The sequence below is a fragment of the Nyctibius grandis genome, chromosome 1 (genome assembly GCF_013368605.1).
Source record: "Nyctibius grandis isolate bNycGra1 chromosome 1, bNycGra1.pri, whole genome shotgun sequence".
Taxonomy (NCBI): Eukaryota; Metazoa; Chordata; class Aves; order Nyctibiiformes; family Nyctibiidae; genus Nyctibius; species Nyctibius grandis.
Genome location: NC_090658.1, coordinates 26,190,855 through 26,323,528, shown reverse-complemented (window position 1 = coordinate 26,323,528; position 132,674 = coordinate 26,190,855). Strand labels below are relative to the sequence as shown.

Below are 132,674 nucleotides of genomic sequence, written 5' to 3'. Positions count from 1 at the left end.
GAAGCCAAAAAAACCCCACTGCTTATGCTTCAGTAATCGTCAGGTACCCTAGACCTTGTCGCTCTCTACAACTACCTGAAAGGAGGTTGTAGCGAGGTGGGTGTTGGTCTCTTCTCCCAGGTAACAAGTGATAGGATGAGAGGAAACAGCCTCAAGTTGTGCCAGGGGAAGTTTAGATTGGATATCAGAAAAATTTCGTTCACCAAAAGGGTTGTCAAGCATTGGAACAGGCTGCCCAGGGAACTGGTTGAGCCACCATCCCTGGAGGTATTTAAAAGACATGTAGATGTGGTGCTTAGGGGCATAGTTTAGCAGTGGACTTGGCAGTGCTGGGTTAACGGTTGGACTCCATGTTCAAGATCCTTTCCAACAAAAACAATTCTATGATCCTATTTTTTTTTCATCAAGCAAGAATATTTTGTGGTCTATAGCCCATCACAACGTCAGAACGTAAGCTCTAACCTCTGTTTGCTGTACTATCATGGTAGCAAAAAGCTTCCACTTGAATGTTTGCTGTCTAGACTTAGGCAGATTTGCCTTCACTAAGAGAATTGTAGTCTGTGCCAAGGAAAAGGTCTAGTAGTACTAGTCATTTGGATGCATTAAATGATGGCACTGGTCTGCTAGATTGAATGTGCTGGATTTTTGTTTGTCTGTTTCTGATAGCAATGTTAACGTATAGTTGAGTGGCAGAGTGTTTCCATGCAACATCAGGCCCCATATGTTACCTTCTCTTACAGTTTGTATATTAATTCATTTAACGTAAATCTACAGATTTGTGTAAGTTCATTAATTCGGTTTGTATATTAACTTAAGTTCATGATTTGTGAATCTTACTAACTTACTTTAATAGCTAAATGACTGAGTACTTGTTTCTACTTCAAACCATATTTTAGGCTAGAGACATGTAATAGAAATACAAGTGCACTTTTCATTAAAAAATACTAACCCAAGGGAACTCAGCGACCAGAGAAACACTGCCAAAGATGAGATCTGTTTGAAAATAAATTCCCTAGTGGCTTATGGAAGCAACTTTTCCACAGAGAGAATAAACAAAGCCAAAGTGTTTTACAATGGTGTCATCTTGCATGTTATGAATTGCCTGGTATCAGTATCATTGTGTTATCCATACCCTGAAATACAACTTGTAATGTGTAAGTTTACATCCTAGAGATGTGCCTTGCATTTACTTAGTGCGAGAAAAATCTACTCCATTGGATTTTCATTGCCAGGCAAAGTGACCATAGTATATTTAGACCACCCAGTAAGTTTATTTTAAGGGATACAGATCCCTGCTTCAGGGAAGACTGCTCCTTAGCCTCATAACAATCTTGTCAGCCATTCGTCACACCAAAATTCTTGCCACTGGGTGGTACAGAAAAACCTGTACCAGGTCCCTGTACCCTACATAGTTCTCCAACACATTCCCAGCAGACTTTTCACCCTGAACTACCTCTTTGTACCATCATAACATGCCCAATGGTATGCAACACCTACCCACACATCAATAAATGCCATGAATATACACTCTGATAGACTGCACATAGCTCTTACATTATTTGAGACATTTTGAGTAGAAAAAAATCAAGTAGACAGTAAGAACAGATTAAGACCACAGAGGCACTTCAGGAGACTAAAAAAGAACCCAGGGCCACACACAGTGTGGAGACATCCAGGCTGTGCCAACTGACCCCAGAGCCACAGGATTGTCCATGGTCCTGTTTTATTGAGCAATGTGGCCACAGCTTCTATATCAGCATCATTTATCTGTAAAATAAAGGCAATTTCAGTTCCTTACTTTGCAATAGTATTGTGGGGATCAATACAATGAAGATCATAAACTACAGTATACTGCAGTAATACAAAATTAGTGCAAGTTATGCTATGTCTCTTTATGCAGCTACCACCTACATTTAAGGTTCAGTTTGTCTGACAAACATACACCCATTCTCATTATTGTCCCACCTGATTTAATTTCTCATGACATGTTTCTATTTTAGATATGATCCAATTTTTCTCAAATGTTTTGTCACATAGTTCTTTCCTACTGTGTTTTCTACTTTTTTATTTATTTAATAAAATTAAATCTTCCCAGACACAAAAGCCTGGGTAGTCAAAGGCATTTTTAGGATGGCCATAATTTATACTTCTTTTTTGTAACTAATGAAAAATCTAAGGAAATGCTGATGAAAACAACTCCACCTGCGCATCCTTAGATAATACATAACGGAACGTACATACGTTGGCTAGTCATTTGCCATTTTAATGACAGTAAATGCTGACTTTGAGATAAAAAATAAAAAAATTATTCAGTACTAAGAAATTAATAAAACTTAGCTGTTGTGGAAAAGCTTCATTCTATGTCTGCAGTTATTGCAATTTGAAGCAGCTCTTAATGAGATTGTAACCAAAGGAACTTGATTTCCTTCAACTAAAATATTCTATTATGCAACCAATGATTAATCTCATTAAATAATTTAAAGGAGAGCCAGATCCTGTCCTAAACTATAGTGATATAATTCCAGTGGAGTACTTTTCTCCTTTGGAGAGTCACACAGGCTACAGTTGGAAGAATATCAAAGGTGAGGGTTGGGCGTGGGTTCAAATGAAATGCAGAGCCAAAGAATGACCTACCAAGGACACTAAGTCTGTGTAGAGGAGAGGGAACGAAGCACACAGATGATAACCAGCAACAAGGACCAAAGACTTTGGGAGAATTGGCAAAGAAAATGGTGGTGGAGAATACAGCTTTCGCTTGGACCACCTCTTGGACTGAAGACAGTTTTGGGAGCCAACAAGAACTGCCAACGCAATTGTGTAGATTGAGGTCAGTAGTGGAGAGGTTCCAGATGTGGGGGTAACATGTAGGTGGAAAGAATGAAAAATAAGTTTAATACTGGAAAGGGACAAAGGTGGCAGAAAGTTAGAAAGCACCATTCTAGACAGCTGTTGCCTCACAGTTTTAACAATATTGTAATAAAAAACCCCTCGCACAGTAACTTGGTTTTTAGGATAAGTTTTTTAAGTTTCATAGTGGATTTGTGAATATTTTTCACATTTCCTTTGAATTTTCCATTACATTTTTTCCCAAAGGAAAATTCTACCTCTCTTAGAAAAGATGTGAGTACTAGATGGATGTTTAATACATCCAGAATGAAACATTTCTATTTCAATATGTCTACCTTAAGCTTTTCGAAAAGCAGAGAAATTAAGATACAACTTTTTGTGAAAAACATCTAGATGACTAAAGTAAATTTATGCCAAAGCCAAACTCACATCAAGCAGAAATAAAGGTTTGAAAGCTATATGGCTAATGCATTACTGCCCCTGTCATATGCTTCCATACATTATAAACACACCTCATCTGTTCCCATCACACCATCATGCGCTGGCAGCTCTGCCTACTGCCAGCATCCCTGGGGGAATCATGTTTACTTATCTGCTGTTCTACAGTTGGAGCTATTTCTCCATAGACAACCTCCTCAGTTAAATATACATATTTGCAGTATTCTAATTCTTTATTATCATGGGGTATCAGTAGGATCAGAGGATAATTCAGGCTGCAACTAAGGAGGTCAGACTAGAATACATATCACTTTGTTTCTTCTAGTGGAAGAAGCTGGGTCTTGGGGAAGGAGGAGAAAGCAGGTTAGTTGATTGGCTTTTAAGCAGCTTGTTTTACGTACTTCAGTTGCAAACTAACCTCAGAGTAGTTTGTTACTGATTTTTTTTACAAAATAAAACTATCATTTTTGCCTCTGTGAAGTTCCCCATTGATGAGTATTTGCATTTCAGAAATCCTTGTGGAAGTTTCTGCAAAATAACAGCCAGACTGAAAGTTGGGCAATTTTCAAAATCACATGCTTAAGCTAGCCAATATAAAATGGTTTTAATGAACTACTTCAATAGCTTTTTATTAATTTTCTTAAAAGATGTAGATAAAGCCTGAGTACTTCATACAAATAATACTTTAACTAACTTTGTGATTCTACAGCTCTTCTGCAGAATTCTTAATCTTGCTGTAATTGTACAAAGGACTAATCTTTCAAAGAACCAGGACGGTACTTTCAGTTTACATATAATATATTTTTTTCACAGAAGGGACTCTTTTAATAAAGCAATAGAAATGTTAATCAAAAAAATACATTCCAACAGATTCTTGCATTTAACAGTGATTTTAACCATTCTGCAGGTTGCACACATTTTTAGTAAAAATGTTTCTTTAGATTCAGTAGTGTCATTAATGCATCAATAGAATATTGTAGTGCCATCAGAATGAATGACATATTCTGGCAGTTATTTTAAAAGTAAGAACAGAATGTATGTTCAGAAACAGCATTAAGAACAGCTCTGCTAAGTCCAGAAGTCAGAGTAGATCATATGTTGCTGTATACCTTTGGAATATTTGAAATAATTAAAAGCCAAGCTAGAGCTTTTCTCAGTAAAAAGGAGCACGAAATTAGATGCATGCAGCCTTTTGAACCCTTACTACTTTAAAAATATTTTTTGTGATACTGCTCCTAGGGGCTAAGTCCAATGAGAAAGGAAAGTACTGAGTACTCCGCAGGCTTGAGCTCTAAGCTGTGCAGGAGCATACACTAAATAAGTCACTGTAATTAGAAAGAAATTAAACGCAGATTACATACTCTGCGCAAGCCTCCTGGTAGGAACGGTTATGGATACCAGTTTGTTCCAGAGAGACCCTAAGAGGTCTGGCTGCGGCTACAGCCTTCTCCAGTTGCTAAGGGGACAGTATTTGTCAAGCATTTTCTTTTGTTAATAGATACTGTCATCCTTCTCTACAGAGACCAGTCTCTCCTCCTTTACATGCAGAGCAGCTACACTAAAGTACTCCATGCAATCCAGAAGTGGTGGCTTCGAGCTAACCAGGTTACAGGTGGGAGGGCCAAGAAACAAAGCCGAGGATCAGAGAGTGCACTAAAGGCAATTAGAGGGAGATGAAAAGTGAGAGCGAAGGAAGCTGTTTCATGGCAACGGGAATGACTTCGTCAAGGTTAGCCAAGAACAGCAACCGTGGGCAGATTTGGCCAGGGCCAGTCAATAAAACAGCACTGGCATACACGTACATGCTGTAAGTAACTAACACTGTAAACCACTTTGTGATTCTGTTATCAATTCCCCTTCCTTGGGAGGGCAATTAACTCCCTGTGCTGCCACCACTGCCTCTGCACACACCACTTCTACAAGCTACCTGGGCCACAGGGAGGTGAATCTCTCCCACTCTCATATTCTCAGTGCCTGCTGGTGAGCAATCAGCTTTAAGAACACCCCGACAGAAAACCCTTTGTACCGTTCAAAGCAATTTGAGATTAAAATGTTTTAATTAACCAACACTGTGACAATTTTAGCTCTGCTTCTGTGTATGCTATGGGTTTACAGCTTGATACAGCGCAGTCTCAGTTCAAAGCATTTGCAGCCTCTCATTGTGCTGTCTGATCGGTTCGTGAGAGCAAGGTCATTTTGTGCTGGCGTGAACCAGAACGGTAAGCTCTGTTAGCATCCAGGAGCTTGTTCTTTCTACAAATAGCCCTCCAGGAGAGCTGGATCATATCTTCCTGTCCCCTTTTAATATTTTAAGTATGAATAATGGAAATTGAATTTGGTTTTGTTCCATGGTATTACCTTTGATGGATTTTTGATGAAGAAGATTGATTCCACAAAAAATAGACACGACTTTCTGAATGGCTGTTTGTTCATGCAATGTATCTGCCTATTTTCATGTCATTATTGTATGCTATGGTTTCTCTAATTGGAAGACCATAGAACTGTTCTGTAAGAAACCACCATAATTCCCATCCGCTTGTATGTTGAGAGATTCGTATGTGATACCTGTCTTTGAAAAAGCAAGGTTTTGTTGTTGTTCATTTGTATTAAATTGCATGTATTATTTTGCAAGCATAGCTGAATGGCTCATCTTTCATATTTTGCTGGAGTTGTGTAGGCTACTTGCTGGGCTTCAAGATTTTTAGCCTGATTCCCCAAGCAAATGACGCTTATGTGAACGTGCTCTCTTTGCCAAATGCTTCTGCCTGTCAAAGCTGAGGAAAGCCCCAGCTTTGAAATGGTTGGTCAAGTTCATCAAGATCCCAGAAATAATTAAGTTCCTTCTAGTTTCATGGAAACTAACTGCCACGTAGAGGACAGACAATGAAATTAGTGCCCCCATTGAACAAAAGGCCAGGAGAATTCATCAATCATGACAAGTCATCATTTAGTTTTTGTTTGGCAGCTTCTTGACTGTTCAACCAGCATGTGCAAAGCTCTGGAATAATTGCAACATGTGCTGGTTTTGCTGAGGATGTAACAGAGGATATCATGGGAGTGAGCTAGGGACATCCCACTGAGGAGGGATGGAGATAAGTGGTGAAAAACTACACCTGCAGGAAACCAGTTTCGTTAGTTCAGCTTCTCTTGGAAAAAACGGCATGTCCACATGGATTTTGGATTAATTTGGCACAGTTTTGGTTTATAATTTCTGTGGTTTGTATGAGCACATGTGCTCATTGATAGGCTCATTTCTTTGGAATTGCACTTAACAGTCCTAGCTGTATCTTCACAATGTTTTTGTTTTGGAACAGTGCAAGGCAACACAGTGGAATATTGTTTACTTTGGTAACTTGAGCTAGTTAATTTTTTTACGAGCGTGCCAATAAGAGTTATTATATCTGATTCATCCAGCTCTGAAGTTTGCATGTGACTCGTGGCTAACTGAACATCAACTAGAATAATTAGGCACCAAAAATCATGGTTTTATTTATATTTTCAGTTGTTATTTCTGGAGCAGATGCATTGCCCATAGATTAACAACGTGAAACTGAACAAAAACCTTTGCTCTTTGTCTTAGCTCATAGGACCTTTTCCAACCGTATCCTACTTGGAAGTCTGACCTTGTGGAGTCACAAATTTGGCAGAAGGAGGGTGCTGCTGGAAATATTCTTTTTCAGTTTCTCAATCATTTACTCATGTAAGTTACATATTGAATGGTACTTGGCTAAATCATTTGCTTCAAGAGTCAGGTTTATGATCCCTTTCCAACAGTTGCAGACTTGAGGGTATCTGGTAGATTACTGTTACCAGATGTAGCTATGCCATTTCTGTCAGAGGGCCCAAGTTGTCTTTCCTAGCTTTCAAAAACTAGGGGAAACTAAGACTAAGAGTCACAGATTATTTACTTAGTGCCAACAACCTGCTAATGAAAACCTTAATATTGAAAGGTCAGGTATTTAACGTCCTAATAAAGAACACTGTGTGTGAGAAACTAAACTGGGTGGACGTAAGTTGCAAATCTGATTGGCAGTTTTCACAAAATTGCTGCCAAAAATTCTTAGGGAAAGATGTAAACTGTTATCCCAGATCAATTAGGGCACAGCACTGTATTATAATTCTCAGCCATCTTTTCATCTGCTGGAGCAATAATCTCTTTGGAAGATGTTTCAGAGGTCACATTTTAACTTCAATGTTATGGGTTAGAGCTTTTGAGTTCATCTGTGTGTTTCAACATGGCTGCACCAGATTTTTTTGCATTCCTGTAAATAATCCACAAGGGTAGAATACCCTAGAACTGCACGTCGTTCCACTTCTTACTGGGACTTTTGTAAGGCTCCTTGTTAAAAAACCAGAATTTCAGTTTTGTGGGAGTTTTGATCTATTCTTTCAAAATCTGTTTTCGTTCCAGATTGAAATACAACCAGAGAAAAGGCACGCACAAACAGAGAGGTGTGGGTGCACACACACACACACACTCTTGGAACACTTCATTCAGTGAAATTTCAAAAAAGGGTTGAGTTTTCTGACTGAAAGATTTTATATGGATAAAATCAAGATGGTTCACTTAAATATCGATATTATGTTAAAATAGAATATGTAGTAAAAAGGCTCGAGATCAAAAGTTTTTTCTGAAATGAAAGACCTTGCATATGCTCTTAATTTCGCTCCCCTTCTCAAGGCATTTCAGTGAAATCATTGTGTTTCTGCAAGTACCTACATCTGAATTAAATGGCAACATTCCACTGGAAAATGTACATCCAGCTGTTTGAAGCTTTCTTCTGCTGTTCATTTAATTGTGAACCCATTTTGCTCACATCATGACAATTATAGATAAAATATCTGTCTGGCATCTTAATTAGCAGATTACTACTCTAGGACTTCAACCTCTCTGGTTACCGATAGCCTGTGTTTTCTAACCCTCCAATTAGTCTTTTTATTCATATGGTTTTTATATATTCTATGGCTTCATTAAGCAGAGGCTCTTTTGGGTGGATCATGCATTCAATGTCAAAGAATCAGTTTGTAACAAGGATCAGATAACTTAGAATTATGAGGTAATCTCCCATACAATATCTGCTGCTTTTGAGAAAAATCGGTGCAGAGCTCTATGCAGAAAAAGCAAATATTTTTATATAACACACACAAAAAATAGAAACAATGGCACTAAGATATGTTAAACAGACTTGGTCTTAAGACGGAATTGTGTCTCCATGCTATATATATAAAAAAACCCTATACTATATCTTATACATATACCTATGTAATATTCTATTACAATTCGTGTTTTCCCAGTAACTGAGATCTTCATGATCTTTGATGTATTTTTCTTACTATGGCCCTCACGCCAAAGTTTCCAGCAGCTTTCAATCTTATTTGCCAAAGCCATTTCACATCAGTGCAGTGGGAGAAGTTTCTCCTGTGTAGGTAGTTTGTTGAAAGCTTTAGGGCTTGCGGGATAAAATTTCTCCTATATATGTCAGTTAGTTGTATTGCTGTTGGCAAACTTCTTGTCGCAACAGGTGCTACTTCTTCCCTTTGACAGGAAACTCCTGATAACCTGTGAATCGTTTGTACATTACTGATTTATCACTGTTACTTAGAGTCTCGTGTTGAGCTGTAGTCACGTTTCTGTACAGCTGTCCTTTTCTGCAAACGGCAGACTCGTAGCATCACATGTAAATGCTTTCAGCAGAACGAATTGCCCATAGGATTTAGCAGAAAGCCTCTGACACATCCAAACTGATCAGCTGTGCTCCTTTTATGCAGGGAACGGATGAAGCTATAGCTTCCACTGCCGCAGTTATGCCATGGGAACAAACCAAAAATAGTTGGATTTTGGAAGTTTGTTCACGATTTGTCCCTCCTGGTAACATTGAAAAATGAGACTCTTATGGTGGTGGGCAGGAGTATCTGATGTTTGAATAAAGCTTAGAAATTTTAAACATGTGCTTGTGAAAATAAAGCACAAATAGAACTGATTTGATTCAGCATAGCTCTGAAAAGTTGTGTTTTGGTTCCTCACACATAATTTTCATACCATCTCTTTGTTGATGTGGAACCATGTTTGTTCCTCATGTCCTGAAACTGTTTTTCCAAACTGAGCAAATTACTACTTTGGTAGAAATTATGTGTTTCTTTTGTGTTTTGAAAACCAAAAACGTGGACTAAGAGTTCCAATCATAATGTTACTAATTTACAAACATATATTCATTTCTCACCCTCAAAAAGTTTGTCCAATGACACAAACTTCTGCATCCCACTATGTTAATTGCATACATGAATCACAGAAATGTGATGACATGTGAGGCTCTCCAAAAATTTTAAATGACTTTTTAAACATCTCACAAACTGAATCCTGGATTCTGTTTGGGTGGACATCTGTGCACTGGGAAGTTTTGCTGACATCGGTGACTGGTAGTTCCTTCGTACGGGGATGCTTCCAAAAGCAGGGGGAGAAATAAAAAAAAAAAAAAAGTAGAGAATAATAATAACTCTAAGTATGTACTTGATCCCACAGGAATCTTCATTCCTGTGCTCAGTACAGTAATACCGTCAGAAAGATGGCTATCAAGACAAATTGTAAAGAAAACTTCGGGCTGGAACACTTTCTAGGAACGAATAGAAAATCATTGGGGTATCTGAGGTAAATGTCAGTGCTGGTACAGAGAAATATATTTGCCATTAAGCTCTGCTGACTTTTTCTCTTTTAAGATCCTTCTTACAGTTGCTTCCTGTCTGGACAAATGTCTGTCATTTGGAACTCGTGTTTTCCAAGATGGCCATTTTGCTCAGGCTGACTTTGCTTTTGAACTCCTCACTTTTAAGTTGCTTTTTCTAATTGAGGTGAAGAATGAAATTGAGAAAACACATTGATTTTTCCATATGACAAAACATTTCTGAAGGCTGCTAGGCTGAAGGAGATTAATGCTTCCAGGATTTGAAGTGTGACTTAACATTTGGCAGAAAGAATATATTGATACCAAAGATATTCCTCCTGGTGATCTTGTGCAAATATTCCTATGTTTGGCCAGTCCATACGTGTCTGAAAAACTTGTTTGCATGTGCTAATGCATTCTATTTCCTTACAGCTCCAAATACTAGCTGGACTTTCCTACACAGCAACAGAGTTTTACGTACATATTGTTGTCTTTCACAGTACAAAATCCATAACACAACCAGTCTGCTCGGCTATTTTCTCTGTTAGTCGCAGGAGCCATGCATGGTGCGGCTCAGATGTCCTTCTGGGTGCAAGGATCCCTGTGGTAAGTGCCCTGGGGCCTTGTGAGACCCTGTTCCCTTTGCTCACCCTGCCGCTCTTTCTGTGTGGAGCTTCCGGGGGGTGAGGAGGAGACCACAGAAGAAGGATGTCCTGGATGGGACAACAACTGCAGAACCCCAGGGGAAGAGAGGCTGTTCCAAGTGCGAGGGAGCTGAGGAAAAGGCATGGAAGGGAGAGGAAGGACCGGTGGCACGTAGAACAGAGGAAAGAGTGGCAACAGAGGCAGGACCTGAGGGGTGGAAAGGAGGAGTGAACAGAGGGTGTAGCCACAGAAAAGTGCCTGCCATAGCCAAGTTTCAATGAGAAAACACCCCTCCCCCCCCACTGCAGATCCATTAACCCCTCCTCATTTCTTTGAATCCCTTTTAGCATTAAACGCACCTCATGTATTTGTCGAAGGTTGCTCTAAATTCGAAAGTGTTGAGCCCTTCTGAAGATACCTAGCGTGCTTGTGAATGTGGCTCCGCATGACAGAATGTTATTTCAGTATTACACCCCCAAAACTATGGGAAATCGGACACTACGATTATAGAACGTTACAGTTAGAAATGGAAGCCACCAAACCTGAGATTTACGGTATCGTTATTCACCACAGGATCCCGATTCACTCTCAGATGCCATCTGTCGTGTGCACCAAGTCAGTCAGAGGTACGATGGGAGGAAAAAAAAGAAAAAGTCTGTGATTGTGCAGCGGCACCGTGTTGTGATGTGTTGACCTGCGCAGCGGAGCAAGCCAAGGCTGTACGGGCAATGTTAATTCTGACATTTCCTCCCTTTCAGCTGCTTTCCTTAGCAAAAGTAAGACTTTTTTCGGCATTTTTTACGGGGCTGTACGGGCATTCAGTGCGGTCGTACCCGTCTGAACACAGGGAAGCTCCATGCACTTGACTGCAGGGTGCTGGGTGCATGAAGTTCTGGAGATGTTTATGGAACCACAGTCTGACTGAAACCAACCGTTTAATAGCTTTAGTTTCTGTTTCAACTAATAGTTTTGGGGAGAAAACCCCACGAAACAGGACTGTGGGGAGTGATGAGAGCTCCCGTTGACGGGTATCAGCGTTTTGTCCCCGAAGGCGGGAGGTGCACAGGTCACCCCGCACCACCAGCCGCTGAGGGCCGGGCCGGGCCGCGCCGTGCCGGGGGGGGGGGCGGGTCTCCAGCCCGCTGCGGGCGGGCGCGTGAGCCAGGGCGGTGGGCCCCGCCGCTTCCACGGCCGCCGCTCGAGCGCGCGCGCGCGCAGGGCGGTGGCGGCGGACGGCAGGAGGAGGAGTCACGCGCCCCGGCACGCTCCGCCGGCCCGCCCCCCCCATCCCCGCCCCGCCGCCCCCGCCCGGAGCTCCCGTCTCGCAGAGCCGCGGCGCCCGGCAGCGCCTCTCCTGCGTGCGCTGCACTTGGTACGGCCCAGCGCGGGGATCATGGCGATTGATGGTAAGTAGGCCAATAACGGGCTCCTTTCGCTCCGAATCGCTCCTCTCCCCCAGCCCCCTTCTCTCCCTCCCCTCCCCCGGGCACGGCGAGGGGGGCAGCTCCGGGGTGTGGGGGGGGACTCTCACCGCGGCGTAAGGTGGGGGCACACCGAAGCCAAGCGGCACCCCCGCCCGGCGGTGCCTGGAGCTGGGCTGAGCCGGGCGGTAGTGGGGCGCCTCCTCTCCTCTCTCCCCCCCGGCCCGGCCCGGCGGCGGGGGCTGAGGCGGAGGGGCTGTTTGGTGCGTGGGGGAGAGGTGAGTGTCGCCGCTCCCTCCTCCCGTCACCGTGCCGGTGAGGCGGGAAGGGGTATCTCATCCCTGGCACGGTGGCCGGCACCTTCCTCTCCCTCCTCCTCCTCCGCCGCCTGCCCCAGGGATGTCGGGCGTGCGCCTGTGGGCGCCGCGCAGGGGACCTGAGGAGGACGAAGCCATCCTCTCCGTGCCGTGAGCCGCCCGTGCTCTGGGGGGGAGGCGGGGGCGGGCGGCTCCCCCGGGGCCGGGGCTGTGCCGCCTTTGCCCGCCGCCGGCTCGCAGACCGCTGGAGCGAGGGGGTGTCTCGGAACAACCCGCGCCCTGGTTGTAAACGTCAGTTGCTGAAGGTGCGCAGCCTTAGCCATCCTCCCCGGAGAGACTTTGCCAACTGCTTTAAAACTAATCGTCCCTCCTGGCCCTGAAGTCTCTGAAAGCTGATTCCCCAGGCGAGGGAGGTTCCCTGCTCTCTGCCGGGTGCCCCGCTGCTGAGAGCTAACAGGCTGTGGAGCGGCTTGTGTCCGCAGATCTTTCTAGTCGTCGCTGAAAAACAACAACAAAGGAGTGAGATGTGATAGACACTTGTTGGGTTTGTTTGGAGGTGGTCATCTTAAAAGGCAGGGCTTCTGAGCCTTGTTTTGAAACCTTCCCTCTCGATTCTGAGAGTAATTTTACACCTCGTTAAAAATCCTTGAAAAAAAATAAACCCCAGAACTTTATTTCCAGCAAAAGAAGGTCTTAAGGTGTGCTGCTTCCTCGACCGTGGTGGTTCTTTCTGAAAGCATCTGTTGTTATAACTTAAAGAATCTAGGAAAACAGTGAGGGGAGGGGGGAAACTAACTGTTCTTGTTTGTTTTGCGTGTGGGATGCTTCTGTGCTGTCAGGTTCCTCGAATTGGTAATTAAGGCCTCTGTAAGGAGAAGTTGCACTGCGCAAGCCAAGCTGCGTGTTCATCCTGTCTTGGAAGCTGTGCACACCAGGAGTCTAAGTTGGCTGGCTTTAAGTTGGCTAGGCTCTTTTCTGCTGAAAAGCTCTCTTAATATTACCAAGAAGATAGCAAAAATTTCTGCAGGGTCTGGACTTTTTACATAACTCAAGCTCAGGGAAAAAAAATTATCAGTCCTTCAAAATCTGTCTCTGTTTTCATTTTAGGCTGCATTATCCCAGGAATCTGTGAGAATTTGTTAGATCTGAAAATATTCACAAAATGTGAAATTCATGTTTAATATTTTCAGAGGATTTATTGTATTACTTCTTAAAAGTTAAAGCAAATACTCCTGAATGAATTAAGCAATCTAGCCTTTGAAAAGAATGCAACATTTTTCATTAGGGCTAGTCTTTAGAAATAGCCTAGCTGTCTTGTAGACATGTGAAATTGCTAAAATGGAGACTTAAGCTCTTGAGAAAACTGGGTGCATAGTTTACAGTTAAATGTGGGGTGGGCTAAAAAAAAAAAAAAATCCAGTCATGAAAATGATTTGCTGGGTTTTGATTTAGTACTCTTCCTGAAGACAGAAAATATGTTGTATTTTTCTGCTGTAGTCTGTAGCAGGCATGCAGCATCCTCTGTTTTCAACCGAATAGCTGATTGCTGCAGATTTGTTAGTAGGTGTTAGAATTTTTATTCCTCATCTTGGTGTTCTCTCCCTCCTGTTTGTGCAACAGTACCTTGCCTTGACTGTACTGTTTAGCAGTGCAATTTCCTGGCCAGTGGTGTTTAAAAATATGAGGATGATTTGCGTGAATACTAACTCTTGAAGTCAGGATCAAACCACAGGACTTCTAGTCTAAAGTGTCAAAATACAGAATTTACCTTGTGTCCAAGTAAATTTGTAAATGTATTTAAATAAGTGAACAGAGAAAATACTTTGCTCAGTTTTAAAGACACTGCAGTTCTCCAGATTTTTTTTTTTTTTTTTTGTAAAGGCATGGGAAATAAACAAGACTGAAAACCGATGATTGAAGAATAAATATAAAATAGTTCAAAACTCCTCCAAAGCAGGACATATACAGTTATATGTGAAGAGTGCACAAAATTAAAAGAACTCAAATTAAAATAGAATTTGTTAGCTACAAGAAATTAAGTGCTTTTGGCTGTTACTAAAAATCTGTAAGTACCAGTTCCAGTGTCACTTTGTCAGCATACCAGTTTACATTGGTTCTAACACTAAACCCCAAAGTTGTTGTAAAAGTGAGGCTTTTTCTGTAAAGTGTTATAAAGAACCAGGGAGCCATTGGCCATGGCCGATGACCATTGTCATTTTGGTCAGTGACATTTCTTTGCTACTTTTTTGCATTACGATCACTGACAGACTTTTAAAAGACAAGTATTCTTCACGTGACCAAATTCAAAGCCCTAATTTAGTGATTGCGGGAACAATTACATCTTTTTCTTTAGAAAGCTGATGTCATGTTAAAGTATGTTCTTTTTTTTATTTCTTCATAAAGACATCAGGTATATAGTTTGCATAGGTCAGGCAATCCCAAATTTGTGAGGAAACAGCAGGGGACAACCCAGTTGTAAAAGTTATGGCTCAAGTGAGATTAAAGAATGGTATTTGCAGTTCTTATTTCTGTATATTTCTCTTCCAAAACAAAATTAGTGTTAGTGTTAAGTAGGAGATCGATTTTAAGATGCAAAGTTATTTATTGGTTCGTATTTCAATTTTTTCATAGGGAAAGGTTAAATTAATCTAATGTGGAGAGTATCAGAATGGGGAGGATGGCAAATACAGTAGAGAGTAAAGCCAGACTGAAAGCAGTAGTAAGCCCAAACTGGTAGGCAGTCTGCAATTAAGATCCTCTCACCCAGGTCTAGGGTCTTGTGGCAGTTTGCTGGGATTGGGAAGAGAGTGAGTTGAGGAGTCACTTCTGAGAATCCTTCAGCATCACCATGGTAATGTTCCTCATGGCAGCGTTAATTTGATTTCTTTATGCTGCTTTTCCTCTTTTGAGCAACAGCAAAACTTTGGCACCTGCCTGAAGAGTTCTGTGGAGTTGAGGTCTGGGTGAGGAGCTAGTGATGGAAATCATACTGCAATTGCATGGAGGAGGGAAAAGAAATGTCAGGGTCGCAGTGGGGTGCTTTGTAACCTAAGGCAGAATTGCGTGTCTTGCATATCCTCATGAATCTACTTCTACCAGGTTTTGGGGCTGCACTTGAACATGCTGTAACGTGGTATAGGCTATTCAGAAGTGTACATTTCTCAAGGAGGGTAATACATTTAGAGATTAACTTTTTCAGACTGAGTTAATTCTTTCTGAATTTAAACTCTTCCCTATGGTTTCCGTTGTGAGGAGTTTAGTGTTAAGAACTGAGAAGTAGAATTAAAGAGAATAATGAGCTGTGCAGAGAAAGAATCTTAGCAGAAAAGAAGGAATTGCAGGATGGTGCTGTCATCTACTAAGTTATTGCTGGAGTAATGAGGCTAATGAACACGGCTTCCCATATTTTCGCCCTGTGATCCTGCCAGTGTAACCCTTGCACTTCTTGATGTGGTATGCCAAGGTCCTCATTGTGTATCTAGGCTTTTGAATACCTTTCATTTTGTCCCTGCATTTTCTGAAGTGTCCTGAGCGCTCTAATGTTTCTGACAAGATTGTCCTCCCTCTCTTTCCTCATGTGCCAGCTGTTTGGTTGGGAGCAGGCAGCTGCAGCTGTGTATGCTGGGCATGGATTTATCGGCTGATTGGTAGTCCCTGTATTTGGTGGGGTCTGTGTGTTGTATTTGACAGCTGATTTCTTATGAAACATGGAATCCAAAAGTATTAAGTTCTTAAAACTTTGTCAATTTTGGCTTAAATTGGCCAGTGAATTTGTAAGCAATAGAAGGATGGGGCAGGAAACAAACCGTTTAATTATATAACCATCACTTCTTTGGGAAACGAAGACAAAAATTACTGAATGAACCTATTTTTTGTTTATGGATATAAGAAGAGAGAGGACTTAGAACACTGCTTCGTATAGGTTACATGAAAACTATGCCTAGTTTCAAATTTCCAGAATCCAGAAAAGGAAACAAAAGAGCAATGGGCTGTGCACAGGTCTTAGGTAGGGGTATCATATGTGTGGCTCATAGGTTGAATCTGGCCTAGGGAACAGTTTTATCTTGACTTCCAAGTTACCTGGGAGATTCAGGTGTCACTGTAGCGTGCACTAGAAGGGTGTAAGATGACATAGAGATCCTCAAGTTAGCGCTGACCTGAACTGGCTGTAGTGCTTCTGAACCCAAGTTGGTGTATCCAGGGCAGGGGTTAGGCAGCAGCAGCAGTATTAAAGCCTAAACGTAAGAAGCCGTATTTTATACTTAGGCCTACTGGATCAAATGTCAGGCTATCAGATTTGATGAGCCACACAGAATCTGTTTAATGCTGTCTTATGCTCATTCACTGTCTGTAGTGGAAACTATTCAGCAAGTGTTACCTGATATTAATTTTTTTATTTCCATTGTAAGGATGATTCCCTGCATTGTTTGCTGATGACCGTAAAACCTTGTGCCATATGCTATATTACCAGTTTCCTGGTTGGATTTGTGTTACATCATCACCACTGTAGTGTTAGGGATCTATTGAAATAAAGCAAGCCATTACGTCTCTAATGCCTTTTAGGTAATAGAGTGGGCTACCTTTAAAAAAAAAAAATCTAACCTCTAATGCTCTACAGGCTTCTTTTTGACAAGCTCCTTGTGGGCTGAGTTGAAACTGTCATACCTGATATAAGAACGGTTGATGTGCTCAGAGTGAAATTCTTCTTGAATTCTGTTCGTTTTTAATGCTTAGCACTTTTGCAGATTGGAACTCTTGACGCTCAGGATGGGCATGAGGAAAGCAAACACACGGTCGCTACCTGATTAAAAATGTTGGCTTATATTACTGCCCATCAAAATACAAGGGCTCTACAAGAGCGGAAAGAGTCTTGCTGTCTTCCAGAGAACTTTCAGCTGCTTTAACCATTAGGTCATACTTTCTCTTCACCTTATTCCCAGCCAGATTCAATTACCCTTCTTCCAGCTTTTGTAATGAATGATGCGAGGGATCCACAGCTGATACTCTCAGGCTTTTTCCTGAATATTGTCAGGTTTTGGACTGCATAGGGCAAAGGTTCTATATTGTATGTAAAACTAAATGTGCACCTGGGGATTGAAGTGAGGATTTCAAGTCAGCATTTAATCCTTGCACTTCCTAATTTTTGAGTGTTTGACTCTTAGTGGTGGGAGATGTTTTCTGATTTCTGTGTAAATATCTCTCTAGAGTGTGATGGAGAAACTTCGGGATGGATTTGAAAGTTCATTGTAAGACAGCAAATAAGTGTTGAGTTTGTGAACTAATAGGTCACATACTGCAGGGGAACATATTCTTCAATGTGGAAAGTGGTCGGTTCAGTATGATTGACACACATCTTACAGGTATTTTTGTTTTGTAGTCTAAATCAAGCAGTTTTCCTACTAACTGGGATCTTTTGAAATACAAATTTTTGGTAGTAATTTCCCTTTGTATCACAGACTTACTGTTTTATCTGAAATATGAGAAATCCAGTTACTGATGCTATTTGTGTGAGTATATTTTTCTCACAATTTCTTTGAGTAACTAAAAGGATTAAAATGTACACTTTTAAAATAAATTATACACACAAGTCCATAGATCATTAATCATTAAAAGAAGAAATATTTCTCAGTTTACTTTCTGTTGTGAAACTTTGCTCTAGAGTGGTGTTTCAGTGGTGTTAATTAAAAACTGTAGGAATTAGCTAAAAGTCATACTGATTCTTTATCCCCTTTTTTGCTATCCACTTTTGTTGTTGACATCTTCCTTTATATTTCCAGAAAATTTGACAGCAGTCTACATTGCTTAGCAATGTATATTTAATCTTGTCATTTGCAGTGAAGTAACAGTTCTTGTAGCTGCTGGTTCTCTTTCTATTCTTATTTAAAAATTATCCACATGTTTTGTATCGGGTCAGATTTAAACCATTTGTACTGAATGTTTCTGTGGCTACTTACATTTACTGTATCTCTTAATTTCCACTAGTAAGACTTATCTGAAGAACTATTTGACTGTGAACAAGGTAAAATGAAGAACTTATTAATCTTTTTTCAGTGCTAATTATATTTCAGTTGCCAGAAGAGTAGGGAAGGAGAAGTGTTTCGTCATTATGGGTAGGAAGAAAGCTGAGATAATATTATTTTCATGACGAGGGGAGAAGGTCCATGAGAACCTGTCTGCTTTATGACATAGTCAGCTTAGAAAATCTGTGCTATCTCCATTTCTTTTTGGATTCTGTAAGTCCACGGAGATGCTTCCATTTGTGTCAGTGTGGGTAGGATCAGATGCAGAATTTGTTTGAGAAACAGAAATGGCTGTGCTATTCTTGATTAATTGTCATTGATTGCTGTCATTGATCAGTGTCATTGGTTCTATTGATGACAAATAGAATTAAAAATTAAATATTTTCCATGTGAAAAACTTGTAACGTTTGTCAATACTTTTATGGTCGGATAACAACAAACAAAATATTCTTAAGTCAGGACAGGTAGATGACCTTATCCTTAGGCTAAGAAATTCATAGATAGCAGTCATTTTAAATGGTGCTAGCAGAGAATACAGTCTTTACAGTGCAAGTTTGTATTATAAAACCAGAACGTTGATTTTTAACTTTTACTCTTGAGAACTTCTGGTCTTGAACATGTCTGCTGATAATTTAATCTGATGCTTATTAGTGGATTAGCCAGTAAATATTGTTCTTTATTCACCTGTTTATGTCCACCATCTGTTTTTCCAGGTCCAAGAGTCTTAGTCTATTAAATCACTCCTCATATGGAAGCCATTTCTGTTTTAACCATTTTTATTAACTTTTTTTTGCCTTTCTCTGTGACCTCAGTGGTTCTGTTTTATTCTTTGAGGTGCTAGGACAGCGAGGAGACCAAATCTGCACAAAATACACAAGATGTGGGCACATAATAAGTATATAAAATAGCAAATTTGATTTTTTCTTTTAAACTTACTGTCTATTTTCTAATAAATTCAAATATTTGCTTTTTGACTACTTCCAAGCATTCAACTTTAAACATTTCATTTTTTACATATGCAATATTATTTGTAGACTAAAATTGTAAAACGAATACTAAAGGAATGCAGAGGTGATTTTACACCATGGGTGAGGATGGGCTAATGAGTCGATGTAACCTTTTTAGGAAAAATACCATACTGATGCCAGCTGTAGAGTTGCTGTTCTGTGAAATTCTTTTCAGCTTTGTTTATTTTCCTTTACAGTTAGCTCTGTTCATCTAAAACCAGATTCTTCCTTAAAATCAGTTCATGGTATGAGGCAATTTTTCAAGGAGCAGTTGTGTTGGTATATGTAAGCCAGAACACTTTTGTTATAGTTGCTTTTAGAATAAATTTGTAGTATGTTATATAAAACAGCTTAGCATAAGAACGGATTTTCTAAGTATCTTGTATTCATAGCAAAAGCATTAGTATTTCCACATGCTGCAGACATGTTAACATTAACAGTGTGGTAGGCTTTTTCACTTCTCTCCCATTTTATGTTTCTGCATCATAACACCTCTTTCTATGCATTTGCTGCACAGCACTGTTGTTTCCTTCTCGTTTGACAACCCTGCATGCCTGAGGCAGGTGGCCAGCCTTACCTGTGATCTGTAGATTGACTACGACTGTGGCTGACATGGGGTCACAGAGGAGGAGTGAAGGAGCTCTGCTGAAATGCACGTCCCTTGCCTTTGCTGTGCATGAGCAGCAGCTACTCCTCTGTCATTTGACAAGGTGGGCTCTTAAGGGCTGCAATGAATGCTGTGCTACTCAGCCTGTGCGGTATTGTCATTCTGCACTGGAATTTCACAGATTTGTCAAGGGAAAAAGTAGTTATCTAATGTTGAATAAAATGTTAAGTGAATGTTTGTTGAATGTAGTCCAAACTTATGAAAATGCTAATTAAAATACAACCCTCAGCAGGAAAGTAATTTATCGTACAAAAAGTATGTCCCAAGTTACACCTGATGACAAAGACTTTTGTGATATGGTGTAATGTTCTGCTGCAGCTACTAACATGGATTTGTGGCTGAGCTGAAGAATAATGTATTTTGTATGAGTTACCCTAAGTTGCACCACAGTATTGATGCTGGAACTGAGACTGTGTGACATGTTTGTTGAAGGGATGGAATGCACCCTTGCTGAGTTTGTGGGTGATGCCAGGTAGGGGAGCAGTTAACATGCTGGAGCACAGGGCTGCTATATGGCAGGTGCTCAGCAAGCTGAAAGAAGGGGCTGAAGGGAACCACATGAACTTCAACAAGGACAAATGAAAAGTCCAAGCCCGTGCAGCACTGCAAGCTGCGGACAGTGTGGCCAGGAGCAACTCTGCACAAAAGAACCTGAGGGTCCTGGTGAGCAGCAAGTTGAACATGGACCAGCCATGCGCCTCTGCGGCAATGTAGACCGACCCTGTATCCAGCTATCTTAACCCAGTATGAGAGAGACTGAAAAACTGGAGAGACTCTAGCAGAGTGCTGCTAAGCTGGTGGGGGACTGGAGTACATGGTGCATCAGGAGAGGCTTCAGAAATATGTTTATGTAGTCTGAGGAGACCTGAAGGGGACTCTTATTGTAGCCTCCCACTATATAAGGGGGTATAAGAAATGGAGATGGGTTCTTCAGGTGCACAGTGAAATCGCATGAGGCAACGTGTGTGAGCTACATCAAAGGAAATCCTGACTGGCTATAAGGAAGAAATGGTCACAGTGAGGGGGTGACACCTTACCCGCCTTGCCCTTGGAACTGGTAGTGCCTGGAGAGGTCGTGGAATCTCAGTCCTTGCAGAACTTGGTTGGTTGAGGCCCAGAGGAACCTCCTGTAAAGGTGGTCCTGCTCTGAAGTCTCTCAGGGTGCCAGAGGTCGTTCCCAACCTAAAATCACTCTATGATAATGCCTATGTTAAATTTCCTAGCCAATTATTTTCAGCACCTAGTAGTGGAGTTTCAGCTGAAGTCCAAACATAGTAGAACTTTGAATTTTGAATTGTACTAGTTTTAGAAAGACATACAATTTCACAATTTAATCAATATAAAATTCAGGTGGTGCTTTATCTTCTTTGATGTACAGCTTTTCATTTTTTTGTTGTGATAGTCATCTTGGCAAATAGAAACTTGGTATACAAAATCTCTGTCTTAAATTGAGAAAATTAAACTTCATCAGGTGTTTCAGCTGCCTCTAAAGCATCTGGCCATTCTGTTTGTGCTAAATGTTTGAATGATTTGGATTTTACGGCCACAAAGTTGTCCTCCTTGCTCAAGAGATCTTAAATGTTTTATTGAACGTGCAATTCTAAAATTACTTCGTTTCATTATTTCGCATTTTACTTCCGTTGTCTGAAGTTATGAAAAACTTTGTCCCCAGGTGGTTTTTTGTATTCTCAGATTGCATTTTGGATAAAATATTATGTAGTTTTATTCACAAACTTTGAACTGTTAAGTGGGAGATCATGTTCATAGTCAATATGAAACAGAATTAATAATAATTTCTATCTAAATCAAATTTAAATTTTATTTAACTATTAAAGTATAGTGACCTACCACTATATTAAGATCAGTTACTTTAAAGTAACGTTTAAAGACTGTAAAATTTAAGAGGGTCATACCACCGAACCTTTGGGATTTGTGGGCTGACACAAAACCAGTCTTTTCAGACTGAAATGCTAAATTAGCACTTGATGTCTTGCTGTCATGCAAAATGTTTTCATATTTTCAGTTTAGTTTTTTTTCAATGACTAGGTTATTCAAAGCTGAGAGACTTCTTGGGAGTTGGAAAGACAGGAGAAAGTTGTGTTCATCTGTTAATCTGTGTGTAAAAGCAAGGTGTCAATACTGTATTAGTTCCACAGTTTTGAAGAGCACTGGGGAAAAGAAGAATCTACCCAGGCCACTTGAGGATAATATTTCATGTGTTTAATAAATTGGTTAATTTAAAGTATAAAAGGTGCTTTCTTCAACTTTTATTTTCAAAACATGTAGGTCACTTGATGTATTTTTATTTAACAGTTGATTTCCATACAAAAGCAGTTTGGAAAAAGAGTAGTAGATTAATCACCTATTAAATAAGAAATATCATTCAGCATTTTCTAACAAAATAAAAAGGGAAAATTAAAATCCTGAATGAATGCATGTTAAATTGCATAAATTTATTATGTAGCTTTGTGGTCTATAAAAAGTAACATGAGGATTAATGTAAAGGCTTTATTTAGTGGAACGCCATCATATTTTAGCATCTAAACGATTGAAAAAAGATAGCTTTCTTTAGAAAACAATAGGTAGCAATGCAAAATCCAGACCTAAAATTAGTATTTTGTGATGAGATTTCAAGCTGTTTGATTTCTCTGAGGGCAGTATATAATTAAATCTGCTCACTGTTCTTCTCTGTCATTTCTAGGTGAATCTTTATTTTTAACTAACTATCTAGCATCTGTGTAATGAAAAATTCTTCTTTTTTTTCAGTAAGTTTTATTATTGGGGGAAGAAAATCTAGGGAGAAGAGTTTCAGTCACTCTCTTAGTTTCTCTTTGGTAGCCTGAAGATGATTGCAATGACTTTAAAGAAGATTCTAATCTTCTCCCAAGGTTTGTTTTTTTTTAAAAACACCTTGTTGTTGTGAAACCAGATTTTTTTTTTTTTTACTTAGTTTTTGTTACGTTTTCCTTCTAAAATGTTTTCTGAATGAAAATGATACTGGCCAGCTACTAGAATGCATTGAAAAGAGGGAGTTATTATATTGCTATTATAACTGGGTTTTGTAATGGTGATGACTATACAGAACTCATGGGATCATCAGACTCATTGATACTTGATTTTCCATTCAAGAGTATCTTTGAGGCTTGTATTTCATATTACTGAATATGAAAAAAAAAGTATGTTGACATAAAATGAGGATTCTTTTTAACTTTATACCTCACAGACACTTAATTTTATTTTAGAAGACTTATGTTTTACTCCATTTTTTGGATCCTTTTGATAGTTTTTTTTCTTCTAATATATGCATTTCCTACAGTTATTTCTTTAAAATGCAAATCTAACTACAAATACAGGTACCTTCGTAAAACTTTTACACCACCATCGGTTAGCGTTATCAGTTATGAGTTTTAAATATTAGTTGATATTATATAATAATATCCTTTATTATATGGCTTAATTCCTTTATTATGGAATGAAGGAGAGTAGTAAGTCCTATATAATGATTTCCACATTTTTGAGATGGAAAGAATTTTGTTACCTAAAGCTTGTTTTAGTGTGTTGTGAAGTGTTTGGAGCCCTGTAGTGATTAATGCATATGGAATAGATGTTTTGTGAGTTTTTGGAACTGTTTTGTATTTTCATGAGATTGCAGAGAACTGGCTATGAAAACCCTAGGCAGTTCCCTTCAGTTCTGTATTCATATACATGCAGTCTTTTGTCGTCAGTGGAAAAAGGCTTAGTGGGCATTAGGGTATGGTTAAGATAGGCCATAGTTTGGTGTAGCTTGAAATTTTAAGGTTTGACCGCAGGGCGTATCATTCCAAAATATATTAATTTAAAAGAGAAGAGGATCATTAATACTGTAAATGTATTGAATATAAAGTAATGAATAAAAAAATCAACTCTTCCAATAATTTCTAGATACCATTAAAAGAACTTCTTCAACAGTTCATAACTGCCCATTCCTCCTTCTGCAAGGCTTAGCAATAGCTTGTTTCATGTCCCTTCCCTGTATCGCACCTTCCTCTTTCAACATGGTTGGCTGAATGTATTCTCCTTCCTTTGTTGTCCTCACTAGGTATATTAGGTGTTGGGGTTTTGTTTACTAGCTGTAATTGGAACATTAAAATGTTTTTTATTAAAATGTAAACTAAAGCTTAATATTTCTAGCAACAATTTTGTTATTATTCTCATGTAAGTATTTTTTGCCTTTTTGTTAAATGACTTGATTTTACAGCTTTTTGTTTTACACTGTTTATAAGCCTTATTAAGAAGCCAAATACATTTTATTTGTTAATATTTTCTAATGATTTATTTTCACATAGGTGGAGAACGAACTTGCGGTGTACATGAGCTAATCTGCATTAGAAAAGGTAAGCAATGATTTGTGAAAGTGAACTTCTTAGCTTGTGAATCGTACTGGTGAGAAATCTGCTGCCTAATGTTACAATCTTACATTTTCTGTATCTTAGTGTTGTGTCTTTGTGTTGCAAAATCTTTTGATGCTGACACTGTCAATGAAAAAAAAGAAAAAAAAATAGAAATAAAATGTGAAATTCCAAAATAAAATTTGATCTTTCCCAAGAAGGAAAAATGTGCTCTTCCAATATTCACTGAGTTACATGCTAATGTTGTTCAGCTGTGATAGGAAACCACAGAAACTTCGATCTTTGCCTTGTCCAGGTGTTTGTAGGATGATTTGATTTTTAGTAGTAATAGAAAGTTGTGAGGATATTTTAAACAACTGATGTAATGGACTGGCAATCTGCCTGTGTTTTCAGTTGAGGTCCTAATGACTCAAACTTTGAAAACAACTGTATCAGTGATGAAGCCAGCAATTGATAGAGCATGAAACAGATCTGTGCTCAAGAGAGGACTTTTATAGGTTTAAAGCTGAGTTACAAAGACGGAAGTTGGAGTATGCCAGAACAGCTCAGCTGATATAATGACTAGATGCAGTTCTGTTTTCTGTCCCATTTGCCATCCCTGTGCTCCTTTCTGCAGCACTGCTGTTGAATCTCTGTGTTCTGATCTAAAAGCTAGTCTTAACAAACGAACAAAAAATGTTTCTTCAAGGATTAGTTCCTTGAATTGACTCACCATTGGTTCAGAAGAATCTCCGTGCTTTCAAAAGGAAAGGAGTAGGAAGGTGTGGTGGGAAAAGAGCAGGGCTGCAAGATTCTTTTGATAACAACAAAGTGTTAGACTGGCTCAATAGTATTGTCAAACCATATCACACTTGGTAGGAAGAAATTTTGTTTGGCCTCTGAGTAGAGCTTAGTTTCCATTGCATTTACTTAAAGTTTTTGATGAAATCAGGGTTTTTTTTGAAACATGTAGTTAATATCTCCTAACCTCAGAATTAAGTCTAACTGGTTAAGGTGAAAAATAGCTTTATGGTCACAAGTTATGTTTTCCAAATATCTATTAAAAGAATACTTGAGTGTTGTATGTGGTTTGGAATCATTTCATTCTTGCTTTTTTATTACTACTTTCTCATTTTGAGGGGGAAGTTACTTTTTCCTTTTTATGTTTTGGTGGTTTTTGTTTTGTTTGGTTTGTTTCTTTAAAAAAACTTTTATTACTGTCTGTTTTTCCATTGATGGGTAAGTTGGTACATACAGTGCTCTGTATTCATTCTGTAACACACTGTTTTTCTTTCTGAATTATGAAACTCATTGGATGTTCAGAAAGCCTACTGATAAAGTTTCAAAATCTATTAATCTTGCCAATCCCTATTTGGGTACCCTAGTGATTTTAAGAAAAACAATTTTTCTGCATTCTTGGAGGCAGTGCTGTATGGTTTTTAATGTTATTTCTGGGAAGCTAAATTGGAAAGACGTGCGTTTTTTTTTTTTAAGGTTCAATGTTGTGCTTGAACATTAGATTCTAAGCTCTGTTTGTCATTGATATGATATTATAAACATTTTTTTTTTAGTAACAGTTGCATGGAACCTGTGTTTGAGCATTGCTGGTTATAAATTAGCCAAGGGATAAGTGTGGTTAAAAGAGAAGTACCCTCTTGGTGCCAGTTATACCTGCAAAATGTGGGGCTCCTTTTTTCTTCAGATGAGTTTCCATGTGTATTCTAACCTCATGTGCCCCTATGCCCAGCCATGTTACTAACAAATTTCTCCTTGTAGTGTGTGGAGTGTGTGTGTTCTTGTCTGTCCTCTTGCCCTGCTTCAGGTGTACATATAAAGCAGAAGGTGCTTGCTGTCATACTACAAATATTGTAGTGTTTTGGTTACTTTATCTAAGACTTTACATCGTCTGATACGCATTCAAGACATTTTTATTGTCTGACCAATGGCCGGGCTCCTAAGGATTACTTTATGTGCCAGTTGTCCAGGCCTGGTTGTTTGCCAGGATCAGAGTGCATGCTCAAGATCCATATTGACCTCCTCAGAATAAGAAGGCCTTTCCAAGCTGAGAATTCCTAGCTGCCAGCAGTTTGGAGCTGGTCAAATCAGACCTTCCAGCTCTGTCCTTACTGCCACTGGGTACTCATTTTAAGCTTATACAGGATTGAGTTGAAAAGTTTTGTGACATAGAGGTCTTCCCCTTCACCATCTCTTGACTGTGCTGTGAAAGCCAAGCCTTTTTTGGTCCATGAGCTCAGTGTGGAAGTTTGATGGACAAATTAAGTATTCATATTGACACATGGATAATTCCCTGTAGTCTCATCTTGTGCTAGGTAAGTTTGCACTGTCCTCCTCTCCTTTTTCACTTGTGTCTGTGCGACTGTGGCACCAGGAGAGTACACCCTGGCACTCCTAGCATTCGTTCACTTGTTTTCAATGAATGCTATCTATGAGGCTTTGAGAGTTGGCAGTGTTTGACAAAATGGTTCTGCATTTGCGATTTGCCTGAAAGCCTCCTATGCTTTCTGCCAGGTGATGGGAGGTAACTGCGACCACCAGGTGACTGTAGTTAGACTGCCCATGTGGAATATCTGAAAGAGAGGTTAGTAGTAAATAGCCAGTGTGAGTAACTAGAGTTCTTCAAGACATCCAGTGTACACTTCTGCTTTGTTTGTCTGTCCATCTTTCTGATAGTCCTTCCAAGTACATTGTTGTTAAGAAGGAACTAATGTGATAAACAGTGATGTTCCATCTTATTTGTCCTGTACTGAATAGGGAAAAGGGAAAAGCAAGTAAGCTTGTGTCTTCTATGAATAACGCAAAGGAAAACTTTCCAGTTTCAAGTGATGGAGTGTAATTAGAATTTATATGGGGATTATACCACTTGAAGAACACCTATTGCTGCTGATTAATTTTTCTTTCTGGTTAGCAAAGTAACACATTCCTAAATTGTCTTTTTCTTGCCTGCCCATGCGTTTTTGCTGGGGAAATAAGAACCTTGGGGTATCAGATGATGAAATGTGGAAAGGGACCAGAAAAGTCTACAAGGCTATGTTTGACCACACCATTTAGCTCAAATTATTTAATAAAAACTTCTTATCTATATATTAAGACATAACTGTAATAACAAAACCCAAAGCTTAAAAAGGAAATGTCTGCTCTAAGAATATTAAGCTGTTAAAATGAAAATAATTTGAAACCTCACTTTTTTTTTTAAGTTTTGCATTTCTCAAATTAGCCAAAACCATGGCGGGTTTTTTTTAGTGTTTTTTTATCATCAGTTGTGTTTTTATTTAAAACAGTTGCATTTTCATTTAAAAGCATCATTAAAGCATTTTTGATGTTAACAATACTCCCACTGAAATAGATAAAAGTGATTTGGTTTATAGATTTATTTTTAGCTTTCTAAGACTCAAAGACTTGCAAGTACCAGCTATAATGCTTATTGAATAGATGAGATATCTGAATTCTGGTGTAAATGTGGTACCAATACAGCATCAATACAGAACTCAGATTTGCTAACCAAAGGTGCAGCAATTGTCTAGCGCAAGGCCTGCTCCTGTGTCACATAATGTTGTTACAGCTTCATAGTTGCCCAGGATAGACTGTGGTGGGTCCACTTCTAGTCTGCACAAGAGGGATTATGGTACTCTTATAGTGTTTTGCTTGTTCAGTTTCCTTTTAGCAGATTCATACATTTTTGAGAATAATCTGCAAAGAGCTGATCAGGAGTAAGAAGACTGATGGGCTTTTCTGGAAAGCCTTAAAAACTAATTTGTGTGTATTTTTAAATAGAGGCTTCTTCTAAATGTGTAGATGTAGGGTGTATGTGTCCTGAAAATGTACATATTTTGTGGCCATTATATAACATATAATAGCTGCAAAATACAGAACGAGTCACTTCCCAGCTATAGAAAAGAACTTTAAAGAAGTATGATCAGTTATTACAGAAGTTTGGTAATACAGCACTGAAATTTGTGACTCCTGTGTTTAACGTAGCTAAGTGGTTGAACTGTTTGTGTGGTTTTGTATTTACACATTGTTGAATTCTGGATATTAGAAAAAGGAGAAAGATATTTTTGCTTTTATTATAAATGAACTTCCTCTTTACTTCTGTTATTTAATGCAAGTTTAATTTATGTACACACACATATTCAAATTCTTTTTGTCTAACAATACAAATTGAAGACTTGGTTAAGGAAAGAAGAGTCCTGCTTAGTTTAGTTAGTAGTGACTGAGTTGTTTCATTCAGTCACTTAGGGTCCTTGATAGCAGAAGAAAGTGACAGGGTTTTTCTGAAATTACTTAGTTAAAGGTTTGCCTTTTTTTTTTTGCTGGCTATTTTCCTAACACACAGATGTTTTTGAGAGAGTCATGAGAGTTATGTTGTTATTCCTTTGGTTATTTGCTATGGACATAAAAGAATTTAGGGAACTTAAGATCATACTTCAGAGAAATATATCTTTTTTGGCTGTGGAGTGCCCTGTAGCTAGGCTGTTAGTCTGACTTGGAATCGGCTGTTGATAGATGTACTAATATTTTAATTAAGGCTGTCTTCAGGTTCTGTTTGTACAGACGAGACAGGCTTGCGATGAGTGTTTACGATATTGTGCTGTAACTAAAGAGAAACTTTAACATATTCTGATATGTATAATACTGTGTGACATGGAAGTGATATTAAAGCAGAAAATGCATGGCCATATTTTTAGGTCTCTCTCACCTTTCATTGTTCATTTGTGTATTTTTGAAGTAATGCAAAGTGATACTTCTAACTCAACAATGTATTTTGTATTTAATTCATGGAAATGTAGATTGAGTAACTGAGTAAGGTCTGAGTTGCACAGATTTTTAAAACAATCATTTTTTAAGCCCTTTTTTCTTTTGCGAGATGTTCTTTCCTTTCTATTGTGGCAGTCTCGCAAACAAAGGAAATTATTCAGCAAACTGCCTTTGTGACTAATAATGGAACAGAAGTGCTCTTTAATATGCAAAAGAAAGAAGTTGCAAAAAGACAATGTCTTTGGCTGACAATGAAAAATGTCACTTTTAATAATAATTTTGAAAAGATAAGAAGGTATGAATTTTTGTTTTGTCAGAAGTATATTTTAAGTAGAACTGTATCCTCTTTAATGTTCTGGTCAACTATCCTTATCCATTTGCATGTATCTGAATGTTAAGTTGCCAACTGCATTTAATTCAAATGAAAAAAAAAATCGTATTTATTCATGAGTTTCACTTTACAAGTAGAAACATTATTTTATTCAAAGTGAACTGCATCTGACATTCAAGTTATATTACAGTTTTTATGATACTCTACACTACATAAGTGCCTCTGAAAAAGTAACAAAATCATTTTTCCCCTTTCTCTTTACTGTCATCCAGTTGGTAGAACTTCTTGTCCTTTGTCAAGAGAAAGGTGATACCACAGGTGGTAGCAAATTTCTTTTAAATTAGGTAACCTCATATTAATGTAAAACATTACAAATATATGTTGTTTCTACTCATTTAAGAGTTCAGATGTGGACAGTACAAAATAAAGTGCATTTTCTCTTTTTACAGAGACAGGAATACACACTCTTCATTAAAAAGTACATATAATTAAAGCAACTTTTATAATATACACAGAGAATAGTAATTAAACTGTTTGTAATTGTGCAGTAATTAATTTTAAATAGACAAATGCGTATTTTTTACTAGGGTAGAAGAAATTTTGTCCTTTATCCCATGAATACTAAACTTAATAGATCTGGGAGATATTATAAAAGTATGGCTACATATCAAAAAAATGAAAGTAATAATGTAAGCATTAACAACACTGAAATATATACTAAACTTTGCACTCTGTTGGAAAGCTAATCTGGATTTATACATTTTGGACTAGAGAAAATTTACTATTAAGTAAATATTTTTCTTTGAGGGTATTCATGCCCATACAGGAAGCAAAGTTATGTTTCTGTGTGTTCTCCTCTGTTTGGAGTCTTCTGGAAAGCAGGATCTGCTGGGGTTGCTTAACTCCAACTATCGCAGTACCTTTTCTTCTGTAGCAAGTTTTGTGTTTAAGAACTTTGCTATATCCAAACCCTGGCATTCTTCACTTAAAATGTTCATATAATCATTTTTACTGCATGGTACTTTGCTATGTATCCTAGTGCTGTTCAGAAATCTGGATCCTGGATTGTCTCACATTTTGTTAATTGTGGTGGCTGAAGGAAAAATACGGTTTTAAGATTTTTGTTACGTAGATTTTTTTTTAATAGTAGCGGAGAGTTACTTTGTAGAAGCTATGAACTAGAACCGCAAGCCTCTAGACCCCTGCAGGTCTTTAATACTTTTGTACTGGGACTATTATTTGAGAGTGCCATTAAAAATCTATAGTCACTACTGTTCTCTTACCCACTGTGTGGAGAATACAGTCGTGTAGTGTGCTGTGTAATTGCAACAGGTTATTGGGATTTGGAGGTAATCAAGATGATTCCATGATCTAGGTCTATTCCAAGTAGCAATGCAGTTTCCTTTGCTGTTTCTTTTCAGAGATTTCAGTTGTGAGATACTACTTAAGAGATTAATTCCATATTAGAAGACATTGAGGGACTGGTAAATCAGCAGGGGTGGCAGGCTGACAACTTCCTCAGCCTGTAAGGATTTAGGAGTTAAAAGATTTCTGTCAAAAGTTTAAATCTCCATCTCAGAGTATGGTTTCTGTTATTCCTACATTCTTTCTTGGATCAGTGATATTTTGGAGCCCCGGGTCCTCTTTTTTCCTATAATTAAATTTATCTCCAAAAGACAGTGTCAGCATGGTATTTTAAAAGAAAGGGAAAGGAATCCTGTAAGTGACAAACTGCAGAGGCAGTACTAGAGTTGATACAAGTATTTTTGTGCAGTTACATATGTGATTAGTTAACTTGCTGAACCAAGACCTTTTTAACACAAACTATAATTTATGAAGTATACTGAACTCTGTTTGATGTAAATGTTTAGTCAAGTAATTTAATTGCTTATAATAAAATTAAATAAATTGAATTTTTAAATTAAAATACATTCTAGACTTTCTTCCTGTGTGAAGGAAGTCCTGGAACCTAGATGTTAAAACATTTTTTCTTATTAGTCCTTGTAATTAGATGTTAAGAAAATAAGGTGGGGGGGAGAGGAAGTCCTGATTTATCTCTGTAGCAGTGCAGATGATCTTTCAGCCAGTGTGAAGTGACATAAACTGGATGATGAAAAAAGTTGCTATTATTCCTCATAACTTTCACTGGAATAAAAGTGACACTGGAGTTAGACCAGTGTAGCTGTTGTGACACGGTAATTCCAGTAAATTTTTTTGTGTGAACAGGCACATTTATTTTTTACTTAATGTTAGGTATATGACATTTGTTATAAATTAACCTTTAAATTGCATCTTGTATCACTTCAGATAATGTAAGTTTTCTGTTTTCCCCAGTATTACTTTAAAAGGTTTATAAATAGAATTTTTAAAGGGCATTGTTATTCCAAATAGAAAGTTAAATGAGCACTTTCATCCTGGTTTCATTCTGTTGGTCTTTCAAAACTTCACAGAACCACAGAATGTTAGGGATTGGAAGGGACCTCGAAAGATCATCTAGTCCAATACCCCTGCTGGAGCAGGATTGCCTAGACCATATCACACAGGAACGCGTCCAGGTGGGTTTTGAATGTCTCCAGAGAAGGAGACTCCACAACCTCTCTGGGCAGTCTGTTCCAGAGTTCAGTTACCCTCACTGTAAAGAAGTTTTTCCTCAAATTTAAGTGGAACCTCCTGTGTTCCAGCTTGCACCCATTGCCCCTTGTCCTGTCAAGGGATGTCACTGAGAAGAGCCTGGCTCCATCCTCATGACACTTGCCCTTTACATATTTATAAACATTAATGAGGTCACTCCTCAGTCTCCTCTTCTCTAAGCTAAAGAGACTCAGCTCCCTCAGCCTCTCCTCATAAGGGAGATGTTCCACCCCCTTAATCATCTTCGTGGCTCTGCGCTGGACTCTCTCTAGCAGTTCCCTGTCCTTCTTGAACTGAGGGGCCCAGAACTGGACACAATATTCCAGATGCGGCCTCACCAGGGCAGAGTAGAGGGGGAGGAGAACCTCTCTTGACCTGCTAACCACACCCCTTCTAATACAGCCCAGGATGCCATCGGCCTTCTTGGCCACAAGGGCACACTGCTGGCTCATGGTCATCCTGTTGTCCACTAGGACCCCCAGGTCCCTTTCCCCTACGCTGGTCTCCAACAGGTCTGCCCCCAACTTGTACTGGTACATGGGGTTGTTCTTGCCCAGATGCAGGACTCTACACTTGTGTCACGGTTTAAAGCTGGGCTGGCGATTAAACCTGCAGCAGACGCTCTCTGTTAACCCTCCCCCCCCACCCGAAGGGAAAGGGAAAGGGAAAAGGGAGAGAGACTTACGGGTTGGAAAGTTAAAACAGTTTTAATAAACCTATAATAATGAAAAAGAGTATAATAATAATATTGGAATAATCAAATATATACAAATATATATACAAAACCAAGATCGAGCTCCCCCGATGTCGGCAACGTCACCACCGGCACTGCAGGGCAGGCTCCGGGAAGGCCCAGGCTGGGCCTAGCGACGGTCGAGAGCTGGATTCAGGGATGCACAGATCGGGATCGGGGGCAGCAGGAAAACAGTCGGAGTCCTCCTTGGACACCGGCCATAGCAGAAAGAGCAAGAGCGAGCAAGAGCGAGACCCTCGTGATCCCCCCGCTTTATACCGAGAATGACGTGTATGGGATGGAATACCCTCGTTGGTCAATTTTGGGTCACCTGCCCTGTCTGCTCCCCCCTGCAGCTGCGACGCCCCTTCGGCTTTTCACTTGTAAGCAGTGAGGAATTCAGCGGTGACCTTGGTTTCTCTAAGAAAAAAGTACAGCAAGAGCCTTACTGCACAACATCCCTACCGGTGCCTCAGCGATAACTACAAACTTCGAGCGTTATCAGTCCTGGAAGCAGACACTGTCTGCAAAAACATGCAGTTAGTTTCAGAAAGTGCAGTTACTTAGAGGAGACTTAGCTGAAAGTAAAAATCACTGAAAGGAAAATCGGCCTGGTTTAGGCCAAACCAGGACAACTTGCCCTTGTTATATTTCATTAAATTTCTCCCCGCCCAACTCTCCAGCCTGTCTAGGTCTCTCTGAATGGCTGCGCAGCCTTCCGGTGTGTCAGCCACTCCTCCCAGTTTTGTGTCATCAGCGAACTTGCTGACAATGCACTCTATTCCCTCATCCAAGTCATTAATGAATATATTGAATAGTACTGGTCCCAGTACCGACCCTTGAGGGACTCCGCTAGACACAGGCCTCCAACTGGACTCTGTCTCACTGACCACCACTCTCTGGCTTCTTTCCTTCAGCCAGTTCACAATCCACCTCACTACCCGATCATCCAGACCACACTTCCCCAGTTTAGCTGCGAGGATGCTGTGGGAGACCGTGTCAAACGCTTTATTGAAATCAAGATAGACCACATCCACAGCTTTACCATCATCTATCCACCGGGTTATGTCCTCATAAAAGGCTATCAAGTTGGTTAAGCATGACTTCCCGTTGGTGAAGCCATGTTGACTGCCCCTAATGATCCCCCTATCCTTGATGTGCCTAGAGACAGCACCAAGGACCAGTTGTTCCATCACCTTTCCGGGGATGGAGGTGAGGCTGACTGGTCTATAGTTACCGGAGTCCTCCTTCTTGCCCTTTTTGAAAACTGGAGTGACTTTTGAAAGGTTCATGTTACTAAAAATTGTTAATAATTTTCTTATTTAGGAAATGCTTTTTTCAGTTCTGCATTGAAATTCAATTGTCATTTCATGTTTATGTTCATTTAAAATTGCATGGCACTCAGCATAATGAACTGGATATAGATATTTAAAGTGTTGAAATACACGTAGCTCATGTTGCATGTGCTTGTAATTTGTACTGGAGAGTGTGTAAATTTGCTGTGTAAGAAAGTGCAAGATGCAGGAGAAACAAATGGATAGGGAGCAACATCATAAGACAAGCAGTATAATGTGTATTTAACATAATAAGCTGACAAATGTAGCTATCAGTGGTGGGCTAAGTTAAGAAGTCTGTGCTGCAGAAGAAAGGCAGAATACAAGTTTGGATTGAAGAGGGCAGCATCTTTATACAGAAAAGTTTCAGTTTTAATGTTACCTAAATGTAGCTAAAAAATTAAAACCATTAATAGATGAGATTTAATTGCATGTTTTAAGTTGAGCTAAAATACTTTTCCTGATGCTTGTTTTGGCAAAACGTAAAAGAAGTAGGTACATTTGTAGAAAGGAATTACATAGTTCCAGTGTTTTATATGAGAGAAAGAAGAAAGATGAATACAAAATAAAACAGGAAGCATAGGAAATATGTTTAGAATTTTGTCATTTGACAAGTTTAATAAAATATTTAGAGGGAATTCTGAGTTAATTGTCTGTAATTGATTTTTAGCAGAAACATCAGCTAGTCAATTTTTGTGGTAAATTTGCTTCTGTTTTTTATTTGGAAATTATTCTCATAGTAATGTCAGCTGCCACAGAGTTTATCTTGTTTGTAAAACAGTGCAGGTAGTCAAGAATTTAATTTTTTAAGTCTTCTAACAGAACACTGGATAAAATCTTGCACCCTGTAGGTGTAGCATTTTGTCTAGGTAAACTAGGTTCTATTCACTTGTGATTGCTTCTTCAACTACTCCAGCAAACAGGAAGATAATAATTCTGCTAAATTATTGTGAAACTTAGTGTATTGAGTTTACCTTGTCAGATAAAAGCTGTTTAGAAAGAGCACAAAATCTTGGGTAGCCTTCAAGTTCAGTTACTTACTGATAGAGAAGAGACCATCCTATGTAATTAGTCGTAAAAGGAAAAAATATTTACCTGTAAACTGACACATAAGAAAGTGCAGTTCTTATTCCTGTTGAGTAATCAGTCAGACCAAAGTATTTTACTTCCAAGCTGACTCTGAGATATAGAGGGTTTTGTTTGTTTGTTTTTTTTCCATTATGACATGAGTTGTCTGTGAGAAATAAATTATGTGCTGTTTGGAGATAAATAATTCAAGCACGGAGAAAAGGCAATCAAGGCATGAATCTTATTTTATGGTTCAGTAGCCTGTTCAGCTTTCTGAAAATATGTTAATTTCTGGTGTAAGTCGGAAAGTTGGTATGAAGTGACAAGCAGCAGTGAGTAGCATTTGAACGAAAATACTTTTGAGCTGGACAGCACGGGTTATTTTCCTGATGTAATGGTGTAAAAGCTAATAAGAATAAATAATTCTTCTTCAGGACTAAATAAAAAAAATAGTAGTCCTGTTTATTTAAAAGAATTTAAAAGGCTGGAATATCTTAGATCAAGTTGTAAAAAAACCCAAACAAATAAAACAGGTTATAAATTAAAAACAAGTTTACATTTTTAATTTCAAATGTTTTTGTGCTAGGATCCTAAAGGTAATTGAGGTTCTTTGGATCATAGTGCTAGTGACTTAACTGGCGCACAGAAGAGATGGTATTGCATTTGTAAATGAATAATTAAAACATTACTAAGATCACTGTGTGGCTTTGTACATTACTAGCTAAGCAAGCAGTATGATGTGGAGTGTGAGAGCTCAAAAAATAATTGAATGGATGTTAACTATAATTGAGGGGGGGGTAGATACATATGAAAAACATTAAATGCTTTTTAATTTAATATTAAAAACATTAAATGCTTTTTAATATGTCTGAGGATTTTTATTGTTTTGGTGATATTTATTTAAAGATGCCATTATTTTCTGAAGAGTTTGAAACATCTTTTGGGAAAGAAAAATGGTTAATAACAGGGAAGTTGTTATTTGAGAAATAGATGCTAATTTGATATTTAAGAGGAAGAGATGGTAAGTTTCTGTCTTCTAATAATTGTAATTCTAGTGATGATAATAACAGAAGTGAATTAAAGTGATGTTAATGTAATACTTCTGTAATGAGTATAACTTTCTATGCCATTTCCATAGCCAGCAATTCAATTAGTCTCAATAACTTTGTAATACGACATTTGTTCTTTTAGTATTTCTAAAACTGTTATATTGCTGCAAATTTCAAATGTTGTTTTTCTTAAGAACTGAGCATAATTATGAAGTTTATAGAAGTAGGACACTTGAATTTGAAATATGACTGTGAGAAAGGATTGCCTTTCTACTCATTTGTGATTGTAGAAGAAACCACTGGGAACTTCTGAGAGTTTTTGAAACGTTTTTCTTGGTACAATTAATGCCGAAACCGATCAGAACTTATGAAAATGTGTTTTGAATCAAAATAATTCTGGTGCTGAATGTGGCACAGGTATATTTTATATGCAAAAAAGTACTTTTTTTTTTTTTTTTGCCTGTCTACGAAGTATAATGCTTGACACTTCAACTGTGAGAAACTTAATTGAAGGATTAATGTGATGTATAAAACCTTTATTCGTAGATGGGAATCTGTACTTCAATTTTCCACATGTAAATGTGTACAATTTTATTTGAGGTTTTTTCCTGGCTTTATAATGGTAATACATTAGAGGATTTTAACCTGTTGATACACTTAATCTGTGAACAAGCATTCTAAGATTCTTTACATGGATGCAAATTGATACGGAAATGTAATTTTCAAGTCCTATGTTCACACTGAATTACATAAATAATTAATTAGTCTTGCTGCAGCTAAAGTTTCATTCTTTTTATAAGGTATCAGCCAATGTTTTTTTTTACTCCAGAAAGATGTCATCAGATACTGTGTTTCCACAGAGAATGATACAATTTGCATACAGTGCCTTTTTAAATTAATTAGCTAAAGTACTCGAGAAAAAAACAGAAGTTTTCAAGTTACTTTTAGGTTGTGGTTAACTCCCCTAAGCGCATACTTTGATGGATCAAAGCAGCTTTGATTGATGAACAATATAAGCATAAGTAAAAAAAAAATTTAAAAATTTAAACCTTCAGTTTTAAAAGATCAAATGTGAAATACTTGGAAGTGCACTTTTCTCTGAAGGTGTTGTACAGTTAATCTGTCCTATTAAAAGAGAACATTCACTGTCCTTTATTGTGAATCATAGAATGATTGCAATTCAGTTCAATCTCCTGCTCAAAGCAGTGTGGACAATGAATTGAGGCAAAGTTGTTTAGGACAGCCTGCTCCAATAATAAAGCAATCATCCCCATAGATAAAATTCTGTGGTCCCATTATCTTTATCTGTCTAGTCTTCCTAATCTGCTTTCTTTTTCTGCCTTCTCTTCACTTTCCAACTTGTTCTGTGTACTCAATCCCGATGTTACACCCTCTTCATAACTCATACTTTCCATTTTCTCCCTGGACATCATTAACTTGTGCCTAATTACCACCTTCCACTTCACTCTCGCTTCTGTTGGTCCCTGTGTCCTGGTGAATCGCAGTTTCTTCTTCCTACCTTTTCCGCCACTGCCTCTGTGTTTGATAGATGTTAGAATAGGAAGTTATTGAAGAATGAAGATTTTCTGCTCTTGGCCCAGTCTATGGTCTCATTTGGGTCAGGATCAATAGTTCAAAGAAAACTGGATGTTGTTCCAATAGTCCCAGACATTCTCAGTTATCCATATGCAGTCTCGGGAGGGAGCATGCTTACTGCCAGCAGAACCTTGGGAGATTTCGTCTGTTAAACTTTGAGGTCAAAAATGAATATCCAGTCCTGTTTAACTTATTCATCAATGACCTGGACGAAGGGACAGAGTGTACCCTCAGCAAGTTTGCTGATGACACAAAACTGGGAGGGGTGGCCGGTACAGCAGAAGGCTGTGCTGCCATTCAGCAAGACCTGGACAGCCTAGAGAGGTGGGCGGAGAGGAACCTAATGCAGTTCAACAAGGGCAAGTGTTGGGTCCTGCACCTAGGGAGGAATAACCCCATGCACCAGTACAGGCTGGGGGCTGACCTGCTGGAAAGCAGCTCTGTGGAGAAAGACCTGGGAGTCCTGGTGGACAAGTTCACCATGAGCCAACAATGTACCAAGAAGGCCAATGTCATCCTGGGGTGCATTAAGAGGAGTGTGGCCAGCAGGTCAAGGGAAGTGGTCATCCCCCTCTACACGGCCCTAGTGAGGCCACACCTGGAGTACTGTGTCCAGTTCTGGGCCCCCCTGTTCTAGAAAGACCAGGAACTACTGGAGAGAGTCCATTGGAGGGCTAAAAAGATGATTAGAGGACTGGAGCATCTCTCTTATAAGGAAAGGCTGAGGGAGCTGGGTCTGTTTAGTCTAGAGAAGAGAAGACTGAGGGGGGAATCTTATCAATGCTTACAAATACCTTAAGGGCAGGTGTCAAGAGGATGGGGCCAGACTCTTCTCAGTGGTGCCCAGTGACAGGACAAGGGGCAATGGGCACAAACTGAAACATGAGAAGTTCCATCTGAATATGAGGAGGAACTTCTTTACTTTGAGGGTGCCAGAGCACTGGAACAGGCTGCCCAGGGGGGTTGTGGAGTCTCCTTCTCTGGAGATATTCAAAACCCGCCTGGACGCGACCCTGTGCAACGTGCTGTAGGTGAACCTGCTTTGGCAGGGTGTTGGACTAGATGATCTCCAGAGGTCCCTTCCAACCCTCACCATTCTGTGATACACAAACTGAGGCTTTTGTCGAATCTCGGAGCTTTCCCATATTTAGGAAGATTTCATGAAAATGATAAATGGATGCCTGACAAATGATAAATGAACACCTGTCACATGCCAAATTTTCCTTGCACTAAATCAGGGAACACTAGGGCTTTTAAAAATAATAAATCAGTCATTACTATAGCAATATTTTTTTTTCTTCAGCTCATTCTTGGTCATGGCTTAACTATTTTTTTTGAAACTTAACAAACAAAACCCCTTCAGTGTGAGGCAGAGTTGCCATAAACTTCAGCTATAGCAAGTGATTTTAATTAAATTATGAGCAACTCCAAACAGACTCCTGAAGGGAATATCAGGTAATCTTAGTAGGATGTGCAACCAGGGTCTTCTGTGAACAAAGGGATTTTTTTTTTTCTATTTGTTCATGATGAGGAAAATATTTTTTATTTTAGCTTCCTTTCCTCTCTGGTCCAGAATATAATTCCACTTTTCTCACGTTGTTGCTCTGTTTGATGCAGCAGGACGTCCCATCCTGAAGGACTGATGGGGAACTCTGTAATTCTATGGGTCTCTATTTCTGTTGTACTGTCTGAAATTGAAGATACCACATGCCTGCTCCTTCCTGTTGCACTGTTAGTTTTATTCTGGCCATATTAAGCAGTTATATTGTGTTCTTACATTTCTTGTTCTTTCTTGGACTTCAGTGGGTTGGAAGGTGAAGGGCCGATTTTGAAGGTTTCCAGTTATTTCTAGGTTTGCCTTCATTTCTTCAGGAGACAGCGTTCCCAACTTAACTCAGTTGAGAGTTGCTCATGTTCTTCCTAACTTTTCTGGTATGATCTAACAAAACAAGAAAAAACTTTGCTCAATTTTGATACTGACGAAATAGAGGTTCTAGTCTAATTGGGGGTTTCTGTTTCATCCTTTTGGGACTTCTTTGGTTGCCATTCTGGTATTTCTCTAGTGATTTTGTCAGGAAGGGTGGTTTGAAGTTACTGGCAGGTTCCTTTTCGTGTGAAAATTTTCAGGGTTCTAGGCACAATGTTATGTGATTGCTTCTGGTGAGAGGTAAAAAGTGAAGCAAAAATAATTTTCAGTTTCACATAGGTCTGGATGTCCATCTCAAAACAAGTGCAAATCTGACCAATTCCTTTTAGATGGTGGAAGGTGCATTTCTTTTGATATTTCTTTTCTGTTTTTTTGAAACACACCTGTGTGATTATTTAAGAACAGTACCACAAACACAAACATTCTCTGTCATCCTGCAGAACAAACTGAGGAGGTTGTGGAACTGTGTGTGTTTCTCAGTCAGCACTTTTATGTAGATATAGGAGTCCAGATTTACAAAGGGCATGTATAGACTCGGAGAATAATTTAATTTGGATGGCTCCTGGGAAAGTAATTCACAGTTCAGCCCCCTGCTCAAAGCCGGGCTAACATTAAAGCTGGATTCTGTAACTGATCTAGGCAATCTGTTCTAGTGATTAACCCCTCTCTTATTCTGGATTTTTTTTCCCTCATCTCCAACTGGAATTTTCGTTGTTGCTACTTTGGGCTGTTGACTCTTGTCCTTTTGTATTAAATCTCTGAGAATGCAGAGTATGTTGCTGTTTTTTCTTTAATCCCACTCCTTTTTACATAGTGAAAGATGTTGCCACACAGCATTATACTCCCTCAGTGAAGTGCCAAGATCTTGGCAAACACAATTCATAAGTCTGATAAATCTTCATGAACCTTATATAAATAGAAAAAATTCAACCCCCAAGAATGCTATTAATTGTAGTGAGTAGAGGAACACTTAGAGTCTAGCAAAAACAGCAGGAAGAAAGGGATACGTGAAATCCTAGCTTTCATCCAGATGAATGCAGCCGTGTTCAATCCTGAAAGATGCACCTCTGTGTGTTGAGGGCACAAAAAACACTCTGTTAAGGTGCCTGTTACCTCAAGGTCTCACTCTCCCTCTTTAGAGTGCAGGTTTGGGACGTAACTGTTAGAAGAGGCTATAATGTTTATTAATTGATCAGCACACTACTAATAAACCAATTAACAGATTAATTAACTAATAAGCATACTGTGATCACTTACAGTTGTATAATGCTTTACACCATTGTTAATTGCATGAGATTATTGAGTTCTATTACTTTATTCTTGTAAATTGCACCCAAATAGTATTGAATTATAGTTCTATAACCCTTCACTTCAAGTAGTGTCCCACGCTACTTACTAACACATTTGCAATTCTGTCACTCTTTAACTTCTCACATCAAATATTTCAGATGTAGAACCAGAGGAGAGTCCAGTGGGTTGCTCAAGGGGCTTCCCGCTGACATCCTGGCAGCCTTGATTAAAGAAGCAGGTCAGCTTCGTTGTAGTCTGTGGGCATCTGCATTCCTTCTGTCAAAACATCTGCCCTTTCTTGTTCTTGAACTGCTTTTATAACTTCTTTATTATTTCTTATGTTTCTAGACCCTCTTTTTTGCCACCCTTCTGTATCCCTTTCTCAGCCCAGTCTCCTTTCAAATAAACAAGCTGCCCCTTAATTACTCTTTCCCAATTGGTCCAATTTGCTGCATCGATTCCCAGATTTCGTATTTCTAAAATTTCTTATTTCTCTTATTCCATGTCCTAGGTAATCTTGGCCTTAAATGGTATTACTGATGTTATTTAGGTACTGATGGACTTGCAAGATTCTACCCCTGCAAAAGATGCCCAATGCTCCCTTTCAGTTATCTGCTTGATAGAATGACACGTTCTTTATTTTACACACTTCCTAAGACATGTCAGTCTACTTTATCTTTTTTTTCCTCTACCTGGTTTTGATAAAGTATGCTTTATCTCTATTCCACTTAGCTCTTTCTCGGTTTATACACAAGTGGCACACGTACCAGGGCAAGGGACGCACATGTGCCTTTCCTCATACTGTTTTTTGGCCACACAGTATACTACTTGTTGAGGAGCAGCAAGGGCCAGCTGGTCCCTAAGGGAAGAGGAACCAGGAGCTGAGCATAACAAGGCTGACAGAGGCAATGGCCTCACCAGTGTGGGCTCAGTCCCTCCCTAGCAGCACTGTCTCAGAGTTGGCACTGAGTCCAGGTAGCCAAACCTCCAGCCCCTTCCAGGAAGTGGGGGGGATGCTCTTAACTCCCTTCCAGTATTCTCTCTCTCAGATATTCCATCAAAAATCATCAGTCTTGGCATCTGCTGATAATCTCTGTTTTCTGCAGAGACTCCGTCTTGTTATGGGGTCCAATACTCCAGCAGAACCTTTTGCTCACAGTGTCAGTCCTCCCTTAGATTAGGACTTTTCTATTCTTTGAAAAGAAGGTCGGAAGAGGAAAAAAAGGATGAAATTTAACAGTATTAAACATTAACTCAAATTTAAATGGTGTTTTTTCACTTATATCTTGCATATATATATTTGGAACTTTAGTAGTATTTTTTCATGATCAATTCTGATAAATATTATAACTTTTACGAATTAAACTTCTACAAGACTTATTAAAATGTGTTTCTTTCTGTTTCTTTTAGTATCTCCTGAAGCAATTGGATTCCTGTCTGCTGTTGGGGTGTTCATTATTCTCATGTTGCTACTTTTCCTATATATTAATAAGAAGATGTGTTTTGAAAATGTTAGTGGTTTCCCAGATCTCGATTCAGGATACACTACAAGAAAGAATTCACAAGATACACTTTGTAAGTATCTGAAATACAGTGTACTAAATCATAAGAATGCACATTTTTACAAGGATGTGTAGAAATACACAAATAATCACTTGACTCAAATGACGAAAACACATGATGTTGACTTTTCCTGTGACTGTGCAGTATGCGTAAATGAAGAAACCTTTGTATTCACAAGCCACAGAAATTCAACAGCTATATAACCAAAGAGTTGACACTTACTTATGGGAAGATATTTCTTTTGCACTGTGAGAATACTCTTGAATGTATTTTAAACATTCCATAATTGTGTATAATTAAATCTTCTTAAGTAAACTTGTGAATGGGATTATTGGGTTTTCACTCAGCCTGTTAAAATCCTTCACTGATCTTTTGGAGGTCTTGCATTTACTCAACTGGAAAATAATTTTAAAGAAGTAAAACATTAGAAACTAAAGACATCTTATCTCTGACTAACAAATTATTTCTATACTTTTTAAATAGAACAAGGTCTTTAAGGATAATATGAAATGAAAAAAATTAGACCTTGAAAAAGATATTGAGGGTTGGTAAAATAACCCCTTTCTACTTTCGGGCAGTGGAAATTGAATGGGCTTTGTTAGCTGACTTGAGAGGAAGAGACAGGCACTAGAGAACAGAATGGGAAATTTGAGAGGTTTTCTTCCCTTACACCTCTTTAAAAGGTGCAGCTAAATTTTTATTTTCGGTTTTCTTGGAGACAGAAAAAGTTGTCCCTCCTGGAAATTAAGTCTGTCATCTTAACTTTCTTTTTGCTACAAAAAATTCTTCCTGTTCTGAAATATCTTGCCTTATGTAAAAGACAACAAATATTTTGGGGTGAAGAAGTCTCCGTGATACATGTTTTTGTGCAGCTATTATGTTAAAAGCTTGTTTTAGTGTGACATTGTTGAAAGGAGATAATTTAAATGTCTCACAACTTCTTCTTTGCAGGTTAGAATAGAAAAAACATATTTCCACCTCACAGAGTTCTCTTGTTTCTGAAAATAATGAATTTTATTATGGCTAGTTGATGCTGCAGTTGATGAAAGACTATGGTTTTGCTGGTTGATTGTGGCTTCATTTCAAGATATTTACTTAGCTGTTTTCTTACTATTTTAAATGCATATTGAATGGAAAGAGCAAAGCTGCAACTTCGCCTGGTAAATGTATTGAGTTTGAGATAGCAAAAGCAAATAGCTCTGAAATTGAACTTGGAGAAATGGAGTTGATCTGTTTGTGAAACAGGACCTTCCTGTATTAAAAGTTGTTGCTGAATAGGTTTGAAAAATGGCGTTTTTCAGAAACCTCCACCAGAATCTGAGCCTTCCCTCTGTGTCTTCTCTGGTCGACACACTTAGCAGTGCTGTGGATGATCTGACCAGTGTTGTCGGAGAAGTAGGCTACAGTGTAGCTGATTCAGTAACGGAACAAGTAACAAGCATGATAAATGGCCTTCGTGCTGAAGATGAAAGCTCCAGAATACAGATTGATAAACCTGTGCAAGGGAGAGAGGAGCATGCACCATCATTAACTCATTCTCAGGAAATTCGTATGAAAGAGAAGAGAGGTACTGCAGAACATGAAGAGACTCATTATTCTAATTCATTAGATTTTGTAAAAAAAGATACAAATCAAGATGGAGTAGCTGACCATGTCATGGACAAAAAACAGTGCCAGTTAAAAGGCAGAAATAACAACAATCATTTAAGTGATACGGAAGTATGTCAGGATTTGAAGAACGTAGGAGGACCTTTTAAAAGGGAAGCAGTAGGAGGAAATGAGTGTTTTGTAAATGATAAGTTCTTGAAGGATAGTAACCTGAAAACGAATAAATTCATGATGGAGCAATCTATTGAGGAACAAGATAATTGTCTACATGCAGTATCAGATAACTCTAAGAATCAGTTGCATAGAAAAATTAAGCCATGGTCACCTGGAGCTGATTTTAAGGATTCTGAGGCAGTGCACAGTATGAAGGTTCCCCAAGATTTAGAAACAAAACTTGAAGTACAGAAGCAAAAACTATCAGACGCCAGCTTGAAGAAGACACAGAGTGACAGTCCCAATTTCATTAATGAATTCAAAGAAAAGAAATCTGAAGCCTTTTTTGACAGAAAAGGAAAATCCGTATCAAAGGATGAAGACAATGTGTCAACTACAATTGCAAAAGCGGGTAAAAAGAAAAACTCAAAGAAATCAGAAAAGAATTCAAGAGAGCTATGTAATAAGAAGACAGCAGGAAAAGGTGAGGAGTCTGTCAGCAAACTTGTGTTCTTCAGCCTTTCCTGAAACTTATACTTCCTACTTTTTTCACCTATTTTGCACATTTAATAATAGTGTTTCCTGTGAATGAAAGTAGGTCTGTGTTAGCAGTGCTTCATTCTCTAATTACATTGATATTTCTTGGAAGGTAATTACTTTTAAAAGTATTACTTAAAGGAACTGGTGAATAAATGCCTTTCCTATGTTCTAACTTTTCTTTTTCTTACCTTCTCTGCAGTGCCTTGTGTGGTTTCTATTGAAAACTATGAATTAATACTGGAAATTAACACTTGTTCCGTGAAAGTGGATTTTATTTTGTGCATTTTAAAAGCATTGCATAAAATGTGATAAGATAAAAAAAAATTCTGTTATGTCTACATTATAGTAGATCATCCGAATGTAGTTCTGGGATATGCAAGATAGTAATTTCAAGACACGAAACACAATGACAAGTGGCAATTAAGTGATTTTAAGTATAGAAAGAACTGAATGAGGCTTGTCTTAAAGAAAGTTGTAGTCTTACAAAGAAAACCTGAGTATTGTTGATATGGATGCTGCGTGTGCCATCTTCAACATCCAGTCTTAAACAGTATGACAATAGGATTGTAATAGTCGTTTGTGAGTAAGAAGTAAAACCTTGCATTTTTACACAATTGTTTTGCAGGCTGTGTAGTGAATTTTTAGAAGGCAACACAGGCTTTTCTGGAGATGCTGTTTCTGTAGAGAAATGAGTGATTTCATAATAGAAATCAGTTGTTGGAGTTTTTTTTCAGTGTTTGTGTGTTTTCCCTTATCTGAAAATTTCAGTTATTCATTTTGTTGTGTGTTATGGTGTTTGTTTTTTTTTTAATTGGATTCAGCAGGTGCTTTCCATGTTTGTGTGATGAACTAGGATCTTATCTGTTATTTCTTCATGTAACACAATATTTGTAAAGTATATTCTTTATCAGCAGTGACATTTTAGGTCCCATAAAAACCAAACGAATAGCTTTCAGTATGACCTGTGTTAGCCAAATAAAGGAAAGTTTTTAATAAGAACATTAAGTATCTTGAGCAAGTTTCCAACTAACATATAAAAATCAAAGGAGAAGTGGCAAGGAGAGGCATAAAACCCTGAGGATTTTTTTTAACGCGCAGGAAGCTATTTTTTCCCAAGGAACTGAAACAGATTTGTATTGTTCATTTTAAAAATGTTTGCATGGATATCTTGTGTTTTAACTTTAACGAGGTTTTTAAGTCCTCTGAAGAAGTCTTTTTTCATGACTTGTAATAATAGTATACATCCTCATTCTTTTTCTTTTATACTAGGAATTGGAGAAAAAATATGTGGCATCACTGAGAACTTGTGGATGCTTACAAATGTCAGTGTATTATTAGAGCCGTAACTTTCAGCACTTCTTTCAAACGTGTTGCTACCATGTTTTATACTATGCCATTCTTTATACTTCATGCAGACTGATTAATGAACCTACTTTTGTATTTGTGAATACGTTTCTTGTAATGATAAATGATGCATCTAATACTGAAGTCTGGCACTATATGTTAGTCCTGGTATGCCCTGCTTTAATTATAGTTGTGGAAATCTGTGGAAGTTTCCTAGGTGGCAGGTTTCAACCTGTTGATGGCCATACAAGATAGAAAATTCTACTCTGTGTACCAGCAAAGGAGTCTCCTTTTTCTGGGCAGTCTCTTGCAGTGAATCTGCTAGCCAGAATTTATCTTGCTTGGTGTGATATTCTTAATAAGTGATGAGTGAATTTGAACCTGCTTTATAGCCATCCATGCAATGGGAAGAACTGTATCTGTCAGACTTGAATTAAAATTGATAGCCTAGAGCTGAAAGATCTAGTTGCTCATTAGCAGTCTTTTAAGGCACCAAGTTTCCTATAAATACTAAATTAAGATTGCGTGCACATTACATGTAGAGCTGGTAGCACCATCTGCAGTTAAGGTTTCCTGACATTTTCCATTTCAAGACCTTCTTTTCAGTTGCTTATAACTGTGCCAAATTTGAAATATTTGGGATGAAATTTGGCATGCTTTCTGAACTTTTTTTTTAAGCTATAGTTTAAAATCTTTAGCTGTTTCCAGGAATAGAGTATAGGAAAAACATGCTGGTTATCTGTGCAAAAAATAAGCAGATTTCACGTCTGCCTCGCTAAGATACTTCGTCACTTTTTATATTGGAGTATGTACTTGAGATGTGGGAGAGGACTTTTCCCATGTCAGAGATGGCCATGTTCTTTTATGAAAAAACATGGCAGTTTGACCAAATTGCAAATCTTTGGAAACTTTGCCTTTGGAAAAGGCATAGCAAATACTCCTTATAATTTGCTTGTTCAATTCACTGACCATCCCATTTTCACTCATATGCTTCATTGTAGGGGTTGAAGGCCAGAGCAGGTATTATCCTGCTTTTGATACTCATGGTTACTGAAGGACACTGGAAGTTTGAACAGAAGAATTGAGAATAAACATGACTTACATGAGGACAGAAACTTCCTGAACAAATGTGACACAATGTAAATGGTAGACTGGGATTTGAAGTAGGATGGGTGACAGCTATGGAGAGAACTGATAGTATTATATGAAGGTGGAGAGACTAAGGGTGAAAGGCTAATGTTACATGAGTAGTTGGTTAGGTGCAAGTAAAGAGAATTTCTGATCGAATAGACAGAGAAAATAAAGAGGAAATCCCCATAAGAGACCACAGCTGGGTGCTTGAAGCAGGAACCTGGAGTGTGGTGCCGGCAGATAGGAACTTAGGATAAGATTCTACTCGTATAAATGTAACTTTGGAAAAGATGTCTTACCCAGACTTGCAGCATAGACTTTCTGTATGAGTTCCCAGGAGACATAGACCTCAAGGGGAAGTGATTTTACTCATCTACTTGAGAGGCTTACCTAAAAGTGTGAAGAAAGGAAGTCTATAGTAGGAAGAGGCAAACACTTGACTGTAAAAGAGGCCTAGATGGCTGGCAGAGGTTGAGTTACTTTAATTTTAAATGGATGAATTTGGGATAAGCTGAATCTCTCTTTTAGTTGGAATACCCAGACAGAGGAGTGAGACTGGCTAGGCATGAAGACAGAGACTAATGGGAGCAGAAATGAACTAGAGCTAGGACAGGGACTGGGAGGAGAGCGTAAAAGCAGGGAGGGGAGAAGTGGTTGAGCATGGTTGGATGGCACGTTAGACAATATTCACTTGCAGAATCAGGAGCTGAAAAACAGCATTATGGGCATCTCGGAGCTCTGCCGATAATGGAAATCCATTGGCAAATATACCGTAGGCTTGTTCACACACTACTGGTAATGCTGACCTTTATTGAATTTACATGAACTCTTTTAACACCTATTAGAGTTTGAGTTCTACAGAACCTCTGCATGGCATGTTACATTTGGACCAAATCCATTAGAGACTTGGAAGAGGGAGGAAGAAGCTTTCCATTTAGAGAAACAAAAATGTAGCTGAATCTTTGACTAGTGGGAAGAAGTCATACTTGAGATGTAGTTGGAAAAAGCTAGCCACAGGAGTGGGCATTATAGAGGAACCCATATAAAAGAATTAACTAGGTGGATTCTTCTGTGCAATTTTTGCTGTTGCCAGATGTCTGCAGTGAGAATCTGCATTAATTTCAGTTATTGAACAAGAGGTTGTTTACTGTAAGTTAAATAAAATTCTGCATGCAAACATCTTTCACTAGCATTTTCCCATTTGTTGTTGTGAGTTTAAGCACTACTGACATAAATATCCTAAAATGATTTTGTTGTAGGCTTCTCTTTGTAAATCAGTTTCGTTTCTGTGTTACAGTGCACGCTCACAGCAAAAAATCAGCTGGGAGTGGAGGATCAGGAGCTACCTTTTTGATATGTTAGGTATCCAAATGTAATATTGCAGCAGTGTTGGATTTACTTTACATAAATGATTTTGCATGTTTTCTTACTGAATGAAGGGTTTCAAGAACTTCAGTGTGTGCTGCCTTACATAAATGGATCCATTTTCTGGTGAATAAGTCTTAGAATGGTTTTTTTTGGGATGCTTAGTGATCTTTCAGTTTTTCTAGAAAATAAAAACAGCTCTCACCAGTTACAAAATCACATAATATTTAGAACAAGATTATATTTTAAAATATTACAGAAATTTTAATTGAAATAGCTTAAATATCTTCACTGATAACCTCTTATGGTTATTTTATTGTATTCTATTTTGAGCTGTAGTCGATTTGCTTTATTTTATTCAAACAGACAACTCTTATATGAGTAAAGACCAGCATGGTTCATCATCTGAGAGTGAAGATGAAGCACTGGGTAAATATCATGAGGCCTTGTCTAGAACCCAGAGTTCCAGGCTGCCAGTGGTGGATGGCAGACAGCAAAAAAACTATCTATGGGAAACCAGACAAAAATATAGTCCCCTGTCTGCAGAATATGATGGATACAGTAGTGAAGCTTCAATAGATGAAGGTAAGAGTGATTTCAAAGCATTCCTTTTATTCCAAATTTCAGAATTATGTTCTGGATAAGTAAGTCCTAGACGAGGACAGCTTGACTTGTAAATAGTCAATGTCTGCAAGAAATATCCAGATATCTTTCATATTTGTGCATGCTCAAAAAAAATTGGCACAGACTTGTGTGCATTCTTCCAGAAATACTGCAAATGATATAATATCTTGTTATATTAAATTTCATACAGTTTTATCATTAGTCATTTTATTTTGGGGGGAATTTAAACTCTTTTGATTTAGGAAGGAAACATGGCAACTCTTGATGAATTCTGTGGTATTATAAATACAAAGAAGACCTGTTATTCCTCTATTGGTAAGCTGTCATAACAGCAAAGTAAATGGAATTGGTTATGGTGCATATGGTCATTGCAGTGTGCATTACTGGAACGTTCTGTATCTTTTCTTGTCTTGAAATCACAGAAAGAAATTATTACAAAGATGAGATTAATATAATTTTTCCATGGTGTTAAGAGTTGGATGTAAACAATGGATGTTTTCTTTTGTGGTATATATTTCTTGATTTTAAGTTAGGGCGACAACCTGACATAGAGGCTGAGAATTCTGCTGTCAATATTTTGTCAATATGCTTTTTATGCTTGAAGATAGCTGTTTAGAAAATAACCATTTTCTAGCATGAAAAGTGAGCTTTGGTTGAAGTTACATAAAAATCAGATTCTAATATAGATGCCATGCTATAAGATATTTGTTGGTATCCCTTTAATATATTAAAATGCAAAGGTTTTTTAGAGATTGAGATTTTCTAATAAAAAGTGGATACATGTAAATAAAAAGATCTGTCCTTAAATATTCTATACACTCCAGAAGTGCTTGAAAAAAATTAAGTTTTCTGCTATGTGATGTAATTCAATTATATAAAAGTCTGTTTGCCTCTGAAATTTGAAATTAGTGTGTCTTCATTCATGATTCCAAGTTAAGACACAAAGGACTTGAAAGCCATAATTGAAGTAAGTTGCAGAGTAAGAGCATTCTTTTCTGATCATCAGAAATTTCAGTTCTTTCCTTTTGCTGTTAAACTGTAGGAAGGCTGGGAGTCTGAGTTCCAGCAAATAGGGAAGGAGATGCAGAGGTGATGTCAGGTGGTGAGAACCGATCCTTGGACACTGTGATGGAGAAGGACAACAAGGAAGAGGGATAGTGAAAGTATCATGTTTGTTTTTTATATCGGCTGAGATCTATCAACAGCATTGGTGGGGGGAATACGAAAGATAAAATACTGATTTTTTTTTTGTATGGCTCATGTCACTGTTGGGAAAGAATGGTGATGTATATTAACAGGAGATGGAAAACTCAATTATATTTTTTAGCAAATAATACCAGATACAAATTATACAAGAATACTACTTTCAGATACCAGAAAAATGTGTTTGTCCCTTTTCAAACTATTGAGGCTGGTTGTTGAAATAGTCATAAAATAATTCATGTTGGAAGGAACATGTGACATTCCTCTTTTCTATTTCACAGTTGTTCAGATTTTTTTATCCTACCTAGTTCATCTTCTCAGTGAAAAGTTCTCAGTTCATCTGAGCTTTTCACTTTGGCCCTGTAAGACTTAAGATCCAAAGGCGTGGTGCTAGCCCTGTATCCAGTTTTGTTTGTTTGTTTTTTTTAATAATGGTCTTCCTTATCATTTTCTCACATCGTCAAAATTCATAGTCTCTGACTTTTATCCTCTTCTGGGGAATGAGAACTCTTGTCTGGAAATCTGTATCGTGGTTAGAATCTAAGACAAAAGAACCCTGTTGGCAAGTCCAAGTATTGCATCATTAAAGTTACAATTGTTTCCCCCCCTTCTCCTCTTTCGTTTTTTCTTTTGTTGCTAAAGATATCTGTCACCAGCTGCTGTCCCTTCTCAGCGCTTTTTCCATTCAGGAAGCTGGCTGGATGTAAAACCCATTTATATATATGCACACACATATTCACTGTAAAATTAGTATGCAAATTGAATTTATTATAATGTAAGAACATTCAGGGTTTGGAAAAAAATATTTAAAGCAAAAACTATCAAAACATTCTTACTTAAAAAATTGTAAATTTTTAACCACATAGTTCTACTTGCAAAAAAAGCTTTAATACTGTCAGTATTTTGCTTTTGCTGCTGCTTGTGAGAGCGTTCTCTTCCCACATTTTACAAGGAGTGGAGAATCAGCAATGTTATTTATGTGATAGTCTGCAATCGTTCTACAGTTTTCTGCAAAATGCTTGCAAATTAGAGTGATGATTTTCCATTAATCCATTAATCTCAAGAAAATTATGTGCAATAGTATTAAAAAGAGCTTTGTGGTATTGGACATGGCAACAGATTAACAACCTAGTATTTGTCACTTTTCAGTGACCTGAAGGTGGCATGCTAGAATAATTAGTGTTAGTACTTTTTGTGTTCTTCGTAAATTATTTCAAACTTAAAAGAATCTTTGCACAATGATAAAAAGGTGTTAGAATAGAGGAGAAGACAGAGTATGCCTTCTGTGTTATGATCATTACAGAAGGAAAGCAGCCCAACCTAGAACTTTGATGAAAAGAGAAGGTGGAAACCTCATGAAGAAAACCTACAGTAAAAAATAATGAGAGACTGGCTGTCACTACCAAACATTTCATATGTGGTCAGAGAAACAGTTCACTGAACAGATGAGGTTAAAAACCTCACATTCCAAGTGGAGGGTGTCAACATTCTAGATGTTTCAGTGTAATTTTTAAAAATTCAAAGCTTTACTGCTCCTTCAACTTGCAAAATGAATCTATAGAATACTTGATGCCATAGGAGTCCTGATTTCTTTCATTAAATAGTTGGTTTTTATGACTGTTGATTTATTTTTATAACAAGTGTAAAGACAAATGATAGAACCATTTCTTAATTCTTTGTAGTGGAGGGGGAGCAGGCAGTGTGTTCCTATATACTTTATTTAATATGAGAAACAATTGTCAATATATTTGACTTTGTGTGCTTCTGTTACCTCATGTGTACTTTATCATTTCTACTTCTAAGGCTTAAACATTTCAGCTGTACTTCCATTTTAAGGCGCCAATCAGTCCATATGTTGACCAGGGCTTGACAGTGTTACAGGAAGTGACGAGAGGAGAAAATTCATTTTTGTCTCACCTCTGTTTCCCCTCTGCTCATTGCTAGTAAATCAGACTTTGATGGTATCATTAAAAATTCCATCAGAGGTAGTTATATGAGCAATGAAAAGGTTACTTCATTTTTGGAAAATTCTGTGTTATTTTCTCTTCAGCAGTTAATCTCTATCACATGTTGTATCTTGCAACAGTGTGATGTGTGTTTTCAAAGGATTCAATAAACATTTTTACTAATAACTGTTTACTCTGCACTTTAATCTTCACTTTTAAAATTTGTTTGTTTAGATGTGTCTGCACTTAATGGTGCACACACAAAATTTCCCAATGAGACAAAAGTATAATCTTGTCTTTATTAATACACCCTGTAAGCTTTGCTTGCATTGCTGAACACATGTATAATAATATGTTTGTATTACTAAGACCATCAAAATGTCTGATATTATTTTAAGGTTTACTTATTAATTGCATAATTAATTAAATCTATTTTCTGGCTGCGCACCTCTCGAAATGTTTTATTCTGAAGCCTGAAAATGTGTGTGGCATGTTTTCACATCATTCTTTTCTCCTCTAGATGGCCATATTAATCTTTCTTTTCAGCGTATTTATGTAGAACTGTCATGGCATTTTGTATAGTGTTTTTAATAGTTAAATGAAGAAAGCAAGATATTTTATGGATTTTTTTTGGTGTATTTTGATGATGGAATGTTCTAGTAGCACTTTAGTTCACTCTATGAAATTTAGGTTTTTAAATTTTGATTCACAAATACCTGCTCATGACCAGCGTCTGATCCACTTTATATATTTGTATAGTGTATTTGATGCAATTTGAGTTTTAATATATATTTTAAATGAAAAAAAAATATTATTGTGCTTAGATACAAGTATTTCTACAGACTCCAACCTGTTGTAAATATATAACTTCTGTAGTGAGCTCCTCCTGGACAGGCTTAATTCCAGAGTATCTCTAAAAGAAAATCTAGTTGATTAGAAAATCAAGATGATTAAGTGTCATCATCAAAAGTAATATGGTACAGATGGCAAAGTAAAATGGTACAGAAGAAACGTTTGCACCTGAAATTTCCACTCTTGCACAAATGACTCAAAACTGTTAACCACAGAAAAGAGAAACCTGTATAACTGCTTTCTTGATATCTATGTGTGGACTAGTCTCTGTGCTTAGGCCCAGAGTTCTATGGTCAGCTTGAAGTTTGAAATCTTATTTTTGTCAATAATATTCTTTGTGTTCTTTCTCATGTTATCCAACAAAGTATGGATACTTACTGAAGTCACCTTTTTTCCTTTTCCTGATACATAACCTGATATAACTTCCTTTTCATTTTTTATAATGTGCATCCTACTTCTTCTTATTCCCTACCATTGCAAATGCTCTTACTATTCTGGTGAATATGTAGTACTGCTTTTATGTGCTCCAATTATTTGTAATATTTTGGAAGAGGGGATTAACGTAGGCTGTGATATTACACATCTGTTTCAGAAAATAAAGAACAAAAATAAAAAAAAAAAAAAAAAACAAACCCCCAAAAAACCCCAAGCAAAAATAATACCATAAGATACCTGGTAACAGGGAGATTATGCATTGAAATACTGATCTAAATAAGGAAGTGTATTTGTTTACAAACATTAAATTAAATTGGCATTATTCTTTGTACTTTGGTAATTTGAAGTATTTTTTGGTATCTATGTTGGTCGTGATCTTAAATGGACCATACTTTCTTAATAAGCTCAATTTCACAAAAATGTACAATATGATATTAAACTAGCCTCTTTGTCTCAGGTAGTGGCTACTTCCTGAACTTTAAAAACTCAAGCATTATAAAGGCAAGTTGTTGTGTCTTTGTTATCTCTATAAGCTTCATAGGCAAGGACAATATATTTTCTTTAAGGAAGCAATCCCTTAAATTCCTAAAAATGAAAGTTTTTAAACTTAGAAATGTTAGGGTAAATATATTGAAATTAGGGCTTTGCAGACAGATGTCAAAAACTGTAGATTCTTCTTTGCTTTTGAAATCAAGATTCTCTGAATCCCTTGACATGAGAAAGGTGGAGGAGGAGAAGAAAACAATCTGGTTTTTTTTATAGTTAATTTGTGATGTTCTTACAGTGTCTTGCCCAAATCACCTCTTTAACAGCTGTGCAAAATTCCAGATTAGCAAGCAAGCAAGGGGATTGATCCCAGTTCTGAGGCAGAGAAGTGACATCATGATGGAAAAAGTATAAGCTTGCTTGCTTACTTAGCATACTTAGATGTACTTTATTTAGCTATAATTTACCAGCGCAGTACAACCACAGGTTCCATCTCCAGCCTATTTTGAAGTCTTTTTCTAACTTCTCAATTGATAAAGCCCCACGGCTGAAGACATGTTTGTTCAGAGGCTCTATTTCTGAGATTGGCCCAAGTGCCTTACATTTCACAAGGTTTTTTTGGAAACATATGGAAGCACTAAAAGACTGCAGTGAGAAAACATAAGTTCTCTTAAATGAGAATCTGCTGCTCTAGCAGGCATATGCTACTGGATTTTATCCATATTTTCCATATTGTGAAGGTAGAGTATGATGTTATTTTTGTAGTTTATCTTCTGCACTTTTGTTCTCTAGGCTTTCGGCACTTTATGTTGATGTGTCTGTTGGACATATGTTTGCCTTGCTCCTCAGTGTCAATCTTTGCACGTGAAGGCGACTGTTCTTCTGGAATCTCTTGGATCTGATTCCTTATGCAGCTTTTTCCCTTTCCTTTCTCTCTTTTTAATTTTCATGTCCTGGGAAAAGTCTCTTCACTGAACTACTTAGAGTATAGAGAGAGATTTTCTTTCAGTATCTTCCCAACATAAACAGCAAATGCTCTTTCACAAGCACCTCAAAACTGGTATACAGGTGAATCTTGCCAGTTTGTTAAAGCAACCTGGGGGAGTTTTTCTCAGTAAATACCTTCTGTAAAACCGGATCCTAATTCTTCAGACTTGTCAAGCTAAGGTGAAAGCTACCAGACAGGCTGAGAGAGGAAGAATGGATCCTTCAGTGAATCCCTTGATAATCATGTGTTTTCCAGTTTAGTTTCTGTCATTATTCCTTGCATGTAAGCAGATCTATCTTCAAGCCAAGTGTGAATGAAGATTTACTGTTTCAAGATTATGGAGTGAGGGCCTCAGTACGGTTGTGTCAAGTTCAGCAAAATAAGGCCACAAGGTTCTCTCGGAATTAGTCTATCTGTCTGTACATTTCAGATGCTAAGAATTACAGGCAAACAAGATGGAATACATGAAATAAGAACTATGAACTAGTATTCAGACTGGAAGACTGAAAGCTCAGTTGAATTCTAGATCATAACTTAAATAGTTATTTATCTGCTTTTTCCTCTAATGTGCTTTAAAGAAATTAATTAGAAATACAATGGAAAAAGTATTTAGGAAGAAGGTGGCCACTCATTTTTTCTCTACTTTGTAATTCAAGGATCTGCAGTGTACTGTCCAGGGCTAACTTAATTTGCCTTGCTTTATATTTAATTGCTCTGTGTTTGGGTTTCTTTTTTTTTTTAAGTGTTTCAAATATCTTCCTAGTGCATTGTGATAGTCCTCTATTACTCTTCTGTAATAGTAGAAGACAGTAAATTCTGTTAAGTATTTAAAATTGATACATTTCCCAAAAACATAGCCAACTGAGCATTGCAGAGACTTAGGTGATTTACAGATTAAATGTTGCTCTTTTATTCAGTTTTACAGAATTCAGATCTTTTTTCTTTCCCAAGAAAGTGTTACCCTTTGTCTTTTGAAAGGTTTCTGATAGTAAGGAACCTTTCCTGTAAGGAATTAACATTTTAGGCTATGATCGTCTTGTAGTTATGGTTCTTTACGAGCATGAATGGCAGACAAGCATAGTGTTTACAGAGTCTGGAGATCTGGAATGGTCAGAATTCACAGAAAAGGTAGAAAGTACATGTGTCATTCAATATTATTTTTGAATTTTCTTGAGGAATATTACAGAGGTGGAAAGACATAAACATGGGACTTAAGTGCAAAGGAGATCTCTGTCTGAGTTTAAACACAGTTTGGAGAAGTGTGGAGTTACATTGAGAACTTCTGAGTTGAAAAGCCAGATAGACGATCACAGAATCACAGAATGTTAGGGATTGGAAGGGACCTCGAAAGATCATCTAGTCCAATCCCCCTGCCGGGGCAGGATTGCCTAGACCATATCACACAGGAACACGTCCAGGCGGGTTTTGAATGTCTCCAGAGAAGGAGACTCCACAACCTCTCTGGGCAGCCTGTTCCAGTGTTCAGTCACCCTCACCGTAAAGAAGTTTTTCCTCATATTTATGTGGAACCTCCTGTGTTCCAGCTTGCACCCATTGCCCCTTGTCCTGTCAAGGGATGTCACTGAGAAGAGCCTGGCTCCATCCTCATGACACTTGCCCTTTACATATTTATAAACATTAATGAGGTCACCCCTCAGTCTCCTCTTCTCTAAGCTAAAGAGACCCAGCTCCCTCAGCCTCTCCTCATAAGGGAGATGTTCTACTCCCTTAATCATCTTCGTGGCTCTGCACTGGACTCTCTCTAGCAGTTCCCTGTCCTTCTTGAACTGAGGGGCCCAGAACTGGACACAATATTCCAGATGCGGCCTCACCAGGGCAGAGTAGAGGGGGAGGAGAATCTCTCGTGACCTGCTATCGATATCATTTGACGATATCAAAGTTGTGCACAATAAATAACTTGTCAACCAAAGGAAACACATGAAAGTGGTTGAGAGAATTAATTTGAATAATTCTGAAATTGTGGATTTAACTCATGATTAACCGCAAAGATGCTGGAAAAAGATGTTGTTAAAGGATGCATGCCATCTACTGCCGAGAGAAGAAAACTAGTGGCAAAACTCAAGTCAGTGACGATGATAAGATTTTCAACAGGAAAATTCCTTTTCCAGCTAGACCAACTCCAAAGAGGAGGAAAAACTGCCCTCCAATGGGAAAGGGCTTTTCTTCTCATGTGCACATGTCAGCAAAGCAATCTCCCAAATTAGGTTCCTCCTGCCAGCATTTTGAAGTCTTTGAAGAAATACCCTTTGCATTGATTTGAAGGCTTTGAAGAAAGTCACCCTTAGCAATGTGATGTCTCTGAAGCGATGTAAATCATACATTAATAATTACAAGAAAGTTTCTATTTTATTGTGAACTTATTAAAATAATAAGTCTCCTGTCGTTTGAATCTGGAATTTATGAAAAGATCAAGATCTGTCATTAACTGGGAAAAGTTCACATACATGTTTGTGGCTGAAATAGTTCCTTGTGGCATTGTATTTGATACAGATATTAATAAAATGTAGAACTAATTTGTGATACAAACACAAGAGGTAGTACTACATAAGCAGAAAAGATCACTTCCTTGATGAACCTAGTGCTTTTGATTCTGAGAGTTCACATTGAAAACTGGGTATTTCTTGTACTAGTATGATCTAAAAGCTATTGGGTATCACCATTATTTTCTCTTGGTATTATGGTAATATGTAGTGATATAGGGGAGCAGTTTCTTTGATCTTTATGCATGTATACCATGAGCCATGTCTTGTTCTGAAAGACTCCTACAGAATAGACAGAAGAAGGTACAGTTTTCATTAATCTTAACCCTAATTGCAGAGATCCCATGGCTCTGTCATGGAATGAGTGACTAAGAAACAGCATTGAACAGGAGACTGGAAATCTCTGTGTAGACATTTTTTTGGTACATTGGAGAAAGGAATTTTACCCTGCATACACCCAGCACTCTGCTTACCGGCTGAGAATAGTCATGCTACTTAGTCAGCAGAATGGAGCAGTCCTTGTTACGTAAATATGAGAACTGAAAACATTACTACAATGTAAAGAATATTACAAAAGAACAGTTTATCAGTTTTTCCTCCATGGTGCCTATGGATAAATAGATCATTCTTCTTACCTTTAAAGGTTAAAATAAAAAGATTTTAAACTCTAGTCTGGGCCTAATGTTTGCCTTCCAGTTGTGCTTATTCTCCCATGGGTTAAAGACCAGTTACCATTAGGACTGTTTTTAATAATCTGATCACATTATGTTTTAACCGTCTCTTTGGTAAAAGAAGAACAATGGGTTATTTTAGTAACTGAACTCTTTTTGTTCTGTTACCTAGTCAGTGTAGATTATTTTCAATATGCATAGGTATCAGTTTCATAGACATGCTGTAACTATATCGTAAGTATTTTCTTGGAATTATTTAATGAACATTTTGTCCTCATACAAGATGAACAATGTTACCATTTTTATTTAATAACATGTATTTTATTTTTAGGATGGCTATTTTCATAGCTACTTTAATTGTGTATTTTATTTAGTGGGACTGTATCATATCTGAGTAAACAACATCAAATTGTGTCTGTACCTTCTGTGGAAGCAAAGATCTGCCTCTTTTTTGCTTGTTAAAATAAGCTCTTACATGCTACTTACAACTCTTTTGTGTTATAAAGTTATCCTAACTTTTAGGAATTATTGGAATATTTTCCTTGGGGGAAAGGGAAGGCATGATATGTTATATTATACAATTTTAAACCCTTTATTTTTTTTTGGTTTTTGTTCCTTTGGTTTGGGATGGGGTGGTTTTTTTTGTTTGTTTGGGGGAATTTTTTTGTTTGCAATTACTTTTCTTCCACTGTATTTACAAGTAAGCTGGAAATAGATCCTTAGCTAGTGTAATTGCCATGCTTCTGGTTATTTCGGTGTGGCTGAAGTTTATCTGCTGTGATGGAATCATGGTCTCATGAAATCACATAGGAAAACTCAAAAGGGAAAATTATTTTATTATGGAAATTATGATTCTGGTCCTTAGAGAGAAGCTAGCAGACATGCTTAACTGGGTATAAGATTTTCTGTGTGGAGACACCTATGCCCAGTTCAATTAAAGCTTGATCTTTAAATTTGTAAGTAGGAAATTCTGCTACATTCACCTTCCACACCACTTAATATTCTGCCAGCATGTGTTTTTATGTATATATTTATACATTTTTCTTAAAAAAAAAAATTACCCAGCTCTCTATTTGAAACCTTTGCGCTGTCTTGTTGAACCATTCTAAATTTTGTCCTTAAAAGTGTTCTTTAAAAGATTATCAGTTATCATGATTTTCTATTTGTTTTAATTTTTAAAGAAGATTTATTACATTCCTTCGCAAATATATCAATTTGTTAGATAAAGGTTAAAAATTAGATACATTTTATTCATGTTGAAGTCACACCCAGCTTATTTAAAGGCAGCTTTGACTTAGAGTTGCAAGCCTGAGGATATTGATTTGAATTATGCATGACTGTCTGGTATGCAGTTCCATTAGCCTGCTTGGATGGATAATATAAACATGTTCAGAATTTTAAGTATCCTATATGAGCAGCAGGTTAAAAATAGAGCTGATAAGAGCAAGTGTATCTGAAAAATCCAAATCTTGGAGAATGAAACTACAAAAGGTTCATCTCTTCAAGAGGCTGACTTCAGGTGTGATTTTCTTTTCTTTGAAAATGCTCAGCCCGAACAAATACAGCTTATGTATATGACTTGAATGGTTGACATACGTGCTGTTGTTTACTGCAAAGAGTTGACATCTGTACCAGAAAACACGCGTAACCAAGAGGTCAGGGCCAACTCTGCATCTTTTGGCAAAGAAGAGGGGCAGCGTCTGTTCTTGCTTAAATTAGTCAAGATTTACACTAGTGATTCGACTTATTTCTTCGTATCTTCAAGGAATCTTGTTTAGAATGTTACTTGATTTTGCTCAAACTTTCTGTGGCTTCCAGTATCTCATAGTTCCTGTTTTTGTTATATCTGATCTGTTTGGTTATCCCTATATTTTAGCAATCTGTAGTTTGGTAGAACGTGTAATGACTTCTGAAACTTTGTTCTTAAATCCTCAGCACTAAAACCACTCCATTAATAGGATTTAAAACAGATAGTATCTTTTTAGAATTTTTCCAAGTTCCTCTGAATTTTAATAGAAAAAAGACAACTCTGAAATGAAAAGTACAATGCCATCTATGTTCATTTTTATTAAGATTTATTATACTTCAGACTGTTTCTGTTGCGTATGTAGCATTTGTGGCAATTTGAGTTGAGTGAAAATCAAAAAGATCTATTGCACTTACATTCAAGATCTGATGGATACAAACCAGAAAACTAGTATTAATATTACATTAATGTGTAACTACCTTCTCAAAATTATTTTGCTTGATGTGCTTCATATTTGGCTATGTTAAATTCTGCACATAATGCCAGAATGGAAGTATTTTTAGATTATGACAATAATGATGTGTTTTCCCAAAACTTTACAGTGGTTATTTGCTTACGTCTTAGTATAGAAATAATCATGTGAAAATTTGCAAGTATGTGTGTGACTTAAAAGCTCTTTTTGAAGATGAAGTTGGTTGTACTGCTCTGATATCTTTTTTTCTTTTCCTGTCAAATCTTGGATCATGAACTGTATGTCCACACGAAATTTGGCCAATAGATAATTTCTGAGTAGGTCTGGTAAAATTTGAAAAGATATTTTGAGTTGATTGATTGTCATTTTCCTTTTTATCTGAGGAATAATTTATCTGTTAAGAGACTAGTGTCTAATGCTCTCCTTCAGAGAAGCTCATCAGCCTGTTTGATAATGGCTGTTATCTTTGACTGTTTTCAGAGCAAAATTCCTTTCCTTGGCAATGAGAACCACTGCTTTGAATCGTCTGCTTTTCCTGATGCCATTTCCTTCCTGTTAACAAGAAGGAGCTTTAAAAGAAGAAAATCTGTGGAAATAAAAACATTAGTTGTCAGTGTTAAAGGCAGTCTATTGGCTTCAGAGGTATAGGCAGCAACAGTGGCCATTTCCAGACAACTTTGAGATTCTGTGAAGGAAGAACTTGAGAACTCTCTTTATGAAAGATGGTAACAGTGGTAGTTACTTCTTAAAAAATACTAGTTTACACTTTATTTCTACTCAGAGAGGAACTGGGGGGATCTCTTGTGTGCTTTTGTGCACAGTGCAGCTAATCCAGGAGAATATTACACAGAGGAGCTATATATATAGCATGTGTGAAGGCGAATGTGATAGCAGGAGTACACAGCCATTGTGTAAGTATCTCCACTGTTCCAGATGCTAATATTTTTGTGAGTGGTGCCAACATTAAACTACATAACTAGTAACATTTTGATAATACAAATGACTTACCATAAATACCACAATGTAGCAGTCAATTTTAAGTTCCTTTTCATTGTTCTCTCTAGCTTTCAATTACTTCTGAATTTTCGGGGCGGAGTGGGGGGGGGGCGTGGTGCAGGGGGGAAGTGAGGTTTAATTATAGTTGAATGTTCACAGTAAAAGCATCATGTGGATGTTTTTTGGCCCCAAAAGAGAGTATCATAACCTGAGACAGTTCGAAGTTAAATTTTAAAAGTTAAAAGAAATGCATCTTATGGAACCCATGCAAATGTAAGTCTAACCTACAGTGACACTATCAGAAAAATGAACACATTTAATATGTCTTTATTTCATACGTGTTTGTGGAAAATTTACGGGAATGATAGAGTTGTTTCATAATGTTAATACAAACAAGGATAAGAGTCTGGTTTTTATGCTTCAGTGTCTCTGGCTCAGATATGCTATTTTAAAGCAAGGCTGAGCTTGTGGATATGAACAAGTCAGGTGAGATTTTTTTGTTGAGTGTTTTGCTGTAATACTTAGAGAAGTTTAGATAACTGAGGAAAGGGGGCAAGAAGAGCATTTGCCTACCTGTTCTTCTCTTGTCTCTCTAGCTCTTAGTAGCCTTTGTGGCACTCATTTATGTAGCTGATGTCTTTACATAGATTTAATGGAGTGAAGTTGGGAGACAGTTCTGAATGAATCTGTATCGAGTTCATATTACAATAATTTAAATATTTTTCCTTCTGGTTATTGTCCTTTACTTCTCATACATTAATTCAGATTATGTTAGTATCAGCACTTAGTTTTTGAATCCTGTGTAAATTTTGCTGTCTGAGTGGGAGAGAGTCTTTTGTTTTTAAGAGGTCACAATACAGGAACATAATGGGAAAATCGGTTTACTAACTGCCCTCTTCTTCACTGATTAGTACAGATTATTCCCAGCTTGGTAGAATGCAATTTGCATTTGAAAATGCCCATAATAAATTTGTATAAAGAAGCCTAACGATTTCTGTTTAAGGGATTTTTATTTACTCTAGTTTATGTGTGATCTTGGAGTTGCATACAGTGTTTCTGCAACTCCTTTCTGAAATCCTTGCTGAAATTTGCTGCATTTTACATCTTCAGTGGATATATTGATCTAGAAACACTTAAACTCTGTCAACTCAAAATAAACAGCGAACTCTAAATGATTCTGTGTACTCCCATTTTCATTTTAACACTATTTCAAGGTTGATCATATTAAATTGTTTTATGTCTGCACTTTTTTCATGTTGTTTTCTTTGAGAAAAAATAGTAAATTTTAGATAGAAAAGAACCTGCTTGTTTATTTCATTACAGATGTTAGTGTATGGCGTACCTCAGAGTTTTTGAGGGCGGGGGAAGAGGAATGCTTCCAAGAAGTTAGATACTCATCCTGTGTAGATGGCTCAGATTCCTACTGTGTCAGTTTTCTGGTGTTTGATAAGGCACACAAAGCAGTTGTGGGAGAAAGCATATCACTTGTATCCATGGTAACTCGAAAGATACTTTGGAACTCAAAGGGATAGAATAAGCCAGAGTAATAGGTCTCATTATAAGGGCAAAATACATAAAAGGTTCAGGCGTATGCTTTTAATTAGTTGCCAAAAATAGCTAGAGTCAGAGATGATGCAATGAAACAATAATTCTTAGTGTTAGAAATGGGCAACATTTGAAATCTGAAGATGTGCTCAACTGAAAGGCTTTTATCTTACCATCTTTAGGGGTATTCGGTCCATGAATACTAATAGATTTGCTACGGTTTCTTAATCATGCCTAGGACATGAGAGGGCACACTGATAAAAGCTAGTGCAAGTCTCATACGACTACAAGTTTCAGAAGTTCCGTGGTGATGTTAATTCTCGTGTCTGTGATTCAGCTTCTTATGAACAGCATGTGCAAAACATTGTCTTATGTTTTACAAGTGCATTGCTGGATAAATAAATGTAATAAGTACTTCTGTGTTGGGATAATAAAAAAAACGATTGAAAATGCAGATTAGGTTGAGATTGAAGATACAGTATTTTTCAGAGTAAGTCACTTCAATTAATTTTAAAATAGGAAGGTAAGCAATGGGGGAAAGTGTGAAAATGTAATACAAAACTTGAATGGATGGATGAGAATTGAATCCTGGAGAATGAAAATAGAACAATGTATGAAGTACAAGGTATAGGATATTTGAATAACCATTTTAATAGAAATATTTTAATACAGTGAATAATTTTAAAGTTTTCTGTTTGAACAGCAGTGTTTGTAAGGAATCCATCTTGTATTGCAGTGCACTTCTCCACATTATTTCCTCTGTTGCTATAGAAACTAATTCTAGTGCAGCTGTGATCGCTTATCAAAATTCTAACGTTTCAATACCCATTTCTTATTTTGAGTTATTTAAATAGCCTTGTCTTACTTTGAATCAAACTGCACATTTCATCACTGCTGAATTGTTGACTGGTCAAAATGTTAATGCAAAGTGATAGCAAATGGTGGTTTTTGGTTTGTGTTTTTTTTTTTCTTTCTGCCATCTAAGCTATCATACTTATTGTTAAAGTTTGAATAACAAACAAATTAAGGCTTTTTCACTTGCTAAATTATAAAGGTCAATATTTGCTGTCTAACATCAGCATATTGTAATGGATATTACTTCCTCAGTGTAATCTTAATTATATTTAGTAGTTCATAAACCTTAAATTGTTCCTGTTACTGATACATGGCCATGGGGTGTGTGTATGTATATATGTGTGTATACATCTATGTCTGTGTGTGTAAACTATTGTTAGGATGTTTTTAACTTAAAAGTCTGTATCTTGGCATGTTCATTTTATCGAAGTAAAAATTTCGGAGATACTACATTGTCTAAAACTAGTCAACCACAAGGTATACTGCAGCAGAATGTCACCAGTTAACAAAGTATTCTGAATCTCTTTTGCTCCTTGTATTATGTGTTTCTTTGGGGTTGGGTTTGGGGTTGTTTTTTTCCATGGTGGTGGGTTTCGGAGTTTTTTTTTGTTGTGTTTTTCTGTTCATTTTTAACAATGAAAGTACTATGCTGGTAGGTGGGTGTATGTATATAATGCAGGATGCAGCAATGTAACTAGCACATGCAGAGAAACTATACTTGCCTGTGAATTGTTAAATTGCTATTTGAGATACCTGTATTTGAGATGATCCCTATCTTTGATTATTATAGTATTGAATTGATTTTTTTCAATATATATTGTAGAATCAGTGAAAAACAGGTTGAAAAGGACCTGTGGAAGTCATCCAGTCTGATCTCCTGAGAGCTAACTGCAAAGTTAGACCAGGTTGCCAGGAGAGCTTTTAAAACCTTCAAGGCTGTCGATTACACAGGCTCTCTGGGTAACCTCTTCCAGTCTATAGCCACTCTGATTTCAAAGTTTTTTCCTTATATTAAATCAGAATTTCCTTTGTTGCAACGTGCGTGTGTATCAGTTATATATCGGTTTTATATATAGCTTAATAAAGTAGTTTATTAATAAAGTAGTTTAAACTCTTAATGCTGAGATTTGAAAAAAATAGCATTCTAGTTATGAACCATGTTAAACATCATTCTGCTGAGTATGTTTTCAATTGTTAAGATCTAAAAATTTTGCTGACACCAAATTATGAGAAAGGGTGAGGTGGTGGTATGTCTGGAGACATATATAGTATACTTTCTGATGTTGCAGCAAAGCTACTGAAATGTTCCAGTAGTATGTTGCAAGGTAATCACTGACTTTCTAATGAGTGTACACTAATTTCATGTAGAGTGAAGTAAATAATTTTCAATTTTGAAATTATCATACAAACATTTTGCAGCTGTAGCTGTCAGACTTTGATTACTAATTAACTGCTGTACACCACCTTTAAATCTCTTATTGAACAAGCAGCATCAAATGGTAATTTCGGAATAGGTATATAAATTTTTGCTTGTATAAGAAAGGTCCTTGAGAAACAAATTTTGATGGATATGCATGTTTTTACTCTGTCACAGTAAGTTTAATATTGTAGGTATAACACCGTGTTCATGACAACACGATTTTCCAGTTAAGTGTTTTGGGAAGTTTTGGGAAGTTAAATGGGTTGAGATTGGGCAGCTGCTGTTCTCTCATCCTCATAAGCTCTTGCATAGCTCTTATGACTGGTGCTATGACTGAATGAAAGTATCTTCACCAGGCAGACTCATATTCATCTAGTCCTGTCAAAATGCAAAACATTACCTGTTTTGTGAATTACGTGACAACTATGGAAGCATAGCAACAACTACATCATATATTACATATAAGCCTAGTAAAACAGCTCATCTGTGACAGTGGGAGGTCTCAGAAGCACCGCAAAGAGCAAGAAATTTAGTTTTGAGTAATTGTGTTTCTTTATGCCTGGAGAAGCTTGTTTGAGACCTTGCTGGAGTGAGTGGAACAGACTGACATGCTCCCTGCTCCTTAATCCATGCCTTTTCTGTGAATTTGTAGCCCTCTTACTGGGTGTGGGAAGGAAAGATACCTTGATTTCAAAGCATATTCATTTCCTGTGATTTCATAGTGACTATTTTGCCTTTCTTTTTCTGGATGGTTGGCCCCAAAAGTGGCACTAGTGCCATTATTCCTAAGCATACTTTCTACAGGCATTAATACCTAAAAGATTTTAGAGGAGTTTCTGAGCATATATAGATAATTTTCTTCTATTTTTGACCTGTTAGATACTCCTGCAAACTGAGATAGTCCTTGATTTTTCTAGGTTCTAGATGCTTTTTATTTGGTAAAGTTATGACAGGAGTTTCAAAAGCAAAAAAAATGTCTGAATTTTCTTGAATCCTTTTTACAGAAATACTCTAATATACTGGAGGAAATACAGTCCATTTTACTAAAGCAAGTCACTGAGCCAATGTGTCAAGGAAAGAAGGGGAAAAAGTGCCTGAATAGATAAGAGAAATCAAGGTCCTTTGGAATCTCGGGATCTGAATAAATGATTACCACAGTCTCCTGACTCAAAGGAAAAATAACAATAAATCTAAAATATAAATATAAAAATAAATGCTTATTCTACGAAACACCTTGCCTCTCCTGGAATGTAACTAGCTGTGTTCCCTAGGTTGTGCAGATTTTCACCTACAAATACGGATATTTCCACCCATCAGACATCACTGATTTCTCTTTTATCTCTTTGCTCTGTTGACATTGCTTTTTTCCTCAGATCTGAACCACTTTTTTGCATGTCGTGTGTTTTTTTTTCCTCATTCCTTCACCTTTCTTCCTCTGTCACTTTTGCTTTTGTTATTTTAGCTGTTTGTAATTTTTCATTCCTGTTTGCATCTTATCTGTTCTTTATTCCTCTCTTTGCTTCTACTCCTTTTCTATACCGATTACTAAACTTCTCTCCCCTTCTTTTCTTTGTTCATTTACCAGCAACCTATCACTTTTTTCCTAAATCATTGCACCTACTTTCTCCTTTTGCCTTTTCTTTTTATTTTTTTCCTTCTTCCCTTTACTTTTTCCCCCACCCTAATATTGTATTTTTTGTTTTCTCTTCCTTCTCTTCCACTACAGAGCTGATGATAATGGAAAATTCTGTGGGGGTATATCTCTTAAGAACCTAGTGGCTTGGAGGTTTCCATGTTGTTGGTGGTACACAATTCAGGTGAATTTTAGATTAATAATTATTTACAAGGCTTGAAGTAAAAATTTTTTAAAAAAAGTCCAGAGCAACAGCTAGGGTACTAGTCTTAAAAGACTTGGTTTCAGTTCCACACTTCATTCCACTGCTGAATGAGGAGGGTACCCTGGTGACAGAGGATGCAGAGAAGGTGGAGTTACTGAATGCCGCCTTTGCCACAGTCTTTACTACTAAGGACAGCCCTCAAGAATCCCAGACCCTGGAGGTTCAAGAGAAAGTCTGGAGAAAGGAAGACTTTCCGTTGGTTGAGGGACTTCTTTACTTTGAGGGTGACAGAGCACTGGAACAGGCTGCCCAGGGAAGTTGTGGAGTCTCCTTCTCTGGAGATATTCAAAACCCGCCTGGACGCAACCCTGTGCAACATGCTCTAGGTGAACCTGCTTTGGCAGGGGGTTGGACTAGATAATCTCCAGAGGTCCCTTCCAACCCTCACCATTCTGTGATTCTGTGAAACTTTCTGTGATTATGCGCACTTCTGAGCTAGATTCACAGCAGTGTTTATTACCTCTTGTTTAAACCTGTACTTTGGTTCTCCATCTGTAAAATGCCAAACACATTAACTTCTACTATTATAGTAGTACTATTATTCACCATAATATGTATTTCACTTATATGTGTTAACAGTTACAAAATACCCAAACTGGAATCATGTAGATATCTTAAGTAGATAGGGCGAAGATTTAACTCCTGCCCTACTGAAATGTTTCATGCAGAATCATTGTAGTGCTGCTCTGTGTTAGTGACTCACTGCAACAGAGTATCCTTTGCACTCAAAATTGCTGTGAAAGTAAGGCAAAGGGATGAAAGCAATCTTTGTGTTCCTGTTCTGGAAGCAGTTCTTGATGGAAAATATCTTTCCAGGTTTATTTTCACCAGTTAGGGTAGTAATAAATAGAGAACTAAAATACTAGGGTACTTTACACAATTTTTTGAACAAAATTACAAAATGCAGATACCAAGGTGAAGCTGTTTTTAAGAAACTGTGAAGTTATAGCGTTTTAAGTTGCAGAAAGAGTTCTCACTAAAGAAAGTAGTTACTTAAAATAAAAGTATGGAAAAAAGACTGATGAGATTCTGATAAGGAACACATTTAAGTGCAGTATAGACTGTTGAATGGATCTTGTTTATATCATGAAATGAATAATTATTGCGATCTTAGAGGGGCTTTCTGTATCACTTGGAAAAATTTGTATTCTTTTTTTGTCCAATAAAAAATGAGTGTGCCTGAAATGAGCTGCAAAAATATTAAAATGTTGAAGAAAATGGTACACATGACACATTAATCTTGCTTTCTAATCATGCTTTCTTTCCTCATTTGAGACTAAACAGAATGAGAGTAGGAACATTACAGGAATATTAGCTGTGTGTTACAATACTTTACTGGGAATTGATTTTAGACCTCTGTGGGATCTTTTTCACCTTTTCAGCACTTTATCCTGCTGCTCAGCTCCTGTGCTTAATACTGCAGCTGTAGTAGTATTAAACTGGACTGGAATTTGAACTGTAATTGGAAGTGAAAATTGTACTCAAATGAAGTATAGGAATGACAGGAAAATATTTTCTAAGTCCACATCCAGCTGCTACCATCCAGAGGTATGAGGGGATGCTGGTATGCACACACTGGTCAGAAATGGGGGTTCTCAGGGGCCTGAGATGATTTACAGTAGGTGGAGTTTTCAAAGCTTTTAGCTGTTAAGCTCTGAATTTCTGTTAAGCATCCGTAAATGCTAGTGAGATAGCTGAATTTGGGTTAATTTTCACAGACGTGATAAAAGGCATTTCCTTGTCACAAGACACTGCTATGATTTCAAAGCTGGTTGTCAATCACCTTCAGCAAGCAGGACTTCTACTGTATTTTAAGGGGTGGGGGGAAAGATTCTATGAATTTATTTAACTTATTATCTTTTGGAAGTGGTATTTTTCTAACAATTTTGATAACTTGTTAAAAATGAACAGTGAACAGAGGTGCAAAGGAATACCTGTTCATTTGGTCTAGTGGAAAGTGTCCCTGCCCCTGGCAGGGGGGTTGGAACTAGACGATCTTTAAGGTCACTTCCAACCCAAACCACTCTACGATTCTATGATTTGTGAAGTTAGCCAACATAGTGATCTGAAAAGTAGTGTAAAGGAACGTTGGCTGCTTATAAAAACAGTAAAAGTGAAACAAGCATGTAAATGGAACTGAAAATAAGTTTTTCTACCCAATAAATTGAATGAACATACTTAGTACAAATGCTTACCTAAGGAAATATAATTATGGAAAGGAAGGCAAACAGTTTTACAATTTCACTTCCTAAAGATCACTGCTTCCAAAAGCTTTAGAGCTGAATGTAGTCTCAGAAGAGAAAAGTCTCCTTTTAAAAGTTGGGAAAAAAAAAAAAAAGTTCTGGAAAGATTGATTTATTGATATTTGCATCAACAAGAGATTAAAGTATTGAACCAGTAGGCTTAAGCAGTATTTAGATGTATTTTGGACAGCTGGAAAGTATAAATACAGAACCAGGTAGCAGAACTCCTTCCTATTCAAATTAATAGAAATACTGTACAGGGAATCAGAGAGTTATACTTAAATTGAAAGAAAAGGAATTCAGGAGATGCTAATGTATAATTTTCATTGAAAGACGACCAAAATATTTGGGAAGGAAACAAAAGAATGTCTTTGACAGTTAGTTCATTGTAATGCTTTAATGTATTTGTAGTTGAAATTTTCTAATTTGGGCTAATTTTGGAAAGAGAAAGCTTGGAATTTTTCACCAGTGCAGTGCTTTTCTGTATTGCTCTGTAAAACAGAACGATAAATTCTTACACATCAGAAGCGCTCTAATAAGTGCAGAAAAGAGCAAATTTCTTTTGTCAGCAAACAAAACCAAGCTGTAATTTTGCAGGCTCATGATGTAAACAGACAAATAATAAAAAAATTACTATGTGAGTATCAGTAACTTCAGTTGGTCTTAGAGCTTTCCTGGGGAAGAAAATTGAAGCTTTAAGGACTGGACTTAAAGACAATTCAATAACTTTGGATTAGTTTTATTAAAAAAAAAAAAAAAAAAAAAAGAACCTTTTTATTACATGAATGATCAGTAGAATTAGCCTTAGAAGGTGAGGAAAATGCAGTGCTAAGGACTTCATGTGACATAAGATATAAATTGCAGCAATGCTGTTTTGATTTCTACGTCTGGGATTAAGCTCATAGTGTATGAAATTTTCTAAATATTAGGAAACAAAGGAGAACTATTTTTTACTGAAAAAAACCCAAACACATATGATTACTTTTCTGTTTACTGGTGAATTGCTTAATGTAGAATGTAGTTCAGCTGTGAATAACAGTAAAAAAGGTCACAAATGCAAAAAGAAAGCTGATAAGATATTTTTTTTCTGTTGTCCATAATGACCCCATACTACTCCTATTATCTCCCTTTTTCATTAAGCAAGACTCGTGCCATAACTCTTTTGGAAAAGAAATAGAATAATGCCAAGATAATTTGTTTTATTGTGAAATAATATATTTTTTTCCTCACAAAGATGCATGTAAGCCTTTCATTTTAAAGGAAGGAGGGCCCCAAGGTTTCATTCAATATTTAATGTTTATATTTTATACTCCTTATAATGTGGGTTAATTCAGTCAATGTAATATTTTTGGATGCTTAGAAGAGTTCAAACATGAAAATTCCATTTGGACTGTCTGTGCTACATATCAGAAATCTCTAAGGGTATTTAATCATTCAGAATAAGAAAGGTTTCTTTAATTTTTAAATATGTATTTCATTTTATGTTTTATTTAAATTGTCTTAACATTTACATAGAACCCCTTGAAGGCTTGAAAACTTGAAATTTACGTTAAATTAAAACCAAATAATTATGAAGCGTAGTGTATGTGGAGATCTATTAGAGGAAGAAGAGGTACTGTTTGAGTGTAAAGATATTCTGATAATTTCAAAGTATGACTTGCAAAAATTATTAATTTATACGGTGATTATTTGTTTTAAAGGAACTGGAAACCAGTTTCCCAAAGAAGTTTTTCGGTAATGCTGCCTCCCACAAAAGTATGAATATTTAAAGAAGTAACATATATGAGAAACTCCAATTTGCAAAAGTGTAGTGAATTACTGCTTACGAGACAGGAATTAAAACCACAAGGATAGTTTCTTTTCCCATATGTAAGGAGGTGGATATTCTTGGAATTACTCAGGAAATATGGGCTAGGAAAGCTACGTTTGAGCTGCTGCTGACAACCTTTGGGAAAATTAATTAAGTTAGCAAAGTCTAGACATTATAAACACGGAAAGGAGCATCACCAGCTTCATGGTGCAATGTTGTACAGCCTAGGGTGGTCCACTAGGGACCAGGACAGAGAGGAGAAATGAGGAGCATTGGGAGTAGAAAATTCAAGTAGGAACTGGAAACCTAAAGAAAAAGCATTTCTTGTAGTAAGCTCGTGCATCTTTAAACTGTGATCCCACTTGGAAAAATGGCTGAAAAAGTTTAAGTATTTTCCCATAGTTGCCAATTGTATGTTCCAGGAATATTCATTTTGGCCATGGTTGCTGTGTCAGGTTTTACTGACAGCCCCTTGAGGCTGATGGCAAGAATATGTACTATCACCCCTTTGCTTTCAGTCAGTCCCCTGTGCAGGGACTTAACGAAAACAGATTAACCTTAATTGTTTACCAAACAGCACTAAAAAGAAGGTATTTATTTACTTCTGTCTTAAATGTCTTAATGACAGTTTACATGCTGTAATTTCTGAGTGTACCAGCAAAATGCTAATCTGCTTGTGTTTGTCAGGTATTTCACTTATAGTTCTGGTTTCTTCAGCAGTTGAGCAAGGACTTTACTGTTACGACTGTATGAGTGTTTTCCCAGCCCACTAAAGGATAAAAATTTTAATTAAAACAATTAACCCGTAAAAGATTGATTATTCAAATCTGCCTATTGACAGCAACACACCGTATTCTCAATTTAGAGTTTACTAAATATTTGTTATTAAACAACTTAGTTTCACTCGTGTTATGAGAATGCAATGTTATTTCACGTATTTTGCGTGGGAAACTAGATGTGGGATCTTCATCCTGTTAACTCTGTTTTTGTCTTTCCTCTGTTGTGGCATTTTCTGGCTGGTAGGAACCTCAGGCTAAACCTGATTTGGTTTCTCTGATTATTCCTTTCTGCCAGGTTTGGGATATATGTTGGCTTGTTTTTCCACCCTGTCTGGTCCAAAATAGTATGGTAATTCAATATGATTAATTTCATTGAGGGAATAGGCAAAATTTATTTTCTGTCTGGTTTGAGAGCGGAAAGCTTCTTGGGAAGCTTGCATAGAAATGCTGCAGCAATTAATTTTAGATTTTTTCACTGTAACCATTTGCTTGTTAAGAGTAACTCTTTAGCAGATGTTATTAGCCATGTTCAGTGGTCTTTGGAAGTTATTCTTTGGCTTTGCCACAGTATAAAAGTATGCACAAGTGTAACTGTGTGTAAGTTTATACCTTAAACGAAAGGTACAAGGTATGTTACAGATAGTGGTTCTGTATGTAAATACGCAACACTTCAGAACTTTCAGCTTACTTTCAGCTCCAAATGTTTTTCTCCAATACAATCAGTGATAGGCCAGCACGCATTAGCCGTGGTTTTTTATTTTAAACTTTGATACATGTACAAAATGTTGTTGACGGATTGATTGTTGAAGTTAGTTGTTACTTCTACGTAAATTTTAAGGAAAACACCCGGTATCAGATATTTGGTGTATTCACTTCTGTCTGTGATATCATTTGCGTTTGATATCATCAATCATTAGAACGTCTTCATGTAATTCAAATTTGCTGTGTTTTCAGAGAGCCATAACGTGAAATGATCATTATATTGCAGCATTTACTATGGGGAGGGGAAAATTAATTTAAAATGAGCCATTTTCACTTTAAAAATTTGAAAAATTTGGTATCTTATGTAGAGAAACCTTTTGTTCAAAAACAATTTATGCCTGTTTAGGCAGAGGTGTCCTTAGATTTTTAAACCTAGGTATTTGTTTTAAGAATTTACATGCTATTTCTGTTTGGTAAACTGAACTTTCAGAAATAAATAGTCAAAACCAGCCCAAATGTTTCAGCTTTTTCTGAGATTTTTTGAATCATAGCTGGTTAATAAGAATTTTCTTCTCTTCAGTTCTTCCCCGCCTACATTAAAAGTACCTTTTCTGTCACACAGCCTGTGCAGTTTTCCCATAGGGACATATAATGGAGTTCATCAAAGTGAAAAAAGTGAGTCACACAGTCATTTATTTACTCATGTAAGACAATAATGGTGTTGATAGTTACCCAGACATGCTTTTGTTTCTTTAGATTGTGGAAAAGCTGGAAGTTAAAAAGTCTTTGCAGACTAGACTACAAGTGAAAAGAAAGAAATTAAGTCGTGGCTACGTGGTGGTTACTGTCTCGCTTAAGGCTGTTTGTTGCCTTTCAGCAACAACAAACACAAATGTTGTTGCTCTAAATTTGCTAGAATATTTAAGTATATAAATTATGAAAAGGAAGTCCTGTTTTCATGGTGTAGGGAGTCAAAGGATATTTACTATTATTTTATTATGATTAAAATACCAGTTTAGATTCTAGAATTATGTCTATCTAGTTTCATGGGCACAAGTTATCTAATATAAAAAAAAAAAAAAAAAAAGAGTACTTTCCCAGATCTCTCCATGTTTTGCAAATAAAGCTTTCTCACTATTCCTGCATGGCGATTTCAAGATTCTGACTGTCCCACTTCACTCTGTTTCGTATGTAAGGTTTTAAGTGTATCTGCTAGACTGATGACTACGTTTCAAGTATAAAATTCACTGCCTGCTCTGTTTTCCTTTCCAGCCCCGTGGGACTGGAGTTTCAAGAGTTAGTGGCACTGGGCTAACTAACAACAGAAGACCTTTTGCATGAGTGCTGTAAGAGTAGCTTGGAATCACTCTGAATGGTAGTCTGGCACTGATGGGTTTATGAGAGAAGAGAGGGTTCCCGAAGTGGTATCATCTGGTAGGAGTGCTTTGCATTGTTTTAATTACTCATTTGCTTTAGCTAAAGCTAAGAGGAGTTCCATAGGGAGCCCTGCATTCCTCAGTTATCTTTGATAACTGATAACTTTGATAATCTTTGATATCTTATCTGCATTTATCTGTGCAGTAAATATGCTCCATGAGCTGTCCTGTCCCTGTCCTTTGGTTACCCAGCTTTGGGGTTCTGCAATGCACATTGGCTCCCTTCTAGCCAGCGTGTCTGGATTTGCTTCCCATGAACAGTGTGCACTGAAACCATGGTGGTTTGGGCTTAGATCAAGTCCCAGAAGCTGTGAAATGTTCTTGCATGCCACAGTCAGAGACAGCCCAGACTTCCAAAGGAAAGGAGGACAAAAGGGAGCCTGTCACAAAGACTCTTTGTTTCCCGAGAGCGCCACATTACTGTGTTTTCAGCCTGGTTCCATAAAGGGTAACTCTTACACGTACTCTGTTTATGGGATATGTTGAACCTCTGAGGTAATTACCTCTGAAGCAGTTAAAAGATTGATGTACTTGATGAGGATTTAGGACACAAGCAGGACAATCCTGTGTACAAAAATTCAGTGATGAAACTAAAATGTACCACCTTTGTTTTGTGGGAAAGATCAGTTTCTCTCTTAGATTAATCTGAAATCAAAGCTTGTATAGTTCTAATGTTAATACTTTCATTAACTTCCTTGTTTGGTAGATTTTTTTTTTTCTATGAGTGGAAGTGGTATGTCTGACACCAGAAAACATTGTTGCTTTGAAATTTTTATGTATAAGTTAGTTCTACGTGTGAGGGGCATCGAAATCTTCATTAAAACCTCTACAGAAGATGTAAACAAAATGTGATACAGGTTTTACCTATCCTTGGTATTCTATCATTTCAGCTACTGTAAACCTTGCTGTCGTTTCCCAACTCCAGTCAACTGTGTAATGCTACGTAGTAAAATATGAGATCAAATATTGAAATGTAATTATTTTGAATGGGCTTTCTGTATCCATAGCTGTGCATTGTGGGTTTATTTTCTAAGGAGATGTATAACCACATTTCTGTCTAGCTAGCGTAAGTGAGAAGCAAAGATGGTCGACATCAAATATTCATCCCAAGCACAAGATTGCTCATGGTCCTTTTGCTGCTGTCTTTAGTGACTGGACCTAGTGTCTAACTTCTAGACACTGGGTACGTACCCTTTAGCTGTCCTGAACCAATAATAAAGAATGGAGACGCTGCTTCCCTTTTTAAATTCACTGGTGAGCAGAGTTCGCTTGTGTGAAAAGGTTTGTGCTTGCCTTTATGAGTGCCTAATTTGTCTTCAGAGTTTAATTTAATATCTCCCTGGGTGAGCAACAGCATGGGAGGTAATCAGAAGTTTGATATCATGGCTTTAGGGAGTGCATTGTGTTTCCTTAATTGGTCTACATTCCACCTGCACAGAATCTGACTTAAGATATCCAAAGGTTTTTGCAAGGTAAGCATCCCTGAAATTCAAGCCTAGAATTTTTGTCATGTCATATTTCTGCTATATTTATTTATATACGGTTTACAGAGTCCATTGTCACTGTATATTTAATACTTTGCTTTTTCCCATGTCTCTTTCATCTGAGAGATCATTTGTTTCCATTTTTAAACAAACATTTTTCAGTAATATTTGTTACCTAATTTAAAATGTAAAGTAAAAAAAAAGACATTTATAGATTTTAAATACTCTATCCAGATATTTGGACTTACCATTTCCCACAGAACTGTTCAACAGTAAATAATCAGAAAGTAAGTAAAGATTTTTCACTTATTCTCAGCAAACTGCATTCAGAGGATGAGAAGAACACCTCCGCTAGATGAACTGCAGCCGCCTCCATACCATGATGATAGTGGTTCTCCTCATCTTTCATGTACACCTTCTGAAATTGGAGACAGTAAATGTGAATATTCCCAGTGTAGCAACAGTCCAAGATGTTCATATAAGTGCCCAAGTGAGGGAAGCACGGGACACGAAATAGAAAGCTTTCATAACAAAGGATATGAAGAGGATGTACCAAGTGATAGCACAGCTGTCCTTAGTCCAGAGGTAAATGAAAACAGTTGAGTGTTCTGAAGTGTCATGCAGTGCAACCTTTTGAGAGATTTTTCTTTTCCCCTAAAGATCTATATATATATATATATATATATATGAACACTAATATTGTAGCTCATTCATTAAAAAAAGAAGTTAGTTTGTCAGAAAATATTACAATGGGATTTCAGATTGTTCTTTATAATTATATTTATGGCATCATAACTTTCAAACAAGCTCCCAGTAAGAGTGATTTTTTTTTTTTTTTTAAACAAGTCGGAAAACTTCATCACACTATAAGGACTGTCGTCAAAATTATTTTTCTTCCACATAATTTTTCAAACAACTCAAAAAAAAATCTGTTAACACTTCTCAAACTGAACACCTGATAATGTAAAACATGTTTTATGAAAAAAACTATTACAAAGAATTTTTTTTAAATTGTCGATTGTAGTATAGAGATTTGTTCCATTTAATTTTCCCTTTTCTGCTATAAACTGTAATGATATCTATTTATTTTTACTATGAAGAAATAATCTTTTCTGACATGTATTTCCTTGAAATGTCTTTAACAACCAATTACTGCACTGACATCTATAGATAGGCCTACATTAGTGATGTCATGTGCAGAAGAGGCTCTTTTTGGTACAAATTTGTCTTTTATCTCTATGTGAAGTTTTGAAGTGCATATTAAGGCTCAGTCCTGATGTGCCAACAGCTGTTTGTCTTAGTAGACTTCTTGGTAAGTTGGTGTTGCATACTTGGGGTGTTGGTGCAACATCTGGAAGCCCCACCTGCTATGTGAATGCAAGGTCATCCAGTGGCTAAATGTCTACATGTACCTGATGATCAGCTAGGACCACAGTCTGTATGAACTTCATTGCTGGTAAAGACATAGTGTGTACATATGGTCCTCGAACCCTAACGGATGGCAGCAAAACTAATCCTATTTTTTCCTGCTCTGTGTCACACCAGTCATTAATGTAAACATACCCAATAAGAAGTGAGAATACTGCCAACCTTTTTTACAGCCACTCAACAACTTGAAGAGTGAAGCTTTCAGAGGAATTCATTCCCATAGCTATGTAGCAACCAGTTTAAAATATGAACATAACATTTTTTGATCCAAAAGGCTTTATTGTGGCATATATTCATTTACATGAACAAGCATATCTTTGATACTACGAAAATACACAGGAAATACATTTGTTTTAGCTACTTGGAATAACTTATTTTACAAACAGTAGGTTGACCTGTACTTGTAAATATTTTGTATTTCAGTATCACTTATCAAACTAGCTGTTTTAAAAATATGGAGGATCAATATTTTGTTCAAAATTTGAAGTGACAATAAACAATTTATAATTAAGTTTAAAATACAGTTTTTAGAACTGATACGACTTACAGAAAGTGTGTTCAAAACAGACATGTCTTACATACTGCTAGTAAAATTACATTAATAAAGGTGTGATAGTTTTTGGCACATTTATAGAACTCTTGTGGACTGCAACAAGAGCTGCATGTGCACGTAGGTGTTGTAATTCCTGTATTCTTTGCTGGTGTCTCACTGTGCTCTCAATCACTAGCCAGCTCTTAAAGCACTGTAATGTGTTAACTCAAAAATGTGTGTATGCTCGCACTGAGATAAGGTAGTTCTGTCTCGTAACAAATGTGTTATGTATTTTAACATTTGGGGCACAGAAGAAAAGATCATAAATACAGCCTAATTTAATCTGAGCTCTGTCTGATTGGCTCCTGGCTTTTGGCAGTATTGGCCAGGTAAAGTCTTTTGATTTCTTCTTGGCTGCTAGTCAGCTGTCTCCTCAGGCTTTCGGTGTTTAATTACCTTGTTTATGAAATGAACAAAAAGATCATAGTCGCTTCACATTGCTTAGAGAAAGCCATATATTTCCACGCTAGATTTAATAATAGAATACAACATATAAATAAATAAATAAATAAACTGCTGCTGCTTCTTCTTCTTCTTTAGGATATGTCAGCCCGAGGATCATCTTCACAGCTTCCTAAACCTTTTGATCCTGAGCCAGTAGCTAAATATGGCACACTGGATGTGACTTTTGACTATGACTCACAGGAACAGAAGCTTTTGGTGACAGTGACAGCTGTCACAGACATTCCTACATACAGCAGGACAGGTGGAAGCTCGTGGCAAGTACACCTAGTTCTTCTCCCTATAAAGAAGCAGAGAGCGAAAACCAGCATCCAGCGGGGACCGTGCCCTGTCTTCACAGAGACATTCAAATTTAATCATGTTGAGTCTGAGATGATTGGGAATTATGCAGTTCGCTTTAGACTGTACAGCGTACGTCGCATGAAAAAAGAGAGGATTGTGGGAGAAAAGATTTTTTACTTAACAAAATTGAATCTTCAAGGGAAGATGTCAGTGCCAGTGATACTGGAACCTTCTTACAGTCTGTCTGTGAGTATTAAATGAGGCAGAATAAGAATACAGTGATATACAGTGTCCTGAATTTTGTAAGAATAGTGTGTATATTTATAGAGTCATCACGTCCACTTGATTTTTTTTTCAACAATCATAGTACCATATTAGCACAACGATAATTTCCTTATAGCTTTCATAAGTACATTCACTTTCCACCTGCAAAAGCTGCCCGTATTTTTCCTTTTAATTACTTAGAAATTTCCAGTCTGTAAATAGGGATATAGTGATGAATATATGTATATATGCAAATACATATATATGTATTTAATAGTGTAATCTTTACTCTGCTACCCATAGCATTTCAATTAAAAAAAACCAAAAAACTATACTAGCGAGTGCCTTCCATCTGTCACAATTAGATCTTGGTTGCAATACATATTTTCCTTTCAAGAAACAAAGATAGGAAAGAGGAATTTTGAGAGCGCAAAGCCATTTTTAATAACTTCAGATTAGAACCTTGTAAATAATTGATTTCTGGTTCAGTCTGAAGTGAAAAGTAGTTCAAACTGAAAAGGATTTTTGTTTGCTGGAAAAAAAACCCTACCTGTCTGATGAACAAAAATTTTTGTCCCCCAAAATAATTTAATATTTTTAATAAAGCAAATCAACAATAATTAAGGGTAAACTTAGGTATCACTATCAAAAACCACAGGAGATCATTGTATGAGCGTCTGGGTGATCAGCATCTTCTCTTTTCTTTTTTTTGTAAATATTTAAGTATGCTTTTGTCTAGAAAGAGAATATTTGTGATGCTGTGGTCACGGCTTCCTAGACTAGGAGTGCTTGAATATTTATTGCTTAACAGCTGCATATGTGCTAAATAATGGACTTTTGGGGAAAGAGAAGGTGATTTAGCAAGGACATCCTTATTTGGACATTGTATGTGTTTTGTGGTCTTTTCAAAACTATCAATAAAAGAAAAAGAGGAGGAGAAAGAAAGGAGAATATTTTGTCAGGTGAAACAACGCAGTTGATTTGTTCTGCACTTTCAAAAAAAGTTTAGGTTGATTGAAATTGCATTTTTGTTGAACATGAGTATTACAAAAGACACTCAAAATAAAATGCCATTGTATTTAATGATGAAAATTTTATCAATTAGAATTAGTAAAAGCTTAGACTAAAACTTGGATCTCATGGAGGATTAACTGGCAAGAGAACATCTTTTTTATGATTCCTTAAGAAGTGCAAATCAGTCTGTTCCAAGGATGAAGTGGTTCAGTTACCTAGTATGAACTTCCTTAATGCAGAGTTTGCTAGTTTCACAGCTAGTAAAAAAGCACCTCATGAAACAAAACATTGAATATTCTAAATGTATTTGCTAAATTTGTGTGAGTTTTCAATAGCTTCTGGTATAAAATTTACCAAAGTCAGTGAAAGAGGCCAAGGAATGGGCCAGGCTTTTGGTTGATTGGTATATCCCATATATGCGTTGGTTATTCTTCTGTATGATTTTCTTGAGCTTCTGTGGCAGGGAGATTAAAAACAAATTCCAGAAGGCATCAAAGATAAGAAGGTTGTTATTTATTTTCTGGGATGGTAAAGGATGCCATATCTGCATTTTTATTTCCTCCTTATTTTTGGGGGGAAGGAACAAGAATAAGGAATGTTGGTAGGAAGTGAAAGTATCTTCCAAAGTTTGTTGCTGTAATGGGGTTTAGGCAGATCTATCTTAGCACTACTTGTTGCTGGAAAGGAACCTTCATATTCTTTATAGCTTGAATGAGGATCCATGGTTTGTTGGAACAACGCAGATCAGTTTTTAAACTTCTGGAAATTAATTCACATCTGAGTTTCTAGGTATTTTTCTATTATTTATAGCCTGTATCATATTTTTTCAGTGAGCAGATCTATTACAGGATTTAACATATAGTTATTTTGCAAGAGTGTTAAAATTTATTTTGTTTTTAGGATGTATGATTGGAAGTGGGGGGACATCCTGGTTCTCTTGAGTTCAAGCCCTTGTTATTGCAAACAGACAGGTCATCCTGATCACAAATTTGTGCATTTACATCTCAAAACATCAGGCTGTTTCATTTCCAACCTGAATTTCTTCATGGCCAATTTATAACCATTTGTTCTTATGCCAGCATGGTCGTTGAGCTTAATTAGTTCTTATCCTTCTCAGGTATTTACCTCTGGGTCTATTTATACACGTTGGTTGTGCTCTTTGTCAACTGTTCTTTTGCTAAAATAAACCAACAACAATCTTTATGTCCAACTAATCATAAATGCCAGGCAGGAGCTGTTAAACAGGAGAAGGTAAGTGTTATTTCGATTTGGAGAGATCTAGCTGTTCAGGGATATTTGTAATTATAAAATCCATGATGAGGTGCATCGTAAATTCTGAATTAAATCTGCCTTGTTCAGTTGCAGAGTGTTTGTTGCTGTGAAGTGTCTATATTTGGCAGGTTTTTTTATGAAGATATTTCTTGGACACATGACAGTTGCCCTATTTTTTTCCACAGCTTCTCATTATATGGATTTTATATGTTAAATATAACTTCTGTCACTGAGATTTCCTAATCCATTGAAATATCTATGCAAATCTCTTCTGCAGAAATGTGTTTTATTTGCTTCTGTCTGTGCCTGATATTATATTTATGTATTTTATTAGCTAATCGTTTGCCTTCTGATCATATAAGAACAGTGCATATCCTGTGAAGTTTAGTATTTTTTCAGGCATGCCTTAAAGCTATTCACAAAAGGAATCTGCTTAAAGGTAGACCAGCAAGTTCAGTGCCTTTGAAACATAGTGGCATGCTTACATGAACAGGCCTGCAACTCTCTGGTTGTCCCTCAAATGTGGATAAGTACGTGTGGTGGTGAGTACATGTCACTAGTATGTTCCTTAAATAAGTTTCAAAGCTACATATGGCTTCAAATTTGCAAATATATTCACAATCTATCTTCCTCACCCAAGATTTCACCCCGCTTCTCGCCTTCCTACATTGCATATAATGTCTTGCATCAGCAGCTATTATCCACAGTCCTGTTGCCATTTGTCTTTCACAGTCCTGCGTTGCTGCAGTGCTCCCACGTAACAGGGAATTCCTCCTCACGCAGTATCCTCAGCGCCCTTATTTATCACACCCTTCCTTCCAAGTTCAGTGTATGTTTGAGTGAGGAAGAAGCAACAGAACCAACATGGGCTAGCCAGAGTGCGGTTGTCACTGTGATCTGAGACTGTCCCTTTCGGATTTGATAGCAAGTGGCCATTGCATCAAAAGTTAGTAGCAGGGCTGTACATTGTGGTTTTGTCTGAGTATAGTTTGCTTAGGAAGACTTGTTGATCCTTTTGGAGAAATTTTCTTTTTAGTCTACAATGGTAGACAAACTTTTGTTCACCTGCCTTGGAGTTTAGAATTCATTGGGATATTGTGTATTTTTCTTCAAGAAATCCCCATGGACGTATTTTAGTTGCTCTTCGTTCTTCTCAAGCAAACAAATTTTCCTGACAGTGAACAACAGCCTCCAGTACGATGTGATTATAAAAACATATAAGCAGTTTATTGAGTGAAATCTATTTGGAAAAGATCAAAAAAACAAGTGTAATACTCTTCACCATCCCATAGGTTGCTTTTTGGTGTGGAATAACAACAATCAGTCATGTTTTAGATTTTTTTGATTGGTTTTGGAAGTACAGTTTTGATGACCGAAACACACCCCTAAGCAAATCTAGTAATCGTTCATTATGTATTGTCAATAACAAGATGTTTGCTGTGGAGAATTAAATTTATTTTTTTCTTTCTATAGTAGTCTCCATTTCTAACATATTGACCTACCAGATATGATCCCTATAACAAAGAATGGATGGTGTAGACATTCATATGTGCTTAAAGGATTATTTTGTGGGTTTACTATAAATATCAAGAGTGTCTGAGAATTATTTTAATTATAATTTTTTTGAGTGAAGTCATTTATGCATCCAGTGTATAAAAATGCTCACTCTTGCACATGCACGTGCATGCTGTCTCCACTCTGGAGCCGATGGTTAATTGTCTAGTATACATTGGTTTATGCATTGTGCTTAAGGCATTTTTTCCATGTTGCCCTTTGTGTGGCATATATTCAGTATCCTTTCTAATCAGTGTTTATTGGCTTATAAACTCAGAAAAAAAGCTTTCAGAGTGGCATTTTTTTCTTGTGAATTCTTGGCCATTATAGAGTCGAGCTGTTAGGTTTTGTGCAAATCCTAACATTTTAGGCCTATTGGTGACTTTACTACTGTGTTCTTATGGCATGGTCTATGCAGGATTGTATTTGGAAGGCTAGATACTAAAATTCATATGTATAAACATATCTTTACTAAATAGTAACTACCAGTACGATACTTTAGAACAGCTAACGAAAAAATGACTAAGACTTGTGTAGAGAGGGGACAAAAAAAAAAAAAAGACTCAAAAGATTTTGCTCATTGTATTTTCATTAACTATCATTCTACCTAAAAGGATCAGTTCCTATGTGATGATGCATAAATGCTTTCAGTTAGCTTGTAAAAATTATGTCCATCAAAGTAAGGGGCAATTATCTTTAAACACTGAGCACATTCTTATCTTGGGAATAGCTTGCTGAATTCATTTGAGTTAGTAGTGTGAAACATGGAAGATCAGAGTTAGTCCTTCGACACAATAAGGTGACTCTTGTGATTTCTTTGAAGAAAATTATTAGGTGATTGGAAAATGGTGATCATGTTGCTGAGGCTGCAGGAGAACTTGACAGTATCTGGCAAATGAAGTGGACTCCCTGTGTTTGGCTGGTTGTGCAGGATTTCACGGCAGTATTGGCAAGCAGCAGCCATTGTCTTCTCAGTGTCATGGCTGCCTCGACTTGTGTGCCTTCTCTGAGCACTGATCCTGGTAGCTGAGAAGATAAGCACTAACCCATAGTTCTCTCTGCTCAGGTCTTCATCAGTATATGGAGGGGGAGGAGAACCCAAAGACAACTGTGGCTACTGTGCTCTAAAGCCAATGGTGTGTCTGCAGTGGCCTGACAGATGCAAGTTTCAAGAATTCAGATAGAATCTGACCAGAATGTTAAAGACCTCCCACTAGATAAGTTCAGTTGTCACACTTAAAAATTAATTGGCTTTCCAAAGCAGTGCTATTTGCTCCTGATTTTTTCTTATGTAAATACATCTAATCATTCACGGCAAATTTTGGCGTATAATTAGTCTGTTCATCCAAGAAGCACTGAACTAGGCATTGAGACTGTGAGACTGTTTCAGTCCCATATAGAATAACCTTGATACTTGGTAGAATACTTTTCGATAGTTTTCAAGAATTTTGTTTTTTTTACAATCACAACTTGTCCCAGCTGACTGTAGCCATTCTGTCATATAGGGATCAAAATGATTGACCAGTTTCAACATATGCTGCTTGTTTTTGATAATTGATAACTGTCGTGGAGGGTGATACGGTTATTTCTGTCACAGACTGAACAAGCCTCTCGAGCGAGCTCTCCAGAAATGCTAGAATGTTTCCTCAACCTGTACAGAAATTCATATCTAGTTATTTGAAAGAATCCAGAGTAAGAGGCAATAGTCCTTGTAAGTTGCTTTAAATTCTGTATCTAAACTCAGTACTTCAGCACTTTCATGAGTTATTCACTGTCTCCGCTGTGATCAAGAGAAGGATCTTTGTCATCAGAATGCTCTGCCTTGTAGCATCGTAGGTGTGGGCCATATTGCTGCTATTTGTCCATTGAAAATCAAGTCCAAGATCAGTTCAGGAAACTTTCCACAAAGCAACGATTCCAGGTTTGTCATTCTGCCCTGTCTAGGCTAGCTAGGGTTGTGATTGCTGTTCTATCAGTAATTTAAAGAGTATAAAGCTTTTCCAAATGAAAAATCCTAATTCTCTGGAAACAAGCTTCTGACTTCTTATGAGGTTCTGAGAGCCCTAAGTTGAATCTTGTACATCCACCACATTTCTCAATTAATTTGCATTTCTAGCCTTTATTGCTAGACCTTTCTTAAGACACAAGAATAATTTGATTCCAGTTATTGCTGACAGTGATGGATAATATTGCTAATAAAAATGCTATCAAACTGGTACTTATATTCCACTTCTGGGATATGCTGACCAATGAGGACGACAGTCAATGCATTCTGAATGTAGATGCCACTGCCATGGCAGAGTTAACAAAGTCCACCCGGCCTTCAGGTTTTTAGAGGTTTAAAATGTCACGGTTTAAAGCTGGGCTGGCTATTAACCCGGTGGCAGATGCTCTCTGTTAACCCTCTCCCCCCCCCACCCTAAAGGAAAGGGAAAAGGGAGAGAGACTTATGGGTTGGAAAGTTAAAACAGTTTTAATAAACTATAGTAATGAAAAAGAGTATAATAACAATAATAATAGAAATAATCAAATATATACAAATATATACAAAACCAAGATTGAGAGCTTGGAAGTCCTCCTCAGGCAGAGTTGCTCCCCCCAGCATGGGCAGAGGGGAAAATGCAGTAGCTCCCCCTGCCATCACACCTGCAGGCTTTTAACTGGAGAATTGGCAAAGCTGGTACCAATCAGTGGGAGACAGGAGGGCCCCTCCCTCCTGGGCCCCACCTCCAGGAGGCAGTGGGTTAGTGATAAATAGGAAAGTGAGAATGACGTGTATGGGATGGAATACCTCGTTGGTCAATTCTGGGCCACCTGCCCTGTCTGCTCCTCCCTGCAGGTGCGACCCCCCTTCGGCTCTTCACTCGTAAGCAGTGAGGAATTTAGCAGTGACCTTGGTTTCTCTAAGGCTAATTGGTCTGGTTTGGGCCAAACCAGGACAAAAAAACCCCGCCAGCATAACACCAGGGCTTTCTTCAACACATTAGCAAAACCAGAACTTGAATTTAACATTAACTTTCAACTGCCTTGCTGATATCCAGATGGGAGGCAAGTTCTGACTTTGGTAACTAGATCTATTACCATGACACTGGAAAAACACAGAAACTGTAGGTTTGAGCATCCTTCAGCAAAGCATGTGCACTGTTTTCCTCCAATTTATTTCCATTGGGGGAAATCCTAATCAGAGATGTTGCACAAACAGATGAAGTTACCTAGTCTGCAAATTTGTAATTTACACATCTGTGGAACTTTTAATTTTAGTTTTTGGTTTACTTACTGGGTGATTGTTCTTCTCCTGGGCTGTGGAGTATAATGTAAGTGTTCTTCACTAGTGTTCTTCATTTCAGACTTGAGGATCTCCAAATAATCACTACTTTTGTATATTCAAGCAGCCTGTATTTGGTATCAGATAAACATTTCTGTTCATAGGGTGCCTTTAGCATGGGATCCTTTTAGTCTTAGTGTGTTAGCCTCTTGTCAGGCTGTCTGACCTGGAGCTGCATCTTTCACAGCTGCTGTCTTTCTGTTGGGCTTAATCAGCTGTCAGCTGGCCCCAGGAGAATCCAATGTGTCTCTACCTCTTGCCCTTCTTTGTGGTGTGTGTGATAGCTCTAAGAACTGAAGCAGATCCCTTCCAACTGCAAACACCTGGTGATCCTCTGATCATGAGATTAAACATGACCTGAACGAATCAAAAGGGGTAGTACTGGCAGATTAAATTAGAGCTGGGTGAACTGTTAATCACAAATAGTTTAACTGACAAATGCATTATAAACAAACTTATAATGTTATGGATTTGTTCATTGTGAAAAATAATTGTATGAGTGTTTCGGCAATCAAATACTAGTCCATAGATTGATTACTCATAAATTATGCTGCGATCACTGAATCTTCTTCTGTCATCCCACTTTGAAAGAGTGTAATCAAGAGAGAAAAGAGAAAAATGAAGTTATTTGCCATTGATCTCCCCAATGAGCATAGAGAGTAACTCCATCTGGACAGAGCATTGTCATTTAGAGAAGTCTGTGGTCTTGGAAGCTGTCCCACAGTAACATCTCCATGATCTTACAAGTTTGACAGGGAGTAAAGAGAGGGGGAGGTGTGAATGAGTCTGGGTAGGAGCTGTTAGTGTAGCTTCATCAGGAGTGCAGGTAAAATGTCTGCATTTTGTGTCAGCTGTTGTTAACTAGATTGCTAGCACAAACATCTAACAGCTTTTAGTACTTGAATGTTTCTTTATGCTACATGTCTTATCTCAGAAAACAGAATTCAGTAATAAAAGGCCTCTTGCCTCTTTTCCTCCCCTTGCCCATGGCAGTATAAAAAGCTGGTAGACTTTTGCAATGTGAAAACAGAGCACTTTTGTAAATGCTGTAAATTCTGTCGTACATTCATTTCCAATTGCCTCCACTGCTGCTCGAGTTTGCTGTGCAAATTTCAGGCCCGTTAAGTCTTTGGAACAACTAAGTGACCTTTTGTAATGTGGCAAGGAAGTAAAAGGTGTAATTTAAATGCAGACAAATAGAAGTTATAGAAAACTTAAAATGTTTCCCTTTCAGTAGAGAATTAATGTTTTGTTCTGCAGAGCTGATCATTTTAAAATCTTTTAGACACAGAGTACTGATAGCAAATTCTCATGAAATACAAAAAGCGACACAAATCTCTGTGTAAGCTTGTTCAAAATCTTTCAGAAAAGTGGAATGTTGTTTTGCCATTATTAAGAATGTATACAGTTTATTTTGTCATTTTCATTTTATGACTAAATTATGGTATCCTAAAGTTTGAAAACAAACCTTATTTTAATAATAACGTATTCTTCTTATTAGAGAACGCATAAAGGTTTTCATTTTTATTAAAATTAATTTAAAATTACTTCAAAATTGAAATTTGTGTAGTATCATCATGTATGTAAGGAGATTTTATAGATCTGTACATTATAGTATCGACGGTAAATTAAAGCTGTGCATAGAATTTTAAAGGGTTTAGTCCCTTTACTGCAGAGAATGAAAGAGTTGTTATTTTTCATTTGATCTCCATTTTCCAGTATTTCATCTGTGAGAAAAGGATGTGTTTTGTAAAATTCTGCATCCAGAAGTTTTTTTCTCTTGAGAGTAAGAACAAGGTAGAGCAGAAGGTTTTGATGAGAAATGTGAATTTTATCACTTCAGATAATCTGATTTTTGACTACATTAATTGTAGTTTAATAATCTAAACAATTCCATATTTGAATAATAATCTAAACAATTTCCATATTTCACCCAAAATAAATGTTTTGTCTCCTAAAATCAAGTTATGTAACAGAAATATTATTAGAGTATTTACTTTCATGTTTGTGATTTAGGTTGACTTAGATATTAATACTGTAAAGTGTTAAGTACATGAATAAAAATGCACATTGTACTTAATTGGCACGTGCTTCAAGGAAGCTATTAAACAAAAACCCCAAATAATTACCTGTCATAAATAATGATGCTTTCCTAAACTGGAATCTTTGTGAGATGGCTAAGACTATACGTTTCAATGTTTGCAAGTTCATGTTATTAGTTTAAAGCAAAGTACTGATAACTATGTGTTCTCTTCATTTTGCTATACAGGACAGACAGCTACAATAGGAATTGGAATCTTCTCCCTAACATGTTGTGAAGATAGGTAGCTTTGTATGGTTTCAGAAGTATTGGTTTTCTTTAAAAACAAACAAAGCCCAAAAAAACAAACAAAAAACCCCTAGAACATCCAGGTTGACACCATTTAAAATCAGGTATTTTTTAAAATTGCCAAAGCCTCAAAATGACAATGGTATACAGTACAGAAAGAAACCTTTTTTTAAAAAAAAGACTACATTTTGGCACTTGCTTCTTCATTTAATTCTCATTTTGCAACATCTTTGCTAAATTTTATTATTATTAATCTTAATAAGAATCTTATTATTTCAAACATTTAATATTGTTTTGAGCATCATGTAACACTTGAATTCTACCTTTAGAAACAAAAGGCTGATACTTCCTGAAGGTATTAGTATACAGAAAGAATATCAATTGTTTAGTTTAAGGAACTGCTTTATGAGTGTGATATTTTTGAGGACTTCCTTTTTTCAAGTATATCGATCCTCACAGTTCTTCCACAAGTTAGGGGAAACAGAAGCCGAAGTGATGAGGAACTGAGGCAAACATCTCCGCAAAAGCATCAAAGTGTCCAGTATAGCACATAAGTGGGATTTAGATCACAGAATCACAGAATAGTTAAGGGTTGGAAGGGACCTCTGGAGATCATCTAGTCCAACCCCCTGCCAAAGCAGGTTCACCTAGAGCATGTTGCACAGGGTCGCGTCCAGGCGGGTTTTGAATATCTCCAGAGAAGGAGACTCCACAACCTCCCTGGGCAGTCTGTTCCAGTGCTCAGGCACCCTCAAAGTAAAGAAGTTCCTCCTCATATTCAGAAGGAACTTCCCATGTTTCAGCTTGTGCCCATTGCCCCTTGTCCTCTCACTAGGCACCACTGAGAAGAGTCTGGCCCCATCCTCTTGACAGCCTCCCCTGAGGTATTTGTAAGTGTTGATAAGATCCCCTCTCAGTCTTCTCTTCTCCAAACTGAACAGACCCAGCTCTCTCAGCCTCTCCTCGTAAGAGAGATGCTCCAGTCCTCTGATCATCTTGCGAGATGCCAGAAATCAAAATTATAAGGCTCCATTCTTTGACGTTCCTAATTATTTTACATCCCTCTGTTTTCAGGGCTGAGTTCTTCAGATGGTTTAAGTTCTCTTTCCTAGGAATGATCTTGATATTTTTTCAAAAGTATTTTAGCTTTGAAACATGTTTTTATAAAGTATCTAGTGCTTAAGCCACTAATGAGGGAACCTCTAGGTTCAGTTTTCTCCTCCTCTCTGGCTCTCAGAGCAGAAGCAGGGGATGGGCTCCAGGGTAAGAGCTGCTCTGGAGCCTGTTTTGTGCCTGGTGCTCTCATCACCTCAGCAAGCTTTTGCCTTAAAGTGGAACAGTAGCTTCAGGGTTTGGCACTGAGCTGGTGATTGAGAGATGAATACTTTTATCTAAAGTGTTGGAGACCTGGATTCAGTTCCCTTTTTGCCTACTAGGATTTGAATTTCCTTCCCTAACCTCTCAGTTGTATTGATACAGAAGTAGAAGAAAGTAATGTGCAAAAAAGTTCTTTAAGAGATTAGTGGTATAACATTAACATTTAAAATTTGAGAGAGACATTTTGACAAGTAACATGCCGTGAATCAGATTTTTGTTGCTGAAGGATTGTCAGCAAGGTTTCATCTTGCCTGTGTATATTTTGAAAAGCCAAGAGAATCAGATGTTCTTGTTTCTTAAGCCTATGGAGGCATGATTTTAAGCTGTGCAATGAGGAAAATGAACTTTTAACTGCCCTCAGAGCATGACCACATTATTCCCTGTGATTAACTCCAGTTGGCTTAAGAGCAGAATTTATAAGCAGAACTTCAGGGTATAGAAAAATAACAGTAGGAGATGAATATGTAAGTAAGAAATATCCTGTTTCCATGGAATTACGGTGAAGGAAGACAAATAAATACATTTTTCATATATTATCATTGTTGCAAATAGAGGATTCTCTGTATTATCAGAGAGCAGAGAAAAAGATTATTGAGAATACTTCTTAGGGGTTCAGGTCTGACATCATGCTTTGTACGTGTTCACTTCCATTGGCAGTAGGGAAAAAAGAGTGTTCTTTCGGCAACTTGTGTACAATAGGAACATGTGAAATACAAATACTGCTTAATGGGAATGTTTTTATTATATATTTATTAAAAAGTGATATTTCTTCCCTGGATAATATATGCAAAGAAGTCATCCAGGACAACAGTTTGGAGAATGAGTAATTAAGTTTTTGTAGAATATAACACACATTACTCTTATAATCCAGTGAAAAGCAGCGATTCTTGTAAGTGTCGATCAAATAAAATCTGCCTAACTTTGTAATAAGGTACTATCCTGTGGTATATATGGGAAAGGTTTAAGTCCTTTGTGCAAAGCTCTGTGTTATAAAATTGAAAAGCTGAAAATTTGTAATTTACTGTAGTAAGACAGACCTTTGAACCAAATATTTGGAATAGACTTTATCTGATGTTTTTTTTGCTTGTGTTTAATGTAAATAATATATTTTTGTTATGGCTAAATTGACAAAAATAGGTTAGAGATTTAGCATTAATATCCTGGAGACAACCTCAAGGGACAGGTCCTTGCACTGTGGCCAGATCATTAATACCCTGACAGTTCATCTAAGTTCTTAAAAATCTGCAGATTTTACAACAGTTCTTACTGTGCTATTCTGGTGCTTCGCTGACCTTGAAAGGCTTTTGCTATTACGGAACCTTAGTCCTTTTTTTCCCTCCTTAGTAAAATACACACAGTGTTTCTAGAGGAAGAGAGGGAAGAGTTATAAAAATAAACTTACATAGACAGATTATTTCAAACAAATAATAACTTTTGGTCTAAATATTATGTTTCCCATGGTGAAGCTACAGTATCAAAGTGGCCTACAGATAGATTGAATGCAGATCTCTATGGAGATGAAAAGCATCTGGTAGCACTGTAGTGTTGTCATGAAATGAAAGCTTCGTTGTAGCTAAGTTTATATTCGTGTTGTACCAATTAGCAGTTTGAGTGTTAATATTTTACAATTTGGCACATGATCATGAAGCTTATATTTTGAGCAGGTAAAAATGTAACTTCTTGTCTTGCTTTTTTCTCAATGAGTTTGTTAGCACTCTTCTTGAATATTGACTATGTAAACAGAAAAAACCCTCTAAAGAGAGACTTGAAAAACTTATTTTCAATTCTAGTGCAGCTTTTAAAGACTTAACACAAAGTCAGGTTACTTACCAACAGCCGTGATTATCCCGGAATACCTTACTTAAAACAATAAATGGTTTTCCACAATGTGAACAATAAACTGCGTGCTGGAGAAAATACTTTTGAGAAAACTAGTAACACTCAGTATCCCTGATTTTAACTTTGTCCTGCAATGAAAAGTCTTTCTTCAGTTGTTGATCTGAGCCCTGTTGATCTCAGCTGTCTCTTTACCTTCCCTGATTCCTGCTGCTTCTTCTCTTCCTCGTAGGATCTTACTGTTTTCTTTCAAAAGAAAACTGACAAAATACAGCCTCACCTTCCCCTTTTTCTCCTGTCCTTTACCTACTTGCCCCCAAATTCTGTTTACTCCCTTATCATAGACACAGAAATTATACTTTGATTTATGTCATTTAACCCTGTTTTTACCCAGTAACATCAGTCTGTCTTCTATCTGCTTCACACCTCACTGCTTCATTTTTCTCCTTAACATCTCTCTCTCTTTTATATTAGGATTTTCCAGTTCATAACTGAAAAGCAGAGTATTTTTTTAAATACATTTGGGTCAGCATAAAACAAAATGGGCTGGAGTCTTTTTTTTTTTTAATGTGAAATGGAAAACAAAATATAGTTTAGATTGTTTCTTCAGTGAATTTGGTTGCTTTATTTTAATATCTTTAAACTTCTGTCACCACAATATTTTGTAGGAAGGAGACTCATAAGTTTATTATATGCTAAGGATTAAAGAACATGCTTTTGTTTGTTTCAAACCTGCCACCTGTCTGAAAACAAAAGGCAAAATATTTTGTTCTAGAAGATATTGTAGCAAAACATTTAAGTTAGACCCTCTCTCCAGATTTTCATCAAGGCTACGTCTGCCAGTTCTTTCTGTGCAACACTTCTAAGGTACGGCCACTTAGTTGCATTTCCATCCACTTACAGATCTGAAGCATCGCCTAGGTCTTCTCATTCAGCTGGCAAGATCCGTTTTGCTGGCCTTGACAAATGCAGTCTTGCGCTTCTCACATCCACTCAGGATTCTGTTGTAAAGGAATGATATTTCTAGCTCATCCTTATGTAACTTTGGAATATCACACTTGTTTAATTTTTCAGTTGTTTTCCCCCTTCTCTATTATATCACAAAGAAGCTACTTGTCTTCCCTTTCAAGGTTCTTCAGGACTCGTTCCCTCTCAGTCATCACTCATTTAGTATTTACTGTTTCTAGCATTCTAAACCTTATTCTGATACCCACTGTAATCAGTTTAACTCTGTATTAAACTGATTTAGACTGAGCCCCTGTAAGAACATCAGTAAACTGTACAAATAAGTCACAGTTAGGAAAAAGTGCTGTCGTCACCTTCTCCCAGTACAGACGTCAAAGCCCTTTGATGGTTTGCAAGAGAGTGTTACCCAGCTGCTCGCTTTGGGTTATGTCTTTTTTGTGGACTTGCAGCATGATCACAATTGAATTTGAGACCTAAGCTTTGAACAGGGTCAGGTTGACTGTGGTTAAATTCCTGGCCTGACAAAGTAATGAGATGAATAAGCACCATAGGGATAATGTGTCACAATTTTAAAAGACCAGAGAACTTAAATAATAGCTGCAGTTGTGACAGGCTGAGGCTTTCAAGTGTACAGCGTGTACTGTGACTGCTGAATCAAGTTATCTTTCTTTTACTTTCCATTTTGTATTACACTGTTGAAGTTGGGAATCAAAAGTTTCCTGTTTTGTGAGTGCCAAGAACCAGAGAATTAATCTATGCTTGTAATTCATTTTCGGCAATTTACAGTCTGTAGCCCATTGGAAATTTATTCTTGGAATTGAGTAAAGAACTTTTGGTGAAATAACAAAGATTTAAAATTCAGAATTTGCAGCTTGGGGGATGGAAGTCAGAGAATTTTGTTGAGGTCCTTCTTTAGTAGTAAGAATACATTTGCTAACAACAGTGAATGTTTATTAATGAGGAACTGGGTTGCTACTTGAAACTTCTGCCAGACTTCTTGGAAATGTTCTGTTGAGAAGAACTAGTTGAAATGTCAGTATGAAGGTATTATTGTAGGTTCATAACTTCTTGTAGGTATCATGTCTTTTATAATTTGAGATTCTGTAATGCATTTGGGCTTTATATGTCAGATTAAGTTACTTGCTTTTGAAGTTAACTCTTATCTTTTTGAGGATTTGTGCTATTTAGGTTTTAGGACTGATCTCGTGCTCATGTCAGCTCTTGCTGGAAATTGTAGAGACATTTGGAATCTGGAAGAATCAGCTTCACAAAATCATCATGATTTCTTGAAAGACGGCTGCCAGATTCCCAAATGAGTCAAGCCATATTTGAAAAATCTGTGGATCCAATTTATGTTTTTTCTGAGAGAATCATGAAGGGATGTACTGAAAATTCAAAAGTCTTTTCCTGGCTACCAAGCAAATTGCCCTGCCATTGGCTAGATTCCATCCATTTTCTTGTTCTCGATGGTACAACTCTATGTGCCAGTGCATGAAATCAAGAGATGAAAGTAGAAACAACTATGGTATCGTTAGCATTAGTCTAATTTTTTTTCTTTTTTTAAGGCCAGTAATAGGGGGTTAAAATGATAAAAATGAGTATTAGAAGCTCCCGTGAAAGATGTGACATGGTGAGAATGCAGGGGTGGAAGTTTGCGGGGTGGAAATTAAAGCATCATTTGCTGAGTCTTAGGATGACATTCTTCCTTTCCCACCCAAGACAAAGGGTCTGTTGCAATTCTGTATCTCTGTATCAAGTAAATTCCCTGTAAGCTAATTTATTCTAGACAGAGTGCTTTTTTCTGTTTGCATGTGTTCTGTTATTTTGCTACTCATAAATTCTCAGTCTAGAGATTAACCTTTACAAAGGATGAATAAGAATTTCCTGCATTTTATTATCTTCAGAGTTCCACTAGTGTTTTCCATTTTCAGAAAGTAAAAGATCCAAGGTTTAATGTTCTCCAGGATGCTGACGAATTATGTTACAGGTCTTATCTTAGCAATTGAAGTAAATAGGGACCATAAAGGTTGCTCTTGATCTTCGGCTATTGTTTCTCTTGAATTATGAAGCAACGGAAACACAAAATTAAGAATTCTTTTAATTCCAGACTGCTCTAGTCTTTGTTACCTCTAACGCGTGCAAACTGAGTATACATTAAGGATGTACATTTCTTATTGGGTGATTGAATGGAACTTCTGTTATTGTCAGTAGGTTGCTTTTCTAATTTTCTATGCATTATTCTAAAAATTGACTTCCCAGTAACATCGTTCCATAAAATACACAGAACTTTTTATCTGTTTTATAGGGTTGTGACTCTCAAATGAGCATGTCAGAAGTGTCCTGCAGTGAAAGTACCTCCTCTTGTCAGTCTCTGGTACATGGCTCAGCTCCAGAAATCCTCATTGGCCTCCTTTATAACGCTACAACTGGAAGATTATCAGCAGAAGTGATAAAAGGCAGCCACTTCAAAAACTTGGCAGCGAACAGACCACCCAGTGAGTGAAAATCTTTTTTCATCCTAATGCTTCTGTACTGGTGGGGCTCTCGGTAGCAAGGACTTCAATCCTGTCATTTAGTCTTACCCAATCAAAATGAAATAGAGCAATCACCAGCTAATCTGTTTCATGTTTTATATTTCTAGTCAGTTGGGAAATAGCAAAAATGTAAAATTCAAAATATTAATTGTAAGTTGACAAGACTATTTGAATTTTGCATGATGGCTGACTAATAAATTACCTTTATCATAATGATTAATTGCTAAATTACTAATGCCTCACATCACAGGCCAAGAATAAAAAGTTGGTGTTTAGAGAGAAAGTACATGCCATCTAATATTAATATAAACACTCTGAACACTTATTGCTGTTCCTAGGGGGGTTGAACTGCAGTCTTTAATTGCTTATGTGCCTGTGTATATGTGGTAGTAATAGATATAACTTGGGAATGTCAGTGAAGACAACAGAGAAACAAATTGAGACCTTTGCCATATTTACTGTGCAGAAGGAATGTTCACCATCGGAAAGGACTTGAACTGTGTGTTCAAGCATTTGTTCAAAAATACATTTGTCTGAAATATCTGTGAACTTTATATACTTTTAAATTGGAGCCAGATGGAATATCACACACACAGAATATTTTTACCGTCTATAATTCTTTGATATAGCTTGAGAAAGTTCAGTAATGAACTTTTTTAAAAATTATTTTTTATTGTTTTTTAGATGATGAGTCTGATTTACATAAGTTTTAGCCAGACATACCTACCTGTTCCTCTTGATTTTGTCTGGAGGCTCAGGTTTTAGTCCCTCTTTCTGTTTCTTAACCTCCAGATTTGTATGGCACTGGCAGATTATCTGGCACTACTAGATTATGTAGCAGGCTGCTAACATTTTGTAAGTGGTTTGCACATCTCACTCTCTTCAGACTTTAGGAAGTAAGCCAAGTAACTTGAGACTGATGCTCTTCTCTTTCTTTGTTGACCCGTGTTTTATTCCATTCATTAATTACATTTGGCTCAGTCTTACTCTGCCTTGCTTTCTCTATACTTCTCACCCTGATGGAGCCAAACTTTAACATGGCCAGAAGAAGGAAGGCGAAAGAAGAATCTCTTATATAATTAGGTAGCTGCCCCAGAGTCACCTATTTGGAGACAAAGCATAGAAATAGATGAGGAAGAAGGCCCAAGGACACTGGGGTGGGGGAAGGAATGAACGGGAGAGAAGACCTGGAGAGAAGGGACCATGTGTTCCCACAAAGCAAAAAACAGTAGGTGGCTTATGCTTAATCTTTCTAGAGAAAGTCAAGTTTTTCTTCATATATTTAGAATATGCAAGTTAGATGGTGGTTCAGTGCTTGTTTTGAAGACAGATATGTTCATTCCCTGGTATGTTAATTTCCAAAATGTGCTCTGTGGGCCCATGCTGTCTAGCTAACGGTTGTGTGTGTCACTGAGGTCAAAAATCTGTTTGTTTGCAAGAACGCAGAATAGAACGTGGCACGTAGCCCTGTAATACCGTGTTCTGTCTAACCTTTTTGGAGGGAAGATCTTGTGTGTTGCCTTTTGTCATCCCTTGTGAAGGATAGGGGAAGTTTTAATATTCATAACAACAATAGTCCAGCTCTATTGAGACAAATGCGGCTTTGGAATTCTGTTTTTTCTAGAAAGCTGGAAACTAATGCACTTTCTGGGTTTGGTAAGACCATGCACAGAATATTGTGGAATCCACATTTCTCCTGTGCACTGTTTTGTGCCGTCCCCCTCTTCTCCTCACCCCAGCAGTGGTAGCACCTTCTTGTAAACTCCTGGACCCAGGTGTATACCACTGCCATTTAATATCTCCCTGTCAAGTACGTCATGGACACATGCCAGCCTCTCTCTGTGCCATCATTTCCACAAAATGAAAACTAAGGCACACAGGGTTGATGATGAAATGCTCTGATCAGATTTGTTGTTTGGACCATCAGTGGTCCAAAATCCTGAGAAGTGCTGCAAAGTACATGCACAGGTCAGTTTTCATTCAGGTCTTGAGAAATTATGATAGAAAGGGAAGCAATTTTTCCCACATGCAATATTTTCTGTAGTATAGGTGTTGTGAACCTATGCAATTTTTGTGAAATGCTTGTGCAGCAAATACGGATTGAGTCCTACATTTCTGCTTCTTGGTCGTATATACTCCTTTACTGAATATTTATGTTGTATAGTAACTCATTTAGGAACTGAGTACAGGCAAGCAGGCGAAATCCTGCAGTCAATAACAGTTGATGTTAAAATGTGTTTTCGTTTCTCTGTGTGACAGTTAATATTTTTTCAGAGAAAAAGATGCTCCTTAGTATCCTTTAAAATTTTGTTGAGACGGGCTACGAGATTTTGCACATTAAATGCATGTGTGTGTATGCATCCACACACACATTAGATCCATAAATACATGGATTTTAACAAGTGAGATCTTTAAATTTTAAATAGAGACCTATAGTTGAATTTCAGATGTAAGCATCATCCCTCAGCTGTTTTTAGAGATTAGATCAGAGTCATTGTCGTGCCCAAGTACATCACTACTCAAGAACTAAAGTATTACAATCAAATATCTGTAACTATAAAAGCTACAGGCAAAACCAGCTTAGTTTTCAGTTCAGTGATTTTTCATTTTATTGCTTGTAATATATGAAGTATAATTACTGTGTGCAGTTTTTCTTAATATGCTGGAGTTTGCATGAAAAAGCATAAGGTTTGATACAAAGGATACAGTGATTTTTACCCAGTCTTCTATGACCTAATTGTTTGCATGATTCTTTCTATGTTGAGTGTGCTTTAGAGCCCAGTAACTGTTAGCGCTAAGATAACCCATTATGTAAGTGGTGTAAAAGATTACACAAAAACTGCACAAAATTTTCATTTCATTAAATTTTACCCAACAATCCTTTTGTTCAATCCTTTTTCTGATCTATGCTGTTAAGGTTTTGTGTTCTTCCACTCCGGTGAATAGTGTTTCCTCTTAAACTTTAACCTTTGATCCTCTCTCACCCAACTATTGACATCTGGTCATTATTTCTTTTACTGCTTTCCACCCCCTGTTGTCAGACGGACTGTTCTGTTGTCTAAAACACTTGATAGGTGGACAGGTTTATATAATCCGAGGTGAGTTCCTGTAGAAACTAATTGGATGTTGTCTTTTTCATGCAAAAGAAAACTTGCCAGCAGTAAAGCTATCCACGGCTGCCTACCGTATTGGTTTATAAAAGTATATGTTTATTATTTGTGGTACTCTCTAATGCAAAAGTTGCATTTGTCTCTGATTATGGATGTTGGGATTTCAGTGTACCTGCAAAGTGAAAATATTCAGTGTGTTTCTTTTTATATCAACTCCAGTCTTTTAATAATATTATTCATTAATACGAATATGACAGGAGTAAAGAAGGAAACACCAGATTGTTTTATACAGTTCTATTTTTTTAAAATCAGTTAACTTCATGAAATGCACATCCTTCTGCAGGAGCATGGCTCGGTGCTTCTAGTCAAATGAAAACAGAGCTTTAAAAATAAGGGTTTATACCCAAATACTAACACCCAATGTGTGCAAACCACATGTACTTGCATTAGCTTCTTAAATGTACTTCCTAAGAGCACTGTACAAGCTATGTTTTAAACAAACATCTTGAATTATACAAAAACTTATTTCTTTTTAAAGGTGTATTAAACATATTCCTTCATGAATCTAGGAATTAAGAGTTTTTTTGTATTGTGTAAACTTCTACCTTTGAATACACTTTGCTACATTTTGGTCTTTAGAAAAGCCCAAAGTGAGAACCACATCCATGCAGAGATTATTCTTAAGCATTTCATTCTGGCTGTTTTGATATCATCACTGTATATCAACGTTATTTTTTTTTCTCTTCATTAGTTGCCTTCATTCCACTTTTATTCTCTGAAAATTCAGTGGTATGCTTTACAGTGTTGTGGCTAGTTGGAGCTTGCTAAGTGTTAATGCAATTTAAGTTTGTTTAAAACAAATAAGGGGGGTCGATGGGAAGAGGATTATGAGGTATACCTTTAACTTAACCCATTTACATAGTACTGAAGCTAGTTAATTTTTTAGTGTGTTTGTAATATTTTGCTTACTTGTCATCTTTCCATGTGTCTAAACTAAGCTGTGTTCAGTCAGCCTGGTATACACCATATCTTTGTATCTTGTGAATATCTCATTCTCAAAACCTTTTGTTCTAAGATACCTGACACTCCAAAATATGATTTATTTTGTAGATACATATGTTAAGCTAACGCTGCTGAACTCGATGGGGCAAGAGATGTCGAAATGCAAAACTTCAATCCGCCGAGGACAGCCGAACCCAGTATACAAAGAAACCTTCGTTTTCCAAGTGGCACTGTTTCAGCTTTCGGATGTGACGCTCATACTGTCTGTGTATAATAAGCGCAGCATGAAACGAAAAGAGATGATAGGGTGGATTTCCTTAGGTCTCAACAGCTCAGGAGAAGATGAACTCAATCACTGGACTGAAATGAAAGAATCTAAAGGACAGCAAGTATGTAGATGGCATACTTTACTAGAATCATAATAGACGGTACGAAGTGCAGTCGTGGTTTTAAGGGAGTTTGGTCTCTCAAGAAGATGATCATCCCTGGTCACAATCAACAGATTCGTTGTGGAAGTAAAAAACAAAAATTGAGGTCAACATTCCATCGTAAAGAATGCACAACATGCAAAATGGCGGGATTTAATATATAACCTTGACTTAGTGTCAGACAATTCCTTGGTGTCCGAGAAGCCTTGCTGTACACAGATACGCTAGTGGTCCCTCCCCCATCCACCCGATGCTGTATTTGTTTGGGTTTGTTTTGTGGTTTTCAATTCAGAAACATTTTATGTAAGGTTCTCCAAATTAATGTAAGCTCCTCCTTGTGTACTTTTTGTATTGCTCTAATACTGTAGCTTCTGACCTGCCTGCGTTCAGATTAAAGGTCAATAATTTGCACTTTGAGAAAAAGTTAATGATCTGTAGAGCAAAAGAAAAAAAAAAAACCCACCAGTGGAGAACACTTAGTAACATAGCAAATATGAATATATTGTTGTTTTACACTGAGTTTCTTTCCAGGAGCTTAGTACAAGTAAGTTTTCATTTTTTGATATGCAGTTGGTTTGAAAAATACTAGCATTTGGGCATCAGGTGAACTTTGACATCAAACTAATGTTTCTTCAATATGTGACAGGAACGAGGTCTATATATGGCATAAATTGGGTTTTTCCCTCTTGCCTGTACTTCTGCCTAATCCAAAGAGACCAGATCATTAGTTTGGTCCTTCCAGATCTCCTTAGACAGGTTGTACTGTAAAACTATGTAACTTTCTGTTGAAAGCACTTCCTGTATTCGTGTATTCCAATGTAGGAAGCTCATAGAGCACGACTTTACTAAAATATATTTTCGTTAAACAAATTGATACAGATTTCTTTAAAATGTCAGCACTTGGAAGTTAGGTTGAAAGACTGTGAAGGAAGTGGCAGCAGTTGAACTACTCTGAATGAATGTGAAATCCTGTTACTTTGGTTGAAATGGGTATTCATTTGAGTCTCTTCTGAGCTGTTTTAGAGACTACGTTATGCCGTTTGTTGGAAGTAGAGAGCAGACAAGGAGTTTTTACCTTCTTCTTGGGGAAGAGAACACCAGTAAGTTATTTTTCTAGTGATTTGCCAGCAATTGAATGAATGTTCACACCCAAAACAGAAATTTGCTTTGCTTATGTTCATGTTGGGAAACACAGCTTTCTAACAACACAATTGAGAAGCCACAGTATCACAAGAAAGTTTGCCATCAGATAAACATTCATGGCTTCCACTGAAATTAGGGAAATATCAGTGCTTCTGAGATTCCTGTTTGTCCCAAATACTTTCACTGGAACCACAGTAATTTACTGACAGCTGAATCTAGTTTATATTACAGAAATTGTGGATTATTGAGTAAACGTATTTTTGAAAAGCTTCCCAATTCAAATATTCTTTTTGCCTATAATTGTAAGTTTCATTTACTTTTAATTGTTGCTGTATGGAATGCAAGCAATTTTTTTTCTTACAAGTGATGGTGACATCTTACAAATACGAGACCTCACTGACTGTTGTAGCACTTGGTGGGTAGAAGAGTGAAGTTTTGGATTTTGTTGAGAGAATTCGTGGTAGCCTAGAGCATTCTCATTAGGACAAGTGTTTTTCTCTTTAATTTCTTTATAATACCTTTGAACAATCCTGGCTTTAAGGTATACAGACAGTCAAGTACAGTAAGATTGGAGACGGTGAGTATTCTGTAATAAAGATATTTCACATGGTTCTCAAATTCTCACACTACTTAACAATTTCATTAAGTCCTTTTTAAAGCGTATTGTAATTCCACTTCTTGATTTATTTGGTGCCTTTTTAGAGGTTTATTTGCAGAGCCAGGCTTTCAGGTTTTATTGATTTTAAGACAGAACATTATTACAGGCCTTTTTTTTTTCTGGTATTGCACTGCTGCTTCATTCACAGAAGCTTTATTTACTAAATACAAATAAAGCAAAAAACTTTCTTTAAACAGGAATGGTCTTGCAGTAATACAATACAAGTTGTCTCAGTCCTTTTTGTTGCTCAGTTTGTGAAATGTAATGTTGAGTGTAGAATTTAATTAAAAAATCAACATTAGTTTTATATGCATAAGGAAAACGCTCAGATTTTCCCAGTCCCTTCAGCTTTCCATATAATAGAAACACTGACTTAGAAGCTGATCAAGAGAAATTTTTCAATGAATGTGGAAGTGTTTTTACTCATTGTGTCTGTGGATATTTGGATGCTCTTTCCTAAAGCTGAAAGTTGTCTCTTCATGGTTGTCTCTTTGTACAGGTTTTGCTTTATAAAATAATGTACAGTATTTAACAGCAAGAACTGAGAAAATTAATTCCAGTGGCGAATATACTTGACATCACCATTGAACAAATGAAGAAGTCAGTTTGGAAGGTGCAGCAAATAACCTCTTACAGAACCAAACTAAACTAAACTGTGTCATGGCTTGGGTTTCTGTTTGTAGGTTGCGTTGCTTCAGTTTCACATCTAACCATTCTGATTTCTAAGACACTGAAATCTTAATTTAGACACAGCAGAGATTTATAGTAGTCTGTGTTGGGCACATTTGGGAAGAGGAATCTCTCTCTAGATCATGTGACTTTTCCCAAGGTATCCAGGTCCAGTCTGTGCTTCACAGAAGCAGGTTTGGCTTACTTGGATTTATACTGTACAAAGGCTGGGAACTGAATGTATAACAAATGGAAATTAATGTTTAATTTAGAGGTAGTAGAACATGGATTCGCCATGCAAAACCAGTCACGCCAATAACTGAATTTGCCATGGGATTTTTATGAATAGCTGTCATGTTGTTTTTTCTTCCTAGATCCCATTCTTACGATTTGTTTGTCATTTTGTTTTTCTTATTGCTATATGCAAACCTGTACTTTTGTATTTTAAATCTGCCTTTAGATATTGGGTTTTTTTAAACCCTACATAAGGGCTTATACATACAGTGTGGTTTTGTGCATTCAGTTACATCTTAAGCATGGAACAGAATTTCTAGAGAACAAAGTATCGGAAACAAATTAGAAAGAGGCATTTGTGTTTTCCTCAGAGTTGCCTGTGCTTTATTTTCATAGCTTTTTGTTGTTTACCTCTGTTCAAAAGTACAATAAGTACTTGGAAGAGTTTATCAAATTATTTAATTACTTTTCTGTGTGCCAGTATACCATGTAGAGATTACAATTCTTGAACTGAATCTGTTTTCTGACAGTGTAGCCTTAAATAATTATAGAACAGTGATGTTCTTACAGATTCTATTCTTGAAGACACTGCATCCTTTCTGCGCATGATCTGTTTGGTTTAATGTTTAGAACGTTTGACGTAGGTCTTCCTGAAATATTATAAATATGAGAAAAGTTGGTTAATTCCTTTCTGTGGTAACAGCAAGATTGTGAGGGGCAGTACAGGCAAGCATGAAATCACTGCGGAGAAGGATGAGAGGTTGTACAGCGTCTGCAGGACATCGCTGTCTCCCACATATGTGGAGGCAAGGAGTCAGCAGAGCCATGCTTCTGTTCCCTGTTCAGCCAGGCGGCACAGGGAAGGAGGACAGTGCTGGTATGATTCAAAGCTTGGTCCCTGTGGTGCTGCCTCATGCTCAGAGCTTAAGACAGCCATGTTGTAACGACACTGCGGGGTCTGACTGCAAAGGCAGAAGAAATAGGATATAATTTCTAAATCCAATGAAAACCCTCTGAACTCATTAATCATTAGATTTCAAAATATGGTGAGCCCTTGGAATAAATATATGTGCTTTTACTGGAGCTGAACATTGTTTATCAATTAAGAGAATACTTGAGCTGAAAACAGATTTTATGGCATTTTCTGTAGGAGGTATTTTCACCTGTAAATTTTTGTAACCATTACTGATGGCAAATGCAGTGCCAGCATCAGTACTTTCCAGTTTTTCACACCTTTGCAGCCATTTTTGTTGCTGTCTAAAATTTGCGTTACTGATTTATTCTTTTTTCTCCCTAATGACTTGCTCCTGCGAACTCCCCAGCACCCTGAGAAGCCATCTGTGGCAGTCACTGGACCTTAGAATCAAGGGCACTCTGCACCTCTTACAATAAGGTACTGGTGCAAAACTTCTGTGACCTGTCCAACTCCCTAAGATTTCTGAAATGCAAACTGTCAGTGTTAATATGATGAAGCAGAAGAAAACTTTTTTCTTTGAAGGAGACATTTTAATGTAGGAATTGAATACAGATCACTTACATACAAGTTCTAACAAAAAGTCTGTGGTAAAATCAGAGAATGAGGTTTGAGGGAAGCCTTTTGGCTTGAGCTCTTCCAACTTGAAACTAACAGCAGAATGCCCTTTCATTTAACTGAGAGTTGTATTGAGCCCTTTACTTACTCATCAGACTTTTCTGGAGGAAAAAAAAAAGCTGTCCTTTTTAAAGCAGTCTTTAAAATTATGGCTTGTCACTTGCAAGGCAGACTGACTTCCTCCTAACCTGAATTCTCAGTAACGGCTAAACATTCATTTAATTCTCCTCATGATGTGTGTGTCTACTTGCCATTCGTGTTAATGAGAGGAGCCCATGGGCATCAACAGGAGAGCAGACCTGACCCTGGAAGTGTGAAGTGCAACAGGATCAGTAGGTTAGAGCAGTGATAGAGCATGGCACCTGCAACACAATCAAATGTGATTTTAATTATGAATGGAAGTATGGAAGTAAAAATGCAAATACCTGGATATTGTCACAAACTTATTATTTAGTAATTATCTGTTATTTTTATTTCTTCTTTTCCTCAGCTTCTGAAATATTTTTAAAACTCAATATTAAGTATTAAAGCAATCCCCAAACATCTTGATCATTTTAACCGGAACATTCAGCAAAGTTTGTTAGAACAAGCCATCAAGAATGTTCTGTATTGTGGTCTATTTAACTCAACTGCTGGATTTTGTAGTGCATCACAGCTGAATTTCAGACTACTTTGTTCTGATGGTAGTTTTTGAGAGGAAAGTCACAGGAACATTTGCTTGTCAGTGAATCGATGCCTGATGAAGAGATGTCATCTGAGAGCGAGAGCATTAAAATAAGAGGCAGCTTCATACAAGTGGCAGCAACAGTGACTCAAATTCCACTCGTGGAGCCTTGTGGCCCTTGGAGGGCCCTACTCAGAGGAACCGTGTCACATGAACCATGGGAGTTTACACATTCAAAGCAGCACAGGTCTGTGTGGGCACTCCATGGCTTCTAGCCTAGTGTATTTTACAGATGTAACCAGGGTAGATGGTGTTTATTTGCCTAGGGTGAGTACCAGCTGGCCTACAGTGACATGGATTAGTTTAGCCTTAAGAGTTTATCACTGCCCCTCCTTAAGTTCAAGCAGGGTTTCTTCCTTTCTGCAGACTATGCAGAAATCTTATGCACCCAATGTATTTGCTTATAGTGTGCCTGCCTGAATACGGCACAATTATATTAATGCTAGCAAGCTTAGTTCATGTGTAACATGGTGTGACTGAATGAATAAATTGGTCTGATACATGCTGGATCAGGTTTTGCTATGCAGGCTTACGCTGGTATAACATAGAAACAAGATCCTCGTGCAGAGGAATGTGGCAGGAGTCAGGAAAGCGGGTAGTATTGCTCCTGTAGGAACGAAGACCAGGAAACAGCTATGCCCAGAAAATGGGCAAGGCTAGCCTAATAGCAAGAAGAATTCATTCACTTCCTTGGAAGCATCTACTGGTAGAGCTGGTATAAAGCCTCCAAAAGCTGCCTGTCTGTGAGGACCCTACTGAGGAGAACAGAAGCAGTAATACCATACCACTGAAGGAATACCTCATGGACATTCAGGGATGTAATTAATGTCATCCTTTTATATCTGAGGACAGGAGTCTTGCCCGTTGTATCAAGTTAAATTTTTGGTGGCGTTTTGCAAATCCTGTGGACGTTCACTGCATGCCGAAGGTCTAAAGTGGTTTGCTTTATAATTTTTGTTTCATTTCCAAACCATGAGTTTGAATGAATTTACAGAATTGACTAGAAGCATTATCATAGCTTTGAGATGTAATCTCTAGGCCATAGCGCAAGCAAGGAGCAGGGCTTTGAGCAAGTTTTGGTAGTAAATTTTGCAAATGGCTTATTATGACATCTTAAGAAAATTTCTAAGCAGTTGAATGTATTAGGGAATATTTACAAGAAAAGGAGATAGAGCAATGATCTTTTCTTACTCTACAGACAATTTGCTGTCCTTTCCAGTAAACCACAAGGTTCATTAGTGCTCAGTACTGTTTTGTTTACGATAACTGTTTTTAATGTGATTTTTCAGACAAAGTGTAATTAATGAAACCTTTTATTCAATTTTTCCCTTTCTTTGCCTTTTTTAAGGAGAGATTTCTCCTTATATAGGATATATACTTTCTTACAGAGCTTTCTTACCTATTTTTATATAAGATGATTTAACAATGTAAAATTAAATGCTCTATGAGCAAGCTATATCACTGTTACACAATCTAAAGTGCTAATGTAATGACTAAGGGCCTGAACCTACTGCCTTTTACTCAGGTCTTGGTTTAACCACACATCTTTCATGTTGTGTAGTACCTTTCCCTATAAGCAGTTCCATCTATTTCTCCAGGATGACTCCGAGAAAGGAATCATCCACTGTTAACATGAATAACAGTGGTAAAACTGAGCCTTCTCTCCATTCTTAGCAGGACATCTGTCATGAGTAAAGGCTGCTGGCTCTATCCCAAAAGTATAGTTATAGATTATAGTTCCCTTGATCTTCAGTAATTTTGAACTTGTTTTCTGGTGACTATAAGCTAATAACTGATCTTAGTGAATACAAATATTGAATCATGCTGTTATCAGCAAGATTATTAAAATGTGTTTCACATTTTAATTCATTCTTTCATTGGGATATAAGGAATTGGATTTGTGAAGCATCTTATCACATAGAGACAGCACACATGCGCTGCATTTTTAAAAAGCGTATGAAATATACAGTATGTAGCATTTTCTTGTGTACTTTTATACTGCCTGTATGCCACCGATGCACTCGGTGCCTTCCTTCTTTTGTATAAACTAATACGTAGAGAAGCTAAAGTTATGGTGTGCAACTGAAGAGATGTCTTAACCTGATTATTCCTAGTACAGGAGGTTTCAAACGGCAGTTCAGTCTAACACAATGCATTTCTTTGAATCTGGAGTTTTCCCCTTTCCTTCCTCGCCCCCCTTTCCAAGAAACCTCCTCATACGACTGTTTATTCTTAATTGATTCCTGGGTCTGATGTAAGTCACATGGTGTTCACCAAAGAATGAAGTCTGTTTCTAATTCTTTGGACAAATAATGTTTGGACTTGCTGTTGCTTAAAGACAGAAATGATATAATGGATCTCTTTGAACAAATATAAAATAGGCTTCTGTAAATGTGACTCACAGCTGAGAATCCAAGATACCTCTTTTCTGACTGGTTGTGCATTATTGTATCAGTAGCAAAGTGTTTGAGTTGTATTTCTTTGTGCATTTTTATCAAAATCCCATCATAAGCAAAAACAGAAGTCAGTCAGTGCTGTCAAATTAGCTTGTTTTACCCGTTTATACCTATATCTGAAGTGTGCAACTTTGAGAACAGATTCCTGTGTCTGAAGTCCTGATACTATCTAGTAACTGCCTAGTGTATGCTGGTCTTACAGAAACAGACTCATGCTGCATTGTATGTACATTTCCTACCACTATCCCTTCATTGTATAATTTAATGTAATACAGTTTTCAACTACTATTTGAACTTGAAATTCCTTACATTTCAGTGCATGTATAGCCTTAAACATTTAAGACACCAAGCACAGTTTTAATGGGAATAGGTTATATTTGCAAGTCCTGTTTGGCACAGAAGTCAGAGAATTATTTTTATATATCAATCAAAGATTGTAGAAAATGGGTATATTGCAGTCATGCTATCAACCATGCTCCTAATTATATGCATTTTTAAAAAAACATTTTTGCTGAAGTTTTTACAGGTGAAATATCAATGCTCATTTCCTTTCTTGAATTTGCTTATTTTGTTTTCATACTTCCATTTCTGTACAGAACCTTGGAGCCCCTAACTAATGTCCATGACTGAATTCACCCCTATTTTCAGAATTCCTTGAGCTTCTTTTCTTTTCTGCTATGTTTTTAAGTTGAATAAGCGGTAATTAAAATTCTCTAAATTTTTATTTTTTTATATTTCGACAGTAACATAATTAGAGCAAATGACTGTTTGCTACTGTTTATGCAGCTTATTAAAGTTTTAGGACTTTGTTTGAAACTGTCTTTACAATCCAGATGAAGACGTATGTTTCATGGCATTGTGGTCCACAGCAGGTGAAAACATGAGTTCTGGCGATGAACGTAGAGATCTGCATATTGAGTGTCAGATTGTAAATCCCCAGAGGGATTTATAATTAAGTATCACTTTATATCTACAGTATCTCCAGTTGTGTGTTGTCAGATATTTGTTGTTTTGGGTTTTTTTTATTATTACCTAGCAAAAAAATACTTGTATCGGTTTTGTGCTACTCTATATTAATCTTGAGGGTTTCCTGTGTGCAAGATTAGTTTAATGCTGTCAGTTCTTTTTTTGTAAAAAAAAAAAAAAAAAAAAAGCTGGACTTTCAGCATATGCATTCCATTAATATTCTGATTTTGGGGAGAGGCAGAATGCCACCAGCTCTTTTTAGTTAAGTTTACCTGTACAGCACGGGTAACTTTAAACCCATGTTAGTTTGAGTAAAACATGCTACCGTATATTTTCAAACCATGGATCTGTCATACATTAAAATAGTCATTTTGCATATCTGAAGCTTTGTAGCTGTGGATTTGTATTTTGTTTGCTCTCTATTTGTAATGATTATCTCTGTGAAATGTATTTTTGTCAATTTAAGCACTGGAATGGGTATCCTTTGGTTATTTCAAAGTATTTTCTGTATGTGGAATCAGCTTTTTGCATGTGAACTTAATTGCTGGAAAGCATTTGGAAAAAAAAAAAGGAAAAATCACTTTTGAAGCCAGTTGTTGTCACTTTTCTTTGGAATTCATTAGATAGTAAACAAATATAACAGACTTCACTGTTCAGAAGATAGTAACGCTTGGCCCTCCGTTTGAACTGCCTGCTGCATTAAAGAGAAGAAAAACTTTTTTAATTTTGGCAAGCTAACCCACCCTAGCCCTTACACAATTTTTGGGTCCGTTTCCAAATTTCCTAAGTTCCCGCAATTCCCTTTCTGTTCCTCACAGTCTTTGCTGATGTCATGAATCTTCTACTTAGAGAATTTTAAATTAACCAGTGTGATAACATTCTGACAAATACGATGTATATACTGGCAAATAAAGACACACTCAGGTGATTATTCTGATTGACTTTATACAAGTTTCTTCTGGGGTCATCTGCGATTCCCTCTGCTTCTTTGTCCCACATGTATTTCTCAGAAAAAGATCTCATCTAACATATTTATGCTTAACTCCACTTTCTAAGGAGTAAGTAGGGTGAAATAATTGAGGTTTGATTTAAACATGAAAGAACACTTTCTTTAAGTAACAATTATAATTTTACTGTGACCCAGCTTAGATCTTCTATACTATCCTCTAATGATTTTTGTGGTACATATTAGAAAAAAGCTTTCTGGGCTCTCACAGCAGCTCTGCTTTAGGATGTGCCTGAATATATGTACATTTCAGTACGTATTAGCATACATTAAAAAAAAGAATTGTTACAACAATTAAAGCATTTTTTCCTATGCTAAAGGTAGGAAGACTTAGTATAAAAAGCGTCTATCATTTCTTCCCATTTCTGCAGATGAGAGGAGCATAGCCCGGTGACTTTTACCAGATGAAAGTGGAGAGAGAGGTGTATTTCTTTATTATATGATCCTGATCATCTGGACCCATCCTCATCATCTGTGCAAATCCTAGGGCTTGTACAAATGAGATAACATGGTACTTGCTGCTGTAGAGGCTGGCATTTTCAGAAGGCTGTACACTTACTTAAAAATAACTTGTCATTTCATATGGAGACTGGTACATATATGGTACTTGAGAAGCTTCGAGAGGAGCACTTACATTGTGTCCATATTCTTTAGAAGATGTCGCAAGACATTTGGTATTCTTGTCTATCAGAAAAAAAAAAAAAACACCACAAATGTTTTTCTCCACATTATGAGAGACCTATTAAAAGGTTATAATATGAGCTATTAGGTATTTGTTTAAAAAGTGAGGATTTACGAAGTTGTGAAAACATGGCAAAATAAGTGAAATAGATATGTTATCTCTATAGTGATAGTTGTTCACCATTTATGAACAGCCATTTTCTACTCAAAGATCACAGAAAAAAGAGTTAATACACCTGTGGATCAAATTCAGCTTTCAGCTGCATGTGTGGCACCTTTCACTCACCCATGTTTCATGCATGTAGCTGAGCCGAATTATGAGTAATGCTTATAGTTGTTAAATAGCTTTTGAGCAACAGTAATTGCTTCAGACAGGCAGAACCAAGTTACATCACTTCTATGCAGATACACCTTTACCTGTCAAAGGTTTTCTCTGAATCGTTGTCTTTATGTGGCAAATTCCACATTAGGTAGTATTTAAAATTGCTTTGAAGTCCTTAGTTGTTTCCAAAAACTCCTGTGGGTAATGGTTATTCAGCATTTTTTCCTGCTGAAATTTGTAGCATGCATTTTCTTTCTCTAGTATTTTTGGTTTTACAGTCCAGCAGTGCAATTCTAATTTAGTGTTCAACTCATATTAGACATCTCATTTTACTCATAAATTACTCTACTTCCACAAAATTGAGACCATTACTAAGGCATTTTGTTACCTGATAATCATTTTGAGTAGCTACATTTCAGCACAGGGATTCTAAAAAATGAATTTGCTGTTGTATCAGCATTAAGAATATAAGGATAGAAGGAAGCAAAAAATGCAGAAATGAAATAAACTCTCATCAAGATCATGCAACAAATCAGCTGGGCTTTAGATAAATGATTTATTATTTTCAAAACCTAATAGGTTTGTGTGTTCTGAGTGTAGTTTACACTGGTTTGTTTTCCACTTAATTAGAAGCCTTACATTTCATCTTATTAATAATGAAAATCCTCTTGTCAAATTGTGTAAGATCTTGTTGAACTAATGTGTATATCTTAAAGGCAGAATAAAATCTCCCCTTACAGCCTTTCGTATTCATTGCTTTATGCAAAAATTACATTCTGCTTTTAATTTTGCTGGTGTGAAGTAAGAAAACTTCATCTTTCATTCCTGGTTGAGAAAGTCAAGAACTGCAATGAAGATGATTCAATCTCTGTAGCCCACTGTTTACAATTAAAGGTTAACTGTAAACAGAATTTCAGAATACCAGGCCAACTCAGCTTTGTAAATGTAATGAATTAGAGTATAAAAGATAATCAGTCAATAATCAAAGCTTAAGTTATATCCTGTCGTATCGGTTCTTGTTGCAGTGGTTCAACAGTTGAGAAAGGGAGCAGGCTCAAACATGCCAAAGGAGTCTAGGTTTGTACCCCATTTGTTTATTAGAGTTAGGTGCATTTTCCATGATATCCCCAGCATTTTCCTCTGCCTGTGCAGAGACCTGAAGTACCAACAGACTAAAATGTCAGTCACACAAGCCTTTGCTAATTAATGCCCTCACCAGAAAATGTCTGGCATTCTTAGGAAATCAGGGAGATCGAGAACATCGAGATCATTCATATTTATATTTTTTTTTTTAAAGCAGGAAAAAGAAAAGGCATTTAATCAGCTATTTTAAAAAGCTCCAAATCAGTCAGCTAGGCTAAAGGTCATGAAAATGTAGCTAGATCTAAGCCGCAGAGGCAAATCATCGCACAAGCTTGTTGCAGCTTTCTGAAACTGTAAAAACCACTTTGGAGCACCCAAGCCAGGCCAGTAGGCTCAGTGACAGCATTAACCATTCAGCCTTCACCATCTGTTCCACGTACAGCCAAGCCGACAGTTGGGATGAAGTCGTTCTATATGTTTCCTTATTTCCAAGCACATGGTTTTTTAACTGAACTGCACAGAAGCCTTGCCAGCAAATACAAATGACTGTCATCGACGGCACCGGTGTATGCTGTAAAGTAGTAGCACTGATTGGGAAATGGCAATCAGGCTGTTTCCAGACTCTTGAGCAGACCTGTTAATAAAGCAGGCTGAGGGTGTGGGACTGGGAATCGGGAACACTCTTTAATGCCATGTTTGATGCAGACTGCCCTTGTAGCCTTAGCTGATTTGCTTGGCCTTTATTTTTACTGACAAAATTCCCATTTTCTTTCATGTCATTGACATATCCAGGCACTAAATGATCAGTCATACTATTAAATTAATCAGTAAAACTGGTGCATGTCTTTTTTTCTGTTGAAAGATAGTATGAAATACTCTCTCTAACACATTACTATATAGAAATTGCTGCATGTGGTACTATATTTAGAAGACTGCTTTTCTGCTTATGCTTAAACATGCCAAATATGTATGCTGAATACCTCAGTTATGCAGTCTTTTTGTGATTCTTGCTATCAACAAGAGTCACTGAAGGATCAGGATAAAGGCTAAGAAGATTTTTAAAACGTTTTCAGTGGAACCAGTTCCCCAATGTGACTGAATTAGAGCCTAAATGAGTGTCAGTGCCAGGGCAAGGAGGGGAGTGGAAGTGCACAGCTGGAGCTGAGTTGTTCTTTCCCTGGCAACCCACACTTAGCTCAGCTAAATACGATGCTCAAACCACTACCTGAGGAAACTGTTACGAATATGGAGGCATTTTACATTGCTGACTGTTGACTGTGAGGCATCTATCCAACCACTTATCCTATTTTGAAATAATCTTGTACAAATTGTTAGAAGTGAAATTCATAGGGGCAGGCAGAAACGATTCTAAATACTTTTGAAAAACAATAGAGAGTCATTTTGATGGGACAGAAATTGCTACTTGGTTCTGGTATGATGCATCGTGTCAAAAAGTCAATTAGAAAATGTATAGCAATGTCATCATTTAAAATTATGTACATTTAACATGGTTGATGTTATTTTGGGGGTTCTCCTAAACCTCCAACAACAATCCCTCTTTTTTTTCCCTTGTTCCACCCAGAACACTTGTCCCACAGCAGGATCCCTTTCAAAGACATAGGTTGCCCTTGTTATCTGACCCAAGAGTCACCGTAGAAGGTTTGCCAGTGTCGGTGCTTGGACCCCAGGGAGCCCTTTGAGAGGAAGGGTGGTGGCGTGTGACCCATGCTGGAGCACCAGCACCACTGGGAAGCTGAAAGTGCACAGTTGCAGGAGGTAATTTGAAAGCAGGTGTTTCCAGACAATGTGTAAAGACCCAAGGATGCTGGTACCCAAGCCACCACACATCTCGCACGCAGATTTGCTCCTCTGCTTCCTTCTTGGCTTTTCCGTGCAATGGGGTGATCTGCCCTTAGGCAAGCATTTCACTCCCAGAAATATTTCAAGGAATTGTTCTTCTCTGAGTGCATATCGCACCCTCTAATTATGCATAATATTTCACTGAAAGCTTCCTCAAAAGGTAGACATGCAGCATAAGATCTATTGCATCAACAGCCTGAAATACAGAATACACTTAAACCATTCATTGTCATTCTGGGCCATCCAAATGAAGCATCCCCAGTAAATGCTGCAATCAGAAGAACAAAAGCTGTAAAATGATTCAATGAATTTATAATCCATGTAACCACTGGATGACAAACACTTCTGCCTTGTACAAAAAGTAGAAATGATGTAGTTTATGTGAGGGGTGGATCTGAAAAAAATGTTAATGCATCATGGTGGTCTGCAGTTAGATCTTCAGCCTTCGCTTGTGTCCACGAACTCTATTTGTCAATGGATTTCTCAGCAAGTTATTGCACGTGATCTTACCTGGTTTCTTTTCTGGATACAACATGGAGCTATGCTTTTCACTTCAATATTTCCTTTTATAAGTGGATATTGAAACATTTAACGAATACTAATTGCAGTATGGAGTCCTGTGTCAAGTCAGTGTATTGATATTCTTACCCTAACCCTGAAATGAGCCAGTTTGAAGATGAAGCCTAGAAAGCTCTTAGCAGTTCCAGCCACTGCTGCACACCAGTTTAAGGGAGGAGACAAATACATCAATCCTAATTTAATGGGAGAATTTTCAGGTAGACAGTAATTGAGTTGGAATTTGGCCAAAGCCTTGAGGTTAAAGAACCTACTCTTATGAAATGTATTAGAGGATCTTTAATGAACGCAAACAACTGAGATCACAGTTTCATCTCTTCTGCAAGGGATAACAGAAAATGCTCAGAAACACCATGCTGCCTGTAATCAGGCTGGGGCATTGAAAAAACATGCCACCTTCTGAAACACCAGAACCATGTTCTCATCAACAAAGACCTCAATGTGTTGACCTGTAGGAGGAATAGCTGGCTCATGTATTTTAGTAATAACCCTCACATCAATGCCGAGAAATAGCCACTAAAGCAAGTAAAGAAATCCTGAACTAAATTGAATTGAACTACATTGAATTCAACTAAGTTGGGTTTTTTTTTTTTTCCTTTTTTGTCTCAAAAATCCTGCTGATTTGAAGAATAATTTCAAACAAGTTTATTAAGCTCTTAAGGTAGACTGGACAAGAGGGAGGTCTCCAGACTTGCTGCTTTCCATAGATAGATATTTCCATATCCATCAGTTCTTTTGGATTTCTTATATATTTATTTCTGAATATAGCTAATGGTTGGAAAAAAAGCAACATGACTGGAAGAGCCCTTGGCAGCATAAAATTAAAGGAAAATTGATGCTTTACAGATACTAGAATTGTTTGCCTTTGAAGCACTCTGGGTGAAAAGAATGGTGTCAGCCTGCTCAACCCCAAAATGTAAGTTACTGTATGTACTGAGGGAACTATATTTTGTTATTTTAAACCACTTTTAGCATGTGATACTTTATCAGCTGCAATAGAAGTCCCTTTAAAAGCAACAGCCTCTAAAATGCATATGAAGGTATTTACTTCAGAGATTAAAAAAATATACAAGTCAAACTTTATACGAGTGCTTAAATCTGTCAATATGGAATTTGAAACGCTGATGCATTATGCTGCCTTGCACCAGGACGGCCCCAGAGCAGCAACGATAGGTAACTGGCTTGGTCACTTTCATCGATGAGAATGAGAAAAGAGCAAATCCATTCATTTAGATTTTTTTAATGCTATCTGTTAAAGCCAAATTCTTGCTAAACTAGCAGAGAGAGTGGTTTGTTTGTTCCTTCTTTAACTATACATTTACTTTTGGTTTTAACCTCACAGTGAGTGTGTAGTTCCTAGCACACAGACACAGAAGGGCCTGACATACCAAGTATCATACCCTACTCTGGAATTACTAAAAGCCTTAACATTTACACCTGTGTGTGGAATTGCTAAAGTGGTACCAGGTGAGTCAGCCTTGGGCTAGCCGGTACCCTGCTGCAGAGCGGAGAGGCCCTGAGAGTGAACCCCAACTCTAAAGTCTGAATTAAAATTTAAGTATTTAACTTCAGGCTTTTATTAAAGTGATTATTTCCTTTGTACAAGTATACTTTGAAACATAATACATGTTCCATATTACCCAGATCAGATTTTGGGGGGCAAAATCAACTATATTTAAAGACATACACAGTATGTAAGCTGAATAAGAAACTTAATTTTAGTGCCCTGCCTGAGATTCCCTGCATTCCCCTGATGCTTTCCTCTCCAGCCTCCATACTTAGAAACAAATAGAGAGCAAAACCTGGGCGAGTGGTTAATTCCTTCAAGATGACATGGGCTTGGAATCCAACTAAATAATATTCTTGCTTTTATATTTGATTTTTGGTTTGGATTATTCAAGGATATTTATCCTTCTCTGTTGGAATAATTTCACTTTTGGAATAATTTCAGACAACAAACACAGTCTACAGTTTAACTTACTGTGACCCACTCTGGCTCCCAGAATAATTTCTCCTACCAATTTATTTCTCAATCGTTGGCTATGCTCTGCTGTTTTTTAACTCCTTTTGTGCCCCTCAGACAAGGAACTGCTGCCTAGATATTTTTCTTGCGGACCTTTTATTTCTGATTTACTGTGCTTCTCTAAGTGAAGAAATTGCTCTCATTGCTGTAAAGTAGTAGGAAGCTGCTAACACTTTTTGAGAGCAGAACCACACACAGGAGGCTCATATAATTTACTTTGTAATTGAATGGTACATTTCTTAGCATCCAGATTTTTGGCTGTTGGGATTTATTTTTTAAGCTGAGATATCCTTCAGAGGTTGCGTTGTACTCCTATTTAAGACAACTGGGGTGTTTTTCCCTAGCTCATAATAATAAATTTCTGGAGCAGACTATCGCCAGCGAATCGCCTTTCCAGTTCTGCGTAATCCTCCGGTAACCTTGCGCAAACTTCTCCCAGGCTGTGACAGGAACTTGGCACCTTGCTTCTGGCTGTCCTCAAGTTGGGCTGGAGCCTCTCGGAGCTCTACCCTGCGATCTTGCTGTGAGCTTTGTTTTTGTCTTTGGACTGATTGGGTCTTTCTTCTCGGGGCCAGGTTCTGCCGGCTTTACTCAGGCCAGATAGTCCCACTGCGCTCGGTGAAACTATTCATGGAGTGAGGTGAGCTTGAGGAACTGTTCCACGGGAGCTGGGCTGGCACTGTCTGGTCCTTGGAAGTGGGGAGAGGAAAGTCTTTTCCTCCTTTTGTGAAAAGCGGAGAGCACATGTAACGGAGAGGGACGGCGAACAGGAATGTGTCGGGCAGAAGTAGACATGGGAAGGAAATGAATCTTTAATTCATGAGCATGGAACAGCAGCTAAACCAGAGCTAAAAAATACTTCAGAGATTTAAGATGAGATCTAGAATTTATTTTAGAGTTCATATTGCGATTTCATTGCAATGACAAAAATGAATCAACTGGATAATTGAACTGAAGCTGATCATTATTAATTTTTTCTTGGTGGTTTGATGGATGAACTGATGGTGAAATTTAAAAATCTCTCTCCTTTTAGCAAAAAAAAAGTCACTGTTGAGCTCCAGAGTGCATGCTTGAGAAAGACTGGATATACAGTGTCTTTTCTATTGCTGCTGGAGATGAAAGTGAAAGTGGATATGGGTACTGGAGTGAGTATCAATATACTGTAAACACAAAGAAAATATAAAGGAATACTCAAGTACTTCCCCATATCTTCCTCTTTCTGTTTTTTGAAATTTGGGGAATAGCGAATTCCATTGAAATCATGAATATTGCTGCACAGGTTTGTTTAAACTAAAGCAATTGCCTGTCCCCAGCCATTACTCATACCAGTCAGAAAACTTTATAGGACTTAGCTTGGGCACTTCCCCAGTCCCTGGAGCTTAGATGTAGTCCAGCACACGCCGTATGGAAAAACAAGAGGGTTGACACAGCTGTGCAGTAGCTAGATGGAGGTTTTGGAGCAGGCAGGTGGGAATGGCTTTGGGTAATTGCCATTGCACCAGATCCTGCTCTTAAAATGCCGTCACTCCCACACATCAATGCTGCCCTCCTTTCTGGGCATTAGACACTGCCCAGGTCTGTGACAGAGGAAAGTAAATCCTCTTGCTCAGTGCCGGGCCCAGCCTGGTTATCTACATTCTTTTTGCCCGAAGTTGCCTCGATATAGAGAAGGGGTAATTTCCTGCAGAGATCTGGGTTGCTCTAGCTTGAACACACCTGTGTTTTCCCCTTCTCCAGACCCTTATCTGCTCCTTCTGCCAGGAGCACACACAGGAGACTCGGCCAGGACATGTGGTCCTTCCGAGTCCCTCGGAACATCATCCACATTGACTGCTCGTGGCAATAAATGTACTCCTGAAAAATGAAATGCTAATAAAGACCAACTTACAGTGCTAGAGGAAGAATGACTTGCGTGGATCAGAGAGCTACGAGTCCAAGCCTTGATGAGGACGTACGCCTCAAAACAGTTCTCTAAATGAGAATTAATTCTCAGAATAACTTCAAGCTTTTTATGCTACTGTTCAAGTAAAAGGAATAATCACTTTTCTGTAGCACCAGCTAATAACTGAATGCAGATCTTAGCAGAATATTATCAGTCCAAGGACAGTCAAAATCTACATCTCCGCTTTTGCAATGACAAATTGTGCAGAGGAGTGCTTTTCTTATAAGTGTCTGTGATCTGCTTATATTAACGCTCTCATTACCTCAGCTGCTTTTCTCACCTCAATTTTGTCTGTACAAGATTTCTTTTCTCCCTCACTTTCCTTGATTGCATAATTATTTCATATGATACAAGTATTTTATGTTATTTTTCCCTGGTTCTAAGAGATAACTTTTTCCTTAGCTATTAAATCAATAGGTTGGACTTAAAATGAAAACTCAACTTAAAATGTTTTATTTTTTAAAAACTTAGTCTTTTGGGGTCTGTATTGTAAACTGAAACATAAATAAAGCCTTTTAAGTTTTGATAAAATTGATCTTTTTTTCTTTGCTTGCTTTTATAGATGATAAATGTTGAAGTCTGAAAACAGGGACACAGACAAGTAGACTGAGAAATGAATGGACAAAGTCCTGTTAGTAAGAGTCAATCTCAATGCTGTCTCAAAAAAAAAATTTCACTCAAATATGAACCCCAGAAAGCCTGATTTTGGGAAGATGTCCCCAGTGCACAGAGGTGAATGACTAATCCATTCCTGCCAAAAGTGTCTCTTACCAATTACAGGTCGTTTGTGCTACCCGGTTGCCTCATGAGCTATGTCATGCATAAAAAATGGATACTCAACAGCACTGGTTATAATCTTCTCATTATTTAGACATTTCTCTTTTTCTAATTTATTTTATGTGCATTACAAACATTTTTTATGGAAAGAAAGCATTTTGAATTATGTTTTTAAATCAACCCCTTATATCCCATACAACAGTGGGCTGTCTCCCATCCCTTCCCTTCCCAGCTCCTCACCACAGATGTGCCATGCTGTTGCAGCTGGGAGACATTTATCCTCTAACATTCTTCCTAACCTTCACAAAATACGTGAGAGGGATTCCCAGTGTCTCTCACTGGGAAGGTGCTTCCTGCCGGCACCTCCACCCTGACGGCGGGTCAGTGTTGTTTCCCCTCCATCAGCCTTTGCAGAGCGGTGAGGTGAAGAAGCGGCAGTGCCCGGGTGGGATCAGATCCTGGCCAGCCTCCTTCAGCTGCCGCTGCTCTCGCCGCTTCAGGGGGCCTTCCAGAAAATGGGAAAAGCTGAGCACCACAAGAGGTTGAGAATGGTGTAGGCCAGCTGATTACCATGATTTTTGACTTGTGGTTATCTACATGTTTTCTATCATGTGCTAACATAATGAATTCATTCCTGTGATGGGTCATTTCTTCTCCTTTATGAAGTCCATAGGTTACAAGATGAAAAACCTGGGGAGTAACAAGACTCTGCTACCTTTTGCCTTTCTTCCCTCTTCCCACTCTTGTTCCTGTTTCTCCCCCTCCTTGGCTTGCTGTTCGTCTCTCTTCATCTCCTTCCCCACAGCAGCCGCCGCTTCCCAGCTGATCCCTTCTTCTTGTCACTCAAATGACCAGCCGTGCAATTACGAGTATTAAAATTCACCCATTAATGCTGCAGTGAGGTGGGGTCCGAGGAGCTCCTACCTCCCAGCTTGCTGTGCCACCCTGCCAGCAGATTCGGGAAGGCGACACCGCACTGGTTTATCCTGGTTTTCTTCCCAACCCTGACAGCTGGTTATAACTGGTTGAGCGATGGCTGGAGTTCAGCACAATTCAGATGTCTCAGACAGTCTACATAAACATTGTCCCTACTTAGAGGTCCTGTTGGAATAAGTGTCTGTTGGGCACTTAGTGAATTACAGGCTTAAGAAACTACCTGGCAATGCTGGAGACCTTGAACCAGACGCAAAACTTCCACTAATGCAGCCTTTAGCATCATAAGTAGGTACTTGGCTGCCAACCAGTTTTAGACACGCTGTAAAAGGGACTTTCTAAAAAAAAAAAACCTGACTCTGGACGAGCATCCCAGTTTGTTTCATCTCGATTTGGAGTGGTTAAATAGGAATTTGCAAAGGAAATGAATAAGGGGACCAGCTTCTTTCATTTAAAAGGCCTGTCTAAGTAGAAGCAAGCGACAAAGGAATTCAGTGTAAGGTTTGCAGTTTTTGTCGCTCTTGTCTAACCAGATTTACATCATCAAAAACAAAACAAACAAACAAACCCCCCAAACCAACATGAGAGAGCACGAGCGTTTTAGAATGTGTGCATTACAAGTGATACAGAATATGCATTTATGATTGAAAATTTTAAACAGCTGAAAAATAAATATGCAAAGTAGATTGTTCTGTTTGCAGATGGTAACGCTGCCACACTGATTTTGCTCAGCTGTCTGATTTTTCAATGTCTGCATTCCCGGTTCCTGGGGTTCCTGATTAAGAAATAAAATATGAGTCACGGTGCACGGTTACCTTCTGCACATCTGAAAGGGTAACTCAGCGACTGAAAACACATGATTAGAGGCTGATCCCGCCCTGCTGCATTCAATGCAATGTCAGGGGATTGGGGAAAAAAAAAAAAAATCCCTTCCCTGCTCTGCCCCTCATTTTTACAGCTGTAGGATAAAGGCTCCTGCCAGCTCTCATCGATCGGCTTGCAGTAAATGGGCTGCCCAGCCTGGCTCTCCTGGGGGTCTCCGCAGGCGAGGACGGCCGGCGGGCAGCATGCTGTGCAGCAAGGTGAGGCGCATCCCTTTCCCTCCCTCTCCCGAGGATGACTCAGGCGGTTATTAAAAATTTCCAGCTAAAAATGGCATCAGAAGCGGTGCCCCAGAGGGAAGAGGGGGAGATGTGAGAAATGGGTTCTGTTCCTGTCTCCGCTTCCTAACACACACACACACACACACACACACGCGCGCGCGCGCTCAGAGCTGATGTGCAGCTCATCTGGGAAAAGTTTATTTTGCAATAAGAGGGGTTAGTATTCTGCTAAAGGCTTTTGCAAAGACTGGATCCAATTTTCGGAGCCTGTTGCCAATATTTGTGAGTCATTTCCTTGGAATCCTACCTTTGGTGTTTATTTCCCTTAGAAGGAAACTTGTAAAAGAATAATAATAGCTCTCATTCTTCGCGGAAAGTAGCACACAGCAAAGCGGGAGACAGCTCGCTCTTTGCTCCAAAAACACTTTTTTGTTTGTTTTGTTTACTTTCTTCACCAAACAACAAGTGAAGGAGGCAATATGATTGACCCCGTAGACCATCTAATTTACGGTGCCAGTGACATGCACGCGCTGCTGCACCGGAGTGAAAGTTAAGCAGGGAAGTGGTGTTAATTGCTTCTTCTTTTAAAGAACCAGTGACGAGAACCGCCTTGTGATTTGGGCAGTCTCCTGATGTAACAGAAGGGCTTTGCTTTCCCAGCCCTGCCTCACTGCTGGGACCCTTTTTTCTCTCTGACTTCAGTCCCAATCTATTCAGTGTCAAAACCCATTGCGAAGGTTAACGAATCAGAAATACTGTCAGTTATAGTTTGCAGCAATAGGAGAACCTTTTCCCCTCAGGATACTGAAGTGTTTTGCAAACTAAACTCCCACTGAGCTAAGCAGATCCTGGACGGAGCTTTATATGTCTAGCAGGGCCATGCAGCCACCAGCAGGGTGGAGGCAGAGAGCATATGAGACATTTTGGCTAAGAACACTGGAAAAAATATTTACGCTTACTGAACTAAATACCATGGGGCTTTATTGTTCTCCTAGAGCAGGCAGGCGAAGCAGCCGTCGGGAGATGGCTGCAGTAAACTTGATGTCACCTTTTCTCATATCTGCCAGAGCCCCGTGGCAAAAAAAAAAACCAAACAGATTGCAAATTTGCTTGTATTTTCATATATTTGCATAAATTCTGGTGGTGCAAACTACAACCGTTAGAACGACCATTTAAAAGTTCATTGCATATAGGCTACCAAGAGTGCTGATAGGTGACATATACCTACAAAGAAATAAAAGAGGAAACGTCTTTTCTGTCGGTATAGAAACCTCCTCTAGTTCTGCTTCAGAGACCAGAAGCAGGAGAAAGCACAACTGTTAATAATACAAAAGAACATTTTCTTTTTCACTTTTTTTTTCTCTGAAAAAATGCAAGCTAAGAAAATCAGGGGACCCTGACTAACTGGGACAGGGTAACTCTGAAAAGTCTTTCTGGGAAGAATTCAACTGAAAAGTATGAAAAGAAAAAAAAAAAGCATGTGGGAATTAGGGAAGTTAGAGAAATATTCACTTGGAAATCTGTCTTGAGAAAGAGACACTTGAGCATCTGGAGTTGTATAATCTAAATTAGGACAGAAGTTAAGTGAAGGTACCTTTGAAAAACTTTCATGGAAGGCTGTATCTTGACACAGAAATCAATTTCTGATTTTGAGTTAATTCCTTTTCCACTGAACAGTAAGTCCAGCTCTAGAAAAAGAAGGCGAAAAAAGAAAGGAAAAAAGAAAAAAACAGTGGATTCCTTGAAATTCCCTGAAGTGAGGGCCAAGAAACACAGGGAAAAACACTAGACTTTGCAGACCTATAGTTTACCTATACCTCTGAAGGATGAAGAGCTGAATTGACCCCATTGGCACATAGACCTGTTGTTCTACCAGTGGAGTTATTTCAGCCAGCCTTAACCCTTTCACTTCATCCCTGCATCAAGCTTATGTTAGATGGTGTCACATGTGTTTCTGACACGAGGTGCAGTTGAAGGAACAGAAAACCACCGTTACCCAGGGCCCACACCATCTCGCTGCCACCCGTCCTCATTCCCCTCTTCCCTCTGCCTCCTCCCTCCAGTCTCTGGCTTGTGGCTCAGCACCTCCCTCACTGCAGACCAGGGACCACTCTGCACTGGCACGATGAGGTACTGCCATTCTTCTCAGCTATTTTGTACCAACAAGAGGAGGAGGAGACCTCTCTCTCTGTCGGCTCCCAACCCATGGCCTGTCTCTTGGAAGTCCAACTTTCAGTATAAATCCAGCACAGCCAGTTCCAGATGCTTTTCCACTTCTTGCAGCCTTGCTGCTCGCCTTGCCTCCGGAGCCCTGAGCGCAGGGATCATCTTGGACTCTTTGCTTTCATTTCCCATGACTGGGCTGCCCCAGTGCGCCGCAATTCAGTGTCCCCAGTGTTTCCACTGCTTCATTCATAACGTTATTACAACTCCATGGATATCTATCCAGACAATAAACATTTTAATCAAGGCCCTCGTTATCTCCCATCTCTGTTTGTAACTTCCTCCTCCTTGAACTTGTCAGTTTGATCTATTTAAACACAAGCTCCCAACATCCTCTTCCCTGTCCACTGCTGTGGTTAGAGCCAATCCACCTCCTGCCTTTCCTCCTTGTTTGCCTGCATCTAGGCTTTTATTTGGACGTGCTAGGTTGTCACAGCTCCGCCTTAGCTGTCCTCGCTCCATCATTGTCTCTACTGTACGGCTCTGCTGTCTTCTCCAGCGATGCTGGTGTCCTCATGCATTTAGCTGCTGCTCCCAGGGGAGCCTTTGTGCCCTCTTCCATGACGCTCTTGCCCAGAGGATGCCCTGCCTTCCCTCAGCTAAGTTGGCGATGCCAAACTTTGTCACAGCAACCATAACGAGTAGATAGTTAACAAAGAGGTTATCCTGGAATTGTTTAAGCGTGATATAGTTGGGGTTTACTGTTTTTAATGTATGCACACCAGTCTGGTTATGCGATTGTGCCTTTCCCCTTCCTCTCTCCAGCTGTCACTTGCTTTCTCAGACTGTGGGTCCGCACAGCCGAGGTGCAGTGCTCGTGCAGGGGCATCTCTGACTGCTTCTGCAGTGTAAGTTTTCTATAACGCCAGAAAGGTAACAGCTAACAAAATGATGGCAATTTTGTTTTCTAAGCACTGCAATCCAGATGTTAACAATGGTATAGTACACTGAAGAAATGCTATTCTCTCCTCAAGTCGTGTTGTTATGCAATGGAAAACGCTCCAAAATATATGATAAAGACTGAAATAGCTGCAGTACTTGGGTACAAACCCAGGAGTAAAGAAAGGAGTAGATGTCTTAAGTCTATACCCTTGTCTTTATTGATCTTGGTGAGACCTGCAACATTATTGTCACAGGCATTTTATATTTAAGTTTGGGTTTTTAGAGGCATTCTGGAACTGTATAAAGAGCCCTTTTCACTGACATCGCATTAGGCTTGTTATAATGTGAATGGCGTCATTACAGTTCTCTCATTAACATCATAATGGCTCTGGAGGAATAGGGAGTGAAAATCCCAGCAAATGGAGCAGCGGAGCAATGTATAGTAGTCTTACTGTGTGAAACTGCATACGGAAAAAGTTTGACATTTTAACCTTCAGGCTGCCGTGGATGCCTTGGGCTGTCCTTGTGCCACATGCATTTGGCTGACAAAATGGAAAAATTGTGGTAGCCTAAGGATGGAGGGCTGGGTTCAATAAAAACTGTGCCTGGCTGCCATGCCACTGAAGCCCACACAAGGCTCCCAAATGGATTTTTCAAAATTGAATCCAGCCCTAAGTGTCAACCTTTTGCTGTAATTTTGTATAGTATATGTATTGTGTACTCAAATGTACATCTTTCATCCTTTATTTCCAGTGGCGTTAATGGAAATGTAACAATGCGTGTGCTGTTCTGCAAAGTCTCATTGAAACGAATGGGATTTTGGATGAAATCCCTCCATTACACACGATAATGTAGTATAAATGGGTTGGGCTTACGGCTGGAGGATGACGAGATCTGGTTCTGTTTCTGGCTCTGACACTGATTTGCTGCATGACTTCTGGCAAGATACTCAGGAGTGGATTTTGCCACCCTTAAGGGGGAGAAACAGTAGGTTGGCTCTTGGGGAGCAATGCCAGAGGTCCTGTTTGGGGAGCTAGGTGCGGCAGTGCTTTTTCAGCAAATACCACCTCGTACTTCAGGCTTTCAGTTTTGCCATGTCCAGCTTCACGTTCAAGGCGGCCCACTTCTCCCATGTGCTGAGTACTCGCAGCTCCCTTCCCACTCATTTGCAGCAGCTGGAAATCGGTGCTTCTGAAAATCAAACAGGAACAAATAGCATGCCCAGAGTCACAACCCCCTGGTTCTCAGCATCTGTGTGCTGAAGCAATTCCTTTGCTACAAAATGGGGCTTATTTTATAGCTGAGTGCCACCTATACAGCTTTGTAGCGCATGCTGAGACCTACAAGCTTGGTTTGGGGCTTTGGTTTTCTGGTGGTTGTTTTTTTTTTCTCCTAGGGAAGCTCTATTATTTATGCCTTGTTTTTATACAATTTGGAAACACGGAGAATGTGCATGGACAGTAGCTGTTTATAGAAGTTAACTGGCCTGCCTCTATTAATTTTGCATGTTGTAAATAGCAGAAGCAGTTCATTTACTTTACCAGCTGTCCAGAGAACTCAGTTTTTCAAGATAAATCATCAGCCCTGTGCAGAAGGCATCCCAGCACTCCCTTCCTTCCTTCCTGTGTGTTGCTGCTTAAGCATAGAAAGACCTATTTGTGATGAAATAATATGGGAAAAAAAAATGCAGTCGAAATCTCTGATTCTCATAAAAAAATTCCATAAAGAGATGCTGAATTCATTACGAGTAAAGAAATCCTGACTTTCCCAAAGCAGCAGCGAGTTTCTTCCAACCCTTATTCTCCGAGGACAAACGCTGAGCGTTGACATCATGCCAACATGAGAAGATTGATGTCTCCCTGTGAGTGGTTCCTCGGTGCAGAATAGTGAGAAGAGTCCATGGGTGCTTTCTAACGACAGTGTAATCTTTCCAGCCACAAAATATATGACTTTTTAGCTGGTTCTTGGGCCACTTTTTGGCCCTGCTCTTAGGTCAGCAGACTGACCCAGTTGTTGTTTTGACCAGTCTTTCCGTGTGTCGGTACTCAGCTGGTAACAAAAGGTGCAGGAAATAAATAACATGTATTGTCTGTGTCACGGATAACTTCCAACGGGCCAGTCACGTGGCTCGCCATTCCCCGTGGCATTGTTTCTTTGCCCAGGAAAAGCAAGATGGCATTAATGGGCCACTGCAAGAAAATGACAGAGAGCCATATGCAGCGCATGATCAGTAAATTGATTCTGAGGAAAGGGTTCAGGCACCCTTCAGTACGATTGCAGTGAGGTCTGGTGGCCTTTACTCAGGCAAACCGCTCGGGGATTTCAGCTGACTTCCCCTTCACCTGCCGTCTTCTGCCCCGGTGGGGAGGGTAGGGCAGACCCATGCGTGCATCTAAGGAACAGAAAGTTAGCGCATGCTGGAAGCCGATTTCTTAATGAAGTAGCAGCCTCGTGCATTCTTCCAGGATTTAAGAAAACAACTGGCAGACGTGAATGATTTATTTTTCCTCCCTCTTCTGCTGCGGTTTACTTTTTCCTCTTGTTAGAGAGCGCTCAGCTGCTAACACAAACAATTGCTGAAATTCCACCTGCCCACCTGCAGCCCCTCCTGCTCGCTGCTCACTCAGGCCCTCGTCTTCCTCCGGGAGGGCTGCACCGAGGGGAAACGACATCCCGCTTTCTTAGAGGAGGAGGAGGAGGAGGAAGGAGAAGGAGGGGCCGGGCCGTGTCGTGTCTGGGCGCATTGTTCCACGCTCCTCTGCCAAGAAGTAGGTGACTATGAACTCATCCCTCGCCCCTCGCAGAAAGTTTGCTCCCTCCCCTCCTCTCCCCTCCCGCCCGCTGTCGCGGCAGGAGGCAGCTCGCAGCCTGGCGCTGGCCCTGGAGTCCCCGCTCCTGCTTAATATTCCGCCTGCTCCGCCGATGTTGTGCTTGGCTCCGGTGGGACTGCAACTCACGGCTTGAAACCGGAGCCAATTTTCTGTCTTAGTCTCGCAGTGTTTTGACTGGAGGCAGATCCAGTTCAGTCCGATCGGGGCTAGTGGAAACAACTACCTAAGCCTCTGCTGTCTCTTTCCTTCGGGAGGGAGGAAAGAAGAAAGGAACGCGACCCGCGGCTGCCGGGCGCGCTCCCTCCCGCACCCCGCGCACCCCGCTGCGCACACACACACACACTCGCAGCGCAGACACACGCACAGACTCGCACGCCCGTCGGTGCCGGGCGCGCTGTGCCAACACCGCCGGGAGAGAATGGGAAGCGAGTGAGCGGATCCGTGCCGGTGTGTGAGCGGGGCCGGGGCCGGGGCAGCGGGAGCGGGGCCGGGGGGCAGCGTGGGGGGAGCGCCCACAAACTCCCGGTGCCGGAGACCCCGCGCCCTTTGTGGGAGAGGGCTCTGCTCTTTTTCCTGCCATAACAAGGGAAAAAAAATTGTGTGTCTCTGTTAAGATACATACGCGTATGTTTTTTATGTCTGTGTGTACGGAGGTACGGCTGCCACGGGGGCACAGGAGGCGGAACGCGGCGGGGCGGGGAGGGTCAGGTGAGGGGGGTGCCGGGCGCTCACCGCGCTGCTTCGCTTCCAGGTGCCGGCGCCCGCGATGACCCTGGTGCTGCCCATGCAGCGGCTGGGCCGCCCCATCGCCGCCGAGGGAGCCGCCGACCTCGCCGCCTACCGCGCCCTCTGGGAGCCGCCCTGCTGCGGCCGCCCCGGCCCCGGCCCCGGCCCCGCCGCCCCAACGCCGCCCCCGGCCCCGCCGGCCCCCGGGCCCCCCGCCGCAGGTAGGCACAGCCGGGGCCGCGCCGATCCGCCGCGGGGGCGCCCGGGCGGCCACCCGGCCCCGCGGCGGCGGGCGGGGTGGGGGACGGAGGTTTGTCCGCGCAGGGAGGCGCGGCGGCTCCGCCGTCTCGCTGGGGGCGGCGGGCCCGGGCGGCGGCGGCGCGGGCTGGAGGCGGGGGCTCGGCCGCGGGGCCGCAGGTGCGCGGGGTTCGGCGGGCGCCGTGGCAGCCGGCTGCTGCGGCGCGGTGGAGGCGCCGGGGAAGGCAGCGGCCCGCCTGCGGGCGGCGGGGAGGGAAAGTTTTCCCCGAAGCCGAGCGTCCCGAGGACGGCACCGGGTTCCCCGTGCTGCCCGGTAACGCAGCGCCCGGCTGCCCGAGCCGGCGCGTCGGGCCGGGTCTGTGTTAGCCAGGGGAGGGTTTATTTCTGATGGCTGCGAGTACACGTGAAAATGTGCGGTGGAGTTCTCGTGTAGCGCGAAGGGAAACGGGAAAGTATTTTGTTTGGAGAACCTCCGGCAAACCGCATGTCATTTGTCATATCTGATTTATTACCCGCAGGATCACATTACAGGGGAATTTCAAATCCTGTAACAACATCCAAGATCACATACTTTAAAAGGAAATATGTGGAAGAAGAGGATTTTCATCCACCGCTCAGCAGCTGTACACATAAAGTATGTTTTCTAATGGTCATTATTTTTACTCCGAGTTTCAGATGCTCAGTAACACTCGGCTGACCCATTTCCAGAAGGCTGAAATACTCTGCCGAAATTAGAAGAGTGTCACTTGTTCACATTTATTGTTTTATTGTCATCGAATTGCTTAAGAAGCAAAGGCGTTTCTTCATTTATAACAACTGTAAATGGAAATGCTGGGAATAACTTTCTTTTTCAGATTATTCTGTTCTTAGATAGTTTATATCTTGTTTACAGAAACAGCTCCCTAACAGCGCTTGAACAGCAGAAACGAAGAACATAAATAAAACGGGCCCGTGATTCCCCACTTCATTCGAAACTTTTTCCAGGGGAGGAAATAGTAATATGTTCCATGTACCCCAAATGGGTTACAGATCCTCTAGAAAACCAGAGTGATTTGGAAAGCAAGTACAAGCTCCTTCAGTATCTAATCCTGTTTATTAAAAAGCTAATAACTCCAAAAGAACAGATTAGTAAAAGAAAGAATATTTTTTTTTCATGAAAGCTGTCAAGGGAGGGATTAGAGCAAACATTTGCCGGGCCAGTGAATACATAAATTGAAATCTAACTTTTTTATGAGAGATTTTATGCTCTCGTTCATTAAGGGCTCAGCCCTGCAGGGAATTGAATGCCTGGAGTGATGCACTTAAGGACAGCTCGTGCCTTGAGACACCATCCTCACCTTGCTGGATCATACCTTGCCCGTGGCAGTCCAGTACCACCGATGTACTATTGACGATGGAGAGGACACGAGATAATCTGACTAAAGCACACCTTACGGGAGGCAGTAGTACCACAAGAGCCCCAGAGACAGAAAGCTAAAGCAGATCAAGATGCGGAGCAAGTTTATCCATTGTCTTTACCTGCATCACAGAGGCAGCCTTCTGACATGCGAGGAGAACCAAGTGCCTTGTCCCTACCATGGACGCTGGGCTGAGAGGTCTTCTTGGTGAGGTCCTCTTCCCTGGAGGGATTTCTGCAAAGGAGAAACGAGCAGTAACGCCGAGCTCGCTTCCCAAGGACCTTAGAGTAGCCGAAGGAATTTTCAGCTACAAATAGTGTTGGCTGGAAGTAAGTACCTGGCCGGGAAGGTGAAAAACTGCCCCGCCGTTAATTCTAGAAGGTGTCCGGTCTGCTGACAGAGTGATAAATAAGTAGCGCTGAGGGTGTTGAAAAATGTGCTCTGGTTAGTGAGCATGTCTCCCACATGTCACATCACTCTCTGATTTCAGCCAGTTCTTTTCTTGGCTAGATTGTTGGATTTTTGTATCGGTGATTGTTTTCCTCGCAAAGAAGAGGAATAGTTACTTATCCCTTTCTAACAGCAGAAAAAACAGTTGTAGAGGTATCGGTAAGATAGTCCCATCCCAGACATCATTTTGTGGTGTTGTAGAGGTGTATCATGTCAGAAACCCTGGGTCACAAGTTTCTTCTGTTCAGCACAAATGTGTTTTCTACTTTGCAACCCTGAGCTTTGGGGAAGGGAGGATGCCCACCAGATTTCTTTGGATTTCTCACCTCGTCTGCCCAGTGAAGAAAGAGTTATGATCTGATATTCTTTGTCCCAGAGAGGGTATGATGGTAGGGCCTACAGCCCCTCTCCAGAGGGCTGCTGGCAAACGTGTAGTAGAAAGCCTTTGACAACTTGTTCCTACTGGTGGCCCTCCAGGACGTATCTCCAGGAGGATCACAGTTCAAGGCGTACTGCTTTGCTCTAGGCTTTTATGGCTTCACTGACTATTGCTGCAGCAGGTATAAAGGACGCAAATTAACCTATAGGCTTAATATAATTTAAAATGAGTCATTTATTATAGAAAATTACTTTCTCTAACAGAGGAGAGCTTCAGCTGTGAACTCACATGAAAACACAGCCAATTTTTTTTTTTATGAGGCACTGTGCTGCTTCTAAGCCCTGCAAACAGGACCAGGCTGTGGAAAGAGCTAGAAGGCTGAGGAGAGCTGAATGGATGTGAAAAGCAGCTGTGCTTTAAGCTCTTTCAGTCCTCATAGCTACGACTTCCACTCTGCAAAAATGCCGTAACCATGTGGGAAAGGGAAGAATGATCAAGCCACAGATGGGGGGGGGATTTAGAGCAGCCTCTCTTTGTGCTGTGCTGCTCTCCTCCTACGCAAACCAAATTCTTACTAAAAATGAAAATTAGTTAATAGTGCTTACAGTAGCACGCGTTGCCCCCTCTCTTATTTTGATTCCCAGGGTAGCGATTACAGCGCAGAATCCGGGGCGTCCCGGGGGCAGTAACCTGCTCGTGCTGCCAGTGCTGAGAAAGGGAGTCCTGGAAGGACCATGGAAGGGAGAACAAAACTGTGGGCGTTGAGCCAGGATTTCTGCAAATCCCTATCCTCTCTTCGTTTCCTGACCTTGTCCCTGCCTATCTGCGTTCCCACCGGTCCTGTAGAGCGCAGGGTGTAGTACGCAGGCCAACAGCTGCTCTCCAGATGCTGGGATGCTTTGAGATGAGTTTCTCCCTGCCTCCCTCCCTGCAAGCACTTTTGTACACAAGAGCACAGTATAAGGGAGCTTGGCAAATGGAGACCTCACTGGAGGAGCCTCTTCCACTGGCAGTGGATGAAATGCTCCGACACTTGCTGCATGAGGCGGCGGCTGCTGGCTGCGTCTTGCAAATCTTGAGACTGCAGGAGGGGACCTTCACGTGGCTTCAGAGCTTTGTAGAAGCCCCACAGGGGATGGTGGAATGGGGTCCATTTACAGCAAAAAGACCCCAGCCATCACTGGAGCAAAACAGCGCAACAATTTTATGTTTTAACCCCGAATGCAAATGAAGAGCCAAATCTGTGCATCTGGCTTTTGCTCTCCCATCCTGGATTTGTGCCCTGCGATTGCCTCTGTGGGGTAACACTTGGCTACTTACCTCTTAAACCTGGGTGAATGCTGTGGCCAAGGAAAAGCAGGTCCCCAGCTACATGGGTGTGCAAAACAAAAAGCCAGTTTTAGGTGCCTCAGAAAGAGAATGAGAAAAGTAGTGGCACGGGGGGAATACTTTGCTTCACTTTCTCCTTGCCTGGAACAAAACCAGTTGCCTTCAGTTCCGTATCTTCTGTCATTTGCATTTTCAGACAATCTCCGTGTTTGAGGAGCGGGCCCATATTCTTTACATGTCTTTGGAAAAGCTGAAATTCATTGATGATCCTGAAGTCTACCTGCGGAGATCCGTCCTCATCAACAATCTAATGAAGAGAATCCACGGAGAAATCATCATGCAGAACAACTGGTGCTTCTCCGCCTGTTCCTTCAGTGGCACCTCGCCTCAAGAGTGGTTTGTGCCTCAGGACTGTCCATACAGAAAACGCCTTCGGATGGCAAAGGAGGAGTACGAGAAGCTCCACACGTGCTGCTTCTATCAAGAGTGTGGCAGTCACTATTTAAATCTACCCTACTCTGTTAACGCTAGTACAGAAAATACTTCCTCCTCCTCCTCCTCCTCCTCCTCCCCCTCCTCCCCCCCCATTTCTTTGCCAAGCTGTTCCCAGCAGGTGGATTATGACATTGGCAGCACCCCTTCTTACAGGAGTGATGACCAGATACCTGCTAATGAAATATTCATCACTAGTGCCAGGTCTGACGGTAATCAGGAAAAGGCAGACTTTAATGACGAGAAAGGAGGTACTGAACCTGAGCGAGAGAGCGTCGCCCTAAACTGTGAACCTGTAAGAGGCACCCATGCTCTCGAATGTAAAGGCAAATTTTATGACTATTTTGAGACTGGATGTAATGACAAGAGCAACATAAGTGAATCTTGGAAAAAATCCTTAAGGAAAAAGGAATCTTTACCGAGTAATAAAACGTGCTGCAGCAAAGGAAGTAAAATATGAGGCATCTTTCTTGCTCTGTCAAAGCATGTGCAGCATGTTCGTTCGGCTATCAAATGTTTATTTTGAATGGATTTTTTATAGTTTTCTACAAATGATACAATCACACCACAAACGTTACGTGTAGTTTTAAATGACTGGAGAGCAGATTGCATAAAGCATCTCTATGATCTGCATCAGCGGGCTATTTATAAATATGGAGGCTTCATAAAGAACGCAGTTGCGTTGCTGCTTGGCACTGTAGTCTGTGCAGCTATGGTGTAGCTTTCGTTACTGAAAATACCGTCAGCCAGATGGGGAAAACATATCGTTTTATATATCCCTGCCCCCAAGAAGTCTGCCATTAATTAAGAAGAGCCTCCATTACGTTTACCAAGGAGTTAGAAGTCTGGTAAACAAATTGATGCTACCAGCAAGGGTGATGTGCTCCTTTGAACTCAGTATTTGTTCTGACAAAGGACTGTCTACATGGACTGGGAATAAACCATCCTTACATTTTGTACTGATCCTCTTGAATGCCTGGATTCAGCATCTCGTTCAACTGACAAAATAGGACATAGCATAAAGAAATAACCTGTTTATGGGATCTTAAGCAGAAACACAACATGCAGCTCAAGTACTTGCACGTTTTCACCTCAGCTGTAATAACTAATGAGGCTTGTTGTTACACAGGGCAGGTTTTTTTTTGGTGCCTTACTTTTTGTCTTAATTTTTGCCAGCGTGAAAATTAAGTATAAATCAGCGATACAGCAGGGATTTAACCTAAACAGAGAAAAAGAAAAAAAAAAACCGCAGGGTGGATCAATAT

The 132,674-nt window shown here is 38.5% G+C and overlaps 2 protein-coding genes across 6 annotated transcripts in view; both read left to right on the top strand.

Moving 5' to 3' along the window:
- Positions 1-11,921: 11,921 nt before the first annotated feature.
- SYT14 (synaptotagmin 14) lies at positions 11,922-109,198 on the top strand. Of its 5 annotated transcripts, XM_068395579.1 has the most exons (8): positions 11,922-11,995; positions 24,347-24,394; positions 42,534-42,698; positions 49,194-49,412; positions 76,237-76,505; positions 78,481-78,930; positions 94,927-95,116; positions 99,376-109,198. In XM_068395579.1, the coding sequence occupies exons 1-8, from the start codon at positions 11,983-11,985 to the stop codon at positions 99,687-99,689; spliced, it is 1,668 nt and encodes a 555-aa protein (XP_068251680.1). In that variant the 5' UTR covers positions 11,922-11,982; the 3' UTR covers positions 99,690-109,198. The 5 variants fall into 5 exon arrangements, 3 of the variants coding, with proteins under 3 accessions (XP_068251680.1, XP_068251687.1, XP_068251665.1); XM_068395586.1 differs by lacking the exon at positions 49,194-49,412; XR_011047731.1 differs by lacking the exons at positions 11,922-11,995; positions 24,347-24,394; positions 42,534-42,698 and adding an exon at positions 43,644-44,931 and having other exon boundaries at positions 99,376-100,795; positions 103,722-109,198.
- A 17,544-nt stretch (positions 109,199-126,742) lies between these two features.
- Positions 126,743-132,674, top strand: part of SERTAD4 (SERTA domain containing 4) — a 6,179-nt gene continuing 247 nt past the window's right edge. The window contains exons 1-4 of the mRNA XM_068403387.1: positions 126,743-126,825; positions 127,130-127,325; positions 127,881-127,996; positions 131,114-132,674. The exon at positions 131,114-132,674 is cut by the window's right edge and continues 247 nt beyond it. Coding sequence (XP_068259488.1) covers positions 127,145-127,325; positions 127,881-127,996; positions 131,114-131,869 — 1,053 coding nt within the window. The 5' untranslated portion in view covers positions 126,743-126,825; positions 127,130-127,144 and the 3' untranslated portion in view covers positions 131,870-132,674. The remainder of the gene's footprint in view (positions 126,826-127,129; positions 127,326-127,880; positions 127,997-131,113) is intronic.

Coding starts and splice junctions, on each gene's coding strand:
- SYT14 (XM_068395564.1), top strand. CDS start 43,974: ATGGCGTTTTTCAGAAACCTCCACCAGAATCTGAGCCTTCCCTCTGTG. Junction 49,413..76,236: donor TGAAGCTTCAATAGATGAAG/GTAAGAGTGATT, acceptor ACTTATTCTCAG/CAAACTGCATTCAGAGGATG. Junction 95,117..99,375: donor GGCAGCGAACAGACCACCCA/GTGAGTGAAAAT, acceptor TTTATTTTGTAG/ATACATATGTTAAGCTAACG.